Source organism: Cucurbita maxima, unplaced genomic scaffold, assembly GCF_002738345.1.
Source record: "Cucurbita maxima cultivar Rimu unplaced genomic scaffold, Cmax_1.0 Cma_Scf00029, whole genome shotgun sequence".
In the NCBI taxonomy this organism is placed as follows: domain Eukaryota; kingdom Viridiplantae; phylum Streptophyta; class Magnoliopsida; order Cucurbitales; family Cucurbitaceae; genus Cucurbita; species Cucurbita maxima.
The window spans coordinates 2,462,728-2,581,713 of NW_019272045.1; the positions used below are offsets into that span (position 1 = coordinate 2,462,728).

At 36.9% G+C, this 118,986-nt stretch overlaps 19 protein-coding genes and 2 long non-coding RNA genes across 28 annotated transcripts in view; 7 read left to right on the top strand and 14 right to left on the bottom strand.

Moving 5' to 3' along the window:
- LOC111465665 (cucumber peeling cupredoxin-like) overlaps positions 1-848 on the bottom strand; it is a 1,193-nt gene extending 345 nt beyond the window's left edge. The window contains exons 1-2 of the mRNA XM_023110169.1: positions 628-848; positions 71-532 (exon numbers count right to left, since the gene is read on the bottom strand). Coding sequence (XP_022965937.1) covers positions 81-532; positions 628-808 — 633 coding nt within the window. The 5' untranslated portion in view covers positions 809-848 and the 3' untranslated portion in view covers positions 71-80. The remainder of the gene's footprint in view (positions 1-70; positions 533-627) is intronic.
- Positions 849-4,362: 3,514 nt separating this feature from the next.
- On the bottom strand, positions 4,363-8,945 carry LOC111465570 (glucan endo-1,3-beta-glucosidase 11-like). The gene is made up of 3 exons (XM_023110013.1): positions 8,428-8,945; positions 5,714-6,759; positions 4,363-4,658 (listed from the first exon to the last, which is right to left on the bottom strand). The coding sequence occupies exons 1-3, from the start codon at positions 8,495-8,497 to the stop codon at positions 4,575-4,577; spliced, it is 1,200 nt and encodes a 399-aa protein (XP_022965781.1). The 5' UTR covers positions 8,498-8,945; the 3' UTR covers positions 4,363-4,574.
- Positions 8,946-17,586: 8,641 nt separating this feature from the next.
- Positions 17,587-23,999, bottom strand: LOC111465620 (methyl-CpG-binding domain-containing protein 11-like). Of its 5 annotated transcripts, none has more exons than XM_023110098.1 (5): positions 23,659-23,745; positions 19,567-20,281; positions 19,256-19,391; positions 19,078-19,160; positions 17,587-18,676 (listed from the first exon to the last, which is right to left on the bottom strand). In XM_023110098.1, exons 4-5 carry the CDS (start codon positions 19,084-19,086, stop codon positions 17,882-17,884), a joined length of 804 nt encoding a protein of 267 aa, XP_022965866.1. In that variant the 5' UTR covers positions 19,087-19,160; positions 19,256-19,391; positions 19,567-20,281; positions 23,659-23,745; the 3' UTR covers positions 17,587-17,881. The 5 variants fall into 5 exon arrangements, with proteins under 5 accessions (XP_022965866.1, XP_022965865.1, XP_022965863.1 ...); XM_023110097.1 differs by having other exon boundaries at positions 19,251-19,391; XM_023110095.1 differs by having other exon boundaries at positions 19,078-19,391.
- A 7,586-nt stretch (positions 24,000-31,585) lies between these two features.
- LOC111465685 (axial regulator YABBY 5-like) lies at positions 31,586-35,097 on the top strand. The gene is made up of 7 exons (XM_023110195.1): positions 31,586-31,813; positions 32,557-32,676; positions 33,586-33,724; positions 33,809-33,857; positions 33,978-34,053; positions 34,139-34,204; positions 34,743-35,097. The coding sequence occupies exons 1-7, from the start codon at positions 31,739-31,741 to the stop codon at positions 34,785-34,787; spliced, it is 570 nt and encodes a 189-aa protein (XP_022965963.1). The 5' UTR covers positions 31,586-31,738; the 3' UTR covers positions 34,788-35,097.
- Positions 35,098-39,055: 3,958 nt separating this feature from the next.
- LOC111465733 lies at positions 39,056-41,149 on the bottom strand. The gene is made up of 3 exons (XM_023110258.1): positions 40,872-41,149; positions 39,738-39,918; positions 39,056-39,546 (listed from the first exon to the last, which is right to left on the bottom strand). Exons 1-2 carry the CDS (start codon positions 41,065-41,067, stop codon positions 39,785-39,787), a joined length of 330 nt encoding a protein of 109 aa, XP_022966026.1. The 5' UTR covers positions 41,068-41,149; the 3' UTR covers positions 39,056-39,546; positions 39,738-39,784.
- Positions 41,150-41,562: 413 nt separating this feature from the next.
- Positions 41,563-45,017, bottom strand: LOC111465470 (EIN3-binding F-box protein 1-like). The gene is made up of 2 exons (XM_023109862.1): positions 44,776-45,017; positions 41,563-44,216 (listed from the first exon to the last, which is right to left on the bottom strand). Exons 1-2 carry the CDS (start codon positions 44,798-44,800, stop codon positions 42,274-42,276), a joined length of 1,968 nt encoding a protein of 655 aa, XP_022965630.1. The 5' UTR covers positions 44,801-45,017; the 3' UTR covers positions 41,563-42,273.
- Positions 45,018-48,748: 3,731 nt separating this feature from the next.
- On the bottom strand, positions 48,749-52,200 carry LOC111465709. Of its 3 annotated transcripts, none has more exons than XR_002714229.1 (6): positions 51,879-52,200; positions 50,492-50,706; positions 50,288-50,378; positions 49,935-50,001; positions 49,558-49,849; positions 48,749-48,868 (listed from the first exon to the last, which is right to left on the bottom strand). XR_002714229.1 is itself a non-coding variant. In XM_023110221.1 (5 exons), exons 1-5 carry the CDS (start codon positions 51,935-51,937, stop codon positions 49,796-49,798), a joined length of 486 nt encoding a protein of 161 aa, XP_022965989.1. In that variant the 5' UTR covers positions 51,938-52,200; the 3' UTR covers positions 49,249-49,795. The 3 variants fall into 3 exon arrangements, 1 of the variants encoding a protein (XP_022965989.1); XR_002714228.1 differs by having other exon boundaries at positions 48,749-48,871; XM_023110221.1 differs by lacking the exon at positions 48,749-48,868 and having other exon boundaries at positions 49,249-49,849.
- A 1,067-nt stretch (positions 52,201-53,267) lies between these two features.
- LOC111465623 (SPX domain-containing protein 1-like) lies at positions 53,268-55,339 on the top strand. Its single transcript, XM_023110101.1, has 3 exons — positions 53,268-53,755; positions 54,216-54,342; positions 54,716-55,339. The coding sequence occupies exons 1-3, from the start codon at positions 53,456-53,458 to the stop codon at positions 55,156-55,158; spliced, it is 870 nt and encodes a 289-aa protein (XP_022965869.1). The 5' UTR covers positions 53,268-53,455; the 3' UTR covers positions 55,159-55,339.
- On the bottom strand, positions 54,375-54,814 carry LOC111465752. The gene is made up of 3 exons (XR_002714267.1): positions 54,706-54,814; positions 54,560-54,628; positions 54,375-54,474 (listed from the first exon to the last, which is right to left on the bottom strand). It is a non-coding gene; the product is annotated as an uncharacterized LOC111465752 (long non-coding RNA).
- A 65-nt stretch (positions 55,340-55,404) lies between the features above and the next one.
- Positions 55,405-57,626, bottom strand: LOC111465756. Its single transcript, XR_002714273.1, has 3 exons — positions 57,272-57,626; positions 56,390-56,447; positions 55,405-55,889 (listed from the first exon to the last, which is right to left on the bottom strand). It is a non-coding gene; the product is annotated as an uncharacterized LOC111465756 (long non-coding RNA).
- Positions 57,627-58,598: 972 nt separating this feature from the next.
- On the bottom strand, positions 58,599-61,573 carry LOC111465718. Its single transcript, XM_023110231.1, has 5 exons — positions 61,395-61,573; positions 61,213-61,310; positions 60,021-60,096; positions 59,463-59,559; positions 58,599-58,879 (listed from the first exon to the last, which is right to left on the bottom strand). The coding sequence occupies exons 1-5, from the start codon at positions 61,459-61,461 to the stop codon at positions 58,801-58,803; spliced, it is 417 nt and encodes a 138-aa protein (XP_022965999.1). The 5' UTR covers positions 61,462-61,573; the 3' UTR covers positions 58,599-58,800.
- Positions 61,574-62,098: 525 nt separating this feature from the next.
- Positions 62,099-65,008, top strand: LOC111465663. Its single transcript, XM_023110164.1, has 9 exons — positions 62,099-62,206; positions 62,407-62,537; positions 62,631-62,706; positions 63,130-63,212; positions 63,799-63,837; positions 64,028-64,098; positions 64,169-64,283; positions 64,563-64,668; positions 64,821-65,008. The coding sequence occupies exons 1-8, from the start codon at positions 62,161-62,163 to the stop codon at positions 64,635-64,637; spliced, it is 636 nt and encodes a 211-aa protein (XP_022965932.1). The 5' UTR covers positions 62,099-62,160; the 3' UTR covers positions 64,638-64,668; positions 64,821-65,008.
- A 184-nt stretch (positions 65,009-65,192) lies between these two features.
- On the bottom strand, positions 65,193-67,616 carry LOC111465605. The gene is made up of 2 exons (XM_023110074.1): positions 66,952-67,616; positions 65,193-65,988 (listed from the first exon to the last, which is right to left on the bottom strand). Exons 1-2 carry the CDS (start codon positions 67,561-67,563, stop codon positions 65,626-65,628), a joined length of 975 nt encoding a protein of 324 aa, XP_022965842.1. The 5' UTR covers positions 67,564-67,616; the 3' UTR covers positions 65,193-65,625.
- A 740-nt stretch (positions 67,617-68,356) lies between these two features.
- LOC111465407 (nuclear pore complex protein NUP205) lies at positions 68,357-83,320 on the bottom strand. Of its 2 annotated transcripts, none has more exons than XM_023109764.1 (45): positions 82,999-83,320; positions 82,790-82,885; positions 82,348-82,422; positions 82,147-82,251; positions 81,943-82,053; positions 81,397-81,556; positions 80,922-81,007; positions 80,591-80,713; positions 80,264-80,491; positions 79,702-79,791; positions 79,296-79,457; positions 78,883-78,999; positions 78,567-78,773; positions 77,937-78,038; positions 77,664-77,807; positions 77,144-77,274; positions 76,949-77,068; positions 76,583-76,706; positions 75,931-76,128; positions 75,420-75,538; positions 75,169-75,319; positions 74,911-75,023; positions 74,745-74,826; positions 74,518-74,604; positions 74,228-74,302; positions 73,913-74,104; positions 73,592-73,684; positions 73,399-73,512; positions 73,152-73,322; positions 72,990-73,045; positions 72,846-72,918; positions 72,564-72,754; positions 72,353-72,479; positions 72,186-72,263; positions 71,857-72,021; positions 71,599-71,763; positions 71,393-71,530; positions 71,062-71,205; positions 70,843-70,965; positions 70,665-70,760; positions 70,456-70,593; positions 70,270-70,370; positions 69,844-69,963; positions 69,631-69,760; positions 68,357-68,534 (listed from the first exon to the last, which is right to left on the bottom strand). In XM_023109764.1, exons 1-45 carry the CDS (start codon positions 83,137-83,139, stop codon positions 68,451-68,453), a joined length of 5,646 nt encoding a protein of 1,881 aa, XP_022965532.1. In that variant the 5' UTR covers positions 83,140-83,320; the 3' UTR covers positions 68,357-68,450. The 2 variants fall into 2 exon arrangements, with proteins under 2 accessions (XP_022965532.1, XP_022965531.1); XM_023109763.1 differs by having other exon boundaries at positions 68,358-68,534; positions 69,631-69,763; positions 82,999-83,319.
- Positions 83,321-84,170: 850 nt separating this feature from the next.
- On the bottom strand, positions 84,171-87,289 carry LOC111465559 (beta-glucuronosyltransferase GlcAT14B-like). The gene is made up of 4 exons (XM_023109998.1): positions 86,451-87,289; positions 85,455-85,530; positions 85,177-85,292; positions 84,171-84,891 (listed from the first exon to the last, which is right to left on the bottom strand). Exons 1-4 carry the CDS (start codon positions 87,001-87,003, stop codon positions 84,377-84,379), a joined length of 1,260 nt encoding a protein of 419 aa, XP_022965766.1. The 5' UTR covers positions 87,004-87,289; the 3' UTR covers positions 84,171-84,376.
- Positions 87,290-88,782: 1,493 nt separating this feature from the next.
- On the top strand, positions 88,783-90,224 carry LOC111465591 (probable sugar phosphate/phosphate translocator At5g25400). Its single transcript, XM_023110049.1, has one exon. It carries the CDS (start codon positions 88,852-88,854, stop codon positions 89,896-89,898), a length of 1,047 nt encoding a protein of 348 aa, XP_022965817.1. The 5' UTR covers positions 88,783-88,851; the 3' UTR covers positions 89,899-90,224.
- A 1,430-nt stretch (positions 90,225-91,654) lies between these two features.
- LOC111465723 (NHP2-like protein 1) lies at positions 91,655-93,711 on the bottom strand. The gene is made up of 5 exons (XM_023110237.1): positions 93,621-93,711; positions 93,387-93,507; positions 93,149-93,252; positions 92,030-92,161; positions 91,655-91,942 (listed from the first exon to the last, which is right to left on the bottom strand). Exons 1-5 carry the CDS (start codon positions 93,621-93,623, stop codon positions 91,916-91,918), a joined length of 387 nt encoding a protein of 128 aa, XP_022966005.1. The 5' UTR covers positions 93,624-93,711; the 3' UTR covers positions 91,655-91,915.
- A 437-nt stretch (positions 93,712-94,148) lies between these two features.
- LOC111465693 (signal peptidase complex catalytic subunit SEC11C-like) lies at positions 94,149-98,249 on the top strand. The gene is made up of 8 exons (XM_023110206.1): positions 94,149-94,428; positions 94,762-94,874; positions 95,787-95,858; positions 96,654-96,689; positions 97,183-97,228; positions 97,314-97,401; positions 97,540-97,597; positions 97,721-98,249. Exons 1-8 carry the CDS (start codon positions 94,350-94,352, stop codon positions 97,769-97,771), a joined length of 543 nt encoding a protein of 180 aa, XP_022965974.1. The 5' UTR covers positions 94,149-94,349; the 3' UTR covers positions 97,772-98,249.
- Positions 98,250-102,162: 3,913 nt separating this feature from the next.
- LOC111465683 lies at positions 102,163-103,732 on the top strand. Its single transcript, XM_023110193.1, has 2 exons — positions 102,163-102,762; positions 103,515-103,732. Exons 1-2 carry the CDS (start codon positions 102,337-102,339, stop codon positions 103,668-103,670), a joined length of 582 nt encoding a protein of 193 aa, XP_022965961.1. The 5' UTR covers positions 102,163-102,336; the 3' UTR covers positions 103,671-103,732.
- Positions 103,733-104,175: 443 nt separating this feature from the next.
- Positions 104,176-109,639, bottom strand: LOC111465602 (NADH-cytochrome b5 reductase-like protein). The gene is made up of 13 exons (XM_023110070.1): positions 109,389-109,639; positions 108,975-109,017; positions 108,679-108,754; positions 108,330-108,389; positions 108,133-108,183; positions 107,668-107,722; positions 107,467-107,537; positions 107,321-107,372; positions 107,073-107,150; positions 106,284-106,373; positions 105,660-105,773; positions 104,634-104,702; positions 104,176-104,526 (listed from the first exon to the last, which is right to left on the bottom strand). Exons 1-13 carry the CDS (start codon positions 109,554-109,556, stop codon positions 104,470-104,472), a joined length of 984 nt encoding a protein of 327 aa, XP_022965838.1. The 5' UTR covers positions 109,557-109,639; the 3' UTR covers positions 104,176-104,469.
- Positions 109,640-117,658: 8,019 nt separating this feature from the next.
- The window catches only part of LOC111465514 (protein kinase PINOID 2-like), a 2,432-nt gene continuing 1,104 nt past the window's right edge, over positions 117,659-118,986 (top strand). The window contains exon 1 of the mRNA XM_023109922.1: positions 117,659-118,268. Coding sequence (XP_022965690.1) covers positions 117,712-118,268 — 557 coding nt within the window. The 5' untranslated portion in view covers positions 117,659-117,711. The remainder of the gene's footprint in view (positions 118,269-118,986) is intronic.

Genomic DNA, 118,986 nt, shown 5'->3' on the forward strand with positions numbered 1-118,986 from the left:
TTCTTTTTTTTTTTTTTTTTTTTTTTTTTTTTTTTTTTTTTTTTTTTTTTTTTTTTTTTTTACAAGAACTATGGCAATCTCTAGTAAATCAAAGCTACAGCAATCGTCAATCCGGCGGAGAAGAAGACGCCGAAACCGCCGAGGGAGGTGGCGGAGTTGCGTGGCGGCGGGGCGGCTGGTGGCGTCTGAGCTGAAGGGCCATTCTCAGAGGGTGGTGGAGTGGCGGTCGGCGGTGAAGCTTTCGGCGGATGGCCGGAGTGAGGCGGCGGCGACGGTTTTTTGGGTTTGTTAGAAGGTGGAGGCGCGGTAGTCGGCGGTGGAGAAGATTGTGATCGGACGGTGACGGAGAGCTTCTGGCCGGTGCCGCAGTGGCCAGCGAAGGAACAAATGAAGTGGCGGCTACCGGCGTCGGTGAGTGTGATCCTCGCCGGACCGGATTTCGTGGAGGAGATCGGGTTGGTGGTGGCGCAGGAATCGAATGAGGCCTTAGTCACTTCCGTCACGTCGTGTTGTCCGGTGGTGAAATTAAAAACTGCAATTTAAAAAAAAAAAAAAATCCAATTAAATAAATATTGATGGAAAAATTTATTTGTTTTTTTAATTTATTTTTAAAATTTAAAGACTCACGGAGAATGTCGCCAGCGAGAAAGGTTTTGGTGGCGGCCCAATCGGAATAAGAAGTGGGTTCAGGAGGGATGTTCCAGCCGATCGAATCGCCGACGGTGTGAGTGGCGGCCGACGCCATCCGCGGTGGAGCAACCACGGCCAGCAGCAGAACCACCGCCGCGAGTATCGATTTCGCCGCCATTGTTAGTAATAATTGGTGCTCGTATGTTCTCAGATCGCCGCTGTTAATTTCCCAGTTCCGAAAGGGAAGGTGGTATTTATAGAAGATAAGAGCCGTCTGATGGAAGACACGTGTCCTGTGAGATGGACAGTTGATTGAGTTCATTAAATATTATAAGTTGCCGCGTGAGGAGCCTTATGGAGTTTGGAGTCTTAGGGCTGACGTGGCATTTTATTTTATCTATTTTTTTTTTTGGGGAGGTGGGTTTTTTAATAGGGTGTGTGGAATCAGAGCAAGTGGACAAAAACAAATAAAAAAAATTAAAAACTTTATAGTCATTTTTTAATATTTGGTTAAAATTTTTAAAATGGTAAAAAATATTTTGGTACATAAATGAATTTAGATCTTGTCATTTCGATCTCCACCGACATGACCCATATGTCCTGACGCTATTCCGAGTCTTGGAGTGTCTTCTAGCCATCGTAACTCACTCGATCATGGTATCGAGAATGGGCCCGCGTGTCGCTCATCTCATCGGGACTTCCCGAACATTCATCCATCCAGGTTCTATCGAGGCATTGGCTCTCCCAAGCCCGTGCTATGTCATTTACGGATTATTTGTACGTAGCAACCTCCAACACGCGAGTTGGGGCGCAATACCAACACACCTGTACCACTCGGTACAGTCCTTGAAAAACCCATTTTAAAGGAAGTCGCCCGAGGCACTCGTCTCAACACGCTCACTCACGTTGTGACACAGGATAGCTCATTTAGACCATAGGGCACAGGGGTGGTGGAGAGCTATAGTAACTAATTAGGAAGTCAATTTTGATGTAACTCAACCCAACTAATACCCGAAGATTCTTTGCCTTTCTTGATTAGACCAATCAAACCCGAATTTTTTGGTGTTATTTTTCATAATTTTCGTGTAATATTATATTTAAAAAAAAAAATAGGTGAGAATTTAAAATTTATAAAATAAATTTTAGAATATAGATATTTAAAGTAAATAATTTTGGATTTATTGATGAAATTAGTGAGACAGGGAGGAGGAGGTGGCCAACTAGGAGTGGAAAGACACGACTTTTGAACAGCTGGACTTGGTCAACTTATTTTTAAATTAAAACCCATCATTATTTATTTTTAAATGGAGAAATTTAATAATAAAATATTAGCTTTTAATTTCCTTTCACATTTTATATTTAGAAAAGGGTTACTTTCATTTTTCTACTTTAGCTCACTCAAGTAACTTTTACATTTTTTTTAATAATATATTTAATTTTACGGCTATTTTATTGGTCGTTGTAGCTCGATTGTGATATCCGAGTAAATGAGGGATACGTGAACAAACTGAAATTAGATTCGAATGAACATCGAGACCACAATTACGATTAAGAAATTTTTTTAAAAAAACTAATAATTATTATATATATACTAATAAAATGCATTATTTTCCAGTAATTTCATGACTCGAGGTAGTTTTATGTTAAGTGATCTCTTAAGAATTTTTTAAAAGGGTTCATATTTATTTGTGGAAGGATATATTTTAAATAATTAGAAAAAAATGTTATAATTAATGAAGTAATTTAAAAAGGTTTCTTATGTTCAAAGTAATTGACTTGATCACCTAAATTTTATTTGTTTATAATTACTTAAACCCTAAAGTCAATCTCCTATGAAGAAAAAAAAAATTCCAAATTCCAAATTTTGTTGATTTTTTGTTCTAAGAAAATTTGTTTGTCTAATTACAAAATAAAAATGAAAATAATAATAAAATATAATAAAACCCTAATTTTGGTTTTTAAAAAATAAAAAATGTAAACTAAAAAGTGTTAAAAAAATAGTTTTTTAAAATTAAAATATAAAGAAATCATCAACAAAATTTCCCAAAATTTATGACCAAATCAAATTTATTTTATTTTATTTTATTAATGATTGACTTTTATTCTTTAAAAAATTAATTTATTTTTTCGTTTCACATCAAAATATAGTTGGAAGAGACCTAATTTTCGAAATAAATAAATGAGATATTAATAGGTTTAATGCCTATTTCCCCAACCCTAATTCAAAGTCAAAAATGGCTTTTGAAAATTCCAAATGGAGGTGTTTTTTTTATTAAAAAAAATTGTGAAATTCAAAATATTGGATTTTTTTTTAAAAGGTCTGTGAATGAGGACCAAGCATACTAGAAGAACTCGTGTTGGTCTGTAAAGATAATTTTCATTCTTAGAAGCGAATAGTAAGTAACGTGACTATGCTGTAGGGTATCCGGTGGCGAATCTTATATTTAATATATTTAAAATGAAAAAGTCTTAGAGGATATAATTATTTTTAAGCCCGGTTATAAACGAGCCTAACAATTCCACACATATTTTATGTTAATATATATATATATATATATATATATATATATAATATTGCTAAAAATTTGTTAAACGACTTTTCATCCAACATTCTAACCGATTTTTCATTATCATAGTAGTGACTGGTACTCAAACATTGGCTCGAGGTCTCGAGCTACCTACTCATTCACCTCTCCGACTTGGCTTCCCTTACCTCTTTCACCTATCAACTCTTATCTTAAAACGATTGGCAAGTTTGTTTAAATGCTAGTGAACGGTTAAAAATAATATTATAACTTTGAAAAGAATACGTATATTTGTGAAATAAGAGATACGAATTCAAATAAAAAAAGAGTAGATCGAAATACTCAAGAACTTCACCAATAGCAGAGTGATTAATGGCCCAAATTTTTTAGTGATATTGTGATATTCTACGTAGATTGGAAGGAACAAAGTATTCCTTACAAGGGTGTGGAAAACTCTCCCTACAGAAGCATTTTAAAATCGTGATGTCTGACGGTGATAAGTAACAGGCTAAAGCGGACAATATCTACTAACAGTGGGCTTGAGCGATTACAAATGGCATTAGAATTAGACATTAGACAATGTGCCAATGAGGACGTTCGGCCCCAAGGGAGGTGGATTGTGAGATCCCACATCGATTGAAGAGGGGAACAAATCATTCCTTATAAGGGTATGGAAACCTCCCTATAGACGCGTTTTAAAATTATAACGCCTGACGGTGATATGTAATAGAATAAAGTGGATAATATCTACTAGTAGTGTCATGGGCTTCGGCAGTTACAAATCGTATTAGAGCCAGACATTGAGCGGTGTGCCAATTAGAACATTCGACCTAAGGGGGATAGATTGTAAGATCCCACATCAGTTGGAGATGGGAACGAAACTTTCCTAGGGTGTGAAAATCTATCTCTGACAGACGCATTTTAAAATCATAAGGTTAATGACAATATATAACGGGGAAAATCAGACAATATCTACTAGTGGTGGTCTTCGACTGTTACAGTGTTAGTTTAAGTATATCTACGTTCCGAAGACTTAAAAACGATGTACGACTTTTGAGTTAAGCTTATGTAAGTAAGGTTTAGAGAGGTCGAGCTTGTGTTCGATACATAAACTTGCTTACTCAAGGCTACAAATTGGTTAATCTCACTAAACACAAAGCAACCCAAGACAGTTTCAACCAAGATTATATCAGAGATATACTCAAACTGGGACATCAGGAACTCATAAGCATATTTTGGCACTTCCATTTATGATTCAATAGCTTCATCTCAAACTCAACCTGGAGGGAAATTGGGATACATTTTATAGCAAAAGAATAAACAGCAACTGTATCATGACATATACCAGCACAAGATTCAATGTTTTCCACCCGCTGCTGCACCTTTACCTTCACCTTCCTAACTTAAGATACTCTATTTTCATCTCAACAATAGAAGCCGCGTCATGACCGAGACTGTTAATGAGAAAATAAGGCTTCCTGCAAGTCCTCGAGCTCGGTGATTCTGTTCACATAAGCAAGCAGAATGTGTTGGATATCGTTAAGAACGGTTATTTAGTACAAACCAAGAAAGAAAGTCGGATTTGTTGAGGATTGTTGGGAGGGAGTCCCACATTAATCATGGGTTTTAAGTAAGGAATACTCTCCATTGGTATGAGGCATTTTGGGGAAGCTAAAAGCAAAGCCATAAGAGTTTATGCTCAAAGTGGACAATATCATACCATTGTGGAGGTCGTGATTCTTAACATGATATCAGAGTCAAGCCCTTAACTTAGCCATGTCAATAGAATCCTCAGATGTCGAACAAAGAAGTCGAGACCCTCGAAGGTGTAGTTAAAAGTGACTCAAGTGTCGAACAAAGAGTGTCCTTTGTTCGAGGACTCTAGCGAAGGAGTTGAGCCTCAATTAAGGGGAGGCTGTTCGAGGGCTCCATATGCCTCAGGGGAGGCTCTATAGTGTACTTTGTTCGAAGGGAGGATTGTTGGGAAGGAGTCCCACATTGGCTAATGTAGGGAATGATCCTGAGTTTATAAATAAGCAATATATCTCCATTGGTATGAGGCCTTTCGGGGAATCCAAAAGCAAAGCCACGAGAGCTTACGTTCAAAGTGGACAATATCATACCATTGTGGAGGTCGTGATTCTTAAAATGGTATTAGAGTCACACCCTTAACTTAGCCATGTTAATAGAATCCTCAAATTTTGAACAAAGAAGTTGGGACCCTCAAAGATGTAGTCAAAAGTGACTCAAGTGTCGAACAAAGGGTGTAACTTTGTTCAAGGACTCTAGAGAAGGAGTCGAGCCTCGATTAAGGGGAGACTGTTCGAGGGCTCCATAGGCCTCAGGGGAGGCTCTATGGTGTACTTTGTTCGAGGGGAGGATTGTTGGGAGGGAATCCCACATTGGCTAATTTAGGGAATGATCATGAGTTTATAAGGAATACCAGGAAGCCAAAAGCAAAACCACGAGAGCTTATGCTCAAAGTGGATAATATCATACCATTGTGGAGGTCGTGATTCTTAACGGGATTAGAAGACAATAGCACGTGAATTACATACCTTGAGAGATAAATAAGATGAACTTGAAGATGAAGATTGAAGCCCATGAAATCCAATGTCATATGATATGGTCCCATCAGCTTTGAAAAGTCCAAAATTTCTCTCAGAAGTTGGCCCTGGTTTCAAATTCTCATTAAAAGTTGCAAAAATATAGGCCTTCAATACATTCTTTGGCCTGAAGGGAGTTCCTTTCTTCTTAGCAAGCCTCTTTCTGAGGTTGTAATTAAAGATCTTAGCATTATTTGCTGTTGCTGCAGCTTCATTTTCGTCCCCACGGGAAGCCCAACCGGTCTCGGTAACTATAACTTCCATTTTATGATATCCAGCATCAGCCAATGCTGCATATGCAGCGTCGATCTGAGCATCGAGCATGTTGTCATATCGTAGATTGGTTTTAGGATCAAAAATCCCCTCGGTTGATTCGAAAAGTGCATAGTTGATATCAATATTCTCTGGATCACTCATATAAGCTAGGAAAGGGTATGCATTTAAACAGAAAGGCGAATCGATCTCTGAAAAAAACTCCAACAAAGGCTTCATGTACTGAACAACATTTTCTCTAAAGATACACGAAGAAGGTGGAAACGAGTTCGAAAAAACCGCCTGAGAATGCGCGGTCGTGATCTGAATGACACCATCTAAGTTAAGCTTCTTCACTGCCTTATAGATATTCTTTGTAGCACCCAAGAGTGCTCCCCACAACTCAAGGTCACCTCCTCCTAGAACTTCATTTCCAATGGCAATCCCACAAATGTGAGTCTGAGGAAGGAATGCCTGCACATTTTCCTTCACCCAGTTCATCGCTCGTTCCTCACTCGAACTCATTTCTTTCAAAAACCCGTTCGGGAGACCGACCACCAATTCAAGCCCCGTCCCACTAAACGCATTCAGGACCTTGTGATCAGCATCATAAATCCTAACATTCTTTATTTTCGCTGCCTTGAGAAGCGAAACAACTTCATCAGGGGAAGGAATGTTATCAGCAATCCTTCCGTAATTTATTCCATATGTTCCAGTAAATGCTTGTACTGCCATTGTCAAGGAGGCTGGAGAAATATAACGAGACATTCTATTACAACTATCTCAAACCTCTAACTTGTAAGCATACATCAATTTACTATCAAGACTCAACAAAAACTTCAAGAATGAGAGAACATATGAGGATGGTTGAGCCACGTTGGCTAATTTACGGAATGATCATGGGAAGCCCAAAGCAAAGCTATGAAAGCTTATGCTCAAAGTGGACAATATCATACCATTGTGGAGAGTTGTGATTCCTAACATGGTATCAGAGTTATACCCTTAACTTAGTCATGTCAACAAAATCCTCATATGTTGAACAAAGAAGCTGTGAGCCTCAAAGGTGTAGTCAAAAGTGACTCAAGTGTCAAACAAAGGGTGTATTTTGTTCGAGTACTCCAGAGAAAGAGTCGAGCCTCGATTAAGGGGAGGCTGTCTAAGGGCTCCATAGGCCTCAGGGGAGGCTTTATAGTGAACTTTGTTCGAGGGAGAGGATTGTTGAGGATTGTTGGGAGGGAGTCCCACATTGGCTAATTTAAGGAATGATCATGGGTAAAGTAAGGAATACATCTCCATTGATATGAGGCCTTTTGGGGAAGCCCAAAGCAAAGTCATGAGAGCTTATGCTCAAAGTGGACAATATCATATCATTGTGGAGAGTCGTGATTCCTAACATGGTATCAGAGTCATGCCCTCAACTTAGCCATGCCAATAAAATCCTCAAATGTTGAACAAAGAAGTTGTGAGCCTCGAAGGTGTAGTCAAAACTGACTCAAGTGTTGAACAAATGGTGTATTTTGTTCGAGGACTCTAGAGAAGGAGTCGAGCCTCAATTAAGGAGAGGTTGTTCGAGGGCTCCATAGGCCCTCAATAGGGTATTTTGTTCGAGTGGGAGAATTATTGAGGATTGTTGGGAGGGAGTCCCACATTGACTAATTTAGGAAATAATCATGGGTTTATAAGTAAGGAATACATCTCCATTGGTATGAGGCCTATTGGGGAAGCCCAAAGCAAAGTCATGAGAGCTTATGCTCAAAGTTGATAATATCATACTATTCTAGAGAGTTGTGATTCCTAACATGGTAGAGGACTCCAGAAAAGGAGTCAGAGACTTGATTAAGGGGAGACTGTTCAAGGGTTCTATAGGCCTTAGGGGAGTCTCTATAGTGTACTTTGTTCGAGGGGAGGATTGTTGAGGACCGTTGGGAGGAAGTCCCACATTGGCCAATTTAGGGAATGATAATGAGTTTACAAGGAATACATTTCCATTGGTACGAGGCCTTTTGGGGAAGCCCAAAGCAAAGCCACGAGAGCTTATACTCAAAGTGGACAATATCGTCCATTATGGAGAGTCGTGATTCCTAACACACATAACAAATCTCACAGAAGCATTCAAATCTAGCTCAGAATAACCCTTTTCAATTGAAAATACACTTATAAATCAGTCAAAATAGCCCATCAAACAACAAATTGATGCAGTCTCAGAGTGAAGAATAATCTAAAACACTTGCAAGTTAGAAACATAAAAGTCAACTGGAAGCAATCTTTAACGATACAATACTACCAATCGATCTAGAACAGAAGAACTGAAAAAGAAAATCATTCAAGAGCTAAACAGAACCCACAACTCAAAATCCCAGAATCATCGATTAACTAAACATAAAACGAAAATCAGAGAGAGAATATTACAGTACCAATGGCAGAGAAGACGACCCAGAAACCAGGAACCGATTGAGCACAGAACCAAGAGCGCTTCCTACCCATGAACAGAAGAAACAATCGCCAATGAAAATCAAACCACCAAGAGATATGGGAACAGGAATTCGATCAGCTGGCTTAAATCCCAAGCGAAAAGGGCAGATTTCTCATCTCTACACTGAACAGGACGAGGAAGAAGAAGACGAGGGCCGAACAACAATATTAGCGCAAATGGACGAAGACCCTTTTCTCTATTGGTTCAGAATCTAGTGGAAACTCAGTGGGCAGAGAAGATTTTTGATGAGAGAAACAGAGATGAGAAAAGGGTTTTAGGAGGTCGTTTTCTGGGTCAGTAGGGATAAGGGGTTTTGATTGGAAGTTATTTGATACACAAATATTAGTCGAAATTTCATTCTCTAAAGTCTTAACGCGTAAGTTTGAAGTTTGAATGAAGATTGGCTCACCTCACGTTTGTGTGCGGCAAAAGAACTCCAAGGATTGGTTGAGAAAGGAGTAAAAATTACACTTTTTGGAGATTGTGACAAACTTGTTCATTTTATTCATTAGGATTGTTGGTTGTTAGGTTAAATTACTTCATGATCTTATAGAGTTTTTGAATTTTTAGTTGTATGGATAATAAATTTTTAACCTTTTCTAAGTTTTTAAAAATTAATTGGTTCCAATTTTTAGATTCGTGTATGATGCGTTTAACGGTACCCACCCAAAATATTGTTGAACTCAAATTCATTTTCCTGTGTGTAGCTCTGATATCATTTTTGCCCATGCGCACTATTAGAAGATATTGTCTGCTTTGACTCGTTAAGTATCGCTACCAGTTTCATGATTTTAAAATGCGTCTGTTAATGAGAGGTTTCCACACCCATAGTACGAATATTTCGTTCTCCCCTCCAAATATGTTAAGAAGTATTACACATAAAATTATAGTTCATCGACCTATTAAAAACTTTTAAAATTTAGAGATACGCGAGACGTGAAATTAAAAGTTTATGACTTATGAGACGTTTTTTTTTAAGTTTAAAAATTTATCGACAATTTCAAGAACTAGGCGTATAAATTTTACTCCTCTTTCTTCTTTTATTGTGTTTATTTTTTAAAAATAAAGGCTAATGCATAACTATTCTTGGTGTAGTAGGTTAAGATTTGTCCCTTATGCCTATTATATTAAATTCATAAATTCATAACCTAATAAAGTGAATAATTGAAAGTTACAAATTCATTAAAATAATTAAATTAAATAAATGATGTGAATAATTCCTTATTTAAAAGTTACGAACTCTATTAGAAAATGATGGTTAGTATCGTTTTAACGTTCAAATTTCTACTTTCATATTTATTCTATTGGAATAAGGACTTTACTTCTCATGTTCAAAGAATGCCCGGTAGAAAAAAACATGTTTTTGTAGCACTTTATATGATATTTTCTTGTGGGTCTTGCAACATGTGATGATCTCGACATTCCTCTATAATATGGTCATATGACTCGTTTCTAAGAGTGAAAACTATATCTACGTACCAATACGAGTCTTTTTAACATGCTTTATCCTCATTCACGTGTTTCCTAAGAAAGTTCTCAAGACGTCACTCAACATAGAATTGCTCTTCCATTTTAAGAGCGAGGGCTATCCTCACATACCAACACGAGCTTTTTCAACATGTTTTATCCTCACTCACATGTTTCCTAAGAAAACTTCCACGAGATTACCTGACCAAAAATTGCTCCAATCAAAACATATTTAAATTTGAAGTTCATATAATTGAGTAAGAGAAAACGGAAAGTGCACCTTATTCGTATAGGTAATAATATTCCTTTCCTTTAAGTATTTCTTAGCCATCTTATACTCAAGATCACTCTCATTCGAATGTAGTCTTAGTTCATTAATGTACTCGAGACCAAGATATCATAATAGTTTAACTAATTAAGACAAATACTCTTAGACCAAGATATCAAATGTGAGATCAGATATCGGTTGGAGAGAGAAACAAAACTTTCTTTATAAGGGTGTAGAAACCTCTCTCGAGCAGACACGTTTTAAAAATGTTAAGGGGAGGCTCGAAAAGAAAAACCCAAATATGGCAATATCTATTAGCGGTGAGCTTGAGCTCTGACATCAGATGTTCAAATGCTATCATTTCACATGGTAACGTTAGACTCTAAAAAAAAGGCGAGCATAAAAAAAATTGTCACCTCCTTATCACCCTCCTTATGTGATTAGAAAAACCGTCTAGAGCCTCAAAAGAATATTATTGTGTAAAACACGACTTGTTTCCACTTCAGTCATTGTCTAGGCCATTGTAACTACTTCCATTAAGTATCATAACGGTGTCGGGTTGAATCATTCCCGATCGTTCTTTCCACTCTTGTATGTGAACAAAACCTAAAGATTTGTAATGTAGCAATCATATAATATGGTTCTAAAGTCATAGAAAGTGTCATAAATTGCATAATCTGACTGTAAAGGGTTGAAGTGAGAGTAGGGTTTGAATGAGTTTGATGAGTTAGCATCATAAAGCAAAAGCACCAAACAAAAAAGAACCCTTTGTTGAGCTCCCAACAACAATGGTTCATTTATTGAAAGGGAATCTCTTTCTTTCTTTGCTTACACTTTTTCCCATAGAAGTGATTGCTGAGTCTATCACTCCCTTCTTTTGCACAAGCTTAGCACCACCAAGCCTAGGTTTTTGACCTAAAAGCAACCCTTTTTGTTCTTAATTATGATGGACCAAGAGCTTATTATACTCTCGCTTCAACTTCACCTGTCGTGTTGGGTAGTGTAGCATGTGGGATTGATGTGTAGGGGTGGGGATGACTATATTTCTAGGAGGTCGCTGACGAGTTAATAATCAAGCTCACGTGTAAAACTCGAACAGTCGTCCAAGTCCTCTTGGTTGTAACCATGTTGGGAATAAACTTAAATGAAAAAAAGGTTTTTTGAAATTGAGTCTGAGAAGGAAGAGGCCAAAGAAAAAAATGAAGGGCGATAATCATTTTAGGAGAGAGTGGGGTATGGGATAACCAATTTTAGATTTTAGAAAACCTATAAATTAATTTGTTTTTTATGGTAAAAAGGAGAGAGGAAGAACACAATAAGAGTCAAGTACAGTGTAATAGAAAAGGGCTTTTCAGAATTTCTGTCTCCTTGTCTCTCCCCTCTTGACATCTCCTTCACAGCTTCGTGAGTGTTATTTTAACAAGTTAGTTTCAGAGCGAGCGTTTATTTCTACAAATTGGTATCAAAGTGGATTGTTATTTTCTACAAATTGGTATCAAAACAAATTTTATTTCAACAAAACCCACCGCTAGCAAATATTGCATGCTTTGATCCGTTACATAAACATATATTGTAATAGTCCAAGCCCTCTCGTTTTCTACAACCTTTTTCTCTCTTCAACCAATGTGGGATCTCACAAACCCCACCCCCTTGGGGCCCAACGTCCTTACTAACACAAGGCTAAATGTTTAGCTTTGATACCATTTGTAATAGCCAAAACCCACTACTAACTGATATTGTTCACTTTGTCCCCGTTACGTATCGTCGTTAACCCAACGTTTTTAAAACGTGACTGCTAGAGAGAGATTTTCACACTCTTTTGCCTCTCCAATTGATGCGGGATCTCACAATTCACTCCCTTAGAGACCCCAACATACTCGCTGACACACTGCCCCATGTCTAGTTCTGATATCATTTGTAACATCCCAAACCCACTTCTAACAGATATTGTCCGCTTTATCCCATTACATATCACCGTCAACCTCACGATTTTTAAATGCATCTGTTAGGGAGATGTTTTCACATCCATTATAAGAAATGATTCATTTTCCTCTCCAAACGATGTGAGATCTTACATATATTGTCACTTTATTTAAATGTATCAATCTTATCAATCTTATCGACGTTACATATAGAAAGCTTTGATGGAGCAAGTACGAGGCTACATCGTAGAATCTAAAAGTATTCTCTTTTCACTTTCAAGAACTTCTATATGGAATTGAAAAATAAATGGGGCGAAAGTTGCATATTCATAGGAAGGAACATAACCTATAATCGAGTATAAAAAAATGTTCCTTATTTCTTTCGAGTTATCTATTACTAACAAAATCATCGATTACAATGTCCAAAGACAAGATCACAAACCAAACAGAAATGTACACTTCATCCTTAAACTAACTGTTTCCATGATGGTTCACAAAGGTTTTTATAATACCCTTAAAACTATTTTTGACTTTTGTGCAACTTCTTGAGCAGCTGAGCTCAAGTCCTGAAGAGATGTCTGAGGTGGATGCATTCAACTCCTCTGTGGCTTCGTTAACCTCATCAGGTGGGTTATCTGTTAAGAAATTATGCAGCAGCCAAAATATAACATGCACAGGATAAAACTAACAAGAGTTGAAAGATTCAACCCTCCACAGGGTTCTAAATCATATTTTCGCATTGCAGCTACTCAGAATGATGTTGAATCCTCCACTGGTAGTTGCCAGTGCACTTGTGAAATGGACAGCTTTGGCAGGGCTGGTTGGACGGCTGAAGGGATTTAAGTTGGAGAAACCATCTGCTCACGTATTTCGGTTGGGGTTGGGATGTGCTTATTTATATTATGTATAGCTTATGCAGAGTAAAGCTGAATTGTTATAAATAGTAAATAGATAGGTATAATAAAAAGCTATATCAAAAAGTTATATATGGATAGTCAATGCTTTGAAAATGTAATTTCTATATTCTCTGTATTCTCTCTTACTGTACATGCTTGAAGTCATCAATATAAATCCTTTAACCAAAGTTCTCTTGGCATTTTCTCTATCATGTTCTTTGTGTTCATCTAGATCGATTGTGTGCGTTGTGCGATCCTAACAACTGGTATCAAAGCTAGGTGGAAGTCACCACGATCTGTGAAGATGGAAAGTTCAAAGATTGGAATTGAGAAGTTCGATGGATCCGATTTTGGTTTCTGGAAAATGCAAATGAAAGATTATCTGTATCAGAAAGATCTTCACGAATCCTTGTTGGGGGTGATGCAGGATACCATGACCACGAAGCAGTGGAAGCTCAAGGATCGACAATCCTTAGGGCTGATTCGGTTGACGCTATCTAGAAACGTGACATTCAATATCATCAAGGAGAAGACAACGTCAAATCTATTGAAGGCGCTGTCGAATATGTACGAATAACCGTCGGCTATGAACAAGGTGTATTTGATGTAGAGATTGTTCAATCTACAAATGTCTGAAGGTAGATCTGTTGTTGATCATATAAATGAACTCAATATGATCATAAGTCAACTGAGTTCGGTGGAAATTAATTTTGAGGATGAAATTAAAACATTGATTTTGATGTCATCTTTACCCGAGTCGTGGAATACTGTTGTTGTCGCAATCAGCAATTCGTGAGGATCTGATAAACTGAAGTTTGATGAAAAATGAGATGTAGTTCTCAACGAAGGTATTCACAACCGAAAATTTGGAAATTCATCTGATAGTGCTCTCAGTGTTGACCAATGGGGAAGAAGTAAATCGAAGGGCCCAAACAAAGGACGATCAAAATCAAAGAACCGAGAAAAATCTCCAAATAGACCAAATGTAACATGTTGGAATTATGGAGAAAAATGTCACTTTCAGACAGGTTGTACAAGACCAAAGAGGAAGCAGAATCACAAATCTGGAGATGATGATGATTCTATAAATTCAGCAAAAGACATTGGGGATGCTCTAATCCTCAGCGTGGACAGTTCGATTGATTCCTGGATTTTGGATTCAGGTGCATCTTTTCATTCGCTCCAAATAAAGAGTTGTTCCGGAATTTCAAGTCTGGAAATTTCGACAAGGTGTATCTTGCCGACAACAAAGATTTGTAGATTAAAGGAAAATGAGATGTCTGCATAAAAACTCCGGCAGGAAATCAGTGAACATTAAAAGATGTCAGATATATTCCTGGTCTCAAGAAGAACATGATCTCTATTGGTCAGTTGAACAGCATAGGTTATGCAACAAAGTTAGGGAAGAGCTCGTGGAAGATTATGAAGGGTTCTACGGTGGTAGCACGTGGCTCAAAATCTGGAACCTTATACACTACTGCATGGTGTATGAACATAGCTGTTGTTGTTGAGAGTGCTTCAAATTCAAATCTATGGCACAATAGACTTGGACATATGAGAGTGAAAGAAATGAAGACGTTGGCTGCGAAAGAAGTTTTAGAAGGTCTGAAATCTATTATGTGGGTCATTGTGAGAACTACGTTATGAGCAAGCAGAAACGAGTTAGCTTCACAAGAACTGCTAGAGAATTGAAGAAAGTGCAGTTGGAAATGAAACCAGATGTTGAGCAAGGTTCGACGAAGCAAGTGAGAGTTGAGTTTGAGTTGCAGGAAAACTCACCTAGTGATGTTGTAGTAGATACTCATGGAACTCCTGAGACTATTGCTGAGGAACCAGATGTGGAGCATGGTTCCAAAAGACAACGAAGCAAGTGGGAGTTGAGCTTGAGTTGCAGGAAAACTCACTTAGTGATGTTGTAGCAGATACTCATGAAACTCCCGAGACTACTGTTGAGGAATCATATGTGAAACATGGTTCCAAGACAACGAAGCAAGTGGGAGTTGAGCTTGAGTCAAGAAAACTCACCTAGTGATGTTGTAGCAGATACTCATGAAACTCCTGAGACTACTGCTGAGGAACCAGATGTAGAGCATGGTTCCAAGACAACGAGGCAAGTGGGAGTTGAGCTTGAGTTGCAGGAAAACTCACTTAGTGATGTTGTAGCAGATACTCATGAAACTCCTGAGACTACTACTGAGGAACCAGATGTGGAGCATGATTCAAAGACAACGAAGCAAATGGGAGTTGAGCTTGAGTTGCAAGAAAACTCATCTAGTGATGTTGTAGCAGATACTCATGAAACTCTTGAGACTACTACTGAGGAACCAGATGTAGAGCAAGGTTCCAAGACCACGAAGCAAGTGGGAGTTGAGCTTGAGTTGCAAGAAAACTCACCTAGTGATGTTGTAGCAGATACTCATGAAACTCCTAAGACTACTGTAGAGGAATCAATAGTGGAGCAAATGACACCTGAACCGGTGTTGAGAAGATCATTACTATCAGAGTACCAGATATGTATGTACCTTCATTACACTATCTGTTGAAAGAGAACCACAACCCTTTGAGGAGGCCCTACAGTTGGAGGATACAACCAAGTGGGAGCAAGCCATGAATGATGGGACGTTTAGGCTTCAAAAATGCGTAGTACTGAGGCTGAGTACGTGACAATAGCTGAAGCTAGAAAGAAGACGATATGGATGATTGACTATCTGGAAGAATTGGGCAAGAAGCAGCACAAAAAGATTCTTTATAGAGATAGTCAGAGTGTCATACAGTTGGTGAGGAACCCGACCTATCATTTAAAGATAAAACACGGAAGACAATACCATTTCACTTGCAGGTTAGTAGAAGATGGTGATGTGTTTTGAGAAGATAGAGGTTGCAAAGAATCTAGCAAACATGTTGACAAAATGTGTTGATGTTGGAATATTGAGATTGTGCAAAACCTCAATTGGTATGGTGCAGTGAAAATATTCATGATCGTTTGAGAATGAAATTCTTGGTTGACTGGATCAGTCTCTAAGTGAGAGAATTGTTAGTTATGGAGCCTGCTGCTTATTGATAGCTGAGTCAACGGTTATACATAGTAAAACTATATTTGATAAATGACATATAAAGTAAATTGTCATAAATAATAAATAGCTATGTATAGTAAAAAACTATATCGGGTAAAGTTATATATGGTAAATAGTTATACATAGTAGATGGTTATATCTGATAAAACTAAATATAGTAAGCTAAACCATATATATATATATATCCCCTTCGTCAAAGCTTTGAAAATGTACTTTTTGTATTCTTTGTATTCTCTCTTACCATACATACTTGGCTTGAAGTCATCAATATAAATCCTTTAGTCAGAGTTCTCCTTACATTTTCTCTATCATGTTTTTTGTGTTCATCTAGATCGAGTGTGTGCGTTGTTGTGCGATCCTAACATGGGATATAGAACCCGATGCCTATTTATAGTAAAGATCGGATAGAAATATATATGATAGATATTTCGTAAAGATCTGTAGAGATATAATGGTAGATATTTGATCTAATAGAGATATAATGGTAGATATTTGATCTAATAGAGATATATATGGTAAATATTTGGTAAAAGATTAGTAAAGATATATTTGATATATTACATATCTGTTAAACCTATATTTAGTAAACTGAGACAGTATATATACCCTATTTTCAACATGTACTTTCTTATGTTTTGTATTCTCTTTGGTGTATGAAGTCATTAATAAAACATTTAGTCAATATTCCTTTTTGAATTTTCTCTCTCCTATTCTTTGGGTTCATCATGATCCGAGTGTGAGGACTTGATCGTTCATGGAGCACTTGATGGTAGGTGTGAGATTCCACATCGGTTGGGGAGGAGAGCGAAACACCCTTTATAAGAGTGTGGAAACCTTCTATTAGCAGAGAACGTTTTAAAAACCTTAAAGGAAAACCCAAAGAGGACAATATCTGCTAACGGTGGGCTTGGTCCGTTACAAATGGTATCAAAGCCAGACACCGGACGATGTGCCGATGAGAAGGTTGAACCCCGTAAAAGGGTAGACATGAGACGATGTGCAAGCAAGGATGCTAGCCCCAAAAGGGGTTGGATTTGGTGGGGGTCCCACATCCCTTGGAGAAAGAAATAAGTACCAGCAAAGACGCTGGCCCCAAAGGGAGGTGGATTGTGAGATTCCACCTCTGTTGGGGAAGAGAACGAAACACATTTTATAAAGATGTGAAAACCTCTCCCTACCAAACACGTTTTAAAAACCTTGAGGGAAAGCCCGAGAAGGAAAATCCAAAAAAGACAATATTTTTTAACTATGAGCTTGAGCAGTCAACGGTAATGGATTCCAAAAGTTACCCCGCACTTTATCCAAAGAAAAAGTTGTGAAATTATTGTTATGATCTTCGGAATGATCAACCAAACTCATACCAAAAAAAAGGAAGAATACAGTTTGACAAGTACGAATACATACAAAAAGACGAACTATCGAGCAGTACGAACGATAGCCAAGTGGTTAAGGAGCTCCAGAAGGATCAAACAATGACTCTAACTAAATGAGTATGCATAAATCTCTACCTTACAAAGGTTTACATTACAACAGCATGGTACAAGCATATTAAACTTGATTGTTACACAGGTCATTATGAACTACAATTTTATTCAGTACAAGTGAACAACAAGCGATGGAACATAATAAACCTAATCTATGGATGTTTCTGTCAATAATTAGATTACTACAATTAACATCAGAATCACAGACCAACCCAGCAATCTGAATCTGTTCAAAAGACCAATGAAGAGGCTAGAGCCAGAAACGTAATATCGATTTCAAGTCTTTACCTCACCACCTTCATTCCCGCCGTTGCCGAGACGGCAACGTCAACAATCTTGTCGGCCTCGGTATGTTTCTCACTCTTTTCTGGAGTTGCAGCTCCTTTGTCTAGTTCAATATCCTGTTGAGTAGGTTTTTGATTCTCCTCTGGCACATTTTCGTTTTCATCAGATATAAGAGAAACGGGTTCGGTAGCTTCACCCAGATTACCATCAGGCTTCTTCTGAACTTGTGGTTCCTCAATGGCTTCCTCTGGCTTTGCTCCCTCCAGATTCTCATTGAGGTTTAATTTAGAGCTTTCAGGTTCCTTCTCATTGAGATCTTTGTCCAATTTTTCTTGTTCTGATTCACTACCTATCTTATGTTCTTGTTTTTCAGCATCATTAGTCTTTGGTGCCGCCTCTGCTTCCACAGCTTCATCTTTTGTTACCTTTTCATCTTTTACCTCAGCATCAACCATGCTCTCATGTTTTTCACCGTCTTGGTTATCAATTTCTTTCTCCTCCTCCAAAACTTCTGGTTCAGCTTCTGTTTCTTTAATATCTTTCTTCGACACAGAAGATCTTCTTCTCTTGGGATGCTCACGTTCGACCGGTGGAGTCACTTTACTCTTTTCGCTTATCCTTGCTGACCTCCTCGGCGTCTCGCCCGTGCTCCAATCGAATTCAGCAGCTGCCGGGCCACCGGGGTGTGCCTTCAGGTACTGATCCAACCTCCTTTTGTGGTTGATCTCCTCCCCTGTAGGAGTTATGAAGATGACCTCATGTTTCCTAGGGGATTTACCTTGCTTGGGAAAAAACTGCCAAATATTCATATCATTCAATCAGATGCAACCAATAAACCAGCAACCCAGATCTTATTTCTTTTTGTTTAGAGCTGTTAGGTCAAGTAAAGAAAAATCAATAAAGTATAAATGTTCATCTCGATTGGTGAAAAAATACATCCAAATAGATCCAGAAAACAAGCAGCCGCTCCAACCCAATGAAGATGATCAAAGATCTCTCTTGTTGTCATGAATTACAGTAATTGAAAAAATATAAATCTAAAAGTACGTTCTCTTTCATACCCAAGAAAGTCCCTACCACCCTTTCATACAAAATTCCACCATGAAATCTTCATCTTCTCTTTACTATGAAACCCGTACAGCGGCTTAGACGAAAACGAAAACACCAGCTAACATCGAGCATATTAAAGACTAACCAGATACATAAATTTGCCAAAACAGACAGCATTGATAGGAGTTCCTTATGTTGTCACGATCGGTATCGAGGGCTATTGAGTTTCTGTATAAGATTAAAAAGTATTAACCTTCCCAAGATCAAGAAGCCAGAAGAAAAATCTCACGAATTTGAGAATATTCTAAATTTCATAACCTTACAAGACACCTCCTCTTGGCTAAGGGTCTGATCGGTTGTCCAGAGCCCTTCTGGTAGACCATCTGCTATCAGGCTGCCTACTCAGAGCTAATGTCTGTCTGTCCTTTTTTTCATCACTAACCATTCATCCACCTTCATCTGAAAAAGATCTAATGAAATGAATACCCTGGCAAGAGACTTTATCATTTCCAAAAGAAAATAAGGCAAAGTACAAAGTGGCCAGCCATTTCAGATGCTATCCATTCTCTAGTAGGAAAACTATCTTTCCTTCCTCTGCCTTCCCTAGAACAAACTACCAATTCCAGTCATATACCTCACTTCTCAGCTCAGGCTTCCCAATCCTCTTCGGAAATTCGCCCTCACACCGTTGTTTGTAGAAGAACTTCAAGCTGCGTTGATCTGTACAATTTTTTAATCATTGGCCCAATACGTATGAAGGCCATTTTTTAATGGAAAATACAACTACCATCGGTTCCCTTTAATGTATGGGATTGTAACCATATCATCAAGAGAAGCTTGGATGGAGACCTGAACACAAGTCTCCTCTCCTTGGTCTGATCGCATTAATTCTGCAGTTTTGAAGTCTTGTTCTTGGTGCATTTCACTCCTTTATGGAGTTTGTATCCTTCGAGCAATAGTCTCTTTTCATTACATCAACAAAACGTTTCGTTTCTTGTTCAAAAGAAGAAACTGACAATAAGGCATTGGTTTTGCGTGCGTATAGAAATCTTTGATCTAAACCATTCCTTTCTGCAAGGAATGGCTTTGAGAAGTCTGGTAAGGCAACCAGAAGCACATTGATCTTAGCGTGTTTGAGACATCGAAAGCTTTCCCTAGCCTTAGGATTAGACTCATTATCACTTTTAACTGTTGGGAGAAGGCAGTCAAACCATAAACGGCCACAGATTTTCAGTGGAAACATGTAAGCCTGGTTGCAGGGAGATGACCAGTTCAACTTATTTTGGATTTTACAGCCATGAACATCCACCTTACTCGGACACCACATCATCTACAAATTCAATCTGAGGCTGTAAAAAGGAGCACTTCTTGACATTAGCCACCAGATTATCGATCAAAACGTCCAAAACAGAGAACAAAGTTGGGCTAGTAACTCTGAGCCGTTGATAAGTATGACCTAAACATCATGATCCAAAAAGAGTGGCACATTGGGGCACAAATCAATAGAAATGACGTTCAAATCAACTTATATCCATTACTCATACTATGTCGAGATAATGTGTTTGGCACTAATTTATTTAGAAAATATAACTTCATAAATATATATTCTTTATCTAAATTGGTTTAGAAAAGAAGATGACCATATATAGAAGCAAAGGAAGAGAATCATGATTTAAAAAATTCAAAATTTTGAGTTTTTTTTCTCTTTCTTTCTGTTATTAGAATTATAGTTTCTTTTGTGCATTGGAAGAAAATTTAAATAATTTCTTTTAAAAACTTCAAAATTAATTTTATCCATTTTGAACCAAGACTCATGTTCTTATGTCTACTCAATAGTCTGGTTCGCGATGTTTCCTCGAAAACCTTTGGTGATTAACTCAATTTTGGATTCAGTGAACGCCTTGTTGCCATCAATATCAATCAACTGCATTACCTTTGATGCGTAACACTTCACGTTTGAAGTTTCACCTTGTTTGGAGAAGAATCATTCAACTCCAATTCTTGAATTCTAGCTTTTCTTATCAATCTCATTCGACATCTTGGACATACTTTGTTTCATAATTCCTCCGAGGATATATTGTGCGTAGGAGTGCGGCCGAGAATCTGCACCACCTTTTGTGGAGCTATGATTTTTCCTTTCAGTTTGGAGCTATTTCTTTGAGACATTTGATTTCCGTTCATCCCAGCCTAAGGGTTGTAACTCCATGATTTTGGAGTTGCTATTTATCATTCGCCCTTTGGTAAGAAAAAGGGTTTTTTTGAGTGTGATTTTATGAAGCTTTCGAAGAGGGAGAGGGTTCGAGAAGACTTCGATTAATGTATGGTTCTTGTTAGGTTCCATGAATCATTGGGCATTGATGGTTAAGAGCTTTTGATATTTTCATTAGTCTTATTTTCTTGACTAAAGCCCTTTTTATAGCTTGACTCATTTTATTTGGGCTTTATTTTTGTATGACATTGTATTCTTTCATTTATTCTCAATGAAAGCTCAATTTTTATCAAAAACCATTCCTCCAAGGCCATATCCAACTGCCCCGTCAGCTCTTCGATGTATGTTTATCTTGCCATCGATAGGAGCTTTCCTTTTCCTTTAATATAGTTCCCATCCGTACACGATGAACTCTAAACTTCTCCCCATTGATAAAACAAATTTCTTTCTAATCATCTCATATCTAGCTCTATGGATTTTTGGCCTACAGTGCACCCGTTTCTCCATTGCATAAGTCAAGATTTCATGTTTAAACTTGATTTTCAAGGTTGAACTTGTAATAGCCCACCACCGTTGGCAGATATTGTACTCTTTGAGCTTCCCCTCAAGGTTTTTAAAATGCGTATGATTCCACACCCTTATCAAGAATGATTCATTCCCTTTCCAACCGATATGAGATCTCACAATCCACCCCCTTTTGGAGCCTAGCGTCCTCGCTGGCACTCGTTCCCCTCTCCAATCGATGTAGGATCCCCAATCCACCCCCCTTCGGGGCCCAGCGTCATCATTGGCACACCACCTGGTGTCACCCCCCTTCGGGTTTGAGCCTCCTCGCTGGCACATCGCTCGGTGTCTGGCTTTGATACCATTTGTAACAGTCCAAGCCCACCACTAGTGGATATGTCCTCTTTAGGCTTTCCCTTCTGGATTTTCCCTCTAGGTTTGAAACGAGTCTATTTCCACACCCTTATAAAGAATGCTTCGTTCTCCTTTCCAACTGATATGGGATCTCACAAAACTAGTCTGGTCCCACCATGGTAAAGGCTTTCATTGTTTCTAGAAGAAAATGTAAGGTAAGAGTATAAAAGAGGGAGCTGGTCCAAAGATTGTTGACCCTGCCTCCGACCAGAATTCTCCCTGTGGCAATACACTCGACTTGGCTTTCCTCCATCCTTCCCAAATCTATTTAGTTCTATACCAATTCTCTAATTTATTCCATTGACCAACTATGACGGGCTTCCACATCCTATTGTTGAACTTCACTCCTGTCACCTTGCTTATGTCTTCCTCTTCTTTCTGTAAGTATCAAGTTTTGCTAGACAACATAACTTATTTGATAACGATAATTATATTTTGATTTAGATATTACCGATCAAAATGACAGGAAATCTCATATGATCACTATAACAGCCCAAGCCCGCCGCTAGTAGATATTGTCCTCTTTGGGCTTTCCCTTTTAGACTTCCCCTCAAGGTTTTTAAAACACGTCTGCTAGGGAAAGGTTTCCACACTCTTATAAAGAATATTTCGTTCTCCTCCCCAATCGATGTGGGATCTCACAATCCACCCCCCTCCCTCTTCGGGGCTCAACGTCCTCGCTGAAACTCGTTCCCTTCTCCAATCGATGTGGGATCCCCAATCCATCTCCGTTTAGGGCCCAGCGTCCTTGGTGGCACACCGCCTCGTGTCCAATCCCCTTCGGGACTTACTCTCCTAGCTGGCACATTGCCCGGTGTCTGGCTCTGATACCATTTGTAACAGCCCAAGCCCACCGCTAGCAGATATTATCCGCCTCACGATTTTAAAACGCGTCTACTAAGGAGAGGTTTCCACACTTTTATAAAGACCAAAGACCAAGGTGAGATCTCACATTTAAATTGTGAAAAATCCAAGCAAATAAATTTCAGCAGCTGATATTGAGTGCACAATATAGTCAACTGATTGGATAAAAAATATGCACACACACACACACATGTATATCCTAACTTGTGGGGGCAAGGCAAGTCCAGGCAGAGCACGCACTGTTCAATAATTTTTTATTTATTAACATCATTGTCAATGTTAGCAGCCCTAATCCTCCCCAGATAACATAATCGCTCACTATCTCTCACACCAGAAAGGAGAAGGGAACAAAAATTAGTCCACAGCTCCAAGTAATGCAAGCAAAAAGAAATCATCATAACACAAATTCAACTCATCATGAAGCAACATAGCGACGTTAAGCGATGTCAAAGCAAAGTCAAATAGAAACTAGAGACCAACAATTTCCAGAGAATTCTGTCGAAGAAGACTGGAAATCCAAGCGAAAAGATAGATTAAGCAAGAAATTCGATAATTCAACCTTCCAGAAAAAACCCTAGATACTACAAGCGGTGAATTCTCACCAAAGAAACCCTAAAATCCAGGAAAAACAAAATCCCAGTTGAGCAATGAGCGGTAAAAGCAATATTGAGCAACAAAATAAGCAATCCAACAAAAATTGAAGATCCAGAAAAGGAATCTAAGTGAGATGAACACCTTTTTCTTCCAGCCAGGAGGGGCAGGGAGTTCAAAGGACAGAACCTCCTCATTCGCAGTGTCTTTCTCCACTGATTCCGCCATTTATGACCTAACCACAAGAAGCAATGATGATAAAATTCACCAAAAATAGCTCCCGAACAAAGAACTTCTCGAAAAAAGTAGAGAAAAAAATGGGTTACTTGGATTCGCGATTTGGGGTTTCTGGGTTTCTTCCTTAGCTGCACATAACCAAAACAGAGGAGAGAAATGGATTTACAGCGACAAATTTGGTAATGACGGCGATTGCCCTTCCTTTTATATTCAATGCTTCTTTCTCCTCTCCTCTCTCTCTCTCTGAGAAAGAAATCCAGAATGTCCAGCTCAGCACTTGGAAATTTGACGGTGCGTTCTACCGCCGCCACCTGTCAAATTCCTTGCTTCTTAATACTTGGCGGTTGCCTTTTCTTACACATTTTCCCTCCATTGACTTTAACTATTTTTTTTTTTTATTTTTTTTTAAGTCTAAAGCTATCTCCAGCATTTTTATACCTTCTTAAAATTTGGCCACTAAAATTTTGAGTAAAATTTTAGAAATTTATTCATCGAAGAGAAAACTTAGAAAGCTTACGTATCCGTTGGATTCGAGCGTTACATACACATAACATAGACATGCCACATGGACATGTTGGGCTCGAGCATTACATATTTGTTAGGCTCGAGCGTTACATACACATAACATAAACATGCCACATGAACACGTGGAACTTAAATCATTTCAGTCAAGTTAACCCATTTTCTATTAATTATATCGATCCTAAAAAATTGTACTCCAACTCAGCTAAGTTAAGTTGAGTCCGTCATAATGCCTCATAATCATGATATTAATACGATTAATTGTCACATTATGCAACATGCATTGATACAATTCATGCATATTCATCCTAGCTCTGAAGTCGTTCACGTTGAGAGCTAGTTACCTCAATTGATTCTCAACATAAACAATAATTGTCTTTGGGCTTACAAAAGTCTCGGTTCAATCTTAAAAGTGAAGACTATCCCTATATACCAACACGAGTCCTTTGAGTATGCTTTGCCCTCACTCACATGCCTCCTAAAATAATTTTCATAGGATCATTCAACATAGAATTACTTCAAATAGAACTCGCTTAACTACGGAGTTTGTATAATTGAGCCACCGAAAAGAAAATGGGCACCTTATAATATAGGTAGTAACTTTCAATTGTTTTAAGCCTTTTTTTTTAACAATCATATCCTCAAGATTGCTCTCATCAGATGTAGTCTCAGTTCATTCATGTATCTCTCGTGTACTTGGATGTTATAGATTTCCATGACGGTTGCCATTAAATTCCAAATTTTGAATAGAAAAAATAATCCAACCATTTAAAAAATCTAAAATTCTCATCTATTTATTATAATAATTTGGATTTGGCTCTATTCTCTAGGGCATAAGGTACTAGCTAATGCCATTGCCTATAGATGTAGGTAGGCCTAAATCCACGTGACAATATTTGTTGAATCTAAACCCAATAATTCTCTTGCATTCAAACTTAAAAGTAACTTTATAGGATAGGCTGTCAACTTTCCCCCGGACGCTGTAAGTTGTTGTTGTTGATTTTTTGTTTGCATCACATATAACACCTATTTCAATTTTTCAAATCTTACTTTCAAAACTCTCATTCGAAATCTATCGGCCCCTTTTTCTAAAACTTTCTTTTTGAATCAGGGCCAGAGGCTCGAGCATACGTCGCTTGGCCGTAGGCGACGCATGAACAAATTGGCTTAACTCACTTGTTGTTGGGAAGTGAGTGTCGCACAATTGCAAGTTCGCTGCCATCAAAAGTGTGATTGTGTAGAGAACTTTTTTAGGTAAAAGATTAAAGATCCATGATGTTAGTGTTTTTGTAACCGCTCAAATACACCACTATCAGATATTGTCCTCTTTGGGGTTTCCCTTTCGGCCTTCCCCTCAAGGTTTTAAAACGTGTCTGCTAGGGAAGGTTTTCACACCCTTATAAAGGATGTGTTGTTCTCCTCCTCAACCAATATGGGACATCACAATCCATCCCCCCCTCGGGGGCCTAGCGTCCTTGCTGACACTCTTTTCTTACTCCAATCGATGTGGGACCCCTACCAAATCCACCCCTTTGGGGCCCAATGGACATCGATTGGAGAAAGGAAGGAATGCCAGCGAGGACGCTAGACCCCGAAGGGGGTGGATTGTGATGTCCGACATTTGTTGGGTAGGAGAACAAAACACCCTTTACAAGGGTGTGGAAACCTTCCCCTAGCAGACACGTTTTAAAGCCTTGAGGAGAAGCCTGAAAGGGAAAGCCGAAAGAGGACAATATCTAATAATAGCGGTGGATTTGGGCAGTTTTTCAACTCATTCTTCATCTTTACAAAATTTTATTGTGCCACAACTTATTTATAAAAAATGTTTAGATCCTAATTAATTTGATCGATGAACATGTGTACACTACAAGATTTTTTTTATTTATTAAAATGTAATTTCCAAATAAAAGAGAGATGCATGAATGAACTAAGACCACATTCAAATGAGAGTGATCCAGAGAATACCATAGTTAAGAGATGCTCGAGAAAATTAATAGTTACTATTTAAAATAATAAGGTGCACTTTCTTTTAGGTTGCTCAATAACAAGAACTTTGTTAAACGTGTTTGACTTAAAGCAATTCTATGTTAACTGATTTTGAAAGAATTTTCAAAGGAAAATGTGAGTGAGAATAGAGTATGCTAAAAGGACAATTTGTGAAGATAGTTTTCACTCTTAAAAGCAGTTCAAGATAAGTAGGTAACATGGGAATTATCGTGATGTCAAGTGTCAAATTTAGATTTTAAATCTTGATCCAAAGTTTTGGCATGAGGCACCATCGATGGTATCAAATCAGAACATTTCCCAGTATGATCTAGTTAGAGACGAACCAAGGGAAAGCTAGTGAGCATGTAACATCAGAGTAAGTGAGGGCATACAAATGAATTAATGCCACATGTGAATGAGAGTGATCCATAAGATATGATAGTTAAAAAAACGTCATCTAAATGCAACTTCTTTTTCAGTGGCTCAAGTGATAAATCCAAATTTCACGTAGGAACACGTTAGGATGCAGGTGAAAATTGAAACACAACTGAAGATCATTAATATGTTGGGTGCAAAATATGGTCTTTAGGACCCACTCCATGCTCACTTGCTCCAACTCTCCTTTATCTAATAATTGTTGTTTCTTTCATTGTTTTGCAAATTTATTGGATCTTTGGATAAAATGCATGTGATGAACATTCTCCAACTTTTTAATGCATATCTAGGTTTTGATTGATATACAAATTAGGTTTATGTTTAGCTCTCGTCGATCCTCGTAAGTTTGTCAGTTTTTGTTACTATTTACCAATATGAACATAGTTCAGTTATGATTTACATTTATTCGTTTTCTTGAAGGTGAAGGTTCAGTAAAAACTTATTCTAATGCAGACATGCCACAAAAATGTTCTTTTAATGCAAAGGATGGCGTGAGCTAAAAGTTCAGATATGATTTAATAACCATTTGGTTCTTAGGTTTTTTTTAAAAAATTAAGTGTCTAAATGATGCTTCTTATGAGTTCCTTTGATTTGATATTTTGTGACATCGAGGACCGTACATGAATGAATCAAGACCACATGTGAATGAGAGCAATTCAGATTTCTAAATATAAGATGGCTAAAACAAAACTTAAAAGAATTGAAACTTACTATCTATACTAACAAGATAGGTATGCTTTTTCATTGGTTCAATCCTATAAACTTCAAAGTTAAGCATGAGAACAAAGCTCTTTAGAACAATTTTATATAGGGTGACCTCATAGCAATTTTTCTAGGTAGCACGTGAGAACAAAGTATCTAGAAAGGGCTCATGTTGGTCTATGGAAGTTATGAGACTAAGTTGTATGAGAATACCTGTAACGGCCCAGGTTCACCGCTAGCAAATACTGTTCTCTTTGGACTTTCCCTTTTTAAAAGACGAATGTCATGGGAAGGTTTCCACTCCCTTATAAATAATGTTTTGTTCTCATCCCCAACTAATGTGGAGACATCACAATCCACCCCCTTTGGGGCCAGCGTCCTCGCTGACACTCTTTCCTTTCTCCAATCGATGTGGGATGGCCACCAAATCCACCCCCTTCGGGGCCCAGCATCCTCGCTGGCACTCTTTCCTTTCTCCAATCGATGTGGGACGACCACCAAATCCACCCCCCTACGGGGCCCAGCATCCTTACTGACACTTTTTCCTTTCTCCAATCGATGTGGGATGGCCACCAAATCCACCCCCCTTCAAGGCCCAGCATCCTCGCTGGCACTCTTTCCTTTCTCCAATCGATGTGGGACGACCACCAAATCCACCCCCCTACGGGGCCCAACATCCTTACTGACACTCTTTCCTTTCTCCAATCGATGTGGGATGGCCACCAAATCCACCCCCCTTCGAGGCCCAGCATCCTCGCTGGCACTCTTTCCTTTCTCCAATCGATGTGGGACGACCACCAAATCCACCCCCCTACGGGGCCCAACATCCTTACTGGCACATCGTCTCGTGTCTAACCCATTCAAGGAACAACAAGAAGGCTAACAGATCGTTTAGTGTCTAGCTCTATACCATTTGTAATAGCCCAAATTCACCGTTAGTAGATATTGTCCTCTTTGGGTTTTCCCTTTCGGGTTCTCCTCAAGGCTTTAAAACACGTCTGCTAAGGGAAGATTTCCACACCCTTATAAATGGTGTTTGTTTTGTTCTCCTCTTCAACCAATGTAGAACATCACAATACCAAAGTCATCAGGTGCCAAATTCGGATTTCGAATCTTGATTCGAATCCTGGACATGAGTCGTTTACGAATAACCATGAAAATTGATACAAGAATTTGAATATATCATAATCTCTCATGAAAGCATTAATTGTAATAATTTTGGGAAATTAAAAGCTTTAATTTTAGAAGCTTGATTTGATTATATTTGTCTGGTTGAAAATGACAAGAAATGAAGTAGTTTTCAATTGATTTATTCCTTCTTCTTGGACCACCAACAAGAACCCTTAGCTAACCTATCAACCATGGCCCTCACCAATTTGCTTCAACCATTCATACTAATAAATAGGAAAGTGAAAGGGAGGGCTAATTAATATTTTTTTAAAATTAATAATTAGAAACGATCGTATCCATGAACGCATATGCGAGAAACATACAAATAAGAGCAACGATAGAGATGAAATGTAACAGCCCAAGTCCACCATTAACCGATATTATCTGCTTTAATCTGTTAACTATCGTTGTCAGCTTCCCGATTTTAAAACCTGTCTACTATGGAGATGGTAGATTGTGAGATCTCACATTGGTTAGAGAGAGAGGAACGAAACATTTCTTACATGAGTGTGACCTCGAGATTTTAAAACGTGTCTACTATGTGGAGGGTAGATTGTGAGATCCCACATTGGCTGGAGAGAGAGAAACGAAACATTTCTTATAAGAGCGTGGAAACCTCTCTCTTCCAAATGGGTTTTAAACGTGTGAGGCTAACAATAATACATAACGAACTAAAGCAGACAATATCTACTAGCCATGGGCTTAGACTGTTATATGAAAGCAGAGGCACGGTTCTTATACCATTTGTAATGGCCTATGTCCAAGATTCGAAATCCAAATTCGACACCTAATGACTTCAACATTCCCCTACGACTTGGTCATGTCACTTACTATTTGCTTTTTAAGAGTGAATAATATCCTTACAAACTAACACAAATCTTTCCAATATGTTTTGTGCTTCCTAAGGAAATTCCGAGGAAGTCGGTCACATAGAATTACTTTTTAAGTAAAGCTCACAAAATTGAAAGCAAATTTGGACCCATGTTAAAAGTAATTTGCCTACTTTATTCATTTTTTTTCGTTTTTCATATCCTAGAGTGAGAGAGCTTTAAATATTTAACCTCCCGAAGTTTACCGTAAATATCTAGACACCCAGAAACGAGGAAGGACATAGTAAGTAATGAAATACTTGAAAAATAATTTAGATCCAAAGATTTCGAACCGGTCAACATTTCAAACTGATATTAAATTCATGAACTCAATCTAAACGAGAAACTAATGTGGATATCATTGATCGACGATATATATCATAACTAGCTGAGTCTTACTCTAAGTCGACTCGTTTTTCATAACTAAAAAATTATAAAATTAATTACATTTATTAGTCACATCAAACAGTTTCTCTTCTTGTATACCGTGAAATTTTAGATCGAGAGAAAGAGAGATCGTGTGAAATCTCACATCGATTGGAGAGGGGAACGAAACATTCCTTATAAAAATGTGAAAACCTCTCTCTAGTAGACACGTTTTAAAATCGTGAGGCTGACGGTGATACATAACGAGGCAAAACGGACAATATATACTAGCAGTGGACCTGAACTGTTATAGATCAATCATTTCATCGTTATTATCGAAATCATAGCTCGAAAAGAAATGGCAATACAGCCAAAGGCCTGTTTCATCTTCTTCTTGTTGATGTTCATCTGTTCTTCAAATCCAAAAGCATGTATCACATCAAAGCACAGCACATCGATGGCTGAAACAACTTTTTTCCCTTATAAAACACTATAAGTACCCACCACACTTAACATCTCTCTTTTTTGCCTTTGCTGGTCCCAGCATTTTCCTGCCTGCCGTGGGCACTACTGAAACCCCATAATTTTTCTCCTCCCAAAAATAAAAAAAAAAACAAATAATAGTATTGCTTTATTGCCAATCCCATAAGTTCTACAGTAAATATGATCATCTGAGTTTTGTAAAAGAATCAATCTTTACATAATGTGCCATTCTGAAAGAATTGACTCGGGAGTGGAGCCATAAATTTTCTCGAGCACGAGAAAAGTTTTATAATTTAAACACGGTTTGATAACCCGTTGGTTCTGTGAGATCTTACGTTAGTTGGAGAGTGGAATGAAGCATTCCTTATAAGGGTGTGGAAACCTCTCCCTAGCAAATGCGTTTTAAAAGACGGATGACGATACGTAATGGGCTAAAGTAGACAATATCTACTAGCGGTGGGCTTGGACTGTTACAAATGGTATTAAAACCAGTCACTGGACGGTGTACCAGCGAGAACACTGGTCTCCAATGGGGTGGATTGTGGGATCCCACATCAGTGGGAGAAGGAAACAAAGCATTCCTTATATGGGTATGGAAACCTCTCCCTAATAGACATGTTTTAAAATCGTGAGACTGACAACAATACGTAATGGGCCACAACGGACAATGTCTACTAGTGGTGGGCTTGGATTGTTACAAATGGTATTAGAACCAGTCACCGGGCAATGTGTCAGCCAGGACACTAGCCTCCACGGAGGGTGAATTGTGAGATCCTACATCGATTGGAGAGGGGAACGAAGCATTCCTTATAAGTGTATCAAAGCCAGTAAGACTGACGGCGATACCTAACAGGCCAAAACGGACAATATCTACCGGTGGTGGGCTTGGGTGTTATAAATGGTATCAGAGCCAGTCACCAAGCGGTGTACCATCGAGGAGGACGCTGGTCCCCAAGAGGGCAAATTGTAAGATCCCACATCGGTTGGAGAGGGAACAAAGAGACTGATGACGATATATAACAGGCCAAAACGGACAATATCTATTGACGGTGGATTTCGGTGTTATAAATGGTATCAGAGCCAGTCACCAAGCGATGTGTCCGTGAGGACACTAGTCCCCAAGAAAGTGGATTGTGAGATCCCACATCAGTTAGAGAGGGAACGAAACATTCTTCTTTAAACCCGTAAGGCTCACGGTGATATGTAACACAAGTTTGTTCTATGCTTCCTAGTTTTTTTATCCTATTTTGGCTCTCTCTCTCTCTAAAGCACAAGCCTTTTTCTCTATATATAAGCTAGAAGTTTCACTGTTTTGATACATTGAAACCAGAAGAAGAACATAAAGCATCTATCTTCTTGCTCTTTTTCTCATTTCATTTGGAGGGTTTTCTCATTTAATCTCCATTCACTTCTAAAACCTTCATTTTTTTGTTCTTTTTCTTCTAAGCTCAAGCATGTCAAGCTGCATCAACAGTGCACAGGAGCAACTCTGCTATATTCCCTGCAATTTTTGCAATATTGTTCTTGCGGTATATAGTTTCATCCACTCCAAATTGGTGTCTAATTCATTCGTTTTTGATATAAAGATCTGGTTTTTTCCCCTATCTCTTGAAGTTTTCAGATATACATCACTTGCTTTGAAGAGAGAGAACCTAAAAGACCATTCCTTTGCATTTTTATTGGATTTGTTGTGTAATTTTGCTTTGTGGGTTTGTTTTTTTCCTTCTAATTTTGCTGCTAAAGCATGGCCATTCTAGAGAGAGAGAGTTCTTTTGATCCCTAAAAGGGCATTCCTTGCTTCTCTAAGAGTATTCTTTTCTTCTAATTTTGCACCCATTCCCAAGATCGGTTCCAACTTTACTAATACCTTATCCTTAATTAGTTTAGTTAGGTTTAAATTGGTCAAGAGGGTTTCGAGCATCGAAGTTCTAAAGTATATTTGTTATGTTCAAATTGGTCAAGAGGGTTTCAAGGATCGAAGTTCTTGAGTAAATTTCTAAATTGGTCAAGAGGGTTTCAAGCATCGAAGCATCAAAGTTCTAGAGTAAATTTCCAAATTGGTCAAGAGTGTTTGGAGGACTAAGTCCTAGAGTAAATTGTTAGTTATATTCAAATTGGTCACAAATGTTTGAAACATATAAATAAATATTAAAAAACTAGCTTAGCTTAGGCTAAAATCTTGAATTTTTTCAACAAAAATTAACATTTGGGGTTCTTTTAATTTCCTTTGTTCTTCAGAAAATGAAATTAAAAATTATGTTTGATGAAACAGGTGAGTGTTCCATGCAGCAATCTCTTAGACATTGTGACAGTCCGATGTGGTCACTGCAGCAACCTCTGGTCGGTGAACATGGCCGCCGCTTTCCAATCTCTCTCATGGAAAAATTCTCAGGTAATTAATTTATTTACTTCAAAGATTCTTTTGAATTTTGAACATGGGTCTGTTTTGAAAACCCTATACGGCGGCGGCGGCGGCGGCGGCGGCGGTGGCCGCCATAACCCATAACCTATTTTAGGGTTGCTAAGATCAAGAAAGAAAGTTTTCAAAATTCGAGGCAATTGGGTTGATTTGATTTGATTGATTTGTTGTTGGTGTTAGGGTTTTTAGGTTGAATCTTTCATGTCTTTTCCAAAGCTTTTGTCTTCTGCTGTTGAAACAACAGATCGATGAACCGATGGTTTCTCATCTTTTCTTTTGGATTTTCTTTCTTGAAACTCAAATTTTGAACCATTTGTTTAAGATCGTAGCTTATAATCTCTCTCTTTCAACACCCATCAACCCAAAATAGATTTGGTGAAATAATCGTCCAAGCTTATCACTTCACTAGAAAGAGGTTTTCTTCACCCTACTAGATATTGTCACTTTTCCTTTCGGGCTTACCTGAGAGAGGGTTTTAGGGTGTTTCGGTCCAAGCCCAACGCGACTAGATATTGTTCTTTTGAACTTTTCCTTTCAAGCTTACCTTCAACGTTTTAAAAACTAGAGAGAAGTTTTCACACTGTTGTAGAGAGTGTTTTTATCCAAGCCCACTACTACCAAATATGGTTCTTTTTTCTACTTTAAGGTGCCGGCTAGAGAGAGATTTTCCCACTCTTATAAAGAGTGTTTCATTCTCCTCTCTAACAGTGGAATCTTACCATATCTCTCTCTAGAACATATTATTAACTTTGATCTCTCTAACTTAGCTTATTTGTTTCCTTTCTCAAAGAGAAACAAAACTCATTTTATGAAATGGGTTTAAACACTTAGCTTCATACCTCTCTAACATGATTAGCTTAACCTGTCTCTCTCTCTCTATAGGCATCAAGCCACAGCCACAATGGAAATGCAGCTGATTACAGGGTGGAATTGGGCTCATCATCAAAATGCAACAACAAAACGAAGACGAGAGCACCAATTCAAAACACTACAAATGATGATCAAAGGGTAATCAACAGACGTAAGTTTTTTAAAAAAAGCCCTAAGAGTCGTTGTTTTTCCTCATATAAAATATGGCCTAAGAGTTGTTATTTTCAATTTTCAGCTCCCGAGAAGAAGCAGAGAGTACCTTCTGCATATAATAAGTTCATAAAGTATGCACGAAAAATAAAAAAAAAAAATGAAATTTTGTTGATTTTTATGAAATTCTTTTTCATGGGTCATTTTAATTTTACTTTTACTTTTGAAATCTGACAAAATTACCTAAAATTCAGAGAGGAAATCCAGAGGATCAAAGCAAATAATCCAGATATTACCCACAGGGAAGCATTCAGTACTGCTGCTAAAAATGTAAGTACAACATTCAATTTTTTTTTATTATTGGAAAATATGGCGATCTTTTGGGTATTGACTTGCTTGTTTCTGAAAATGGCAGTGGGCACATTACCCACACATTCAATGCCTCATGCTGGAAGCCAACAATCTCAAGACTCCGAATGATGTGAGTTGATTTGATATCTAAAAGTGTTTCTTCGATTTTGTTTCTCTAGGAGAAAGAACTTGAATCCTTCCACCATTGTCGAGAGTATCCATGTTCTTTACTTTCTAAAAATAGGGTTTTGAAAACTACTTTTTGTTTTGTTTCTTAAGGTTTGAGGAATTTGTAGCTATTAGATTAGGTCCGACTAGCTATGTCGGAATTTTTTTGGTCGGAGTAATGAAAAACAGGCTAGTCTTGGTTATTTTTGTATGAAAAGGAGTTTAAATAGTGGTGGGAAATTTGAAAGTTGTAATTTTGAGAGATTATTTTCGAGTTTAATTGATATTTAAACTTGTTTGTTCGAGTTTTTTTCTTTTTTTTTTTTTGCTCGTCGAACATCGACTTTCTTTACTTTCAAATGAGACCTAACTAGCTAACTCAGAATTTTCTAGTCTTGAAAAAAAAAAATTGAAGGGTTATTTATGTAGAGAATTTTGAGAACTTATTTTGTAGTTTATGAGTGAGTTTTTGAGTTGGGTTTTGATGACTTGATTGATAGGGATCTGAGAAGCATTATATGTCAGTGCCAGGGCTGCACTATTGATTAAAGAAATGATGATGAAAATGATATCATCTCATGATGTCCTCTCCACCCATTCAAGACCTTCTTCATCGCTTGAAAATGGTATTCTTTAAGGACAAAATTAACAGCCATGCACCATATGTTTCCTTTTCCATTCCTTTCTATCTTCACTTCAAACTACTTTATTGATTGTTAGGGGAATGTGTTCTTCAATTTATGACTCAAATTTTCCCTAATTTCCTTTACCATGTTATGTGTTTGATTTTATTACGTATGTTTCCCTGTTTCATTCGGGAATTTAAGTTAATCAGTGGAATACCGTCTTTTAATATATTGTATTTTTTGTTCAATGAAAGATGAAAGATTTGAGTTTCTGTTATTTAGAAAAGTGAATAACGGATTAATCAGAATGAATATGTTCATATCGACGTTAAAAACCTTTCAATGAAACAACAAAAAGAAAGTTCAAAAGTCTATCGAAAAAATGAAATCGTTCATGTAACAACCCAAGTCTAACGCTAACAGATATTGTTTGTTTTGACCCGTTACGCATTGTAATTAGCCTCATGGTTTTAAAACGTGTCAGTTAGGGAGAGGTTTAGCACGTATCAATACCATTCCTACCCTATTATCATTGACTACCATCATTTTTTTTTTTTTTTTTTGTTAATATCCCAACTTAAATTTGGTAACAATACCTTTGTACAATAGGTTTTGTTTTTATGCCAAAAGACAGATGGGCTTATTTGTAAAGGTAAATAATTATAAAGGGCTAAAAGGAAAACTTTATATAAACTCATATCACAGCTCCCATCAGTTCTTCTTTTGCCTTTATATGCTTTTCATGCAATGAGGGAAGCAAATTCATACCACGAAATTGATTTTCTATCGAAGACGAGACCGTCTGCTATAGATATGTGTCATACGACTCTATTTGTACTACTTGAACTAAGACAAGCAGCTATACGACTTGCTGGATATCGAGTTCATGTCAATGATCATCTGAATGCCGGAGAGAGGCTCCATGTCAATACATTCACCAAAGAGAGGAGATAAACCTTTGAAATAACTTGTGTTTACTCGAGAAAAATATCTAGACAAATGAAGAGAAGGACTGGTAAAAAAAAAGTAGACCACTAGTAGATATATTGTCCATTTTGACTTGTTACGTATTGTTGTCAACCTCACGGTTTCAAAATACGTATGTTAGGAAGAGGTAGAAGGAAAGGTTTCCACACGCTTGTGGGATCTTAGTGGCCTAACGTCCTCGCTGGCACGTCGCCCAATGTCTGACTCTAATACCATTTGAAACTGTCCAAGCTCACTGCTACCATATATTGTTTGTTTTTATCCGTTATGTATCACCATCAGTCTCATGGTTTTAAAACGTATCTGTTACAGAGAGATTTCCACACACTTGTAAGAAATGTTTTGTTCTCTTCTCCAACCGATGTGAGATCTCACAATTATTGACCCTCCAAAAAAAGTTATTATCCCTACTCTATGTTCTATATTTGATGTGTAGCATAGCAAATTAACTATTAGTCAGGCTGATCTATGAAAATCTCTCATCTGATAACCCTAAACAAGAAGTTGCTCTTCATGTGAGATCGTCTCTTGTTATTTAATCGTTCAATTGATTTAACATATTTGGTGCTTTTTTTTTTCCGAAATATAAACTTTAGAATAAATTAGACGTTACGTTTCGTCTTAACCTAAGTGATTAAAAAAAAAAGTATAAAAAACACAAAAAGAGATACCGTAATGACTCAAGTCTACCGCTAGCAGATATTGTTCTCTTTTAAAGTAAACGACATTGAGTATATTACCAAAGTTCTTAATTTTTAGGGTTAATGTGTTAGATAACGACACACGTATAGGAACTATGATGTTAGGGCTTTTTTCTTTTCTATATTTCACATGTGGACAGAAACTTGAATCTTTGACTTTTATGTGTCCGTTTTAGCCCGTTATTATGTATTACCGTCAACTTCACAATTTTAACACGCGACTACTAGGTAGAGGTTTCCATACCCTTCTAGAGAATGTTTTGTTCCCGTCTACAACTAACGTGGGATCTTTCGTTTAACTAAAAGCTTAAAAAATATTATTTAAAAAAAAAGATAATATAGAGATAGAAAGAGAAAAGGGGAGTGTTGAGATCTATGGTAAATTGTTCAGACTGATTTATCATAAAAACATGTTCTGACACTTAGAATCTGAAACGTCAAATTCATACTTGTTTGGCATTCATTTCCATCTCCTCTCTCTCTCTCTCTGCCTATATTATTTAATTTTTCTCTCACCCATTCCCGTTTTAACTTACTTTCATATATAGTTAGGTCTTATTAGTCGTATCATAATAATACGAGGGTGTATGACTGTTTACCAAAATAGGGTCGGCACCTGTGCAAGTTAAAATACCTTAAAATGTACTATAAAGAATGTGACTAGTCATCAATTCTTCATATATTGTTATATGCTATCAAAGTTGTAGTTGTTGCCTAATTGCTTTTAGCCTTTAACGTCTTCTAAGACACTTTCTCTCAAACGTGATTAAGGCTTGATCATACGTCTGATTTGTTTGCGACTTACAGTTTTCATACAGCTAACTTGTTCGTCGGGTTAGAACAAATACCACATAATCGCTTTCTCACTGTCACAAGAATGAGATTGTGACATTTAGCTTGAAGCAATCCTATATTAGTTAAGGGAATAGTTTTCACTCTTAGAAATAGTTTAATACAAATAGGTAACGTGATAATATCGTAGAAGAATGTCGGGCCATGAAGTCTCAAATCCAAATTCCAAACTCTTAATTTGAATCCTAGGCATGAGACGTTACTATAATTTCTTACTTTTTACGCAACTATGTTCAAATTACTGTTAAACCCACCAAACTTAATCTTGTCGGGTAAATTAAACGATGTCGATCATGTGAAAAATATCTTCCAAAACTAAAATATCTGTCATGAGATGGTTGGTGTTTGTGGAGAAGAGATGTGAAGAAAAAGTGGGTTTGAAGCACAATGATAGACAATAATGCAACCAATGTGAACACAAAAGGACAAGTTCTTCTTAGCCCTTCCATTCTCTTTTCCATGGTGCCAATTTGGTCAATGATCTTCATATATCCTTTTGTATGTCCCCCTCTAGTCCCTATCCATATCTATTGGTTTCCCATTTCGCCACATGGAGATAGATAAGAGCGAGAAAATTCAATGTCGGCCCTCGTCCTATAGAAGAGAGAGAACATTGGGTCACTTGCTCATTTCGAGTTTCGGGAAAAAAAACTATTCAATGAAGTTGCCCTCGTCCTATAAAAGAGAGAGAACATTAGGTCACTTGCTCATTTCGAGTTTCGGGAAAAAAAACTATTCAATGAAGTTGTCATTCATAACGTAGTTGTCCTTCTATAACTCGGTCAAATTCTAAAAAAAAAAAAAACTACCGCTTTTTCAACTAGGTTGCAGTACATTTTGAAAATATTGGTAAAAGATAGGGATGTTCATAAAAATACAAATTGTTATCAAACGAGATCTACATTATTGTTATCGAACGAGACCTACATTATCGTGATCGATTATTTCGTGTCGGGGGAGAGAGGATTGGCGGGTAGCCATTTGGGGTGTCCTAACAAGAGAATAATTAGGTATGAGTGTGTGTGTGAAAAGCAATGTGTTTTGTGTGTATGGAAAAAGGCTGCTAAAAGTCAGTGTTATATATTATCCCAAACACACTTTGTTTATTATGTTTCTTAGAATCAATCAAACATCCCATCATATTTCTGTTCCATCCATTTGATCTTAACTAGCTTGGTTCGGAATATGAACTTCGTCGTTCCTTAGTAAAGACGACATAATAGTTCATATGTATAAAAGTTGAGACTTTTTCGAAGGGTTTAAAAATGAAATCATACCCGACTCAATCGAGCAATATTTTATCATTATAAAAAGAAGTTTGTTGTTCAAACGGATCATTCTCTTTTGAATAAAGGAAGAACTTACTTTTAGAGTTCTTATGATTGAGCTACCGAAAAGAAAGATTACCTTGTTGATATAGTTCGTTATCATTTTATCCTCAAAATCTCTTTCCTTTAGATGTGGTCTCGGTTCATTTATATACCTCTCGTTTACTCAAGTGTCATATTTTGGTTCATGTTCATATGATTCCTTTACGATGCTCTATAAGGTATAAATATTGTTCAACAAAAGTAAAGAATTGAATATCGATTTTTAGAATTATGATTATTGTCTTATCCACTGACCTCAACTCGAAACTAACAATAGACATGAAAAGGACTTTGTCATACTATAACTAGGTGTAAAGTTTGAGCCCAACATGTTTGGAGTTAAGCCCAACATGTTACAACCTTCTAAAAAAATGTGGGCGACTATAGCTTCATTCTTCATTTTGCTCTCGCATCTACGAGCGGTGCTCTCGTGAAAGCCTAAGCCAACCTCTATTGGTTAAGGTAAATAACTTAAGTGTTCTCCAACTAAAGAGGTTCATTTTGGAGAAGAAACTTCACACTCGGTAAGAAGAGGTGCACCTACTCACATATCAATCACAGTGTTCAACTGACTTACACCGATAGACTTCATACCGTTTTGGAGATCATGTTTTCATGGGGAAGAAAAAAACAACCAAAGAAGATTTGAGAGAGAACCTAAGAAGCCGCAGGTATAGGAGTGAGCTAAGGCTGAACTCGAACACCAAACGGCTCGCAACAGCAATCAACTTCTTCCTAGTCTTCGTCTTCTTCAACATCCCAAAGAAACTGTGCATAAGAGGCAAACAAAAACAGGTCAGAGAATTAAGAGCGATAGCTCTCTATCCCCTGACAATCCCCTGATTTACAGATTCAAACTTCTGATTTTTGAGCTGATGCACATTTATGTAGCTTTAGTTTATAAAAAAGTCGGATCATGTTCCATTTAGTCAATATCTTCGTATCTTGTTGTTTCTTACCTATCATTAGGGGAAGCTTTAGCAACTTGAACATGGAAACTCTTGGCTCAGGAGGCATTCTTACGATTCTTCCATATCAAATTGGCATACATCGATAGCACAATCCTATCGTTCGGTTTTGTCGAGATCGCTCTTCCACAATGCTCTTGAGCTTTTATCAAGTATCCACGAACCTGTTTAGCTGAGAAAACCCATCAAATTGCTGAGAAGAATGAAACTAGGACTAACCATAAGCCCTCCTTTCTTTTAAGCACAAGCCTCTACAAGGGTGAAACAATAATTCAAATTTCTTGAGTTAGTTCGAAGAGTTCAAGCTCATTACTAGCAAATATTGTTATCGTTGGCCTTCTAGGATTTTCCCTCGTAGTTTTAAAACGTATCTATTAAAGAGATATTTCCTTCGTTTCTCTCTCCATCGGATGTGGGATCTCACAATCCACCCCTTGGAAACTAGAGTCCCTCCCCAACCGATGTAAGATCTCACAATCTATCTCCTTGAAGGTCAGCATCTTGATTCAATCGATGTGGAAACTCACAATCCACCCCTTTGGGGCTAGAGTCCCTTTCCAACCAATGTGAGATCTCAAAGTCCACCTTTGAGGCTAACGTCCCTTTTCAGCCGATGTGGGATCTCACAATTCACTCTTTGAGGGTCAGAGTCCTTTTCCAACCAATATGAGATCTCACAATCCATCACCTTGGAGGCTAGTTCAATCAACGTGGGATCTCACAATCCACCCTCATGGGGGCCAGAGTTCCTCTCCAATTGATGTGGGATCTCATAATCTACCTCCTTGGGGTCAGCGTCCTCATTGACACATAGCTCGGTGTCTAGCCCTGATACTATTTTAAGGAGCCCAAACCCACCACTAAAATATTGTCTTTCTTGGATTTTTCCTTCCAAGCTTTCCCTCAATGTGATAAAACGGGTCCGTTAAGGAGAGGTTTCCTTGTAAAAAAAGTTTCGTTTTCCACTCCCACCGAAGCTAGATCTCACAAAAATGAATCTTCATCCCTCATTTCATTCTTCTACCCCAATTTCTTCATAAACCAAACATAATGCAATAAACAGAATCAAAGGAATGGCAAGGAATTTCAACAAAATTAAAGAAGATGGAATTTCAAAGCATTTACCTCCATCAACAACCAAGCATAATAGCTTAACAACAACGAATGAGCAACCATCATCGCCGCCATCCGAGCCACCGCCGTCACCACCACAACCACCGCGGCCCACTACACCATCAACCAAAACGCCGACCATTCCGCCACCGCAATCTGAACGCTCCCCATCTTCGTCAACACCACAGAACAATCCTCCCCCATCCATTTTCGGACTCCGAGCCCGCCGATCGTCGGAGGCGAGGGGCCGGAATTTAGGGACTTGGTGGAGGATTTCGGCCTCCGGCGAAGGTTCTTTGAAATGGGGTTTCATGGTTTTTATTTGTGTATAAAATCCCCCCTCTTTATTTGTAAATAATTTTCTATTTATAAGAAAAGATGGAGAGCAAAAAAAAAAAAAAATTATAATCTTCAAAAATTTATTAACATTTTTTAAAATAGAAATTTAAGCTTCGATATTATATGCGACCCTACAAGACCTTCTGCGCTATCTTAAAAAAGGCTTTAGTCGAGAATTTAAGCCTCGATCAAGAGTAAAATTTATAAATTACCAAACGGGTTCGTTTTTATTACGAGTTCAGCAACACATGAGTTAAAGGAATTCAAATATTGTACCTATTACTTGAAGATATACAACTTAACGAGTCAAACTATGCTAAGATTGAGCTGAAAAATAAACGCTCGAGTAAAAGAATGAATTTATGAGACAAAGAAGGACATCTCTTCTCTTTATTTAGTAGTAAACAAACACAATAGTTACCAAACACGACTATATTGAAGTGGCTTTGGAATGAGAAAAAAAAACAACCAGAGGTTGTAACGGCAGACCGAACAAACAGACTACCGATACCGAAGCTCACGTTCAACAGACATCGACACTTACACTTACAATGACCAGCATGAAACAACACAACATATGCAAGAGAACATGAAAGACTCGACGTGAAGGGGCTTGTTTAACCGAACACTCAAAGCAACACAACATACACAAGAGAACATGAAAGACCGACACTAGAGGGGACACGGGCTCGTTTAACCGAACACGACATATATGAAACACGTTATAGAAGGAATGTGTCGTACAATCTCAGCTTGACAAAACCAGTAGCTAGATCAGTGGGCCTACAAAGACAGGCAAATCTTAACTGGGACTTGGTGATGGTATTTTCTTAGGGACCCATGGCCATAAAAGAGGAGGCCTTCCATCAATGGAGACCCAAAACAGTTGAACAAGCTAGAGAAAGCTTGCAAAAAATGAAGGTAATTGGCCATAGGTCCCTAAAACAACCAAGCCACACATCGAGTAATCCGTCTGCCCCGAAGCCCGCTGCTTACGGAGGAAAGAGTTTGCTGAGTGCTGCTGCTATAAACTTGACGTACCTAAGAGCTTGTCGATCTCGCTGACCATTCATGGTTAGACGAGAATGTCGCATCTCCATAAGTCCTCGATGATCATCCCGACCGTGCCACTACTGATCGAGTGGCAGTTTTTGAGATTCAAGCCAACAAGTGACTTTCCCAATCTTTCTAGGAACGGCAAGCTCTTGTTCGATACTTCGGAACAACCCGATAGGGAAAGGACTTGCAAGTTTATTTGCTCTGAAGATGAAAGAACTGCAAGCCCTGCGTCCGTGATTGCACACTTCGAAACATCTAATTCGTTTAATAATAAGCACGCGTCTGCAATAGCTACCAAACTTGCATCAGTGATCTTTCTGCAACGGTCGAGATTCAGAACTTCAATCGTTCCTCCGTGTAGCCTAACCAAGGTTGAGATTGTTTCGTCTGTCAAATTTACGCAACCACTAAGGTTCACCTTCACGAGCCCTTCACAGGTCTCGAGAAGTGGAAGCATCGAGGCATCCGTGATACTGTAAAGGCCAATCAATTCAACGTGCTGAAGTTGAGGACATAACGTCCCGACCATTGAAAGACTAGCACTGCCAAAGCCAGGGCAGTTTTGGATAGATAAGGATCTAAGGGAGGTGCAAAGAGACGGCAATGTTATTTCTTCAGCTATATCTTTGATCCCCATGCACTTCACCAAAGTAAGAGACTTCAAATTCCGAATATGGTTCGAGAGGGCACCGCCGATGCCCAATAACGTGATTCTGTTGCACTCCTCTAGTTGCAAGGTCTCAAGCGATCCTGCAGTTCTAGCGAACGCTATCAATCCGTTGTCTGATACAAAACAACACTTCTGAATGCACATCTGCTTCAGGTTTGCAATTCCCTTTCCCATTGCTTCAAGACTCACATCGGTCATCCCTCGGCACGAAGCAATTGTCACCGACGTTAATTTCTTCAAGCCCTTAGCGCTTCCCATTACCCAAAACCCCTTCTCGCTAACGTTCTGAAGACCACTAAGGGTTAGGTGTGTTATGGCTCGGCCATAGTGTCCAATCACAGCAAGAGAGAAATCCGTTATGTTCATTGCTTGGATCTTTACCTTCGTTATGGCACAAGTAGATGACGCGAATAGACTTGAAACACCTTGATCCCCGACACGAGGGCAATCTCTGATAGAGATCGTCTGTAGTTTAGAACACGATTTTCCAATTGCTTGCAAACCCTCATTTCCAATGTTTGGACATGATTCAATGATTAGCGAGGTCAAATTTGTGCATCGCTCCGCAATTGCAATCAAACCTTTGTCCGAGATCGAAGGGCAGTGGCAGAGGTCAAGTTTCTCGAGCAACTGACATTCTTTAGCTATTTCAAACAATCCTTCATCCCCGACCGATGGTACATTCCACAGAGAAAGCATCCGAAGAGAAGGGCAACCATGGGCAATCGCCGAAATACCGAGATTAGTAACTCCACGAGTAGAGTTACTTCCTCGAATCGAAAGCTTACCCAAACCCCCACGTCCACTAGTTCCTACTGCAATAGCAGCAAGTCTTACATCAGTAGCTTTCTTTCCTTCCAAACATCTTGTAAGAAAACCATTACTTTCATCCTCATGATCCGAAATCTCATCAGATTCAGGCTTCTTCTGCACAACATTCGAACGTTCGACCAACTGACTGATCGATGCACGATTGCTCTTGCAAATTTCCGCCTTACGAATAGTACTTAAAAGCATAAGCCACCGTTTCGAGACGCCCGCACATGAGCTCCTTTCTTTAGTACTGTGCAGATGCCTGAAGATCTCAAAGAGACACTCATCAGGAAGAGATTCAATGGATGGTTTACACACCTGCTCAATTGCTCTTCCTCCAAACACGACCAGAGCACCGATCCGAGCTCTCTTACTAGGTCGAAAATACAGATCGACATGAGAGCTAGATGGCAGCAAGCCATCCAAATCCATGGGACTGGGGCAAAATGAAACCCCAGGGTAACATTCATCATCACCTAAAACCCAATAACAACCACAAAAATCAGCCAAAAGTTCCAAACTAAAAGCCTCTACTATGCAACAGTTCATAAGAAAACTAAGTTCATCCTTGGAACACTCTCAACCAAACAAATTCTAAAACAGATCCACTCACAAACTAGCTAAAGATTTCTATATTTCCATCAAAATCAACCATTCTCAAACAAACCCAGATCGCAAAATCGCAGAAACAGATTCATAAACAGAAAAAACTCGAAACCCATAAAGGAAAACCGATTGAAAATCAAAAAGATCAAAGAACTCACCACTAACTTGAGAATATTTGCTAAAACCACCCCTTAATCCTTTATATGGAAAGAACAATAAATGGATACAAGACAAAACTACAAATATGATATCTATTGTGTAAACCGTAATAGAAGGATATTTGCTGATGGATATATATAGTAAACTATCATGAAGGACTAAATATCCTTAACCCAGATCACAAAATCGCAGAAACAGATTCATAAACAGAAAAAACTCGAAACCCATCAAGGAAAACCGGTTGAAAATGAAAAAGATCGAAGAACTCACCACCGTAATTGACGAGGGTAGGCATGGGGACAAGAACAGAGCAAGAATCGAGAAGAATCGCAAGGAAAAATGCTCCCAGAGGCAGGAATCGAACTCAAAAACGGCAGAGAACACGGAGAAGAAGCAGGAAATGAAGCAGGGGAGAAGGAAGAAGAGCATTTACAGAAAACCCCAATAAGCACAGGGGAAAAAAGGGGAGGAGGAGAGGGAAATTTTGAGATGTGGGAAGAAGAAATGGAATGAAAAGAGTATATATATTTCGATTATAGAATTGATTATTACATAAAACAAGAAACAGGGGGTAGACGTCACTCTCAGTGACTGTGGGTGATGAAAAGAGGTCGATATTGTGGGCATGAATTCAAGGTGGGTTTGTGAATGTGCATTGTATCTTTCCCAAAAACCGCAAATTCGCAGCCGACCCCCGCTTGCCCGCTTGCCCGCTTGCCCGTTTGCCCGAACAACCTCGCCATTACTGGCTACCGGAACTTCCCTTTTCATTTTTTATTTTTAATTTTTATAATATTATGGTTCAAATAGTGCATGAATCCCAACCAAAAAGTTGAATGATGAGCTGTTGACTCCTTGTAAATTAAAATATGTAGTTGGCAAATTGGAAATACTAGGTAATAATACGTCATATTTAATTCAACTATCGAAAATTTGAACATTTAATTCTTTTTATATCGACCCTGTTCGTTGAGGGTTTATACAGATTAGATTGAATTGGGTTACATTGAAATTGGATATGTGACACAAATGATCTGAAAATGATTCACGGTCTCAAAACCCAACCTTTTGTTTTCTCGAGTTTGGTTGGGTAGTCAGATTGTTTTTAAAAAATAATTAGCGACGTCAAATATTCTTAATATTCATCGTAATTTTAAAAGTAAGGTATGGTTAGGTTCAGTTGTGAATCCTATATTTTTAGGTTCATCGAATCAGACCAAATTTCTACTTTAATTTTTAAATGTAACTCTAGAGGTTCACATTAGATCATATAAATATCTTTAAATAAATTAAAAAAATATTATTAATGGTATTGTTTTTGTTTGTATGAACGCTTAATTAATAATGTAATATATCAATTATTATTGAACTATGATTACGGTTATACGTCGACGTAACTATATAAAAAAAAATCTATCAAATAATTCCAATAAAAAAAAATCTATCAAATACTTTTTCCAAATAAAATAAAAAGTATGGAATAAAGCTTTAGTCTAATTTTTTTTATTTAAAAAATAATTTTAATTAAGGCAAGTAAAATCAGTCTAGAAATTTCTATTTGTAATTATTATATTTTGTTTTTAGCTTCAGTTTTCATTTACAATTATTTATTCTCTAATCATTCTTAAAATTAAATTTTTAATAATTTAAAATGTAATTTTTTAAAAAACTAATTCAAATAGAATTATAAATCTTAATATCATGTTTGAAAATAAATAAATAAATAAATAAATAAATAACCTCAAAATCCTTAAATTTAAAAGAAGTTGAAAAAGGCTGACCGACTATAGTTTTGGATGAAAACCATTAATATTACAACAACCTAAACGACAGTGAGCAGATATTATCTTCTTTAGGTGTGAGAGGTTTCCACATACTTGTAAAGAATGTTTTTTTCCATCTCCAGCATGTGATTTCACGTTTTAAAATTATTTCAAAAGTGTTTAAAAAATGACTTTGTTCATAAATTTTTTTAAAAACTTCAAAATTTTAAAATATAGTTATGAAATAAATTTGGAGATAATTTATGAGTGAGTTTTGAGTATTTTTTATAAAAAAATAAAATATTTTAAATATTTTTTAAACCTAATAAATAAATAAATAAATATTATATTATTATTATTATTATTATTATTTTAAGTTTAAGGTATTAATTTAAGTTTTCTAAATACAAAATTTATAGATATTTTTTTATTCATTTAATATTATTTATATATATATAAAAAAAAAAAAAAGATTTTGTGGGAGGACAGAGGTCACGATGGGGTGGCCTTCCAAACCATATGGTTCTCTTAATTTTTCACAATTTTTTATAGATTAAATGTGCAATGAATCTGAATCTGAAATATATAAATAAATAAATAAATATATAAACTCCAATTTAGACCATTTCTTGAGGTCAATATTAATAAAACCATAGGTTAAAAATTCAATGTATTTTTCTTTGCCCCCACTTCTTATAATATTCATTTAATTTATTCAATTATTTACATGTGATTCCACTAATATTCTATCATTTTGATGGATTAAATCAACTAAAATCTCCACAAATCACATTGAATCTTCAAAAACATAAATAAAAATAAAAATTCTCATGTGGAGAGAGAGAAAGAATCACATGGTTTTATTTGGTCCCTTTGGATATGTTTGTTGAATTTAGAAAGATTTGAGAAGGCCAAGGTTCATCGTAAAAACGGTTAGCTTTTGAGATCATATGTCAATTGAAGAGGAGAACGAAGCATTCCTTGTAAAAGTGTGAAAACATTTCCCTAGCGACACATTTTAAAATCGAGTGGTTGATGGCGATTCGTAACGGCCCAAAACGAACAATATCTACTAACAGTGGGCAGTAGATAACATGATTATGTTTTGAGAGATGCATAAGAATGTTGATACCATCGGGAACTGTATCCGAATTTTAAGTCATGGGTATGGGACGTTACAAAAACATTATGGTAAATGTAGCTATTAAAAAGTTCTAAGAAACAAATTAAAGCAACCTCTGGAACAATCTCGAGATTATTGATTACCAACCATAATATTAACATGACACTTTGCATCTTATGTATATATGAAAAAACGACAAAAATATTAAAAAAAATGTAAATGAAATAATAATAACACGACATAATCCTCTTAAAGTCGTTTGTGATCAAACTTTAGAGTATAAAGTAATGAATTAATTTCATTTTTGATTTTCATCTCTTTGGGAAGGGTCCCTTGTGAAGCTAATTGAAGAAAAAGTAGTTCTCAATCAGTTCACATCATGCTTCAACAATGTCTCATCTCTTTAAATGGCCTCCAAAAGTCAAAGAAGGACGGACAGCTTTCTTTTCATAATTTTCATTGAATATAGATGAAGGGATAAAGTTCATTACCCGTAGTCAAACTTTGAACGACGAACTTTTCGAGTTAGAGTTCATGTGATCTTTAAATAAATAGTCGGAAATTGAAATCTTTTTCCGTACACCATTTAAGTAGTTTTTCACCTTTATAAAACCTAGCTACAAGTACTACGAGTACTATGAGTACTTTAACTTAACTGATCTCATAAGATAAGTTATTGACCCTAAACACTGAAAATTTTACCAGGAGTTATCTCTATGCAATAGTCGGAAATTGAAATCTTTTTCCGTACATCATCTAAGTAGTTTTTCACCTTTATAAAACCTAGCTACAAATACTATGAGCGCTTCAACTCATCTCATAAGATAAGTTATTGACCCTAAACACTGAAAATTTTACCGGAAGTTAGTCAGAAATTGAAATCTTTTTCCGTATGTCATCTAAGTAGTTTTTCACCTTTATAAAACCTAGCTACTGAGTACTATGAGTACTTCAACTGGTCTCATAAGATAAGTTATTCACCCTAAACACTGAAAATTTTACTAGAAGTTATCTCTATGCAATAGTCGGAAATTGAAATCTTTTTCCGTACATCATCTAAGTAGTTTTTCACCTTTATAAAACCTAGCTACAAATACTATGAGTGCTTCAACTCATCTCATAAGATAAGTTATTGACCCTAAACACTGAAAATTTTACCGGAAGTTAGTCAGAAATTGAAATCTTTTTCCGTATGTCATCTAAGTAGTTTTTCACCTTTATAAAACCTACCTACTGAGTACTATGAGTACTTCAACTGGTCTCATAAGATAAGTTATTCACCCTAAACACTGAAAATTTTACTAGGAGTTATCTCTATGCAAGCCACTATCATATTTTGAATCTGACCACTGCAACGTACAAACTCATAAGGAATACCATTATACTTCTATGCATAGAGATTATATAACAACTATAGAAAATGAAAATTTTACCGGGAGCTATCTCCATGCAGGCCACTATCATATTTTGAATCTGACTGCTGCAATATACAAACTCGTGATGAGTACCATTATCTAAACGGCCTGAAATCCTCTATATTTCTTTTTAAAAGATATATTCCTATATATATGAACCATTGAAAAAGAAAACAAAGATCATTTTCTCTCTCATTGTGACTCATAAAGTACATAATTTGAGTGATAACATTTATGGCACCAAAAATGATTCCACTTCCTCCTGCCTACATTCTATATTATCAGAAAAGGAGATAAGATTTCTGATCTAAAGAGGTAGGGTCCATATCCTAACCACAGTGAGTATTCTCAGCTGAAAATGAGTTTCAAAAGCATCTTTGCATCTTCAACCATAAACCCTTCAAAATTTATAGTCTTTTAATGCCACAACCACCAGACAAAAGGACAATGGGGACTTGACTTTGTCTATTATTTGTTCTCTACCATCCAACACAAAGTTGACAGCAATATCACCACAAAATCAAGCTCAGTATTATCAGAATTCAAAGCAAGAAAGTTTGTGGGTTAGAGATTAATATCTATTCTTATACATCAATTACAACAAGTCAATCATCAACATTGTATTAAACACACTACAAAGTTGATGCTTCTGCATATTTTAAAATACTGTCATGTGTAGAAGAAACAACGAAGAAAGCTCGATATGTATGTATGAAGTATATATATTAGCTGATGGTCGGAGGAGGCTCACCGTTTAGCTCGCCGATCATTCAGAAGAACTTGGATTTCAGTTTATTCCACACTTGGCTTCTCCCCAAGAGATCTTCAATGTACCAATAGAGAAAAGGTTAGCCAACCAGGTGGTGTCATTTTGTATGTTAATACCGAATTGATCCCAAGTTAAGGCAGTGGCCGTTTAATTACACTCTGAAAAAGTCACAAACATGGTGTATGTACAAGGTGATGGTGTTTTATTTCCATTGATTGGCTCAATAATACAGCCCTTCTTCTTCCCATTCTTCTATCAGAAAGTCTACCATTTCCTGTCAATTGTATCATGATTACATATTCAAAGCAGAGGATTTGAATGTGTACTCAACTAAAGAAAACAGTAAAGAGCAGCCTTACAGATAAAGGTATGGGCCGAGGAAAAGGTTTTTTGTTTTCCAGCAAGAGGTCTTTGGTCATATACCAACTGCAAACAGAAACCAAGCAATATGGTTGGGGCAAAAATTTTCAATGACTCAAAATTTGGAAATTTGACTCTCCAAAATGCGTGTGCTCTTCAACTCAAAACTTCTACTTGATTTGTAATGACCCAACATTTCGAACGACTAGCAAATACAATGAGAAAATATTCAGTTAATTACTAGGAATATCGGCCAGAGACAGATTTCATTTGTATTATAAGCATGTGGACATATTTAACAGCGAGGTTGATGCCGTGAACGAGTATGTAGCTGTGTCAAAATTAGACTCACCTTAATCCTGTAAAATGATTTTTTTTGGTTCGTTTCGTAGGCTCATAATTTCCGATCCATTGAAGCCTGGTCTGAGTCCAAAGAATCAAACCTGCAATTTGCATATAACTAATGATACTAAAGCTATATGAAGAATGCAAGTGCAAACAAAGGAACACCCTTTTTGCTTTCCAGCAAGCAGTGAAAAATAAGATCTGAGTTTACCATGATTTACAAAGTCAGAATGATTGCTCAGATCGTCAGTGCCACCTCCATGTTTAGGGTTATGATTTATTATGCTGATAAATGAGCTCTGTCGAGATTGAAGCGTAATCAACTCATCGAGATCACACGTGCTTGTGCTCCAAAAATCTTCTGACATGCTTGGCATCCTAGAATTCAGATTATTCCCGGTGATAGCAGGTGCACATTTGGTGCTCCTACAAAAAGAAACACTTCCTTTGTTAGAATCATATTGAAAACTGCGGTTAGGATAATTCCAGAACAGACAACAACACAACAGTTGAATTAATGATAAATGCAAATGCATGAACATCATGATACTGCCATTTCTAATTGCGTCCATCATACTTTTAAGTCGAGAGAGGAATTCAATAACACGGTCAAACTTTGGGACCTCAATGAAGTTTGAAATAAACCGACTATGCAGATCACTGTCTGAAATATAACTTCGAAAAATGAACCCTCAATGTCATTGACTCAGTTAATGACAACGAAACATGAAACATTGTAACAGAGAGGTGAACTACTTTAGTGAATTGAAGAAAGATAAATGATCAATCACTTGATAAATCAATGATATACGACACGTGTTAGCTTGCTACTAATTTAAAGAGCATACATTTGTGAGCAAGAGTCGATTTGAATGATGAGTTCAATTATGATCCACTCAATATAAGAGCTTTGAGCTCCTTGCATAGTCCATCTTCTTCAACGAGGTCACGAAATTGCCAAGACGAAGAAATATCCTGATGTATTTTTGCTTGGATTATCATGGATTCTGTTTCCTATAATATCCCAAATTTTCACTTAAACTTGTCCATTTCTGACATAATTCGGTCAATGCTTCGTCGTGAAAGAATTTATTAGTAAGGGAAAAAATTAACCTAATTAAAAATATGCCTACCACAATGTGTAAATGTTCAATCCATGGAAGACAAATGAAGCTATCTTCATCTCCTTCTTCAGAGCTGAAGACTTGCTACTAAGAACCAACTGGTATTTGTTTCACTAAAAAAATTCCTTAATTGCAGATTAAGATCAATGAAATCTCTCCCAAAGCTCCTAACTATTCATAAGAGAAGCCGAAAATATTTGTAGAACAAATTCATCCATCAGTTAAAAACAGTCATCCAAAATATAACCTCTGAAATAACAATGACAATCATAAGACCAATATATCACGAATCCATGAAACTTCATCTATTTTCCAAGCAACAGGTCCAACCAGACGAACAAATTTAATCAACAGCAAACAATCCGGAGCAACGCTTAAGTTTCTAATCCGCATGCTTCGAATCAAAGAATTCCAAAAACCAGAGAGAAATTGATAACAGAAATGGGGCGATCGACACAGAGCAAGAGAACTTACCCCAAACAAGAGAGAAATCGATCGATCCAAACAGAGATCCAGCTCTCTGGCGTCACCATACTCGGCAAAAAATCAAACTACAAACATCAAAACATCGAAATATGCCGAAATCGAAACCGAAATCGAAAAATCGAAATCGAAATCCCTAATACCGGATAGAAAGGGATAAACAAGGTATGAATGGATAGGATATTGTTGCGATTGCGACTTCCATTGAAACTTTACGGAATCCCGCGGAACTCCGTAATTTTATACCGTTAATAGCAGTTAACATAAACAAACCGCAACCGCGCGTTCATCTTTTCTTCTTCTTCCTTCTTTATTTATTTACTTATTTACTTATTTTTCCTCTGGATATAAACTATTTATTTGTTGAATATTTGCAAACTAACCCCCATACTTTCATAGTATTACCTATTGAACCCACTGTCTTTAAATTTGTAATATTATAATAACTTGTTTTTTTTTTTTTATTATTATTTATCCATACTATTAATAACTAAAAATTCATAAATTCAAATATAAAATATTTACGAAACATATCACTCTAACTCGTTACAAATGTTAAATATTTTTAATTTTTCTTTAAAAGGGTTGGATTGTAACTTTACTTTCGAGATGGTTAGGTTGACCCGACAATAAAAAGGTCAACTCACAAATCAAACAGAATTTTCAATTTTTTTTTAAATTCTAACTGAACTAGATCCAAACTGAAAATACAATCTAACCCAAGTGAAATTGTCAGGCTTTTTTTTTTTTAATTATTTTGATTTTTTAAACATTCAACCAAATCTAAATTAAAAAAAAAAAAAAAAAAAAAAAAAAAAAAAAAAAAAAAAANAAAAAAAAAAAAAAAAAAAAAAAAAAAAAAAAAAAAAAAAAAAAAACTAATCCAACTCAACATTTACAGTTCCGGTTGGTCTGATTATCGAGTCTGAACACCTCTATCAATTAAGTTGTCCTCTCGTAACCTTTTTATTTTGAAATCTTTGATGCTCACTAGGCCCCGTTAAGACTTATCTATACTAAGGGTTAGTTGACATCCAATCAACGAGACAAAATCTTGATCTACGCACCTAACGTAATTAGAAGAGGAAAACAATCAAAACGTTCGAAAACTTGATAGAGGATAACACATTTATATATATATATATATATTTTCTTTTATTACACATTTAATTTATATCTTAAAACTTCAATTTATCCATTTAAAGCTTAATTTTTAGAATTTCCAAAAAAAAGGCTTTAGAGAATATTATTTAAATATAGCCAACCAATCACAAGCCACCATGTAATAAATAAACAGAAAATAAATTATTAAAAAAATAATAAATCCTCAACCATCGCTTTGAGGGAATAAAACGCTAAAGATGCTGAAAGAAGATTAAAGGGATATTCGCAGATTAATTCTTCGAATATTCTTCGCCTACCGTTATATTCCCTCGATTCTCCTTTCTTTTTCCAACTGCTTCGACCTCACAATCGCCATTCCCACCACCACAAATTCCATTTCCAATTCCAATTTCTCTCTCGTTTCCCTTTCCGTTTCTGTTTCTCCGGCGCCGGAATCCGTGGTTATGAAGTTCGGCAAGAGTCTGAGCAACCAGATCGAAGAAACTTTGCCGGAGTGGCGGGACAAGTTTCTGTCATACAAGGAGTTGAAGAAGCGGCTCAAGCTTGTGGAGCCAAAAGGCGGTGACCGGCCGAGCAAGCGACCGAGAATCGATGCTGCCGTCGGGAGTTGTGCTGCGGATGGAGAGAAGGATGATTTTTCGTCGAGCGAGGAGATGAATTTCATTAAGCTGTTGGAGGATGAGCTTGAGAAATTTAATAGTTTTTTTGTGGAGAAGGAGGAAGAGTACATCATTAGATTGAAGGTATTTTTTTCTTCTCTGCTTTTACTCTTTAGTTCCTCATTGTCTTGGAGAGAGCTGAGATCTGTGTTTTGTTCTGCTGCCGTGAATTTCATTAGTCTTGCAATTAATGAAGTAGATACGATTCAATTCTGGACTTCGACCTAGCCGAATGATCACCAGAAAATCCAATTCTTAGATGTCTACGGATCAATTTAGGCATTTAATCCTGTGGTTCTTGAAACAAGATGTTCTGTAATTGTTTAATGTTCATTCATGTCGTTTGTGCCAATCTGTAGAACTAGTTGATGATTCACATTCATTCCAGATTGCAGGTAGAGAAAAACCTCATGATTGAGAAATTTGCACCAAAATAGTTTGATTAAATTGTTAAATTCATCTCTAGAAACTACACCCAATCAAACAATACAGGTCTCCAAGCTGATAACCAAATTGCTTCCACTTTCCTTTTTGAATAATTCAGGAGCTACAGGACAGGGTAGGAAAAGCAATGGATTCCAATGAAGAGATGATTAAAATTCGCAAGGAAATTGTGGACTTCCATGGAGAAATGGTTCTACTGGAGAATTATAGTGCCCTTAACTTTACAGGTATGCATTTTTTCCCTTTGCTTTTCCTTTACCCTTTCTCTACTTTTATGCATTGATTGGTGCACTTGGCATGGTTGAATGTATTGACACCCTTTTGTGGTCAAGTCTGGTATATGACATCTTTTCCTCCATCTTTCATTATGATGAAAATTCTTCAGTATTGATGAACTTTATGCTTTTTTATGTTCTTACGGCACATAATGATTTCTTTACTTACTTGGGATCTTGAAATTGTGGCCACATGCCGCTGAATCAATTCCTTGTGCGTAGAATATGCTTCAGTTGCCTATGAAAAAGATGAACACTCTGTAAGATTGAAGTAATTCGTTATTGCTCAAATCATCTAAGCGACAACTTGCATACCTTTTTATAGGGCTTGTGAAGATTCTAAAGAAGTATGACAAAAGGACTGGCGCGCTCATCCGCTTGCCCTACAGTCAGAAAGTTCTGCAACAGCCTTTCTTTACGACCGACTTGCTATACACGCTCGTAAAGCAGTGCGAGCTGATGTTGGATCTCCTCTTCCCTTTGAATGAGCAGCCTTCTTCTGGTTCGAATGGAGTCGATGAAGTCGGTGCTCCTATGAAGGCTGCCACCACCAACATTGATGATCTGCTCAAGGCAACCAAGGAACTTTCAGAGATAGAGTATATGGAGTCGCTTTATATGAAAAGCACTGTATCTGCATTACGGGCTTTGAAGGAAATCCGAAGCAGGAGCTCGACCGTTAGTGTCTTCTCATTGCCACCGTTGCAAATGAACGGATTAGAAGATACATGGAAGAACGTTCCAGTGCTGGAAGAAGTAGCTAAGTAGAATGGTTCCAGGTATCACCAACTACAAGGAAGTTCCCTTATAGCTTTGTATGTCTTCCTTTGATGTTCGTGTGAAGTACTTTCGATGCTAACCATAACACGTAAAACTGATATATAAAGTTCAAATGATGCACAATCTTATAAAGGAATGGTAAATCTAATGTTCACAAGATCTTTAGAAACTTTTTTCTTCCGACAAATGATGAAAGTAACACTTAATTTGATGATAAAGAGATTCAGAGTGACCGAGAAATGTTTGTAATGAATAGAATCAAAGAAGGGAAACGAATGCATCAAAACATTACACATAGAAGTCTTCGTGTTTCTTGTTCTCAGTTTCTGAAAAACTGATACCTGTTCTTGTTTCTAGTCTCTCGTTTAAAAAAAAAAGCGTGAAAATCTTAAAACAACTAAAATATCTATTTTTTTTTTCTTCAAAATATAAATAAAAGTATTATTTTATCATTTTATTACTTCTAAAATGCATAATAAATATAACACTAAAATTTTGTATATTTCTTTTACTAAAAAAGAGAAACGAGCGATAGAAAACGAGAAACAAAAACAAAAACATTACCAAATGGGTCCAAAATTAATGCTCCAAAAAACATACTAGACTAGGAAAAGGGAAAGGGATGAATTCCATTGAGTAGGAGTGAACTTTAAATTCCTAATACTCACACGGTCATGTTGTCGAAACGAATCCATAATGATCCAATGAAACAGCTGATCCTTGAGTTGCATAGTAAAGGTAAAAGCATATCAAAGTCAATATAAGAAAGAATTCAGTTTCTTATAAAACACTAGAATATGAAAAGGGACGAATTCCATTAAATAGAAGGGAACTTTCAATTCATAATACTTACAAGGTCATGTTATCGAAAAAAATCCATAATGATCTAACGAAACGGCTGATCCTCGAGTTGCATAGTAAAGGTAAAAGCATATCAAAGCCAATATAAGAAAGAACTCAATTTCTTGTAAAATACTAGACTATGAAAATGGATGAACTCCAATGAGTAGAAGAGAGCTTTAAATTCCTAATACTCACAAGGTCATGTTATCAAAACAAATCCATAATGATCCAACGAAACAATTGATCCTTGAGCTGCATAGTAAAGGTAAAAGCATATCAGAGCCAATATAAGAAAAAACTCAGTTTTCTATAAAATACTAGACTATGAAAAGGGATGAACTCCATTGAGTAGAAACTTTGAGTTCCTAATACTCACATGGTCATGTTATCGAAAACGAATCCATAATGATCCAATGAAATAGTTGATCCTTGAGCTGCATAGAACCTCACTATTCAGTAATTTCAACATTTTCAGCAACCCCATCTCGTAACATCATTTGAACTTAGCAATCCGCCAAGCATTTTCAACCGGTCAATGCTTGGCTCTAAAGTGGTAGACTTTACCAACAAGGTGTACCTTGGTCATCGTTTACATGCATCAATTTCCCACTCTGAGTGACATTATGATATCCATTGCATTTGAGGATCAAGCCTTTCTTCATTGTACAGATCCGACATCATAACTAGTACTTACAAAATCAGAGGTTCTAGAGAAAAATTGATATACCAAACAGAAAAACAGCTACCCTTTGAATCTAAAACCACAAATTTCAATTCTCAGTGGATTACTTTTTGAAGGATGAACATGTAAGAGAAGACCACTTATTAGTCAAACAATTGGTGGGCACTATGCAATGTTCAATGTTCAATGTTCATCATCAGAAAAAACAGCTACCTTTTGAATCTAAAACCACAAATTTCAATTCTCAATGGATTACTTTTTTCCTTTTATGTGTGGGGGAGCAAAGAAGGATGAACATGTAAGAGCATACCACTTATTAGTCAAACAATTGGTGGGCACTATGCAATGTTCAATGTTCATCATCAGAAAGGAGTATAAATTTGGAAGCGACAGCCATATTGAGAGGGAATGAAGAAGGGAGAATATGTACAATTATACCAATTTATAATAGAATTTCATCGAACATTCGGTGGGCAATATGCAAAGTTCGATATTCGTCACACGAAACGAGCAGAATTTTGGAAAGTGACAGCCACATTGAGGGGAAATGAAGACGGATGAAGAAGTAAAATATACCATTTCATAGAGGAATTTCATCAAACAGTTGGTGGGCATTACGCAATGTCCAATATCCGCAACGCAAGAAAGTATGGAATTTGAAAACGACCACCGCAATGCGGCCGTTGAATACTTCTCTCAATAATTCATCCCAAATCCTAACTAGGCCGCGTAAACAGAGCCCAATTTTGGTGGAACAGAAATCTCGGGGCAGTGTTTCATGATCCATAATACAAGTAGGTAATCCCAAAGAAAATCATTCACAAATTGGCAATTGGAAGAAGCTAAGAACTTCAAAAATGGAGAAGGAACTTACAGAAATAACAACGCTCAAGTAGTGAGAGAAGAAGTGGACGCTGATCTGATAAGGAGATTGTAAGAAATAAGTACCCATGGCAGAGGATTATTAGGAGTGTAACCCTAATTTAGTAGGAGATGAAGAATACTATCTCTATTGGTACGAAGCTTTTTGCGGATCTATTGGTAGGAGGCATTTTAGGGAAGCTTCTCCGTCACCCGTCATCACCATAGTAGGTCACTGTCCTACCATCGAAAGTTGATAGGGCAGAAATTTGAATGATGCGTCGCCGGCACGATGGTCGTGCGATCCGTCGAGTTATCATGAATCATCAGAGCAACGGGCAGAACTAGCGTCGACCTTTTATCTAATAAATGCATCCCTTCAAGAAGTCGGAGTTTGTTGCACGTATTAGCTCTAGAATTACTACGGTTATCCGAGTAGCAAATACCATCAAACAAACTATAACTAATTTAATGAGTCATTCACAGTTTCACAGTCTGAATTAGTTCATACTTACACATGCATGACTTAATCTTTGAGACAAGCATATGACTACTGGCAGGATCAACCAGGTAGCATTCCAACACAAACGTTGCAAACCACATGCCACCACATTTCACCATCTCCCCCTGGAGTGTGAGAGGGGCAACAATGGTGGCAATGCAGGAGAAAGCGTCATTCCTTCATGCTTCGTTTAGCAATACATAGGCAACACGTTAGAGTCGTGATTCCCAACATGATATCTATCAGAACTATGAAAGTGTAGTCAAAGGCGACTAAAGTGTCAAGTTTAAGAGTATTTTTAAAATTTAAAGGTATTTTTATTAATTTAACGATGACACCGAGAAAATAGAAAAACTATAGTATAAACATCGTCATTCATTTCACCACTACTTTTTTTTCGTTCAACAATGAGAACGAAGATTCAAATGAACAGTTTATTTTATCGAGGTTATAATATTTAATTAGTTGAGTTATGTTTAGATTAACATTTCACGACTATTCAGAAAAAATAGGCAATTTTCATCATTAAAAAACCAAAAATCGTGTAAAAATCATTCATTACGATCAACGATCTCAAATTATGCAACAAAACAATATAGAAAAAGAAGAACATTCATAATTTTGAAATACAGACTTAGAAATAATGTGACCCATTATACAAAATTACTGAAACTAATAGGCTTTTTCATCTTAAAATACTCAAATTTGTGGTGCAGCTGAAAGAACTGGTGAGTTTGATGAACTAACTATCAGCTGTACTCATGAATCCACCCACAAAACCTGCTCCATTACAGCCCCCACATAGGATGTCCCTTTTGCCTCTGCAATGTTCATCACGGTAGCCTCAGTATTGTTAATTCTTTCAAGGAATTCTATATGAAATCTCGAAAGGAACAGTGGTCGTGATTATGCATACTTGACTAGACTCGTGGATAATAGATGCAGTCGTTTTGACCCACATGACATGAGCTTGATCTTTTTAGCTTTGGGTTACAGTAGTCTAGTTTGTGAGCCAAACGCCCCTTGAGTAGATGACTCATCAAGGTCATTGAAACCGGACTTTAATCCCCGTAACATAAGTTCGACTTTTTTTGGCTCTGAGTTACAGTAAGCTAAACGTCCTCTAAGTAGATGACTCATTGAGTCATCATAATCGGACTTTAACCCACATAACATAAGTTTGACCTTTCTAGCTCTGAATTATAATACTCTAGTTCGTGAGCTAAACGCCCTCTAAGTAGATGACTCATTGAATCATCAAAATCAGACTTCAACCGAGAAAAGAAAGTTTGAAAATCATTAACTCAAACCTATTGTCGAGCCCCACTCGGTGGCGTAATATAGAAAATATTGATGCCTCAGTTTAAGTACATGTTAAAAGCAGGGAGAGCATTTTGTGCATACCTGCACAACCAGCATAAGCCACCAGCTTTAAACCGCCCATTGAAGTGATCCTCTGAATTAACTCCTGTTCCTTGACACTGAGCACATTGGACAGCACCTGAAAATTGAGGCTAAAAAATCAGTAAACTCAAACTATCTATGAAACGAGGAACCTCGAGCTGATCCAAGAACATTGGAGACACGGCCCCAAGAAACGAACGTGTAGACGAAAACAGTGCAAACAATGGTGCGTGAAAAGGGAGAGGTGATCATCTGTGCTGGGCTCTTGGAAGTCCACAGCTTCCACTTCTGAGTGGCATTGGACTGAGGTTGTCCTTCTCATCGTGGGGAATTCCTCTATCTCATCACTTGCCTTATGTCGGACAGTTCATCTATGATAACCCCGAAACGGCATCTCAATTGTGCCCCGAATGCAAAAAGAATTAAGATCGAAGGTAATCAGTTGATCTTTAGCTCTATTTCCTACCATATTTGGTTTTTTATAAGTATAAACATAGTCAAAGTAACACAGCTGATATGACAGTGGAAGTCTCAACTTTCTATAAGGATTTCACTTACCATTTCCATCGCAGTCTGTGCAAACTATGCTCTTGTATTTTGTGGTTGGTTTATTACTATCTGCACCATCTGAAGCCTGCCAAAGCAAGATTATAACACATTCAAACAAACTGAAAAAGAAGAGTTCTTCCTTTGTTTCAAAGTATCATGAAATTCATTAGAGGTATAATCAGCTCAGTTCGATTAGTGTTAGGCCAAAATCGACGACATTACCAACTTATCGAAAAAATGAAACCAACAACCATTACCTTCAAATCCATTAAACCAAACATAGCACAAGCTACTGCTAACAGATATTGTTCGCTTTGGCCCGTTACGTATCACCGTTAGCCTCACGGTTTTAAAACGCACTACTAAGGAGAGGTTTCCACACCCTTATAAGAAATGTTTCGTTTCTCTCTCCAACCAATGTAGGATCTCACAATCCATCCCCATTGGGGGCGCAACGTCCTCGCTTGCACACCGTCTGGTGACTGGCTCTAATACCATTTGTAACAGCCCAAGCTCACCGCTAGCAGATATTGTTCGTTTTGGCTCGTTACGTATCGTTGTCCGCCTCACGGTTTTAAAACGCGTCTACTGGGAAGAGGTTTCCACACCCTTATAAGAAATGTTTCGTTTCTCTCTCCAACCAATGTGGGATTTCACAATTCATCTCCTTCGGGAGACCAGTGTCCTCGCTGACACATGGTCCAGTAACGGACTCAAATACCATTTGTAATAGCCCAAGCCCACCGCTAACAGATATTGTCCGCTATGACCCGTTACATATCGCCGTCAGCCTCACGGTTTTAAAACATGTCTACTAGGGAGAGGTTTCCACACCTTTATAAGAAATGTTTCATTCCCCTCTCTAACCAATAGTTAAGACATTGTAACTTCGACCAAAAACTTAGATAATCAAATCTCTACGATGAAAAAACGATAAAATTAACTCGATTCAGACAGTTCGATTTGCAAACCTTATTTCAAACTCAATTAATTCTCATCTACCTAGCTAATGGTTGTTCAAAAATGCCCTTCCATTCCTACGTTAAGAAGTTCCTAATTAAATCCTTCATCTAGGACATAGAGTTACAGACTATCCCATGATTTCCAGTGCTACAATTTGTACATAAATCAGCCATAACCAATCAAGTTCATTGCACAAGAACGAAGAGAAGTTAACAAGAAATGTCCAGAGAAACCATACCTTGACCTCAACGGACAAAAGCTTCCTGGGGTTTGTTCTTTGAAACGCTTCATTGATCCGAAAAGCCTTCTGGGGCACTGAGTTGCCAACAAAAACCCCTACAAAATGCGAAAAGAAATGGCTATGAACATATCTTGAAAGGGAATTAATAGAAACAAAAGCAGGATTAGAGAAGAACATACCAGGGTTGGGCTTGGTTGAGGCATTAAAGGAGAAAATGGGTGTGGAAGAACATATAGAATATGCCATTCAAATGGGGTTTTGAAATTCTTGGGATTTGTTGGTGAGGAGTGAAATTCAGAAAGTTTTGTGATGAGCTTTGCGTTCTGTTTCTGCGGTGAGTGATCGTCTTGTTTGTGGTTTTAACTAGATAAGGCCCATTATCCCCTGCACCTTAATTACCTTATTGCCCTCCATTCAAAAAGTTTGAATTTTACTCAAAACTTTTTATCCTCACAAAATCCATCGAAGAATATTGGTCGAGACTCAGTTTTTCGTATTCGGGTTTGAGCTATAAAGTCTTATACACATAGCTACAGAATTTTGAGGGTCGGTAACTTGCTATTTATCGCATGGAGCAGATAGATATAGCGAAATTTGAATGAAGGATAAAAATTTAAATGTTTGTACAAATCTCGGGTTCAATTGAATGAAATTGAAGGTTCTAATTAAATATTGATACATCAGGTTCCGTAAAGTTATGGGAGAGAGGACGAACCCGATCCCAAAATTTTTACTTATTAATCATCAATCCTACATTATTATCACAAAGGTTTCAATTTTTTTTTTTTTACAAAAGTAAATTATATTGTCACTTGTTAGGGGACTCGGGGGCATTTATGTAAATTCACGTTCTGCATGAGGTAACACTTCACTTCCACTCATTTCTCGTCCTCTTAAAAACCGCAAATTTGATTTGTCTTCAGAGAAAGAAGCGAATTCAGGATCATGGGCTGCAATCTCTTGTCTTCTTCTCGATTTTTCTCTTGTCCAAGTGAGTTTTGTAATTTCTCAGCCCAGATTTATTGTGAAATTCATGCTTTGTTCTTCAGTTTTTTTCTTTTTAAGGGAGATGGGTTTTCCTTTTGCCTTTACAAATTCTGATATTTGGTTCCTTAGTCTAAATTTAAAATCTGCAGCGATGGGGTTGATTTTTGTTCTAAAAGTTTCTGCATTAATGGTGTGTTTGATCAGTTAAGGAAGTGGATGGTTCTCTAAGGAATTTGAGAAGCACATTTTATGGTGCCGATAAAGTGTATGGCAAAAGTCCTCTGAGAAGAAACATAAAAGGCAATGGTGGTAGCTTGTCTGTTGTGGCCTCAGTGGTTTTCTTCCTCACCCTTCTTCATTTACTTTCAATGTCTATTGTGGCCTTTTCTTTAAGAAGGAAAAAGAAAGCTAACTCTTGGGTTTCACAGTTTGGAAGGAGGGTCAAGGGCAGCCGAGAGACTGTAATACCTGATCCAGATTACAGAATTCCGATAGTATTACTTGGTGGGTACTAAGAATTCTTTGCCTGTAAGTCTTGGCTACACTTTTTTTCGAAGTTCAGACGTTTAGAGAGCAAAACCATTGTTGAAAATTGGAGTTTCTGGTTATTCCTCATATGTCATGCAAAATCCAGGTTAAAAGAAGGCCACCTTAGCAAGTAAACATACATATAGTTTCAAAATCACTACTCAAATATGATTGGACAACAATATATTTTCGAACTTAAGCTCACATGATTTACTATTGGATTCTACCAAAAACAATTTATATCAACGAGTATTTATCCTTTTTTTACTTGGATCTGATGTAGAACTATGTTTGCATCTCTAACAAACTAGCGTTTGAACCTACATTTTATAGTTCACTGTTATTTTTCTGAGAAATTTATCCTTCCCCTTCATCTAAAGCCCATCATAATTGTAACAGGTGCTGCTGGTGGGTTAGCTTATAATGAAAATTTGATAGCAGCTGTCCCTGTTGGTCTTCTTGGGCTACTGCTACTGGTTCAGGTAATAATAAAAAACAATAGATCTTCATGAAAGAAACTTTCACTAACAGGGTTTTAAGATGTATTAAGATGTATTGTGAGATCCCACATTGGTTGGAGAGGAGAACGAAGCATTCCTTTTGAGGGTGTGGAAACCTCTCCCTAGCAGACGCGCTTTAAAACCGTGAGGTTAACGACGATACGTAACGGGTCAAAGCGGACAATATTTGCTAGCGGTGGGATTGGGCTGTTATCAGAGCCAGACACCGAGCGTTGTGACAGCGAGGGCGTTGACCCCAAGGGGGGTGGATTGTGAGATCCCATATCGGTTAGAGAGGAGAACAAAGCATTCGAGGGTGTGGAAACCTCTCCCTTGCTAACGCATTTTAAAACCGTGAGGCTGACGACGATACGTAACGAGCCAAAGCAATATCTGCTAGCAGTGAGCTTGAGCTGTTACGTGTATCGAGAAGATGCCCTCAAATTTTACCTTGAGAAGAATATTTGGTGCAAGTTTTTCTGGACTATGCAAGTTTCTTTATAAGCTATTGAAGATGCATGTATGTTCTTCGAAGTACCAGTTGATGGTTTTTTCTTCGTTCTTCCAGGCTACTCGTGTAAGATTTGTCTTTGGCAATGACGCATTGGTATGTCCACTTAATTTTGCGAAATATTTCTTTATTGTTGTATCAAATATGGGATCTGGAAACATATTTCTTCGCTTTGCATTCGGTCACGGATTTTAAATTTTGTTTATGATCCTCTTGAGACCAATCTCTCTGCAAAAGTTCTTAGATTCAATATTGACAAAACCAGTTCTGTGTTCTGTGATTTTAGGAGGTAAAAATTGGAGATCAGCTTGAGGAGTCTGGAGAAAATGCGTTTGTGGGCGGAAAGAACCGTTGGAAGTAGGTGATTTTACACACCCGAATGAATCATGCATGTAAAATGAATTGAATCCATGCTATTTTATTGCAGATATTCAACTTTTGTGAATTGGGAATTATGGTGGCCAAGTTTCCCAATTCTGGTGTACTTTAAAGAGACTCAAACAAAGCCAGAAGGCCAAGTGCACTTCTTCCCAGTGATATTTGTAAGTTCTACTAGATGCAAATGAGGTGTTTGTTGAGGATTATTGGGAGTGAGTCCCACGTTGGTTAATTTAGTGGAAGATCATGGGTTTATAAATGGGTAATACTATCTCCATTGGTATGAGATCTTTTGGGAAAGTCCAAAGCAAAGCCATGAGAGCTTATGCTAAAAGTGGACAATATCATACAATTGTGGAGAGTCGTGATTTCTAACCGGGTTTTGTTATCTTCTTTAGAAGAATGGGAAGTTTTGTTAACTACAATTTTTCTTTAATGATCAGAATGGGAAGCAACTGTATGATGTCATGGTTGAAAGAGCTGGTCCTTCAAAAACCAGCGGACCAAAAGAATCATAAAGAACACCCTTTTTCCATCAAACATGATCAGGTAATACTAACCTGACACTTGAAAGGTTTATGATGAATGAGAACTTTGATACTTCAATCCTTTTGATCAGTCCGAACAAAGTAGAAACTTTAAAATTTACCTCAAATTTGCCTCTACCGAAATTTTCTTAGTTTACTCTCTTTTATTGTCAGTCACATCAGCATCATTTAAGTAAAGTTTACCGTGTAAATGAAGGAAGTATGTACCACCGGAGTACTAGAAACTTTCGAACGAGTATAGCTCAAGTTCTTGACATGAACCATTTGTATATAAGTATACTCATAAGATCTCTCTTATATTTGGATCTCTCTAGGGAATGGATTGGTGTACCTCTTATTAATTATAGTCTACATTAAGAGATACATTCATACTATTGAGGATTGAATATCTTTATTTGTAATTCTAACAAGTTTAATTGGGACTGCCCAATCTTAATACAAATGAAAACTGATTCAACCCACTTATGGCTCCTAAGCTAACTGATGAAAGGAAGAAGAATGGTCATCGGAAGTATAAGCAAGCTACCACAAGAATGAATGGTTCAGCTCAACAAAATACAATCACATGGTTTCCTATCATCAAATGTTAAGATAAGTATTGAATCCAATGGGAAAATAAACGTTATAATCTACAAAATCAACTAGCAACAAGCTGAAGAATGCTACAACAAAATGTCAGGAACCAAGAACATCTCACATGAATCCAGCCCTGTTGATTTTTCAAGTCCCAAGGCAGCTTCTTCTCCATATAATAACTCCATTCATATACTTATGAAATGCTTGCTGCATCCTTCATCTGGCAATTGAGATGAAGAATGGCTCTTTTCCAAGGCAGTCTCTATACCCTGTTCGGTCATTAGACGATAAGACGCCAAGATGACTCGAATTTTCTTAGTGAGAAGTGGTTTTGAAGTGTAGATTCTTTGTTCTTGGACATGGTTTGCTAATGAATTTGATTTCAAGCAGTCTTGGTGCAGTGTGCATCTGTACCATGCTGAATGCAAGTATGGTAACCAACAGAATGAAGGAACTCTCTGATCTCTCTTTTACTACTATTACTAGCTTTTAGCAGCCTTTCATCTTCCTCATAGATGAGATATGGGGCTTCAGTGCCCTTTCTAGACAGAATTTGTTTTGCTCCTTTTAGAACATGATACTCCCATCCCTGAACATCGATTTTTATTAAGAGCACCTGTTCTGAATCTGGGATTACTTCATCTAGTGGAATTGACTGAACTTGAACTGCTATTTCTTCATTGGATTTGAAGGCTAACTTTGCACCAGTTGCTGATACAGCACTGTTATCAAGCCGTCCAACCAACTGTGTAATAAGCAGAAATCAATGAGCATTTCTGTGAATCATAAATATTATGAAAGAAAAAACCAGATCAGGAAAAGTCCCAATGCCGCCCTTTCATTATAAAAGCAAAGAAATCAAGAGTTCAAAGCCAATTTCAATCTAAATATACACGACCCAAGTCTATGGTTAATAGGTATTGTGTTCTTTGAGTTTTCGCTTTCGAGCTTCCTCTTATAGTTTTTAAAACGTGTTTACTAGGGAGGTTTCTACACTCTTATAAATAATATTTCGTTCTCCTCCCCAACTGATGTGGGATCTCACAATCTATCTCCATTGGGGCTAGCGTCCTCGTTGGCGCTTATTCCTCTTTTCAATAGATGTGAGATCTCACAGTTTTTATATTATAAGTATAAGAATCACGAACACATCTCGACTAATTTCATAGAAGAGAATACCCTACTATATTTGGTTATCGAGAAACTAGTGAAATTTAAATATCCAAAGTAGGTAATCACCCTCAGAGTAAAAATTTATACCAACTAAAGGCTCAAGACTCTCGAGAAATTAAGCAAGAGTAATTAAGGGCTTTGATGTCAAAAATTCGAACATGTGACCTCTAAGCAAGGGGTCACCTGGAAGATAGAAATGTGTAGATATATTGAATACGAACTTCATTTTTTTTCGAGACCATAGAACATAAGTTTCTAAAATACAACATTTGACCGACACCGATTACTATTCCAAAGATCTCCTCGCCCTGAAATTATTATTGAACCGATGAAAAGAAAAATACATTGCAGAGTTAAATTAACTCCCAATCTTCATCAGCGACAGCCCACTCAGTTAGCTCCCAAAAAGAATGCAATCTTGACAACATATTTGAATGAGGCAAATATTCATTTTAAGATCTAATCACGAACGAGACTAAGTTCAGCAGCAAGAACCAAAACTGCAAAGATTGAGATAATGAAATAGATGAAATACCTTGTGCACGGTGATATTGCCAAGACTATCTGAAGCAGCAGCCTGAAACACATAAACCAATTCCCCAACCCTATTCAGATAAATTCCATCACAAATTCTCTGCAAATTTTCAAAAACAGGCTCAAACGCCAAAACACGAAACCCCATCGCAGCAGCGGCGAAACTAGCCATTCCAACATTGGCACCCACATCAACAACAAATCCATCTCTGGAATTGCGGCCCTTCATCTTCTCCAAAACCTCTTGAATCGTGACAGAAATGCCAGGCTTCCGAAAGGGCTTTCCCTTAAGCATCCTGACGATGTTCTTGTGGGGCTTATCGGGCAAGTTCCCCAAATCCGCGATCGAAAACAGAAACGGGTATCGAACGCCTTCCACGACGTTGGCAATTACCGGGTAGGATTGAGGGCATTTGAAGCAATCGAAGGGGGAGATTATCGTTGGAAATGAATAATGGGGTTTGATGGTGAAAGTAGGGGCGGATTGGTCCGAAGGGCTTGAGTTTCCGAGGAGGAAGAAGAAAAGGATGAGGATGGAGAAGACAAAGAGGAAGAAGAGGAAAATGGGGGAGAGGAATCTCGGGGACTTGTCTCTTTTCCACGCATTCGCCATGGAAACGTCAACGTGAGATCAAACTCAAATCTGAAACTCCCAGAAAAGGAAGGGAGGGTAACGAAGAAGATCGTTTTTATACATTACTTTTTTTTTTTTTTTCCCTAAAGTTTTACAAACACTCTTAAAAAATTTTTAACACAAGTTTTAAAAATTTAAGAATATTCATTAAAATGTTAGAAATTTGAATTTTACTCCCAAATATTTTCTAACCCAATCGGTAAGAAAAAGACAAAGCTAGAAGAGAGGAGAGAGAGAGAGAGAAAAGAGGGAAGTGAAGCTATTCTTTTGTTGTAATTTTGTGATATGATTTAGTGGTGAGAAAATGAAATTGGTATATATAGCCTGCATCCGTATTCTGTGAAGCTCATCGTTGTTCGAATACAACTTAAATGTAACGATCCAGACCCACCGCTAACAAATATTGTCCTCTTTAAGCTTTTCCCTTTCGAGCTTCCTCTCCTCAAGGCTTTAAAACATGTCTGCTAGGGGAAGGTTTCCACACCTTCAACAGATATTGCCCTTTTGGGCTTCCCCTCAAGGCTCTAAAACGGGTCTGCTAGGGGAAGGTTTCCACACCCTTAGCCAATATTACCCTCTTTGGGCTTTCCCTTGCGGGGCTTTCCCTTTCGAGCTTCCCCTCAAGGCTTTAAAACGAGTCTGCTAAGGGGCATTGCATTAAATCTCTAAAACTTACCTCAACTTCAATGGGGTGCCCCATGGATTGGATTTGCCTTTACATTCCTCTCTTCACATTTATATGTATAATTAAAACAATAAAATCAAACATATTATAACAAAAATAATTAATTACAAACTTTGTTAGAATTAAATAAAATGATATCATCATTAACATCAACCAATTAACCACTACTGCCACCTCATCATCATACATCCAACTTTTGAATTGCCACCTCCTTCACTGAACTCGCCAATCTCCCAAACACCTTCACATTCTCGCCAATTTTATTCTGGAATGAACCAACGAACAAAACAAAACAAAACACATCATATATTAACTTTTGGTTACTCAAAGTGTTTGGAAGATTAGTGAAAGTGAAAGTGAAAGTGTGTATCCACCTCTGTTAGGAACCACAATTCTTCGTAATAGTCTCTCTATAATGGTATCATATTATCCACGTTGAGCATAAACTCTCATGGCTTTACTTTTGGTTTCTCCAACAAACTTCGTACCAATGGAGATAATGTTCCTTATTTATAAATCCAGTGAGACTACTCCTTTTAATAATTCTCAACAATCCTCCACTCAAACAAAGAAAACCATACAGTCTTCTGAGGCCTATGGAGCCCTCGAACAAAATTATCCTTTGTTCGACATTTGAGGATTTTTTTGACATGGCTAAGTTAAGGGTGGCATGATACCGTGTTAGAAATAACGACTCTCCATAATGGTATGATATTTTCCACTTTGAGCGTACACTCTCATGGCTTTACTTTTGGTTTCCCAAAAAACATCATACCAATGGAGAAGTATTCCTTACTTATAAACCCATGATCATTTCCAAAATTAGCCAATGTGGACTCCCTCCGAACAATCCTTATAAACCAGGATCATTTCCTAAACCTCGTATCAGGGTATGGCTCTGATACCATGTTAGGAATCACGACTCTCGACAATGGTATGATATTGTCGACTTTGAACATAAGCTCTCATGGATTTGCTTTGGGCTTCTCCAAAAGGCCTCATACCATTGGAGAAGTATTCCTTACTTATAAACCCATGATCATTTCTAAAATTAGCCAATGTGGACTCCCTCCAAACAATCCTTATAAACCAGGATCATTTCCTAAACCTCGTATCAGGGTATGGCTCTGATACCATGTTAGGAATCACGACTCTCGACAATGGTACGATATTGTCGACTTTGAACATAAGCTCTCATGGATTTGCTTTGGGCTTCCCCAAAAGGCCTCATACCATTGGAGAAGTATTCCTTACTTATAAACTCAGGATCATCCCCGTCCCGAGGTACAATTTTCTAGTTTAAATTTTCAGTAACTAAGTATATTGGAAGTAGTAAAAGAGTGTGATGGACAGAAGAATACCTCACTCAGCAACTCAAGCCTTTCTAAGATGGGAATCAATTTCCCACACAATGAACTTATTTCATGTCCCGACTCCAACTCCCCATGATATGAAATTGCTTTAATATTTGCATTCCCATCAGGAATAACAGTGCTGCAAAGTCCAAACAGAGATATCACTTTCAACCTCGCATTGTTCCCAAGTATATGCATATAATATCACATTTAACTCACCTGTCTTGAAAATGAATAAGCATCACATTTAACACATACTCAGCCAGGGGAAGTAGCAATGTAATCATCTCACTTTTATTTCCAACAATCTTGCACATTTCAATCATTGCAATATATCTCCTGCATAACAACATAAAACCATTCATATGTATCTATATTCGTCACATCTACATGTTATATATAGTTGTATTAAACTTTCGGTGTAACGGTCCAAGCCCACCGCCAGCAGATATTGTCCTCTTTAGGCTTTAAAACGTGCCTCTAGGGAAAGGTTTCCACACCCTTATAAAGGGTGTTTCGTTCTCCTCCCCAACCAATGTTCTATCACATTTGGTCACACATCTATCTTCAAAATAAGAGGGCAAGTCCAAAAACAACGCGAAAAATGGATTAAAAAAAGTATGATTAGTAGGTGGAGAAAGGAACCTTCTCTGGATGTTATCAGATAACGAGGCGAAGTCCTCACCAAGACACAGTACGATAATTTCCTCGACCTCCTGTCTCGACAGTTCATTTATGTCTCGAATCTGCAAGACCTCAAACCATGATATTGTTGGCATTGGATGAACCAGACACAACCAGGAAGGAGGAAATACAATGTAGCAGCCGAACCTTGTTTAATAGCAACAATCTTTCTTCAGCTGCTTTTTCAAGAGTAATCGTCATAGAGTTCAGAAGAGTACCGAGCAAATCCAACGAGGGACGTTGAGACCGAACAGGAGAGTTATGGCTAGAGGAAGTACCAGAGACCTGAACGATCACGTCAGAAAGTTAAATTCCAAACTATAGTCGTGTCAGTCATTTTTGGCAAAGAACAGTACCTGCAATCTTAGAGATTTCCTTGTAACTAGAAAATATAAATAAGAGATCAAACTGAAGTTGAGCTGAATGGAGTGAAGTTCTGAGCTTCTCCGGTTCTGAAGAACAAAAACAATGATGAGTTAAATTTTCCAGGAAAAAAAGAACCATTCTAAAAATAAATAGACAAAAAGCACAAACCTTAAGCAATTTAACTGCTGGGCCAGAAGTACGAGAATCCAATTCACGAGAGAAAAGTGAATGCATCAGTTGGAAGAGACTTTGAACAAAACCATATTCATCAGTCTCCTCATATGGCCAAACCTTCCTCCACCCAGAAAAAAAAAAACCAGAAACAAAAATTATTGAAATGTTATTCAACAAAAAAATCTTAATTTTCTAATATATCAAGGTTGTTACCTTGCTAAGCGAAGCAACGAGAAGATTAATCTGCTCCAACGTCGAATCATCAGCTTCAGATACATCCTCCCCAAGTATTTGATCAAATACTCGTTGGTGTCGTTTAATAAAATCTATAGCTTCTCGAACAATTTTATTTTTAACCTATAATATATACATCAAATCACAACAGATTCAAACAAAGTACGAGCAAAATGAGCGACCAATCAACAAATCATTCAAATAAATGTCGCATATTTGTAATAGAGGTCAAAGGTCAGGGTCTAATAAGGAAAACTTGAACATCAACTGATTAAGCGAAAAAAAGAACGTCTACTTAGTGTATGCTGACCTCAAAAAACTCGGATGTGTCAACTAATGACGTCATAGAAAACAACAGTCTCAAAATCGGAGTTACAATAGCTTGTTGCTTGTTAAAACTCCCTGCTACATCTCTATGAGGCTTCATATCAACCCACCTCAAATTTCCCTGGTACAGCACTTCATTAATCTAAATCTTCCAAGACAAATCCAATAACATAGTAGACAGTTAATCACCTGTAAATTGACTGCCCTGCATGAATCAAGGTGCTCCAATGCGCCTGTGGAAAAGAGAAGCTGAGCCCCAAATTTTCCATACTTGTGGCTAATCCTCGACAATAAGGCAAGTTCAGCCTCAAGGGTGCATGCTCGTTGCAATGAATCGAAAGAGTGCACGCCATCCTAAAGGGTTTCAGAGAGCCCATTTTATGAGTTGGACCAATATCAGCTAATAAATATATCAGAACTATTTCACTGAAGAGAGGAAACAACCACCTGAAGTGAAACGTTACTTATGCTGACCAAACAAGACTTCAAAAATCCCCTGTTCTGAAGTTGGTTCAGGAAAAATCTGTCATGATCTATACAGATTAATGCATCGAGTACGTAAAGTGATATAGTCTTCCCTGGTTCACTGCCTTGAGTTGCATCCTTGATAACCTAAGGATTAAGATCAAAAGATTAAAGAAGACTAAAGAATTCTATGGAAGAAAATTACATCTATAGAGCATTAAAGGAACACGAAAAATAACAAGCTAAGGTCAATAACGACGCAAATCAACCAGGATTTAGTTAGTTTCATATCTCAAGAACAAGCAACTCACCACATTCAAGATAGACTGAGCTTCTTTACGTAGAATTGAAAAATTAGCATGAGCAAGTTCGGCCTGGTCCTTGTCAATCTGTAAAGCAGAGAATTATGCTTTGATCTTCAAGAGAAACTAGTGGAAGTTTGAGAAGTGTTTATGCACCAAAGCACTAAGTTGACAACCTTTTGTAAATCTACATCCTCTCCATCTTGCTCATTTTGAAGTAAAACTTGCAGAATCGTTGTTGGAACGTCCGGATCCAGCATATTTTGACAATACTGAAGGTAGCTAAGAAGCAAAGCATATTGGCTGTAGATAGATGTAAAAGCTTAACATTAGATTCCAACTGATAAGCCACACAGCCAATACCAGCAAAAGTTATGTTAACCACACCGTCTCCTCAAAGCTTCTGATGATTCATTTCTAAGAATTGCCATGATGAGCTTTAGTAAAATAGAGTGACATGCTCCATTAGATATTTGCTTCACCATGATAATATCAAGACAAGAGACACTATCAGCATTTAAACCACCAGGAGATGAATATCTTTCATCCCTTAGCTTGGCCATGCATGTCAGTGCAACCTGTAAGATTCAATATCCAAAGGCATCAGAAACTAGAATAATTAAAAGATGTAGAAAATTAAAAACTTGCAATGGGGACGGATAAACAAACCTGACATAAGAGATATGCCATCTTCAATGAACAATCTGGAGAAGCAGAAGCGCTCAAGGAAGCATCAAGAACTCTGTCCACAACAATAAACTGTTAAAAATGTGAAAAGCAGGAAGAAAGAACAAGGTATAGATATGAACATACTGAAATAGAATATCTGATCGATTTTCAAGTGATGAAATTCTTCTGGACACGGTAACCTATAAAAGCAAACTGTTTATCATTATAAACTATTGAAAACATAATGTTAAAATCTAAACTAAAAGAAGCATGCAACTAACACAAATAGAGGAAAGAACGATAAACCTCGATGGTTTGTGACCAGCTAGTTAACATATGAAGTTGAGCAGCCTGTTCCTCGAGATTTTTGTTGTACTTCCATCCCCATCGTAGAAACTGTTGAATCGTCTCTTTTACTTCTTCCAGCTCAGCTTCCCTCCCAACGTTATTCAGTTGGGGATTATCAGCATTAAATTTCTGAAACAAATAAACATATTTTTGAAGTTTGTCATTTTCTAATCAAAAGAAGATACTGAGGTTGTCCTTCACCAACCTGCCAAAGTTTATCACAAAAGGAAGTAAGGTCAATCAGGCGATCGCCACGCTCTGAATAATGGTAGATCCCACCCTTTTGCGAAGTTGAAGGATTCCCAAGTATGTCCTTTGTCTATAAAACAAGAATAAGAACAGTGTCCAACGCCAAGAATGCAAAGGAAAAACAAGGAAACCAGCATGTTAGAACATACCAGCAATTCGTACTTCAAATTCGAAACAATTTGGGGAAGCTTGATTGAGGTGTCGGGAGTTCGGAACTGAACAACCTCAAGTAGCTCCAACGCCTGGACGCAAAAATGTCAGGAAAAAAGATATTTAAAAAATAACTCAAGTCAACCCAATAGTCTTCAAAAATTGAACCTAGTTACAAGAAAATGGTCAGTTTCATTTGTGTCATAATCATGGGCAGTAACATCTACAGGGCAATAATGCGAAAAAATTAGCTTAACAAAAGAAGAGCAGTGTCCACTTACTGTACATAAGAAGATAAAATGTCATCTCGAATAAAGTACCTTGCTCTTACTCATAGTTCTAGTTCCAGGATCCACCACATGATGTTGAAGTGAGAAGACTGGAACTGATCCAACATCTATTTCCTGCCCATACAGGTGCGCAAGAATACTCTGACATGCCTCTCGATGGATCGGGCTACTCAAGTCAGCAGCATGCAACTCAATTGCTAGAAGCTTAAGCAACCATGCTCTCTTGAACAAAGAAAAATAAATAGTCACGTTTCCAGATCTTAATGATAAATGCTCAATTAGAAAATGCAGGAAAAATACAAATTGCAAAGCATGGGCATGGTAAAGAACTACAGAAAGACAAACCTGATGAAGGGAACTGACACGAAGAGTGTGGTTGTTTCTCTTGGGAAGAGGAACAACTCCAATTGTATCCAAGTGCTGCCATTACAAGCATGAAGAAGGTATCAAGGATGGAAGATTGGGTGGAAAATATACAACAAGTGAATGGAACTTTCATTTTATTCTCAAAAGCAGATGCAAAATTACGATCAACAGAAAATCTTTTTTGTTAAAAATGGGGCAATTTTGGCTTTATCATGCAAGGCCTAAACAGAGCAGAAGATCATTCCATAGGCAGAAGCAGGTGTTCGTACCTTAACGAAGAAATAGTACTTCTTGTTGCTCAAGAGATCCATGACTGGTCCAGATGTTAGGGGATCTAAGCATAGCTCATAAAGAAGCTGTACAAGAAAATCACTTTAGACTCGTGATAAAGGGGGGATGGGGGCGAGGTGGGTATGAACGGAAAAGGGAAAAAAAGACAGTACATTAAAGCTGTTACTTCCCCCTGATTAGAAATACATAATCCATAACATCTAACCTGAAAACCAAACTCAAAAAGTAAGGCATTGACTTCAGGATTTGAAAGCTTCTCCAAAATCTCCAGAACAACCTTCAAGCAACTACAACGGAAAATACAACTAATATAGTACAGTGACTTAACAATGCAAAAGTAAACAAAATATCTTAGCTTGTTATAAAATCACCTATAATGAAATTTTGGCTGTAAAATTGTCCGCTCGATGGATGTCTCAAGGTTAAATTTAAGTAGCAAGTGTGTAACATTTGGAGCAGGTCGGCTAATGTTGTCAATAAGAAGCTGCAGAAAATGGGCATATAAATGATGATGTGTGATCCGTTAATTAGCATTGAAGGAGCAAGGTAAGAAAGAACCAGACTCCGGAGGTTTCGGGTATCAAAGAATAAGAAATCAAACTTGAGATTATAAAAATGGAAAAACAAACCTGCATTATAAGAACACCAGGATCATCTCCGCTGCTTTCAATTACATGACACTCTTCAGATCTTAACTCAAGGCAGGACGCATAATCCTCAACTAAAGAGCTGGCAGTATTAGATTTTAGTAGTAATTGCACGAGCCCAACCATACGAGAACTACAACCAACAAATAACATCTTTAGAAAATCACAAATTATTCTATGTTTTCATATTGCATGTCACAAAATGGAAATAGAGAAAAAGAAGAAGGAAGTGCCTTAAGATACTCATAATTTTGATAGATAACTGCTGAATCTTGGGATGAAAATCATATCTGACATACTCCAACAGCGCAACAATTTGACTGTGATCTTGAGAGAGAATAACTTCCAAGGGCTGCAAGAATTAGATCAAATCCAGAAGCAAAATCTTCTCAGTGGACATAAAGAGTACCAGAAATACATCTGAAGATATGTACATGATCAAACTACAAGTTCAGGTTTTCCAATGCATAAACACAGAAGTGTAATACGGTAAAAACAAAATTAATTGTCATTTATTAAATACTTGGTTCCGGAGCCATTTAGAAGTCATAGTTAACGGAACCGGATGAGCCACATACACAACGAAATGAAACTAGACAACTTGGTCTATATCATTTTTTCATAACTTTCTATTTCTATATTTTAGTCTTCAATGAAAAATTATTTGTGGGCTTATCCACCAATTCGCTAATTCATACGCGTAAATAAACGGAGGTTAACAACAGCAACAGATGAGACAATTACCTGATATAGAGGGCGCCAATAATCAGCTAGAAGTAAATCCTTCTCTAATACAAGTATCATTATTTCAAGAGAAAGCTCCACAGACTTCTCCAAAAGTTGGCCATAAATTTGGCTGGTCCTTTCGGTTATGAGAGAATTGACACCGGGAAGAAGAATCCCCATGATGTTTCTAAAAACAGATTTTCCGCTCATGAAATCCTAACCAACAAAAAAAAAAACTTTAAGACATTTCCACAGAAATTGGAATACAAGCAAACATAATATCCAGGAACTGAAAGATATCATGCGGTACTATCAAGCGAACGAAATGCTGACTTAAACAATCAAAGACTTTGATGAGAAAAACGATAAAAGTCTCGCAATGCTTTTTAGAAACCTATTTCAAACAGACAAAAAAGGCTTCTACCAAGAAACCCTTTGAAATTTTGAACCAACGAGTCATTGTGTATGAACCCTTCTCACAATTTGTTCCTCTAAATTCATTGACTCCACAACAGAAATTGTTTATAAAAGAAATGGTGAAATATGTAATAAATATCATCATGCCATGACTCATTGTGTATGAACAAAAACACACTTCTATCAATAGAAAACAATCAAAAGGAACTCTTTGACATATGGATCAAATGAAGCAATAGTAATTGATACATACTTTTAGCAACTCAAATACTGGTAGCTGAGTTTGAAGTGAAGATGATTGTGTATCCATTGATGATTGTGATCGATCAATAACAACGTCAACGTCCTCTTCATTAATGTCATACATTTTCAAAATCCTGCACATTGAGCAATCAAATGTGCACTTTTACTTTGATTAACCCCATAATTGTAAGGCTTTTCAAGAAGACAATCCAAGCTTTCGTCACCATCGAAAAAATGAAAGAATACATAGGATCATAAAAAAATCTTTGGACACCAATCTCCAAAGAGAGACAAGAAGCAGGAAGGACAACAAGGAAAGTCCATAAACACAAGCAAAATCTTCAACTTTGAAGTTTAAACCCACACTATCACTCACATATTAAAATGTTGTAGGCAAGCAACAACTAACTGCCATTTCTCAGCAGCATCCGCATAGGCTCGTTGAGGGAATGGCCCAAAAACATGATCATAAATGAACCTAAAGATTCCAACAAATCTGCAGCAAAACTTTCAAACCTTAGAATAAATAATAAAACTGAGTCAAGTGTATATTATAACCAATAAACATTACCTACGCCCTCTATCACTTAGATCACTTTCTTTGGCAATAAGAGCATTTAACAGGTTAAGGAAAGATATGGTTGATGGATATCTCTCCTGCCTTGCTTCAATTTCATTTACCTCGAACTGCATATCATAAACCTGCAAAGACACGGTGCTTTCATAAACCAACATCTTTTCTTCACTTGTAATCTCAGTGCAACAAGGTTCCATCACTAAAATTATCATGTTTGAAAATGCCAACAAACACGGTGCTTATATAAGCCAATATCCATTTTTTTTTTTTCATCAAATACAAAACAGTGCATCTTTATTTTGTCGGTTATTCGACACAGGACAACTCATTAGCATATTGAAATCACTATCATGCCAGTGCCACACTTTAAATTTACATTAAGTGAATATAAGCATGCTAAATATCCACGCTAGCAACAAAAATCTCCTAGTTGCAGCTCAAAAAAAAAACAATTTCAAAACTAAAAACGATAGAATATTTTACATATCTAAAAGGGCCATCAGAGACGAATAACCTGAGAAGTAATCGACTTTGTGCCATTCTGAATATGGGATGCAACAAGAACAGGTAAATCATACTGCTCAAGATAGCGCCAAATGATATCCTTCAAGTCAGAAGAGACTTGAATGAAGGATGTGATTGCGTTCCTCAAAGCACCCTATGATATCAAAAACTTGATCAAAATCATCAACGAAATTCTCATTGAACATCTAAAATCCAAAAAATATAAGAAATCTTGTGCAAACATATTTTTTACTCAAAACACAACAAAGCAAAGTGCAATAACCTTCAGATAAGGAGGAACATTTTCATAGCTAAGAAGTTTGAACAGTGGTTCAATATCAGGAAACCAGTTCTTTCTTTCAACAGGATTCCCATTCTCCACAACCTGAATCTCATCAGAAACCAACCAACAATGGTGATCAGTAAGAAACAACGAAATTTATTCCATAATCTATTTGAATCATTCTTTAGGTGTAGTTCTTTTGGACTGGAGCCTTCAATTGTAACAACTAAAATACTTTGGGGGTGATTTGCGCAATTTGTACCCAAAAATTGACATATAGATTTCAACTAGGATTTACTATGAAAAGTTATTATTGCTATAGAACTATTTGCTTGCTCATTTTGTTTTTACTAATAATATTAAGGTCTTAATCCCTTTCAATTCAGACTTCTACTCGGTGACTGTAACTTTCGTGGACCTGTTGCGTGCTACTTGCAAGACAACCATACTAATGATAGATAATTATGCAAGACAACCATTCTAATGACAGATAGCTGTTCTAGCAAGTAGAATGCAGACGAAGCTCCACAAAAATTTGTCGTAGATTAAGAAATTCAACTTTACAATCTCATGAAAGTGTGGGTAACGGAATAAAAGTTTAAGACCAATATAGTAAGAAAAAGGTATTACCTTTTGAAGAACATTCAAATATGCAACAAGCGCTTTTGCATCCCCTTCCTGAAACTCTGGTAACAGGGCCCCAGCAGTCTGAAGGGACTGTCTAAATTTTTCGTCATAAATTGATAGGCAATCAAATAAGGTGGTCCATCCAACAGATCGGAATGCTTTTCCCTTAAGTAACTCAAAAACCCTTGAAGCACCCTCTTCATTACAAGCCTGAAATGATTGATAAAAGACAATAATTAATAGTAAAGTACATTCTCGTGAAAAGAATTGGTGAGCCGCTTAATAATTAAAAAGTCTTAAAAGAGCGTGCATCACATACTAAGGTACTCAGCATGTTCAAGAATGCCACCAAAGTTTGAAAATTTGTATGATCCTCCCCAGCGAAATTTGCAAATGTCCACAAGACATCATTGCTTGATAACAGTTCTGGTTCTTTCTGAATAAATTGAAAGAAATTCAAGCTCAATAATCATAGCTAATTCATATGCAGCATATGTGATTTATTAGCTACTTTCACGAAGAACATTTAACACCATTCTAAATTTCTTGCTATAGCAAGTTATTTTGAGTTGGATCTATAGTAGCATGGACCTAATAGTTGCTAAGGAGTTAATTCCATGACTACACATGAAATATTTTCTTTCTAAAAATATCAAACCACCAGCTCGTCCCCTATTTAACTCTTATCTTGTCAACATCTCAAAACTTTCAAGTACTTCAATAAAAGCTTACCCGGTAAATTTCACTAACAAAGTTCAAGAGGGAGACAAAAGGTGAAGGAAGAGTTTCGCTAGCTTGATGGGAACTTGAATCACTATCATGCATGAAATCTTGTGACCCGGTAGCACGAAACTGACTTAGCGTGTTCATAGCTCGGTCCTTTGACTCTTTCACCTTCATACCATAAAAAAACCAATCAAATTTATTAATACATACTTTAAGGTAGATCCAACTGCAATGAGGCAAGGCTAGAAACCCATACACTAGCTCAATCACTTGCTAGATAATAAATTGTTTTAATTCTAACCTGTACAGGTCTGATATATATATATATAAAGGTAACTTAACAAATGAGTGAGCCAATGGCCAAAATTAAACGAGAAAGCTATAAATTTTAGGAGGAAATCTCCCGACTGACCTTGTCCCTAGCCAGAGGATGAGATAAAAAACAAGAAACCAGTTTGTGCAGATAAGCATTGTACATATAGGTCATGTCCTCATCATCATTCTGCCAACATAACCAATAGAAGATATTAGAAGACAAAATAATCTAACTTGTACAAATGACTACTAAAGAAGGCACGGTCAAAAATATAAACGACTTAGTTTTTTCAAAAGAGACAACAAGGATTGTAAATTACTCACTTATTCTAAGGTTATCAAATACAGAGCTAGAACTCCCCAGACCTTATGGGATATTTCTAATTATCTCTAGCCCTTACCACCGACACCCATTGGGAATAAATATACGTAACAAGTAGTAGCACCTAATAACTTCACGTCCATAGGCAAACAAACTATTTTCTATTAAAAAGAGTTGAGGGATCTCCCATAAGCAATGGTGAAACATCAAGGGGAAAAAGAAGACAAAACAAAGTACTTGCAATAAGATAAGACTGTGGGGGGAAAATATACTTTAAGAATTCCAAAAGAAATGTTCTGCTGCCTATAAGATGCATAACTTCTTGAAAGATACAAACCTGGTAAGCTGCAGTCTGAATAACTTCTTGAAGCATGAACTGGAAAGCATTATGGGAGAAAATAACTTCCAAGCACGATTGTAGGTGATCTAAATCTTTTGGGGAAGCACTGGGAACAGCTTCTCTTGCATCAACCATGTCGTGTATTAACAGCAAATGAACAGTCCAAGCAAACCTAACAGCATCAACAAATCCTTCCACTGTGGGATTATTTCCAGACACCATCACCTATACAAAGATTACAAGCTCGTTTAAAATGTTAACAAAATGTGTGCATGTATCAAAAACCTAACCACAGAAGTTTCAGTACTATCTTGGTAAACTCACGGTATCCTGAAATTCATTTCTAAAAGAAGCATCACTGGACAATATAGATGCTTTATTTGGAACAGCGCTCAAAGCATCCGATACAAATGCAATAATGATTGAGAAAAGGAGACTAAATACAATCTGCAAAAGAAAATACATTCAGAATTAGCAAGAAAAGTAATGAAGGACAGAACAAGAAAATGTATCTAGAAGAATATACACATACAACACTGGTGTGCGCCCACACTACTTCTGAGAGACAGGAAACAAGTGGGTCTTTTCTTTAAATTCTACAGTAATCAAAATATTGAAAGAGTTACTAAAAAATGAAAGAGAATTAATAACATGCCTGAAGCTTTATGGGAGTTTTGGTCTCATTAAGTTCAGCAGCGCAGTCTTTTAAAACGGAAAAGAGATCCTTCACATCCTTTGGACCTGATAAAAGAGAAATCATGGAGCTGTCATATCCTTAGTTATCTGAAAAGGCCAGATGCTTTTCCTTTAACTGAGTTATCTTCTTTATTAACTAGAGTTTCTTGTCATATTACTTGCAGTATATTTTCCATTAATTAACATGTGTTTCACACAATTGAAAATTTTCAAATGTTTTCCACTAATCATTTAAACTAAAGCTCTACGTCTAACATCAGCAAGTATCCAATCTCAATGACTACCTCGATGGAAGAAGAAATACATCTTGAACTATCAAATATTACTAGCAAGCACCACATGAAGCAAGACAGTGAATCTTAGCAGCACTCTAGGAAACCTTCAACCTACTACCAACGGCATTGATCAATTAAAAAAAGTCATCCATGGCTTACCTATTCGAACAACAAGAATAGAAAGGACAAGACAATGTCCTAGTATAAGTCTTTCCCGACAAACCACAGCCCGACGCTCAACAAGAGCACCTCTGGAATCAAGAATGTAGCGCTCACAGCTAGGTCCACCCAAACCAGCTGGTTCTTCTCGATTGAGTTCCTAAAACAAGAAAGATGGAACCTTTTAATGAAAATAGTCATGGAAATACTTGTTCCTAATGATCAGTCATTATGCGTTCACAATTAATCCTACTATAGGCAGTTGAAGCATATCAATTTCTTATTTTCAGTTGTAATGTTTGGGCTAACAATCATGTGTTTCTGTATCTCATAAGATTAATACGAAACAAAATATTCATAGGGTCAAGGGTTAAAAGATCACAAAATACAGACAAATTCAATAAATTTAATGGAAAAAAGTTTACTAAGTCCACATTATTAAATCGCTACTGTTATAACATAGTAGTAACAGTAACATGATTCCAACCTTCAGCAGAAGGTTTACTCATATGGCATGACCTAAAATAGGGACTACAAAGATCCAACCTTTATCAAAGAAATCAATCGTTGTCGTAGGCCACTAATAATAAGATCTTCCAGGTTTCTTTGGATGTCAGATACAAGACCAGCTTCAAGCCCCTGATCAAGTACAACAGCCTGCAAATAAAAGAATATAATTAACAGTATGCAAGAAAAAACACAATTGCATGTCCAAAAATTAGGATACAAACCAAATGATAAAATTAATACCCTTAGTAGTGTATAGAGTGACATTATTAGATCTCTTCTCTCTGTATACCAAAGCCCTGCTGCAAGGTGGAAAATCTCTGAAGGATCTCGTCCCATTAAAGCCCACTGCAAAGAACAAGAAAAACAAGTTATAGAAAGGGAGACAAATAAAGCTGAAGTAAAATATGATAACAAGTAAACAAATAAGGGAGAGAGGTATACCTCTTGATGAGCAGCAACAAGTAGATGCACGCATTCTATTTCATTCAGATGGAGGTCATCACTCAATTTTAAAGTCTACAAACAAGCGTGGAAGTGAAATCAAATAACGCCAATATAACAGTCATGTCGTGCCATAACGAAAAATGGGAAAAAATTTATGGTGCATATCGTTCATAACTTGGACGAATAAAGCAACACATAAAAATATACCCACAATGATACACCAATTTAAGAATGAACAGGGTCAAAGACTACTTCTTGATTCTCCCACCAAACCGAAGCAGAAGAAACAGAGGAAGAAGGTTAACTACTTAAACTAGTATCTTACACTGTCGTCGTGCAAAAAATAAGCAACCAAATCAACATTTCATGAAAACCCACGTCACATACTCAAATTCTGATCGACATCCCGGAAAAGAAAACAAATGGACAAAGAATTTACAATTTCGACGTCTTGATCATCGAGCGTTATCGTTGAAGAATCCGGCCGCCTGACTTCTTTAGATTGAACTTGTGCACGGTCTGAAGCTTTTGGCGACTACAGCCCAAAATTCAACAAAATCAGAACACCAACAGACAAATACAAGCTACTAAATCACAAAATGTCACAGACCCAGATCAGAAAACGACGAAATACAAAGGCATACGTACTGGGAATTGAAGAAGCGAACGAAAAGCAGGCATAGAATTGTGAATGGCGTGTAAGAGCTCGACCCTCTGAGATGGGGACGGAGGGGCCGGACCCAGAAGAGCCGACTCGATAATGCGGAGGCTCTGCTTGGAGGACAACATGGCGGCGCACTGTGAGTGGCAAAATGAAGGTGCCGCCGAAAGGGGAAGAGGGAAGATGGGGCAACGAAGATGGAGCGCGGGAAAATGGAGGGTGGTTTTAGAGACGCAGAACTGTTCGATAAACCCTGCTCATATGCCCTAGTTGGTGTTATTATTTATGCCCAGTGGGTTTTTCGTTAGAAGGTGAAAACAAGCAAAAGAGGCGCCATGACTTTCTATGGAAATAAAGACGGCTGTGTGCTTGCTTCCTTTTGAAATGGCAGAGGACACTCCATCGTGTGGTGTTATGTTTGTGTCCTACAACACTTCAAAGCTCGAGCATGTTTCTTTAAGGGATACTCGATAACTTAATCCAGGGAATTCATGTAGCTTTAGTGTGCAAGTAGGCTCCAGTAAAATCTCACATCAGATTGAAAAGGAAATGAAACACTATTAATAAGGATGTGAAAACTCTTCTACACTAATTATAAGAGTGTGAAAACTCCTTCTTCCTAATAGAACGTGTTTTAAAACCTTTTAAAACCGAAAGGTTGACACAATGGGCTAAAAGTGGATAGTAGGTTTGGCATGTTATAAATGACATTAGAGCCAGACACTGGATGTGCGCTAACGAGGATTCTGACCCCCAAGGAGTGTGGATCAGAGCCAAACACTAGGGTGAGTGAGCACTAACGAGGATGCTGACTCCCAAGGAGTATGGATCAGAGCCAGATACTGGAGTGTGCGCTAACAGACGTTGACTCCCAAGGAGTATGAATTGTGAAATCCCACATCGGTTGAAGAAAATATCGAAGCATTTTTTGTAAGGATGTGGAAACCTCTCTCTAGCAAACACGTTTTATAACTGTGAGACTGTCGACTATACGTAACGAGCCAAAACAAACAATATCTACTAGTAGTAAGTTTAGACTGTTACAACTCCCCCGTCCTACCCTTCATTTTTATACATACATGCATACATGGAACTTGTTTTTACATTCATATTGATTAGTTTATATTAGGTCTCCCATTTAGTTCAAGAACTTAGGTTATGAGCTATCCTTTCAATTGATGGATTGTTTAAATTTTATTGAACTACAGAATTATTGTACTTCAATATAAGAATAATAGCCAAAGCATGTTTTCCAGAAAGGTAGTAGTTAGACTTTCCCTTCCCAGTAGCTTTTCTATCTGATCTCTGCTGTTAACTGTACACTCTCCCGCCCGTCCCGGCATCAACATCGAGCCACCCGTGCTACTACACACAATGCGTAGTCTCAAAATCAGGCGCGGTTAACAAACCATTGATCAAATGTGTCAACCTTTCAGCACCAGGTCCTGGCCTCAGATCAGTAGTGTTCGTAATGTCCTGCATGCTCAAAGTACTGCTATTTCCAAATGAATCAAACCAGCTGCCAGGAAAGTATCCATCAGCATTGCAACCCAACAAGTCGGAGTCGATCTTGTCAAGGACGGGATCATCGTGGCCGAACTTCCTAGCGAACGGTGCATTGCTATCTGCCATACTTTGGAAGTCATCAAGGTTGAGAAAATGGGGATGTTGCTTTGGAGGATTGTCCCATGAGATGAAATGCAGGTCGTGGTTGACCGTCGTGTTGCGAAACTCGTCGGCGTTGCAAATGACAGTGTGGAAATAGCCCTCCGGAGACGAGAGGAAGTTGCCATAATACATGAGGACTACTCTTGGGAGATTGTCCCATCCCCATAAACAGTATTCCATGAAGGGGCGAGACAGCATCATCCATGCAGAACCTAATGAATTTGAATATAAATCAGACAGTGCTACTAGATATAAACTACAGCCCACAAGATTCAAATATGTACACAATCAGCTCAGAGTGGGTAAAGACCATGAAATATATCCTTTTAGTTCACTTTTTCTTTTCCGAACTTCGAAGCGAGTGATTTTGGTACGGCGAAAATCACTTATGTCACGCCCTTAGCGATATTGGACATGACAAAAGTGATTGTCGTCATTTCAAAACTACTCTCGAACTTGCACTTATTAAACAGATGAGATGAACCGAGATCGCTCACCTGTGAACAGTTTATACGCCGTTGGAACGCTCCGTTTCTCCGAGACCCAAAATACGTCTGATTTACGAAGGCTGTACAAACCTGGATCAATTATAACCGGTTTGGCTCTCTGGTACCTGAGATCAAAAGAATTCACATTTACATCTCTATCAGTTCAAAAACCTACAAAGCTCAAGCTTGTGGGATAAACTTTGCAGTTTCTAATGAATTTAGCCTATATGGTTTCAAAAGTTTTGAACGGTACAAAAATTTATAAGGTATGTTGAAGAAGTGCATACTCCTTCCATCCAATGTCACTGGTATGCTCAATGAAGTTCAGGGTTCTTGGAATGGATATCAAAGTGTGAAGCAGATCTGTGGTATAAGAGAAGGAAGAACAAAAATTTGCATCAGAAACTAATTGTAAACGTTCCTTTCTTCAAGCTATACCAATCAGAAGTAGAAGTGAAGAAATTAAATTAAACTTCTCAATCAGACCCAACAAACATTGGACAAATGTCTTTGGTTGCAAGCAAATTTGGAAATAACGTGGCAACCCATCGTTAGCAGATATTGTCTGCTTTGGCCCGTTACGTATCGTCGTTAGCCTCACGGTTTTTAAAATATGTCTACTAGAGAGAGGTTTCCACACTCTTATAAGGAATGCTTCATTCTCCTCTCCAACCAACGTGGGATCTCACAATCCACCCCTTTGAGACCCAGCGTCTCCGCTGGCACACCGCCCGGTGTCTGGCTCTAATACCATTTGTAACAGTCTAAGCCTAACGCTAGCAAATTGTCCGCTTTGGCCCTGTAATAGAGATCCCGTGGAAACCTCTCCCTAGCATATGCGTTTTAAAAATGTGAGGCGGACGGCGATATGTAACAGGTCAAAGCAGACAATATCTACTAGCGGTGGGTTCGGTGGTTTTGGACTGTAACAACAACCATGACGAACACATCCACAAGGATGATACTTAGTAAATCTAGTATAATCCATAACTATAGATTGACCAAAATGGTGAAATCAGCTAGAATCTCATAACATGAACAACAGAACTAGAAAGAAGAAGCTGGGAAAGTAACTAAACTAAGAACAGAACATGTCAATAATCCCCCCATTTCTTTCAGAGAAGGGAAACAAATTTGATAAAGCTGAGCCCACCACAATTAGAAACAGCAACAACAGCAGGATCATGATGATTAGCAATGAAGAAATTGAAATAACGTATAAAAGAAACAAACCAACGGGCTTATATGAATTATTGAGTGCTGAAATTAGACTACATACATACCATCTTGAGTGACCAGAGGGTAATCAGAAGCACTGAGATTAATAAACCAGTCCCAGTCTCCACCGTCCTTCAGCAGGATCGCCGCCGCGTGAAGCGTATTAGTGACCATCGTTGGCCCCCTGTAAGTAACCAAATTCGCCCTCAAAACCATCCTCACATTACCCACACTCTTAAAAATCGGTTCATTCTTCACAAAATTGGCCAATTCCAGCCGCTCCGCCGCCGGAGCCTCCAAGTCCAAATGTACCGCGTATTGATTCCTCGGATGGTACAGAGCCTTAAGAGCTCTCATCAAGCTCTTCCCATCGCCGGTGGAGCCAGAGATCAAGTAAGCCAAACGAGGAACAGGGTCGGATGAAATTTTCGAGATCGTAAGCTTCGATTCAACAAAACGGGGAATCGGATTCTTCAAATGAGCGCGGTGTAGTTGGGAAGAGGAGAAATGAGGCGAAGTAAAAATCGAAACAAAAACCACCAATGTAGTCAGAAGCAAAGAAAACACCAAGGGAATGAACCATTTCCTCTTCTTCGGTAACTTATTGCTCGTCTCCATTAACAGACCTCAAAAAAACCAGCAAAAACAAAACAATGGCTGAAAAATTGGATCAAATTACCTACGGCGGGAAGAAGGCGGAACGCAAATGGAGACGCGCAAGTAGATTAGTGGATTGTGAGGCAATAATTATCATTAGTGGGTATGTCACTGCAAAGGGAAAAGGAGAGAAATGACAGGAAGAGAGAGAGAGAGAGAAAGAGAGTGAATGTTTGATTCTTCGACCACCAGAATTCACCTCCGCCATTTTTGCTTCCTCGAGGTTCGAGATGAAGTGGAGACTACTAATTAAGGTAGATTTAGATTTTGGTTTGGTTAATTTTCGTTAACTATGTGTTTTTTTAGTATTTTAATCATTAATAAAATCCCACGTGTACGGACAAAAATTATTTAATTTTATTTGTATTAAATTGCAATTTTGTTTCAATATTTCCAAAAAAAAAAAATTATTTTTACCCTTTGAAACTTAAAATTTTATATTATGGGGTAAAATTCTAATCGTTGTTTCATTTTTTTTATAAATATTTAAAAAATGAAATAATTTTTTTTTTTACTTATATATATATATATATATATATAATATTTCATCAAATATATCATTTTTTTAAATTATATTTAAATTCATTAATTTGTTTGTGATGCGAGATTTTGTTGAAAATATTAATTTTTTTATTTTAAAGTAAAAAATATAATGAATTAAAATGTGTCAGTTGATGTTAATAATTTATGGAAATTAAAGGCTATGTTGATTGGTTAGGTGAGCATGTTATCTTGTCAAATGATATATTAAAAGCTTCCTACCTGCATTTTGTCGGCAACATGCCCTCTCTCAATGTTTTTATTTTTTTATTTTTATTAATTTACGCTCCAAATCCACCGCTACCATATATTGTTCTCTTTGCGCTTTTCCGACTTTCTCTCTAGGCTAAATGTTTGCTAGGGGAAGGTTTTCACACCCTTATAAATGGTGGTTTGTTCTCCCCCAACCAATGTGGAACATCACAATTCACCCCACCTCAGGGCCAGCGTCCTCGCTGGCACTCTTTCCTCCCTCCAATCGATATGGAACTGCCCCCAAATCCACCCCTTTGGAGCCCAGCGTCCTTACTAGCACACTGCCTTGTGTCTACCCCCTTCGAGGAACAGCAGAAAGTTGGCACATCGTCCGGTGTCTGACTCTGATACAATTTGTAACGCCCCAAATCCACTGCTAGCAGATATTGTCCTCTTTGTGCTTTCCCTTTCGGGTTTCCCCTCAAAGCTTTAAAACGCGTATGCTAGAAAAAGGTTTCCACACTTTATAAATGGTGGTTTGTTCTCCTCCCCAACTAATGTGGGACATCACATGTTGTCTATGACTGATGAAAGTAAGGAGAGAATTTCTGTGGGTTAAAATAAAGTCGGAGAAAGAAATTATTTATTCATACATACATATAAATAAATAAATATTTTTAGATGGACTGATATTAAAATTTAGATTTTTAGAAATTATATCCAATGTTATATTATATTTTTGTTTAGGAAATATTATTGATTTTATTAAAATAAATTATTCATTAATATATATATGTATATATATATATATATAAATAAATAAATAAATAAATAAATGGAGAATTTATCTAGTGGACAGTAGGCCCGTTATCGTGTGGACAAACGAACAAAAAACAAGAAAAGCCCATTTGACTCGGCCCATAGAAGCCCATTTTATTCGGCCCATAGAAGCCCGTTTTTTAAGCCCAATCTATCATCTGAGTTTCTCGTCAAAAGCCAATCAGTTTTCACCATTTCCTTCCCAAAGTTCCTTTCCATTAGTTTTCGATCTGAGATCTTCCAGTCTGATCGGAAATGGGGAAAGGCGGAGCAATCTCCGAGGATGTTCTGAAGAAAGTCCTCCTCTCGTATGCCTACGTCGCGATATGGATCTTCCTCAGCTTCTCCGTCATCGTTTACAACAAGTTCATTCTGGATCAGAAGATGTACAATTGGCCTTTCCCGATCTCCCTCACCATGATTCACATGGCCTTCTGTTCCTCCATCGCGTACCTTCTTGTTAGCGTTTTCAAAGTTGTGGAGCCAGTTTCCATGTCCCGTGAGATCTACCTCAAATCCGTGGTTCCGATCGGAGCACTGTATTCGCTTTCCCTTTGGTTTTCTAATTCAGCATATATCTATCTATCGGTTTCTTTTATTCAGATGCTCAAGGCTTTGATGCCGGTCTCTGTGTACCTGATTGGAGTTTCGCTGAAGAAGGAGAAGTATAAGTCTGATACTATGGCTAATATGGTTTCGATCACGCTTGGTGTTGCGATCGCTGCGTACGGAGAGGCGAGATTTAATTCCAAGGGTGTGACATTGCAGCTGTTGGCGGTTGCGTTCGAGGCGACTCGACTGGTGATGATCCAGATTTTGTTGAATTCCAAGGGTATTTCGCTGAATCCTATCACGTCGCTTTACTATGTGGCTCCGTGTTGCTTGGTTTTCTTGTCTGTCCCGTGGCTAATAATGGAGTACCCTGTGTTGAGGGATACTTCCAGCTTCCATTTGGATTTCTTGATTTTTGGTACCAATTCATTCTGTGCTTTTGCTTTGAATCTTGCGGTGTTTTTACTCGTTGGGAAGACATCTGCTTTGACCATGAATGTTGCTGGAGTAGTGAAGGACTGGTTATTGATCGCATTCTCCTGGTCTGTGATTAAGGATACGGTGACGCCCATTAATTTGTTCGGTTATGGGCTTGCTTTCTTAGGAGTTGCGTATTACAATCATTCGAAGTTGCAGGCACTCAAAGCCGCAGAGGGTCAGAGAAAGGCTCAACAGGTAGAAGAGGAAGCTGGTAGGTTGTTGGAGGAGAGAGAAGAAGGCGATGAAAGGAAGAACGATAGTCAAACTTAGGCTACCACTGACACGTTTGAGCTTTTACAAGAAGATATGCAGAAGAGAACAGATCGATGATTCAAAAGTTGGTGCAATTATCGAATTCATATCTCGGCTAAATTTTTGAGTTTTGAGTTAGGTATGCTTCTTAGATATATATATATATATATATATTTTTTTTTGGTATCTTCTAATTATTGTGGGGTTGATTTTAGCTGCCTAATATGACTGGAGAATGAGTTGTTCAGAATGATTATCGGATCGAGCTTCCTGGAGGAAGCTGTCCAGAATGTTTATAACTAATTTCTACTATTATTTATGTTCTTCTTTTAGTTTTATTTGGATACCCATTTCTAGCAGACTCACTCCCCACCCCAAGGCACGAGCTGCTGATATTGACTGCAAATTGCGAAGATTACATGTCTAAATCATATGATCATGAACTATACAACATTTGGAGGAAGGTTACATGTCTCCCTAATGCTTTGATTGTTCTTCAGTTGTCTGTACCTGACAGTGAACTTGAATTTGTAAGTTTTCATCTCTTGCCTTACTGCAGTTTTGAATTCATATTAAAAGCGATTAAGAGTTCAGCTTTAGAATATCAGTTGGAATTGGCATCTGCTTAGCCTTATAATGATCCCTAGTCAATGGAGTACTTATGAATGTTCCATCCTTTCCTCTGCTCATCCTTATCAATTCACTCTGGAGCAGTGTAGAATACAAGAAGCAAAACAAGCATACCCAAATTCTAGGTTAGTTTAGCTTACTAGCATTTCCCCCAGTTTTTAGTAGTTGCCATCTCTAGAAGTTGTTTGGGTTTCTGTGGGTTGTACCAATATTGCACAAACTAAAACTTCCCCAGAGCCCACCAAGAAAAATTGAGGGATCAATATGGACACGCTTAAAAGGCAAGTTCGCAAAGTTCTCGTGGTGTGACATCTTACCTCGGTTGAAGTTGGGAACAAAGCATTTTCTTACAAGGGTGTGAAAACCTCTCCCTAGTAATTAATGCCTTATAAAACCTTGAAGGAAAGCACTTAAAAGGAAACTCAAAGAGGACAATACCAACTAGATGCCAGGCCCTTAAAGGGGTGAATTGTGAGATCCCACATCATCAGTTGGAAAGGATGACAAAACAATCCTTGTAAGGGCGTGGAAACCTCTCCCTAATAGAGGAAAAGCCCAAATAGGACAACATTTACTAGCAGTAGACTTGAGCGATTACATGTGGAGATAAGGCTTCAGCTAAGGCCTATGGCAATCCTTTGTAAAACCTGGATGGCTCTTTTTTTTTTTTGCAGGATTCTAATAGTTAAGAAAGAAAGAGCCCTTCCGTTCTTTCTCAATCAATGTTTGGTTATTCATGAAAGGAAGATGTCTATAAATTGATTTATAGATAGGTGCCCTTAGAATTAACTGATTTATCAATATTTTTTATTTACAAGAAACGAGATTAAAATTTCACCAAAGGATGATCCTAAAAGGAAAATATCGAAGAAAAGGCACCAAACTCTACTTCGTTCCTCTTTGCTCCCTATCTAGTCTTGAGCCACCTAACTCTGTTTCGTTCCTCTTTGCTCCCTATCTAGTCTTGAGCCACCTAACTCTGTTTCGTTCCTCTTTGCTCCCTATCTAGTCTTGAGCGATCTAGTGCTCTCTCTCTCTCTTTCATGATTTGTGACAAGTCAATAATTGAACTATCATTTCACATCTTAAGTATTACCAATAATGCTGCAAAAATGCAAAGAGATGATGAACAACCAATGCTATCTTCAACAGTAAACTCACGAGGATAAAGGTGGTAAAATTAGCATAATAAACCGTGCATTAAAATTGTATGAGTGTTTTGTCCCACTCTTAATGGAAACAAAATTAGAAAGGAAAAAAAAAAAAAAGAAACTCAATATATAGGTCAATACCAAAGATATTCATTTTCCCTAATTGCACAACAACTTCAGTCAAAGCCTCCAGAGCAGCGACCATGACGATCAAAGAAGCCCATCATACCGAATGCCATATAGAATATAACATTTCAGATCAACAGCTTCTCAATGGCATCCTGTAATTAGAAGAAAAGACACCGAATCAAGAATGGATCACACTTTACAACGAAGATAGACCAAAAGAAAGAGGTTGTAGCAATAACCTTCAGTTGCTGTATCTGGGATTTCAATTGGCTTCCTTCGTTTGTTGTTACAGAACACGCTATTACAGGTCTCGTGACTCCGCATGCTCGGCCAAGAGCTTGCTTTGAAGGGACAAATACATATGGCACATTCTGCGTATTCGAAAATAATATTGTTATAAAACTGATCAATAAGCACTAATTATTTTGATAGACACATGATTTTGTTAGAATCAGCAACATGGTCAGTTCTATCTCGACTCCCTGAAAGATTAAAGGATAAATTTCATACTTTGCATTCCAGATTAGCAATTGTTCGAATTCCTTATAATATGCAACTGAAATAAGTTCTTGCAATATGCAACTGAAATAAGTTCTTGCAATATGCAACTGAAATAAGTTCTTGCCATATGCAACTGAAATAAGTTCTTGCCATATGCAACTGAAATAAGTTCTTGCCATATGCAACTGAAATAAGTTCTTGCCATATGCAACTGAAATAATAAGTTCTTGCCATATGCAACTGAAATAATAAGTTCTTGCCATATGCAACTGAAATAATAAGTTCTTGCCACATGCAACTGAAAGTTCTTGCCATATGGGAAAAAGCCCCCTCCCTATTAAAAAAAGATTAGTAAAATTAAAAAAAATACATAGTGAAATCTCCTTTCCTATTTTCTCCCTAGACTCAAATATCCCATATCGGCTGGAATAGGGGAAGGGGTCAAACCTGCAACTTCTAATCCTCTATATGCTAAAAGAAAGGAAGCTCTTATACTACCTCACTACATTTCTTCCCTATTAACCGCAGCAGGATTCCATGGCACAAAGATATGAAATACATTAAAAGCTAAAATGGTAAATAAGCTGCAGAGAAGAATGAATTGAGATTGTCCAAAAGTAACAAAAAAGAGGAAGTGCTGCTAACTGTCACGTCTATAGAGAAGCTAAATCCAAATACTTTCCGAACAGAGAACACCATGGTCTTATTGGTTAACAAACAGTACAAGAACAGGCAGGGGAGACATGCGAATCCTTCAATATGTTCATTCTCCCATTTTCCATAATCATAGTTTTCATAAATAACAACTGAAAAGCATGGTTTTTCAAGCAAAACTTCAAAAAATGAAATAGATTTACCTTATCTTCCGCCAACAAGGGAAGATGGAGAAGAATCTCAAGCGGCTCAGTGTCCGCAGCCATCACTACAAACTCCGAAATCCCTCTATTCAGCGTCTTAGTAGCTGAAACTCCATTAAAAGAAAACTATCAGCCAAAGAAAACATAAAACGCCGAGCGAAATCCTCATCCAATTCTTCTTAAAAACCTAAAACTTTCTTTAAATGAAAAGGCACCAACACTAAACAAATCACGGAACCTTCATTCGCGCCCTTCTTTAGCTGCTTGTAGTTAGCAGCTTGCTGAACAAGATCAAGAATAGTAATCGTAAGCTGCGCATCAGCCAAAGGATAGGCTTTGGGATTCACCGCTTCTCCTGTCTGCAAAAAACGCAACAGCCATTAAAATCCACGAAAACAAACGCAAACAAAATCAATACAAGTCCTTTAAGCGAATCCATCTCCTACATGAACTCGAAACAGAGACACAGTACCATTTTAGATCGAAGAAGAACGGTAGGGTTTTAACACAGCAGATTTTGAAGGAAAGGAATTAGGGTTTAAGAGCTACCGGTAAATTCTCGATGATATATGTATGGAAGACACAGAGAAGAATCATGCTAATCGGGCCGATCCCCTTGGAAGTTCCCGTCTAAATTGGGCTTTGGGCCCAACTTATGTATCTAATTAAAGCTGGGTCGGCCCAACTACATGGGCTTGGTCCATATATTTGTGGTTTTGGGCCCACTCAGCCCAATTCATAATTAAAGTTTTCCTAATTTTATTAATTTGGGTTTTAATTAAACTTAATTTTTGGAATTTTCATTTATGGTTGTAATATATTCACCGTTTGTGCATAAAAAAATATTATTATTGTTTGACCAATTTTGATAATAATTAATTTTAAATACATAATTTTATTATTCAACGACGATTAAATAATTATTTATTTTCTTTTGTTCATGAGGTGGGCCCACGACGATCAGGGAGCCAATAGAAATCCAGAGCCACGCTAGCAGAAACCGGGACGACTGAACCCGCGAAATGGCGAAAGGTCAGAGCTCAGGAAGTTCTTCAAAAGGAAACTCAGTTTTTCATATGAACTGTTCGTTAGATCACGAAGAATTTTCAGTTCTTCTGGAAAAAATTCCAATTCCATTTCCATTGAGTACATAAAACTCAGTTCATAGCTCTCAAAACAGCAGAGAAAGAGCGGAGCCAACATGGATTGGATTGGAGAGATCCCCGAGTCTTTGAAATCCATCAAAATCAGACGGATTCTATCTCAGGCTATCAGTTTTGGTACGTAAATTGAATCTTTGGTATTTCATTCACGTTTTGTTGTGTATCAAATGATTATACTGCTTATGAACCGAATTGATGGTTTTTGAACTGCTTAAAGCTCTGCTCTATCTGGAAAATTTATGACTAAATAGTCATAACCATCTAAGTTTAGGAAATTTCAATAGTATTTTTCCTTATCATCCCCAGAATGAACATATTGTAGAGGAAGGGAGAAAAAAGATTTAGCTGTTTTTTGTTTTTATATTGGAATTCCTTGGTCCTGGAATCCAGCAGCAAAACTCATTCTCTTCTCCATTTATTTGCTTTAAGACCAATATTATGATGTATCAGGTTTGATCGTTACATCTGCATTGATGATTTGGAAAGCATTGATGTGCTGGACAGGGAGTGAGTCACCTGTTGTGGTTGTGCTCACCGGAAGTATGGAACCTGGTTTTGCGAGGGTGAGCTGATTCTATAAGATATGTTTTCTTAAAGTGGTTATAACATTTTTCAACCTCAGCATTACTCAACCTGTTATAAGTTAAAAGGTTGAAATCTCTTTCTTAAACTCAAAAGGTGTGAGATCTCATATCGGTTGGAGAGAGGAACAAAACATTTCTTATAAGAGTGTAGAAACTTTTTCCTAGCAGACGCATTTTAAAACCGTGAAATTGACGGCAATACATAATGGGCCAAAGTGGACAATATTTACTAGCAGTAGGTTTGGATTATTACAAAAGGTATCAGAGCCAGACACCAGGCGGTGTACCAACAAGAACGCTGGCCCCCAAGGGAAGTAGATTGTGAGATCCCACATCGGTTGAGGGGAACGAAGTATTCCTTATAAGGGTATGGAAACCTCGCCCTAACAGACACGTCTTAAAACTATGAGGTTGACGGTGATACGTAGCCGACAAAAGTGGACAATATTTGTTAGCGATGGACTTGAGCGGTTACAATGGTTTGCATTTGATATTAGCTTGGGTCTAAAATGAATGAACGACTCAACTGAACCTTGAACTATGATGTCTAACTCTCTTTGGTTAACCCAAAGGCTAATTTAGAAGACATGGTTGGAATCTGGTCTTTAAAACTATGAATAGAAACTTGTGTCAAAAACTTTTTATCCTAAAACGATAATCGTCTCTTGGAATTAGCTGAGTCCCAAGTAAATAAATAAATAAATACTATGGCTCTTATATATCAGATTTAGCCTTTTTCTTGATCATGTTACAGGATAAAGTATTTATTAACTATAATGCTTCATTCTGGTGTATATTCACCTAGCCTTGTTAGCAATAGCATATTTGATACTACATTTGTGGCTATGCACATAATGAGGGAAAGCTTATGATGAGTTTTACATGGTGCAGGGCGACATTCTCTTCCTCCATATGAATAAGGATCCAATTCGTGCAGGGGAGATCGTTGTGTACAATGTTGAGGTAAGTTTGCTCTCATGTGTAGGGAATCTGCTCCCAGGTCTGCTGCGTCATGAACTAATGTGATACATTTCTACACTGTTATAGCTAGTCTTTATTTTTTATTTTTTATTTTTTTAGTTATGAAATCAATTTTGGTTGGACAATTGGTGGTGTGCTAGTAAGGACGTGGAGCTCCGAAGGGGGTGGACACCGAACGGCGTGCTAGTGAGGACGCTGGACCCTGAAGGGAGTGGATTGTGAGATCCCACATCGATTGGAGAGAGGAATGAGTGCCAACGAGGACGTTGGACCCTGAAGGGGGGTGGATTATGGGATCCCACATCGGTTGGGGAGGATAACGAAGCATTCTTTGACCGAGTGCCAGCAAGGACGCTGGGCCTTGAAGGGAGTGGATTGTGTGATCCCACATTGGTTGGGGAGGAGCAGGAAACATTCTTTATAAGGGTGTGGAAACCTCTCCCTAGCAGATGCGTTTTAAAAACCTTGAGGGAAAATCCGAAAAGAAAAGTCCAAAGAGGACAATATCTATTAACAGTGGACTTTGACCGTTTCGGGAGAGAGTGAGTTCATTCTTCTATGTTAAGATGGAAGTATTTCTTTTCCTTACTTTGATTTGTGTTAAGATTTTACCTCGTTAACCTCTAATCACTAATTGTTCAAATATATCTGTTCAGAGAAACTCCAATCTAATCTATTATAGATAGTTATTCATATTGTCTATTACCTATAGAGTTGTGACTTCGTAGCCTATCATTCTGGTTCTTGTACTAATATGCATTTGTAATGCTTTTCTAGGGACGTGATATTCCAATCGTCCATCGTGTAATCAAGGTAAGGCTTCTCAGAAGAATTTCTCTATCTTTGAGATGAACTTCAAAGTGCAGACAACTTATTTTATTATCGATCATATGTATCATTGAAGCAATTTATTTTGGACTATATGGTTTGTTCAACACAACCATATTTTAAGTTTAGAACTACGATGTTGTAGTGGCTAAATAGAAAACGAGTCTTTGAGATCCCACGTCGGTGGGGAGGAGAACGAAGTATTATTTATAAGAGTGTGGATACCTCTTTCTAGCAGACGCGTTTTAAAAACCTTGAGAGAAATCTCGAAAGAGAAAGTCTAAAGAGAACAATATCGGCTAGCGGTAGGGTTGGACTATTACAGATTCCTTACTTCTGATGGTTCTTATTGTCTTTCTAAAGTCATCGATAGAACTCTTTGCAAATAACTTCACCCATGTGACAATGAAACAAACAGAAACGTTCATTTGTTATAGTTTAGCTCGGTCTACAAGTTCTCAATTCCATATCTTATCAGGTTCACGAGGCAAGAGATACAGGAGAAGATTATATACTTACAAAAGGTACTTGAACTTGAACTAAGAATACAAAAAACTTTTTGAAATGAAGTGATTGTTGCTGAATATTTGGCAATGAGCAAATGTTCAGGTGACAATAATGACTATGATGACATTGGACTATATGCTAAGGATCAGCTTTGGTTGCAAAGACACCACATCATGGGAAAAGTCATCGGGTACACTTGGAATAACGACTGATAATACGATGAATCATGCTTGAATTCGTTGTTATTTCTCCAAAATCTAACCATATTTGTCGAGTTCATGTCCATTAGAATGCTCTGTTTCATACAAGTGAATTTTTTCTTGTGCAGTTTCTTGCCATATGTTGGTTATGGAACAATTATCATGACAGACCTGCCTATAATCAAGGTCTGGAACTGTTGGAAACAGATTTAATGGATATAGAATTGGATTCTCATTTTGAATGATTTGATTTCAACTAATGTTGGAGTTTGTTCTTCACTGACTACTCGTTTTGTTGTGTTATTGCAGTACATCCTTACTGGTGCCTTGGTATTGCTGATCTTAACCTCCAAGGATTAACAAGTAAGATAGAACTTTACTTCTAATTTATACCCAATATTATAAAGGATAGGAAGAGTATGGGATGATAATCAATGTGACATCCAATATTGATAGAGGGTATATACTTTAAACGAACTATGCTCGATCTAGCTCAAACTTGAACTTGCTCCCAAACTTTTTCAGTACCTCAACTCCTGCCCCAAGTACCTAGACAGCTACAAACATAGAAAATTCAGTTCATCACAATAAAAAAGAGATTTTAGCTTAAACGGAGAATGGGGAGGGCGTAGAAGGAGATTTTTCTCGGTTACCTAAAAAGTTTATTATTATTAGGATTTTAATTTTACATTCATTTTAATATTTGGTCGAAGACATTTTAAATAAAAAGTTGTTATCAAAGTCCAGAGTCTAAAAGAGCTCTCTCAGTTGTGGATAAACTTGAGGTCTAAGTCCGAGAATGTTAGATCCTCAATACAACATTGTGTTATTGTTCTCAGAGTTCAAGAGTATTCACTCTCCAGTATAGCACCACTAGATCTTCAACTAGGTGAAAACCACTAGATCTTCAACTAGGTGAAAATTCTCGCATTCTGTATATACACGTTCAGCAAAACCTTGGGTAAAAATAGTACTTGCAGCTCCATTAAAGAGCGTTTTCATGGAGTAGAACCTCCTCAAAGCAAACACCAACAAAAAAATTGTTTCAAACCTACAGCCAACATAGGGAAATCAAATAAAGACTAAAAGGATAAAGCCAAAAATCTTATGAATAAGTTACATTTGTTCGCGTTTTAAAAGTGAACTAACATATTATTTAACCAAACATGAATAGAACAACAGATAAAAGTAAATCGAGCTTGATCAAGCCTCTACTAATAAATAACATGGAATTTTTTTTCACTAAAAACAGGAGATGACTGGTATTGAAAGGTATGGATGCTTAGCTTTAAGGCCACAAGGCTCCTATAAACGAGGGTAGCCATTGAAATGAGGCCTCAAACAACAAAATTAATGGCATGGATAAGCATTAAGGCACCCTCCAAATGCATCCATTCATTACTCCCTATCTCTAGAAGACATGGGAGACCCACAACTTTGCATACACACACACATTTGTTGTATTTATATAGAAAGAAGGATAGTGGGCTAAGTGTCCTTTTTAACTTTCAAACATATTCTAAAACTATAATCATGCATTTAATTTTCAATTTTCGTATTCAAACATATATCTGTCCTTTCATCCTAATTTAACGTGTGATTATCATAATTCGTTAAGGGATTTGGTGCAATTTCAAATCATCTTGAATAAGGATAGTGCCATTGGGGAGAATTATTGTGTTTTGATATAAGTTTGAAGCTACGACACTCTTTTATCTTACCCCACACGAACAAATAAAGTAAAGCCCGTGAACAAGGTAAAATTTTTACTATGACTGCTTCTTAATAATCGATTAGATGTAGATCCAAAATATGCTTACCTGACTCCCTAATATCCACTGGACACGAGTAATTTTTTTTTTTTTTTTTTAATTTTCACCTCATACATCAATAGTGAAGAATTGTCAGGCACACTATGATGACCTCCTAGATAATCTCTCCTTAAACAAAGTTCGTGTGAGATCCCATATCATGAGAGAGGGGAATGAAGTATTCCTTATAAGGGTGTGAAAACCTCTCTCTAGCAAACACGTTTAAAACCGTGAGGCTAACGACGATGCGTAACAGGCTAAAACGGACAATATCTATTAGCGGCAGGCTTGAGTTGTTACAGTTCGAATCTATTGAGAGGGCAGAAGTTTATCTCATGTAAGTTTACCTACCCTCTTAATAACCTCCCGACACGAGTACATTTGTAAAATTTCACAAACATTTTCTCACACATCGAACAATGTAAAACTTAAGAACCGATTCCAGCAAACCCCATCTTACACATCCAACAATGTAAAATTGAGAACAATTTACTCGAACTCAGATCCCACCAAATTGAGACACGACAACCGATCCACGTTTTAAAATTTCATCTTCACATATCTTATCTCGTAGTTATAGATGTTAAAATATTTAGGTATAAAATAAAATAAATAAAAAAATAAAAGAGAAAAAAAATAGTTAAAACCAATAATATATCCAATGCCTTTTACCCCATATCCATGGGGCCCATGTAAAATGAGAATATTGTTCAATATTCTCTTTGTTTTTATAGGTCATATTCACTCCACTTAATAATTTTATTTATTTATTTATTGTAAAAATTTTATTTATTTTATGTAATTTATATTATATGCTTATTCTCAATGGGAAGGTGATGATGCTAGCTGTCTTAGCAAGCATGGTCTAGGGGTTAATTTATTGTGACACATATAACAATTAATGCATTATTTATTAATTAATGTCAAGCATACCCTACAATTATTATTATTATTTTTACAATAAAGTATTTCGAATAATTCTTTTATTTATTTTCATAATTTAAATATAATTCGTCACACCCTTATTTACCTATCTTGAATTTCCCTTTTTAAACTATTTATTTAATTATTATACAATAGTGGTTGACAACCCTACAAAGGAAGAAACCTGTCCTTTTTTAGTATAGATAATAACTTGAATTTTTTAAGTTTTTCTTTACTATCATATTGTCAAAATCTTTATGTGATGTCCCACATTGGTTGAGGAGGAGAACAAACCATAATTTATAAAGGTGTGGAAACCTTCTCCTAGCAGACGCATTTTAAAGCCTGAAAGGTACACAACCACCGCTAGCAGATATTGTCCTCTTTGAGCTTTTCCTTTCAGGTTTCTCCTCAAGGCACTCCTAGGGAAAGGTTTCCACACCCTAATAAGATGTGTCATACCCTTACAAACCTCAAGGCACTCCTAGGGAAAGGTTTCCACACCCTAATAAGATGTGTCATACCCTTACAAATGGTATCAGAGCCAGACACCGAACGATGTGTCAGCCTTCTTGCTGTTCCTCGAAGGGGGGTAGACACAAGGCGATTATGATGTTAATAAGATGTGTCACACCCTTACAAATGGTATCAGAGGTAGACACCGAACGATGTGTCAGCCTTCTTGCTGTTCCTCGAAGGGGGGTAGACACAAGGCGATTATGATGTTAATAAGATGTGTCACACCCTTACAAATGATATCAGAGCCAAACACCGAACGATGTGTCAGCCTTCTTGCTGTTCCCCGAAGGGGGGTAGACACAAGGCGATTGTGATGTCCCACATTGGTTGGGGAGGAGAACAGACCACAATTTATTATGGTGTGGAAACCTTCCCCTAGCAGACGCGTTTTAAAGCCTTGAGAAGAAGTCCGAAAGGGAAAACCCAAACTAACGGTGGATCTGGGGCGTTACACATTCTCATTTAAGTATAGTCTCGATTCATTCATGTATCTTAAGAATAGTTAGGAATTTATGGTCCCGACTTCAAAAAAGAAATACACGGTACTATAAATTATTAATATCCGACTAAATTGAAAAAGCGCATCAATTATGAACTCTTCTTAGAAAGCACATGTTATAGCCTACCCATACGGCCGCGTTCGGTATTATATTATTAAGGAAAAAGACTATTTTTTAGGTTCAAATATTTATTAGCAGAAAAGCTAATCAATTATTTTAAATTTATTACATTTTAAAAAAATAAGTAAATAATAATAATAGTAATAAGCATTTTAAATTTGTTCCATATCTTATCTCGTAATAGTTGACCTAAAATAATCGAACTAAATTTTTTAAATTTCGATTCGATATAAAATAATAATCATAATTTAACATATTGCCTAAATATTTTATTTTATATATATATATATCCCGGGCAGCACGCAGTGACCTGCTCTCGCTGCGGGAGCAGCTCTTGCAGTCCATCAACAGTCGATGGGTTCGGGATTGGGACCCTCGTTCCCAGCCCTTAGAGCCAATCCTTTTCCTAAAGTTACAGTCCTTACGGATCCATTTTACCGACTTCTCTTGCCTACATTGTTCCATCAACCAGAGGCTATTCACCTTGGAGACCTGATGCAGCTATGAGTATGACCGTGCATGGGAGGCACTCGGTCCTCTAAATTTTCAAGGACCGTCGGGGCACACCAGACACCACGCGACGTGTGATGCTCTTCCAGCCACTGGACCGTACCTCCGATTGAGCCGCTTCCAAAGTGGGATATATATATTAATTATAGAAACATGTTTTTTTTGGGTTCACAACATATCCTATGGTCTCCAAATGTCCACAATTTTGATTTTTAGGAAGCATATTTTATTTTATTTTATTTAAAATGAGATCTCCTTTCTTTTCTATGGACAAATAAACCAACCAACCCTATAGTTTAAAAGGTACCTTACCCTACAAATAAGGTGTTTTTTTTATTTTTTTAAATTAAAAAAATAAAAATTTAAGCTCACAAAGAACAAAATATTTCAAATCTTTCACAACCAATTTATTATCCTTGATGGAAGGCAATAACACATGGCTTGCCTCTTTAGATTATTCTCAACCACTTCCCTAATCATTTAACCCTTTTTTTTTTCTTTATATAGTTGATGAACCAAACTATGCTCTCTCGAGATCGTGATGACTACTGTAAACAAGCAAATGAAAGGAGGATTCAAGTCCTTTTACAAGTCTCGGGATGGAGCTTGTAACGTACAAGCATGTGAGTCTGTTTCAGTGGATAAAGCATATGTTTACAAGTATAACTGGTTGGGTAGGAAGAGTAAGAAGGCAGTTCATCAACATGGCGGGCCGAGAGGAGCGAAGGGCGGTGGGGGCGGTGACGAAGGCGGGGGAACAGAGGGGAGAAAGATGGTGGTTGAGGGTAGGAAGTCAGTCTCCCATGTGGAAACAAACTTGGGATCAGTGGCTTCATTTCTTCAAGTGAAGGTATTGGTATCAGACATGCCTGAGATGATGCAAATTCAGGCGTTTAGATGTGCAAGGAGGAGCTATGACAGCTTGGAGAAGTTCAGCTCAAAGCTCATGGCTTACAATCTTAAAAAGGTAATGTATTGTTCTATATTGGCTAAGTTTTTTTTTTTTTTTTTTTTTCTTTACTCTTTCGCTTCCTTCAAGTGAACCGAACAAATCGTTAACGGGTTTCAAATTTTCGAAAAACTAAAAAAACAGGGCGGCTCATAGCACCAACGAATATTATCGAAATTCAAACGGGGCATAGTTTTTTTTAAAAAAAAACTTGTTTTATTTCAAAGTTTTGATTGTTTTCTTTTCGAGCGTAAAAATTACAACGAAGAAATCACGGAAAAAAAAACGAAATTTGACCATTATATTATCTAAAATTTGGAGACATAATTGAAGTGGCCAATTGGAAAAGGATCCGACAAGGCATGTGTTTAGATGAGTAAACACATAGTGATTAGCACATATTTTAAGCTAACAATTTGATATATTCATTCAAATGGAGCCCTTCCTTTTTCTTGTAATCCATGTGGATTACTTCATTGCTTAATGATTTTTTATTTTTTCAATCATATTATAAAATTTTCCCATATTACTAAATTAAATTAATATCACCAAGATTCGTTAAGAGATGAGAATCGATAAGGGTTGTGAAAATTTTGAGATCGAGATTGAATCGTAATAAAAAAAATGGTTTTGAGAACGTTATGAATTTATTAGACATAAATTAAAAGGGTAGAGTGGTCAAACCCGAAAAAAATTAACAAAAAAAAAAAAATATATATATATTTTTAAATCTATATATAAAAAAACTAATTGAATTGGGCCTAATGCAGGAGTTTGACAAAGTACATGGGCCGGCCTGGCATTGTATTGTGGGCTCAAGTTTTGGGTCATTTGTGACCCACTCAACAGGTTGCTTCCTATATTTTTCAATGGAGGAATTATATATTTTATTATTTAGAACTAAGATTCAGAAAGCTACTGAATGAATGAGTTCATTTAATGAACCTAATGTAAAGGCAATTTTTATTAATATTGTACAAAACCAATTTGTTCTTATTATTGTTCCCTCTATTTAGTTCTATTTCTTCCCACATTTTTCAAGCCTAAAGTAAAGCCTAAAGTAACACCAAGGTTATGCAAGCATTCGACTAAATGATGCTATGGAGATATCGTCTCTCTATTTATCTGCTTCTTACATTACGTGAATAGTCGAGACATCAAGATATATCTGAAAAAGTACGATGGGAGTCGGTCCATTTCTTTAAGAGAGCTAAAAATGATTTATTAGAGAATGTCCTATTCGACGAAAAGAAAAGTATTTTTAAGCATTTGAAAAGTCATTCTAAACCGACATTGAATCTACTTCACTTCACTCTATACTGCCTATGTGAACAAATGTTCAAGTGATCAATTTTTCTAGAGAAATCGCTAGTTTCTTCTACTTTGATTTAAGCTATAAGCTATGCTAAGAATTAAATCTGACACGAGCGATTGTAAGTATTTCAAAATCGTTTCTAAATAGAAACAACAATTGAAATACATGTTTGATATGCTATTTCACTCGAACATCATTATGTGGAACAAACACCTAGGTGTTATACACTTGAAAGAAAAAGTAAAAAACAACAACCACCATCAAAAGATTAACTTATCTAATGAACACCACCTTTGAAATTAGTTTGCATTGAAATTTTGGTCGAATGACGCAAATGTACCTATGCTTTAGAAAAGACTTCCTCGCACAAAGTTTATACGTCAATACCTCAAAATTGTACGCCAATCTTCTTAGAATTTGAAAACCATATCCTTAGAATATCCAAGATCCTTAAGTAAGCCACCAAGCTGCAAGAAAGTAGTAAAACAATTGTACATTAATCTTGTAATAACAGTCGATGAATCAATTCAAGTTAATGATTGGCCAATTGAAAAGACCATATATAATAAGGTACCTCTCCCTGTGTGAAATCTTTATTCTTCGGCCCACATATATGTTTCATCATGCCTGGTGGACCACATACCTGAACACATGGAAGAAAGTCATTTATGTATCTATCCAAATGTATGTAATATGCATTCAAAACTATATGGGTGTGGGAGGGACTTTATGAATGCCTTATCTTCCAATGCATGAAAGGAATTTGTAGGTAGCACAATTATCAGAATTAAAAAAAAAAGGATGAAATGTTGGTACATATTCCCCCAAGTTCATGGCAAATAAACAATACTGTTTGTGCTATCGTTATGGAGCTGCTTGACATAATTGGAATGTCCATGAAATAACTAAAAGGAATATTCTAATAGTCCAAGCCTACTACTAGTAGATATTGTCCGCTTTGATTGGTTACTTATAGTCGTCAGCCTTACGGTTTTAAAACGCGTCTACTAGGGAGAGGTTTCCACATCTTTGTAAAAAATGTTTCGTTCCCCACTCCAACCGATGTGAGATCTCACAATCCACCCCCTTGGGGGTCAGCATCCTCACTGACACATCATCGCCTGACTGTGATATCATTTGTAACAGACTAAACCCACATTAGTAGATATTGTCTGCTAGTAGATGAGTTTTAAAATCGTGAGGCTTAAGACGATACATAACGAGCCAAAACGAATAATATCTACTAGCAGTAGGCTTACACTGTTACTAACACCTATATGCCTAGCTCTGCAGGCAATGCTCGATATAATTTACATACAGATCTAGATGATACATGATACGAAGGATTACCCCAAAAAGGGAAGCATATTTAAATGACCCAACTGGTATTCAACAGCATGCTTCGACATATTATTGTGATAACGAGAATCCTAGATTAGAAGAGGCAACACAAGTTTGTAAAACTATTTTTTATTTTCCTTCCCAATCGAGGAAAATGACTTGTAGGCTGGTTGTTATTGATCATATCGCATTGAGATAGACATGAACGGCAAAGATTATCAGGTACCGAAGTATTACGGCAACAACAACAAACACTTACGAGGATTAGTGCGTCATTTCCAGGGGAAGGTAAGCATTTGATGATCATATCCTTTGATACATGTCCCTTCCCTCCCTTCCAACCCCTTGGTGGATTACTAACAGTGTAGAATACCTACATTTTTATTACCATAGAGCCCATCACTTTTACAAAGACGTTGGAAAAAAAATAATTGACACAAGCATACAAAAAAGGGAAAGGGATTAAATCGTTCTCATAGTAAATGTAAAGATTCTGGACATATTGGCGGGTTTCATTTCAAAATATGAACTTCTATTCTGATATGTTAAACAAAGATCTAATCTTATAGCATGCACTATGATGCAGCATCCTATGATAACGATTTATTAATAATAAATATGATCTTTTTTGGTATCCTTTCGATGCCTAACACATGCTTCAGCACACGGAAACAAATTTTGATCCTTTTGGCCAAGTTTTCTATTTATCTTCAACAACATCATCATCATTATTATTATTTTGGTTTCTAATTATTCTCATGCTCTATTTCACTTATTGCACGATATTCAAGCTAGGTTCCAAATATGTCATCTTACGACCATTTGATAGGACATCGTTGTTCTAAATAGTACAGCAACTCTTCAATAATGAAACAGATGATACCTTTATATTTGGGTGGCAAGCTGCAAGTTTGTCAAGTTTCTCTTTAAGCAATATGTCATCGGCAGACACATTCGCAAAAATCAGCGAGACCTGTAATCATTAAGGGGTATGCTCAAGCAATGATGAAAAAGTTATAGTTGAACTAATTGTGTGCTTGTACTGCACAAATGAAGGTAGGTTGAAAAACCAACTAGTGTCCATTATCTATATTTCCCGAGTTCTTACATTACAGTGTTCGAAGAAAATGCTGCTTCAATGCCCAAAATGCTGGGAATTTTTCTTGGCTAAGGAGAAAATAAAGTTCCAAAATTCTATGGATGATTGCAGTCAAAGGTGTGGCATGGTGGAATTGTAATAGAAAATAAGTCAGTGGGATGAAATGGTTGAATAAGGTAAGTTTCAGAGTACTTCATGTTTTTTTGGCCTCTAACCTTCGTTCCTTTGATGTGGCTAAAGCCCGAAGTACTTCATGTTTTTCTCTATGAAATGCTTTTCACAATTATTCTTCTTTTGTTATTTTTTCCAATTGGGTAAATTACCCCAAGCTTCAAACAGGGGATTGACAGAGAGTATCGATTCTCCGTTGGACCTTTTCACTAAATCAATGAAAATTTTGTTATTTGTTCAAAGAAAGATAAATAAGTGATTGAAGAAATACATATTCTTGGTTGTTATGTAATGAACTGCACAAAATCTAATGAAAGGGAAAATACAGGAACCTTGGTTTTCGACTTTACTGGTTACTTTTGGCTTAGTCCGGAAACTTTGCAAGAAAAGATCATTGCGCACCTGTGTAATGTCATCTTGGTTTTTTGCTATAGCATCAATGACCTGAAGCATTGGAGTAATTCCTGTGCCACCAGCGATCTGCTTGCCAATAAAAATATATAAAAGTTAAATGTAATCTTGAACTTTTTTCTATTTAAAATAAAAGTTGCTAATGGTCATAGCATTGACAACCAAATGATGATATGGGAAGGAGATCAGTTATAAGTGTAATTATACTTTCACAAGCAATCTGAGATGATTCATTTTACCATGCCAATGTGTTTCTTCATGTTTGGAGAGTATTTGAGCTTTCGAATGGGGCTGCACAGCAGTTTAAGGAAAAGAGAGTCACATAGGACATACAATACATGACCTGGAGGTAACGACGAAGACAAAATAAATAAAAAAAAAATACCCTTTCACTTCAAGTTTATCACCAGGTTTCAATTTAGCAAAATGCTGAGTCATTTTTCCTTGAGGATATATCTGCAAAATTCACGAAAGAAACCACAAACTCGTTAAAACACATTCACACTTGTAAAGAAATTTTGTCTCCAAAAGGATAAGTAGATATCCAACTGAGGAAATATAGGCGGCAGCATGAAGAACACTATACCTTAATTAGTAGATCAAAGTATCCCTTGGCCTCGGGATCTGATATAGGTGTATAACTGGACAAAAGTGATCACATTATATACATCAATAAATTCAATTGAATCTCATCTTGATGCTTTCCTCTTTTTTTTTTCTTTCTTTTTTTGTTTAAATCGACTCGCTAATAAAACAACTTCATGAAGGTCAAGTAATATAAAATAGAGGGGTTGGGTTGATGGTGAACAAGAAGATGATATAAATAGATTGGAATATCAGAAAGTTTGAACTGGGAATATTGTTTTGGTGCATACAACATGGAATAGACTGGAAATCTCAACTTCCCAAGGAGGTGAGTATTTTCACTCCATAATCAATTGCCTGAATTCTAAAGCATCTATAACTATGTCAAACCATCGAAAACGCCAACTTACTGACACCAAATTTGCAACAATCACATAGAGATAAATACTTGAACAAGAAGACTTACGAGCGTGCAACGTATTTTACTTCCCCCTGTTCGTCTTTATCAATTGGAGCTCTGTGGTTACAACAATGCACCGGAATGAATAACCAAGAAGCATATTCCTTTTAACTTAACAATAATAACCATCTTTCAGGAAAAGAAAAATATACCTCATATTGAAAAAGAAGGGTGGAGGAGGACAGAAGGAATGAGAAACATACCTTGTAACGATGCATGAAGCAACATCCACCCCCAATTTTTCAGATGGATCAAATGAAAATCTGCCACAGTGTATATTAGAAAATATTGTGCCCTAAAATCTAACCCCAACACAATTTCATACCCTAAAATCTAAAATTAAAGGAAGTAATAATGAATCTAACTCCGCTTCAAGAAAACTACAAATTGAAATAACAAAAAGTAGTCAATTCAAACATGCCCAAATGGATAATGCCTAAGTACCGATTCAATCCAATACTCCACAATTATTGAACTAAAACAAGTAATATAAAACAAATAGATGGTTTCATTATCTTACTGAAGAACCATAAAAACGGGCATCCTAAGTACCTGTATAAATTAGTATTGTGAGAAACACGTGCAACGTCTTGCAACTCGAATTCAATCCATTTATCTGGCTTGAGCGCTGGAAATTCACAAGACCATTTTCATGGATTATAGAACATAAGAAAAAGATTTGTAAATTAAATAGATGTCGTTTTCAATTCTCAGTGTGTTATAGAGTATAATCATAAAGAGATTTGCTCCTTCATATAACTTCAGAGAGACATTTTAAAACTCGTAAGCAATTTTCCTTTTCTTTTATTATAAAATTGTTAAAGAACGAGCGAATAAGACACACTGACCAACTTTTTGGCCATCCTCTTCGCAGTTTGGAGCGAGATGAACCTGTGTAAACAAATTTACCAATAGGAAGTTAAGCTTCAAGGAGATTCTTCATCCTATACGTTCATTAGATTCCCAAACCAGTAAGAAAAAACACGCCGGGATAACGGAATGATAGGAACAAATGACGAAAAGTAAGCTCACTGGATACGAATACCATAATCGCAATCACGAGGACAAGTGACAAACCAATCCATCATAACGAGTTCAAATTACAAACATAAGGAAGAACACAATAACTCCACACAATCAACCTCAGTAATGGATCATCAAGATTCAAGAGCGTTATAAGCGGCACACACAACAGAAAACAGAGCAGCTTCATTCTCAACAGCACAGAAGAAAAGAAAACAAGAGAATGCGAGATAAGTTACCAAATTCGAAGTCGAAGCGTAAAACATATACGAGAATCCGGCGGTAACTGCAGTGATAGTTCCAATAGGGAACCTGAACTTGGAGGACTCAATCCTTGATTGGCCACATAATGCATTGTAGCGTAGAGCTGGAGCAGCAGTTGCAAGCCTTCTGAGGAACGCCGCCATTGTCGCCGGAGGAAAGCAAGAGATCGGAAGGAAGCTCAAACAAAATGTGTAATGAAATCACCACTGAGTTGCATCTTAAAACCGCCGTTGAGCGCCTTTGCTTCTCCGGATTGCTTGGAATTTCGGAATATTGGAATATTTGAATACTGAAAAATTAAAATGGAAATGAAAAGGGACCCACTTTTGAATTTTGCCGCCGTCCTTAACAGGTGAATTAGATGACAATTTTACATAAATACCCTCCTTAAAGTTACAAATTTACCCCTCTCAACTTTTAAATTTGCATTAATTTCGTATTTAAACTTTTAATTTTATAATCATAATCTCATAACCCTAAATAATTTATAAAATTCGATATTTTTCTAAAAATTTAGAGATTAGGTGTAATTTTTTTTTTATTTGACCGGAGGGAAACAAAATATATATATATATATAGTAACGATCCGAAATTTTCACTTAATTTAAGGTCACTACTATATCTTAAACATTGAATGCGGAAGACTTCATTTAAAATCCATAAAACATATTCTTTATCTTAAAACACAGTCATGAACTTACGTGTTTCAAAAACATTTTTAAAACGACGTAACAAAAAACTAAATAAAATAAATAAGCATTTAAGTTTAAAACATCATATTTTAGTCTAAGCCTAAGAAAATAAATACCACTATTTTATGCATGTGTTATGGTCTTGAGTTGCGATGCCGTTGTCAGCCGTACAGGAATGTTTTGCCTTAACTTGAAAAATATAGTAGCACGAGGCTATACCACTATCCTGTGCATGTGTCATGGTCTTGAGTTGCAATGTCGTTGTCAACCGTACAGGGATGTTTTGTCTTAACCTAAAAAATATAGTAGCACGAGGCTATATCACTATCATGTGCATGTGTCATGGTCTTGAGTTGCGATGCCGTTGTCAGCCGTACAGAAATGTTTTGTCTTAACCTAAAAAATATAGTAGCACGAGGCTATATCACTATCATGTGCATGTGTCAAGGTTTTGAGTTGCGATGCAGTTGTCAGCCATACAGGAATGTTTTGTCTTAACCTAAAAAATATAGTAGCACAAGGCTATATCACTATCATGTGCATGTGTCATGGTCTCGAGTTGCAATGTCGTCGTTAATCGTACATGAATGTCTTGTCTTAACCTGAAAAATATAGTAGCAAGAGGCTTGAGTACTTCTAGACAAGTGGCCCCTATATCCATAATATATATTTATTTTATATTTTATGTTTTAAAATTAAAGTGGAGTGTTCAATTTTGGGGAAAAAAAAACCATGGGTAATATTGTAAACTACATAGAATAAAAAAGCTACTTAAGATAAATTTCATGATAAGATACGAATAATTCCATTAAAAAATGAAAAATGATTTTTTAATTTAATTATTCTTATTTATGTCTATCTTTATTTCCCCCAATATTCACCTTCATCGCATATTATAGCAAAAAGAAAAATATATATATATATACACTTTTAATTTATAATATTTGTTACTTTTTTTTTCTTTTCAATTTAATATATTTTTAAAATTTTCCAATTTAAATTATTATATTCCGAGTTTTTTTCAATCAAATCCCTTTATTTTGATTCCTTGAACACCTTTGCTTCGCCCGAATGCTTGGAATATTGAAAATGAAAAAGGATGGGACCCACTTTTAGAGTTGGGCTTGGGCCTGGTTTCTGGATCCTACTTGAGCCCAAACTCGGTTGGAATTGAGCCCAATGAAAATCTACATAATTTTATTTCAAATTTATTAATTTTGTCTTTATTTATTTATTTTTTTTTCAAATTTTCGACCTTTTACCATTCAAAAATAAATAAATATTATTCTACTTCGTGTCATTTAAACACGAACAAACTCACGAACGAACTCAAAAAAAAAAAAAAATTAGCTTGCTTTATCGACCGCTCGTCTCGAATGGCTTCCACGACTAAATACTATCCTCATTAATCACCAGAGTCTTTTTAACCTCCTTTATCTTCACTCGCACGTTTTTCAGGACATCATCTAACATAAAAACATCTCTAAGCTAGCATGCTTAACTTCTAAGATCTTATGTTTGAGCAATCGAAAAGGGACGTACAGTTTGTTAGTACAGATAGTAACTTTCAATTCTTCATCGTATCTTTAAGATCGCTCTCATTCAGATGTTTAATTTTTGGTTACTCGAGACATGAAAACGAGATTCAAGAGGGTATCATCATCATATCAAAGCGCGGTTTTCAAAACCGTCCTTTGTTGAAGTTTTAAGTGTTGTTAAGGATTGAGTAATCAAATATGGATTACACCCAGTTGCCCTAGCTGGAAGAAGTATTATTATATTTCATAGTGACTGACTGGAGGCTGGAATCTTTAACAAAAGCAAAAGGTATTTAATTAATTTGATTAATTTAATTAACTTAATTAATAATGTTTTATTCAGACCCTTTTGACCAACAATTTTATATACAAATAATTTTAAATAAAACAAGAGAATAAATGGAATGGAAGCTGCCCATCATCATGTCTCAAGAAAAAATCATCTTCTTTTTGTTTTGTTTTGTTTTTTATTTTTTTTTTGGTCCACTTTCACTGAAATCTATGGCTTCCATATATTTAATGTGTTCGGTCTGAGCTAATACGACAGTGTTCATACTTGTTAACGGTATGATCTCGATTACGATGACAAGACGTTATTTGTAACGGCCTAGATACACCACTAGTTGATATTGTTCTCTTTAAGTTTCTCTTTCGAGTTTCCTCTCAAGGCTTTAAAACGCGTATGCTAGGGAAGGTTTCCACACCCTTGTAAAGGGTGTTTTGTTGTCCTCTCCAACCAATGTGATGTCCCATATGATTGTGATGTCACAATTTGTACCCTCGTGATTGTGATGTCTCACATTGGTTGGGGAGGAGAACAAAACACCCTTTACAAGGGTGTGGAAACCTTTCTCTAGCATACGCGTTTTAAAGCTTTGAGAGGAAACTCGAAAGGAAAAACCCAAAGAAGACAAAATCTACTAGCGATAGATCTGATCCGTTACATTATTTGTTATTTTTATCATGATATAGTCGATCAATTGATTCTGAGTAGCATTAATAAGATCACAAGTAAATTGTTTGAAGGCATCGAGTTTGGAAAATCGATAGTCGATGTTCGTTGTTGCAATAACGATAAGCCCATTCTAATTTAAAGTTGAATTAGGGTTAGGGTTGAGAATTATTGATTAGGGTTCTTGAGAAATTATGCTTTTTTTTTTTTTTTCCTTTTGCTATCAGTGAGTGATGAGTTGGTATGCTTGACAGTGTTCATTGTGGAGATGTCAGGTTGGCCATGTTTGGTTGCACAATAAATTTCATACAACATTGATGAGTTCATATGCTTGACAGTCTTCCTTTTTTGAACCTTGCACTAATTCATTCCAACTTGGTAATCGATGACTCGAGCATTCTCTTGCAGCATGATCTAAATATTATTTCGAAGGTAATATAGTCTATGAGATGCGACATGGGTCGAAGAGGGGAATAAAGCATTTCTTACAAGAGTATTACGTTTTAAAACTATGAGGCTGACGATGATACGTAACGGGGTAAAATGGACAATATCTACCTGCGGTGGGCTTGGGCGGTTACAAGTGATATCAAAGTCAGGCACTGGGCAGTGTGCCAACGAGGACACTAGCCTCCAAGAGGGGTGAATTGTGAGATCTCATATTGGTTGGAGAGGGGAACGAAACATTCCTTATTAGAGTGTAGAAACCTCTCCCTAATAGATAAGTTTTTAAAACTGTGAGACTGACTGCGATACATAACAAGTCAAAACAGACAATATTTACCAGTGGTGGGCTTGGGTTGTTACAAATGATATCAAAGCCAGACACCGGGTGGTGTGCCAGTGAAGACGATGGGCCCTCATGGGGGGTGGATTATGAGATTCCACATTGATCGGAGAGGGGAACGAAACATTCCTTATAAAAGTGTGGAAACCTCTCCCTAATAGATACGTTTTTAAAACTGTGAGACTGACTGCGATACATAACAAGTCAAAGCAAACAATATTTACCAGTGGTGGGCTTGGGTTATTACAAATGATATCAAAGCCAGACACCGGGTGGTGTGCCAGTGAGGACGATGGGCCCTCATGGGGGGTGGATTGTGAGATCCCACATTGGTTAGAGAGGGGAACGAAACATTCCTTATAAGAGTGTGGAAACTTTTCCCTAATAAACATCTTTAAAACTGTGAGACTGACTACGATATGTAACGGGCCAAAGCGGACAATATTTACCAGTGGTGGGCTTGGGCTGTTACAAATGATATCAAAGCCAGTTAGGACGATGGGCCCTCATGGGGGTGAGTTGTGAGATCCCTAGTCTAACAGGGGAACGAAACACTCCTTATAAGCATGTAGAAACAATTTCTTAGTAGACGAGTTTTAAAACTGTGATGTTAACGGTGATACGTAACCAGCTATAGTAGACAATATCGCCAGCAGTGAGCTTAAGTTGTTACGTAGTCATGTCGTAGGGATACAGGTGAATATCGAGACTATTAAATGTCAAATTTTAGTCCAAAACTTGGGCGTTTGATCGTAGCGAGAAGAATGTATGGGGCAAAGTGAGGGAGGAATGGGTAAGTTAGATTGGTATTGAAACCTTTATGCAACATTGTGCGGGTTTTGCTGAGACTGCTGACTGAATTGGCAACCAAGGAGAGAAGATAGATCAGATCCTCCACACAAAAAGCGTTGAAATTCCGAACAAAAAACAAGAAAAGAACTGTGTCAAAAGTCACGTCAAAGTGCTTTCCAAATCCCATAGAATTAGGGCTTAAGATTTGGCTTAAACCCTAACACAACATTCTCTCTCTATCTCATGGTGTTTTTTTATGATCAAATGAAAAAAAAAAAATTGTAATATGGTAACACGATGATTCTTAGCTGATGTCGCTCAAGAAACGTTAGCGGGATTGGGAGAAGTTACTACGAAAGTAATAGAAATTTTCTCGATCATATTTCGGTAAGCTAGGGTTTATAGTTCTTATTATTGCACGTTTTTTGGTATATATAATAATTTTCAATTCTTTTAAACTTAGATTAAACCCTAAACCCTAAACCCAAGATTTGGCACGTTTCATGTTCTGAGGATTGATTTTTGTGAGATCCTAGTTGGAGAAAGAAACGAAACATTCCTTATAAGGGTATGTAAATCTCTCCTTAGTAGACGCATTTTAAAACTGTGAGGTTGATGATAATATGTAATGGGCATAATGGATAATATTTGCTAGCAGTTGGCTTGAGCTGTAACAAATGGTATTAGAGCCAGACATCGGGCGGTGCACTATCGAGGATGTTGAGTCCCAAAGGAGGTGGATTGTGAGATCCCACATTAGTTTGAGATGGGAACGAAACATTTCTTATAAGTGTATGAAAACCTCTCCCTAATAGACACGTTTTAAAACTGTGAGGTTGACAGTAATACATAAAAAGCCAAAGTGGACAATATATATTAGCGGTGAGTTTATATTGTTACAAATGGTATCAGAGCATGACATCGGACGGTGTGCCAGCGAGTGTGCTGGGCCTCAAAGGGGTGGATTGTGACATCCCACAGTTGGAAAGAGAAACCAAACATTTCTTAAGGGTATGAAAATTTCTCCATAGTAAACGCGTTTTAAAATCGTGAGGCTGACAATGATACGTAACAAACCAAAGTGGACAATATCTACTAGTGGACTTGAGCTGTTACACTCTTACTCGAACGTAGTTTCGATTCATTCATGTATCTTTCATTTATTCGGGCATCACATTAATACTAGATAAATATTCACGTCATTTCCATAAGATTTTAGGTTTAGTCATAATTTACCCTAATCTTCCCATAATTAAATCATGATAAACCAATAAAAAAAAAGATATCTAAAATATTTAAAATTCATTAAACTACAATATTGTATTTATTTATTCAGAGTTTGAGGGATCATTATATTTAAAAAATAACAAATAAAAAATAAAAAAAGCTAATGATAATGCACCGTGACATTGAAGTCGGTGTAGTCTTCGACGTGGCAAAATACTAAATTTCTCAAATTAAAATGCCACGTGTAAATTAAGAAATTGACACTAAAATAATGAAAAATAATTACATAAAGTATAAAGTGCATGTGCTACCTATTATTAGAATATATAATGAAAAATTATTTAACCCATTTTTGTTATATATTTATAATAAATTCATTTTTAAAATATATATTATTTTTAAATTTCATATATAATATTTAAATTTTGAAATATAATTCCCATCCAAATATTTTTAAATGCCTAATTTAATACAAAATTTTTTCAAAAATTCTTATGATTAAGTTGGCATAAAGTTAATATTTATTGTAATTTAATAAAATAATAACAATAATAATTTTCATGAATTAAAAATTCATAAAAGAATGGTTAATAGAAATTAAATTAATTTTTTAAAATAAACTAATTTTAATTTATTAAAAAAATATTGAATTAAAAATCCACGTAAATGTCAATTATTCCACGTGAAATATAAAAAAAAGTAACAAGTTACTCTATAAAGTATAACTCCCGACTATCTTAATCTAAAACGTCATCTATTAAAGGGATAAAACATGATACTTCAAGTTAACTCGAGCATAACTTAAAGTGACCCGACATATTTATACCTACTTTTACAGATTGTAGATTCTCATCTCTTCAACGTCGCCTCAAATATCACGTCATTTTTTGGTTATTTATTTTCATCCACACAGTTATGGCAAGAGATTTGATCAACAACAAGGAACTATTCAAAACTAATTCTCGAGCCATAGAAACCAAATAAATAAACACGAACATTTAACTTCACGAGTCAAAAATATATTTCTCCTCGAATCAACATTATTTTTAAAAATGATTTTAATCACTTTTTCACATATATATTATATATATATATAGTAATAATTTGTAGATTGTTTGGGGTCACATGTGTGACAATAATGATGATAAAAAAAAAAATTAAATTAAAGTACTAAACTACGTGACAGTGGGTGGATGCACGGGCGCTTCGTGCACCCAACGTCCGAATTTGGTTGGCTCCATCCCACCGCTGCATTAGAATTACGAAAATACCCTCACACCCCCACGACGTCGTTTTATTCTGCACTCTCTTTCTTCCTCACGCTTTGGATACGTCTATTTTATACGCTTTTTTCTAAATAAAAGAGCTACGCCTTTTTGACCGTAATGTTTTCTAAATTGCCCTTTCTTTTTTAAAAAATTACGAGATTGCCACGCCTGGTTCTACTTTCCTATGTATTGAAATGATGAGAACTTGAATAAATAATGTAATAATAATAAAAAGAAACTTTTAGTAATTTGGATTAATAAAGATTAATTAGTATAAAATTAATCATTTTATAGAAATTCTCGTTATTAGTTAAATCTTAGGTTATATTTATATAATTTTTGTATTAAAAAAATATAATTCAAATTTTATAGCTAATAAATACTCATTATTATTTCTTAAAATTAATTTACCTAAAAATCACTCAATAATGTAATATCATACCATTTAACATTAAATTCACAAAATTTATAGCTTCGAAAAGCACGTAAATAATTGGTCAACAATAGGTTAATACTAACCTAACTCAATTAATCCAGATAGATCTTGGTTTGATTCCATGGGTATATTGTAACTAATATTTTTCTTTTTTAAAATACAATAATTTGGAAAATGGCAAGTGCATAATAATTGACACGAGACAATGTGTCAGCTTTTTCGCTGTTCCTTAGGAGGGAGTGGACACGAGGCGGTGTATCAGTAAGGATGCTGGGTTTCGAAGGGGGTGGATTTAGTGGCAATCCCACATCGATTGGAGAAAGAAACAAGTGCCAGCAAAGCGGTGTATCAGTAAGGATGTTGGGCCGTTACAATACATATATTAATATGAAAATATAAATTAATAGAATGTGAAATGGCAAGAGCGTAATAATTGCCAAAATCAAACCCACTTTATCCATCTTATTTCTTTTTGTAATAAGTAACCCAAAACCAATAATAATAATACTTTTAATTTTATTTATTTAATTTCTCCCTATAAAAAAAAAAACCCACACCAACCCAACCAAGACCCCTCTCTTTTGGTTCAGCAACAACGCCTCCGCCATGGCCGGCATAACCCGAGACGATTCCGACCACGACAGCACATGCTCCTCCCTCACCCTCCCGGACTCGAGCCGTAGCTGGATGAGCAACCTAAGCTTCGGCAGTCGCCGAAGCAGCACGTCCGCCTTAGACGCCGCGTTATCCCCCTACAAACCGCACAAAGCAAACCAAGTGGCGTGGGAGGCGATGCGGTGGGTGAGACGCGTGAAAGGGCGCGTGGGGCTGGAGCACTTCCGGCTGCTACGGCGGGTGGGGAGCGGAGACATAGGGAATGTTTATTTGTGCGAAATAAGGAACCCGGTGGTGGGGCTGGCGCAGTGCTATTACGCAATGAAAGTGGTGGATAGAGAAGCGGTGTCGGTGAGGAATAAAGGGAGGAGAGCGGATATGGAGAAGGAGATTCTTAAGCTCATTGATCATCCCTTTTTGCCTACGCTTTATGCCCAGTTTGAAGCTTCCCATTACTCGTGTTTGGTTATGGAGTTTTGTCCCGGCGGCGATTTGTACGCCGCCCGCCAACGCCTCCCCGGAAAACGCTTTCCCATTCCTTCGGTCAAGTATGCCTTTCTTATCCAACTTTTAAAAGTTTCATTAATACCCTTATACTTTTAAAATATTAGATAGAATTTTTTAAAATTAATATTTATATAGTTAAATTTATTTATAGTTAGTATCTTATTTAAAAAATATTCACGAATTTTTGTTAAATTTATTTAACGTTAGTATTGTATTTACAAAATATTCACAAATTTTTTGAAATTAACAATTATATGATTAAATTTTTTATGGGTTTTTTAGTCAATACCCTTGAAATTAGTGTAAAGTTTTCAACATAATTTTTTTAAAATTTATTTTTATATATAAAAGGTAAGAATATTAATACTGTTTCAAAGTTTAATTTTTTTTAAAATTTTTAAAAAATGAAAAAAAAATGTTCTTAAATTTCTAAAATTTTTATTTTAAAAGACTTCATAAACATCTTTACCGTTTAAAATTCACTAATTTTGAAAAATAATATTTATACCCTTCAATTTTTAGAAAATAGTTTAAAATTTCCTATAGTTAATACTATATTTATAAAATATTCACGATTTTTAATAAAAATAACATTTATACCCTTAAATTTTTGAAAAATAATTTAAATTTTGTACGGATATTTTTTAATTTGATATTAAGGATTTTTATTTTATTTTAAGAAAATGTTTAAAAATATTTGAATTATTATTTGTATATACTAATGGAAAAATGGGTTTTTTTTTTTTTTTTTTTTTTTTA

What these genes read in the sequence shown, in the direction of transcription:
- LOC111465570 (XM_023110013.1), bottom strand. Translation starts at nt 8,497, where the DNA reads ATGGGTAGGAAGCGCTCTTGGTTCTGTGCTCAATCGGTTCCTGGTTTC. An exon ending in GGTCGTCTTCTCTGCCATTG is followed by an intron (nt 6,760 to 8,427) that starts GTACTGTAATAT and finishes ATATTTCTCCAG; the next exon opens with CCTCCTTGACAATGGCAGTA. An exon ending in CATCTTATTTATCTCTCAAG is followed by an intron (nt 4,659 to 5,713) that starts GTATGTAATTCA and finishes TTATGTGAACAG; the next exon opens with AATCACCGAGCTCGAGGACT.
- LOC111465620 (XM_023110094.1), bottom strand. Translation starts at nt 23,742, where the DNA reads ATGGCGGAATCAGTGGAGAAAGACACTGCGAATGAGGAGGTTCTGTCC. An exon ending in CTCCTGGCTGGAAGAAAAAG is followed by an intron (nt 18,677 to 23,658) that starts GTGTTCATCTCA and finishes AATATTTGGCAG; the next exon opens with TTTTTTCCCAAGCAAGGTAA.
- LOC111465685 (XM_023110195.1), top strand. Translation starts at nt 31,739, where the DNA reads ATGTCAAGCTGCATCAACAGTGCACAGGAGCAACTCTGCTATATTCCC. An exon ending in TTTGCAATATTGTTCTTGCG is followed by an intron (nt 31,814 to 32,556) that starts GTATATAGTTTC and finishes TTGATGAAACAG; the next exon opens with GTGAGTGTTCCATGCAGCAA. An exon ending in ATCTCAAGACTCCGAATGAT is followed by an intron (nt 34,205 to 34,742) that starts GTGAGTTGATTT and finishes CTTGATTGATAG; the next exon opens with GGATCTGAGAAGCATTATAT.
- LOC111465733 (XM_023110258.1), bottom strand. Translation starts at nt 41,067, where the DNA reads ATGGATGGGGGAGGATTGTTCTGTGGTGTTGACGAAGATGGGGAGCGT. An exon ending in ATGCTTGGTTGTTGATGGAG is followed by an intron (nt 39,919 to 40,871) that starts GTAAATGCTTTG and finishes GGGTTTTCTCAG; the next exon opens with CTAAACAGGTTCGTGGATAC.
- LOC111465470 (XM_023109862.1), bottom strand. Translation starts at nt 44,800, where the DNA reads ATGCCTACCCTCGTCAATTACGGTG. An exon ending in TACCCTCGTCAATTACGGTG is followed by an intron (nt 44,217 to 44,775) that starts GTGAGTTCTTCG and finishes ATTGGGTTTTAG; the next exon opens with GTGATGATGAATGTTACCCT.
- LOC111465709 (XM_023110221.1), bottom strand. Translation starts at nt 51,937, where the DNA reads ATGGTGACGCCAGAGAGCTGGATCTCTGTTTGGATCGATCGATTTCTC. An exon ending in CGATTTCTCTCTTGTTTGGG is followed by an intron (nt 50,707 to 51,878) that starts GTAAGTTCTCTT and finishes TTCTTTTTGTAG; the next exon opens with GAGCACCAAATGTGCACCTG. An exon ending in AATCATTTTACAGGATTAAG is followed by an intron (nt 50,002 to 50,287) that starts GTGAGTCTAATT and finishes TTCTGTTTGCAG; the next exon opens with TTGGTATATGACCAAAGACC.
- LOC111465623 (XM_023110101.1), top strand. Translation starts at nt 53,456, where the DNA reads ATGAAGTTCGGCAAGAGTCTGAGCAACCAGATCGAAGAAACTTTGCCG. An exon ending in AGTACATCATTAGATTGAAG is followed by an intron (nt 53,756 to 54,215) that starts GTATTTTTTTCT and finishes TGAATAATTCAG; the next exon opens with GAGCTACAGGACAGGGTAGG. An exon ending in TAGTGCCCTTAACTTTACAG is followed by an intron (nt 54,343 to 54,715) that starts GTATGCATTTTT and finishes ACCTTTTTATAG; the next exon opens with GGCTTGTGAAGATTCTAAAG.
- LOC111465718 (XM_023110231.1), bottom strand. Translation starts at nt 61,461, where the DNA reads ATGGCATATTCTATATGTTCTTCCACACCCATTTTCTCCTTTAATGCC. An exon ending in TTTTGTCCGTTGAGGTCAAG is followed by an intron (nt 60,097 to 61,212) that starts GTATGGTTTCTC and finishes TTGCTTTGGCAG; the next exon opens with GCTTCAGATGGTGCAGATAG. An exon ending in GGCTTATGCTGGTTGTGCAG is followed by an intron (nt 58,880 to 59,462) that starts GTATGCACAAAA and finishes TGAACATTGCAG; the next exon opens with AGGCAAAAGGGACATCCTAT.
- LOC111465663 (XM_023110164.1), top strand. Translation starts at nt 62,161, where the DNA reads ATGGGCTGCAATCTCTTGTCTTCTTCTCGATTTTTCTCTTGTCCAA. An exon ending in TCGATTTTTCTCTTGTCCAA is followed by an intron (nt 62,207 to 62,406) that starts GTGAGTTTTGTA and finishes GTGTTTGATCAG; the next exon opens with TTAAGGAAGTGGATGGTTCT. An exon ending in GGCGGAAAGAACCGTTGGAA is followed by an intron (nt 64,099 to 64,168) that starts GTAGGTGATTTT and finishes ATTTTATTGCAG; the next exon opens with ATATTCAACTTTTGTGAATT.
- LOC111465605 (XM_023110074.1), bottom strand. Translation starts at nt 67,563, where the DNA reads ATGGCGAATGCGTGGAAAAGAGACAAGTCCCCGAGATTCCTCTCCCCC. An exon ending in GCAATATCACCGTGCACAAG is followed by an intron (nt 65,989 to 66,951) that starts GTATTTCATCTA and finishes CTTATTACACAG; the next exon opens with TTGGTTGGACGGCTTGATAA.
- LOC111465407 (XM_023109763.1), bottom strand. Translation starts at nt 83,139, where the DNA reads ATGTTGTCCTCCAAGCAGAGCCTCCGCATTATCGAGTCGGCTCTTCTG. An exon ending in ATTTGAAGTACGAATTGCTG is followed by an intron (nt 73,513 to 73,591) that starts GTATGTTCTAAC and finishes CTTGTTTTATAG; the next exon opens with ACAAAGGACATACTTGGGAA. An exon ending in ACACATCCGAGTTTTTTGAG is followed by an intron (nt 71,206 to 71,392) that starts GTCAGCATACAC and finishes TATATATTATAG; the next exon opens with GTTAAAAATAAAATTGTTCG.
- LOC111465559 (XM_023109998.1), bottom strand. Translation starts at nt 87,003, where the DNA reads ATGGAGACGAGCAATAAGTTACCGAAGAAGAGGAAATGGTTCATTCCC. An exon ending in CCCTCTGGTCACTCAAGATG is followed by an intron (nt 85,531 to 86,450) that starts GTATGTATGTAG and finishes CTTATACCACAG; the next exon opens with ATCTGCTTCACACTTTGATA. An exon ending in AGTGACATTGGATGGAAGGA is followed by an intron (nt 85,293 to 85,454) that starts GTATGCACTTCT and finishes TTTTGATCTCAG; the next exon opens with GTACCAGAGAGCCAAACCGG.
- LOC111465591 (XM_023110049.1), top strand. Translation starts at nt 88,852, where the DNA reads ATGGGGAAAGGCGGAGCAATCTCCGAGGATGTTCTGAAGAAAGTCCTC.
- LOC111465723 (XM_023110237.1), bottom strand. An exon ending in AAAGAAGGGCGCGAATGAAG is followed by an intron (nt 93,253 to 93,386) that starts GTTCCGTGATTT and finishes ATGGAGTTTCAG; the next exon opens with CTACTAAGACGCTGAATAGA. An exon ending in CCCAGATACAGCAACTGAAG is followed by an intron (nt 91,943 to 92,029) that starts GTTATTGCTACA and finishes TTCTAATTACAG; the next exon opens with GATGCCATTGAGAAGCTGTT.
- LOC111465693 (XM_023110206.1), top strand. Translation starts at nt 94,350, where the DNA reads ATGGATTGGATTGGAGAGATCCCCGAGTCTTTGAAATCCATCAAAATC. An exon ending in ATCTCAGGCTATCAGTTTTG is followed by an intron (nt 94,429 to 94,761) that starts GTACGTAAATTG and finishes ATGATGTATCAG; the next exon opens with GTTTGATCGTTACATCTGCA. An exon ending in ATCATGGGAAAAGTCATCGG is followed by an intron (nt 97,402 to 97,539) that starts GTACACTTGGAA and finishes TTTCTTGTGCAG; the next exon opens with TTTCTTGCCATATGTTGGTT.
- LOC111465683 (XM_023110193.1), top strand. Translation starts at nt 102,337, where the DNA reads ATGACTACTGTAAACAAGCAAATGAAAGGAGGATTCAAGTCCTTTTAC. An exon ending in TGGCTTACAATCTTAAAAAG is followed by an intron (nt 102,763 to 103,514) that starts GTAATGTATTGT and finishes GGCCTAATGCAG; the next exon opens with GAGTTTGACAAAGTACATGG.
- LOC111465602 (XM_023110070.1), bottom strand. Translation starts at nt 109,556, where the DNA reads ATGGCGGCGTTCCTCAGAAGGCTTGCAACTGCTGCTCCAGCTCTACGC. An exon ending in CACAATACTAATTTATACAG is followed by an intron (nt 108,390 to 108,678) that starts GTACTTAGGATG and finishes ACACTGTGGCAG; the next exon opens with ATTTTCATTTGATCCATCTG. An exon ending in GAAATGACGCACTAATCCTC is followed by an intron (nt 104,703 to 105,659) that starts GTAAGTGTTTGT and finishes CCATGTGTTCAG; the next exon opens with GTATGTGGTCCACCAGGCAT.